At 37.1% G+C, this 138450-nt stretch overlaps 4 protein-coding genes, 1 long non-coding RNA gene and 1 pseudogene across 7 annotated transcripts; 5 read left to right on the top strand and 1 right to left on the bottom strand.

Moving 5' to 3' along the window:
• The first annotated feature begins 22092 nt into the window (after nt 1-22092).
• Nucleotides 22093-35648, top strand: bmi1a (bmi1 polycomb ring finger oncogene 1a). Of its 2 annotated transcripts, XM_052115323.1 has the most exons (14): nt 22093-22243; nt 22784-22895; nt 23008-23071; nt 23189-23217; nt 26729-26783; nt 32305-32434; nt 32549-32645; nt 32883-32938; nt 33030-33080; nt 33220-33325; nt 33538-33580; nt 33780-33878; nt 34067-34147; nt 34392-35648. In XM_052115323.1, the coding sequence occupies exons 1-14, from the start codon at nt 22108-22110 to the stop codon at nt 34704-34706; spliced, it is 1374 nt and encodes a 457-aa protein (XP_051971283.1). In that variant the 5' UTR covers nt 22093-22107; the 3' UTR covers nt 34707-35648. The 2 variants fall into 2 exon arrangements, with proteins under 2 accessions (XP_051971283.1, XP_051971282.1); XM_052115322.1 differs by lacking the exons at nt 22093-22243; nt 22784-22895; nt 23008-23071; nt 23189-23217; nt 26729-26783 and adding an exon at nt 28844-29204 and having other exon boundaries at nt 32302-32434.
• Nucleotides 35649-36021: 373 nt separating this feature from the next.
• LOC127635007 (sperm-associated antigen 6-like) lies at nt 36022-43759 on the top strand (annotated as a pseudogene).
• Nucleotides 43760-58037: 14278 nt separating this feature from the next.
• Nucleotides 58038-62713, top strand: LOC127635354 (uncharacterized). Of its 2 annotated transcripts, XR_007969469.1 has the most exons (7): nt 58038-58252; nt 58870-59661; nt 59796-59964; nt 60103-60255; nt 61132-61195; nt 61333-61409; nt 62514-62713. It is a non-coding gene; the product is annotated as an uncharacterized LOC127635354 (long non-coding RNA). The 2 variants fall into 2 exon arrangements; XR_007969470.1 differs by lacking the exon at nt 61132-61195.
• Nucleotides 62714-64805: 2092 nt separating this feature from the next.
• pdia4 (protein disulfide isomerase family A, member 4) lies at nt 64806-70210 on the top strand. The gene is made up of 10 exons (XM_052114859.1): nt 64806-65106; nt 65463-65622; nt 65700-65905; nt 66084-66222; nt 66995-67200; nt 67287-67445; nt 68487-68638; nt 68731-68887; nt 69018-69251; nt 69565-70210. Exons 1-10 carry the CDS (start codon nt 65019-65021, stop codon nt 69978-69980), a joined length of 1917 nt encoding a protein of 638 aa, XP_051970819.1. The 5' UTR covers nt 64806-65018; the 3' UTR covers nt 69981-70210.
• A 3311-nt stretch (nt 70211-73521) lies between these two features.
• On the top strand, nt 73522-88140 carry LOC127634984 (histone-lysine N-methyltransferase EZH2). Its single transcript, XM_052114768.1, has 20 exons — nt 73522-73856; nt 75226-75349; nt 75519-75647; nt 76008-76127; nt 76214-76334; nt 76491-76670; nt 77089-77191; nt 77284-77447; nt 77552-77649; nt 78222-78459; nt 78583-78752; nt 84390-84484; nt 84586-84626; nt 84762-84887; nt 85253-85431; nt 86103-86198; nt 86288-86369; nt 86456-86536; nt 86783-86867; nt 87039-88140. The coding sequence occupies exons 2-20, from the start codon at nt 75233-75235 to the stop codon at nt 87097-87099; spliced, it is 2286 nt and encodes a 761-aa protein (XP_051970728.1). The 5' UTR covers nt 73522-73856; nt 75226-75232; the 3' UTR covers nt 87100-88140.
• A 137-nt stretch (nt 88141-88277) lies between these two features.
• Nucleotides 88278-111449, bottom strand: LOC127634983 (cullin-1-like). Its single transcript, XM_052114767.1, has 22 exons — nt 111341-111449; nt 108418-108746; nt 105123-105300; nt 104527-104694; nt 104056-104106; nt 103828-103918; nt 103484-103647; nt 102279-102441; nt 102044-102174; nt 95102-95209; nt 94898-95004; nt 94406-94454; nt 92414-92545; nt 92202-92319; nt 91751-91827; nt 91487-91618; nt 91261-91353; nt 90496-90543; nt 89560-89642; nt 89356-89461; nt 88932-89045; nt 88278-88841 (listed from the first exon to the last, which is right to left on the bottom strand). Exons 2-22 carry the CDS (start codon nt 108555-108557, stop codon nt 88761-88763), a joined length of 2334 nt encoding a protein of 777 aa, XP_051970727.1. The 5' UTR covers nt 108558-108746; nt 111341-111449; the 3' UTR covers nt 88278-88760.
• Nucleotides 111450-138450: the final 27001 nt, after the last annotated feature.

Consider the following 138450-nt stretch of genomic DNA (forward strand, 5'->3'; position numbering starts at 1 on the left):
TCATTTTAAGGGTTAGGTCAGGTAGCCTATAATCGAATTATAAATATTTTAAATACTGAACAATTGCACGATAGCACTTTTGACTGTAGGCTACAAATGAACAGGACTAACTCTCACCAAGCGCTGATTTGTTTATCTATCTTAAATTGTATTGTGTGCGCGCGCGCACACACACACACACTTTTTCTCTGCTCCGTGCCTGCTCTACAATAACAGTGGGCCTCTCAGCGGTGTGTGCTGATTTTCCCTGCCGCCGCCTGAACAGAGCTGAACAGCAGCGAGGAGCAGGAGCGCAGCAACAGCTCTGCAAACCCTCCAACCGCATTCCGACAATGTGAAAATTATCTATAAATGTTGCATATAATTACAAGCTAAACGCTAAGGTGATAAGATATGCGATGTAAAATAAACGTGCTTTGTACTGTGCACGTTGTGTATGGTAAATCCGACATAAATCAATCGCATGTTTGTATTTGTTTATAGGTAAATGTTTTACATTACTAAATAAAATAGGTTCGACTATTATTTCTAATGTTTTGCTTTGAAATATATATATGCCTATTTGAGTTATGCATTAAGCCTTTTGTGTTCTATAAGATTTAGTGAAATTCCAATTTGAAATCCTCCTTAGCACTGATAAATGATAATCTCAGCAAACATGATAAATGTGACAGGATATAGCTTTGAAACATCATATTTAATAATCGGGTAAAAATAGATATCAGTTCATTATCTGAGCAGTCCTCATAATAATTAATAAAATAGTCAGGCGGGACTTTAAATGATTCTTATTCTCTATAATGTCCCAGAGAAGGAGTAAATTGCACATAATTTCTTGATACAAGAAGAGCTATTCATTTTGTTCTCGGTCAGGAGAGACATGCTGTGATAGGCTCACCTGCAGCAAGCTTGTTAATTATGGAAATGTGAGTTCGAATCAGCTGTCACCATTATGCATTGGAGCCACTCTCATGAGGTGTGTGTGTGTGTGTGTGTGTGTGTGTGTGTGTGTGTGTGTGTGTGTTCAGTAAGCAGACCCTTTCATTTTAAGCTGTGCAGTGAACATGCATGTCATGGACATGGGCTGCTTTGGACCACTGCACATCTCTGGAGACTTCATTAATTATTCATCCCTTTTACTCACAGAGAGAAATACCCGCTCGCTATGTGTGTGCGATAACCCCCGCTAAAGACCATTACAGGTTGCCCGAGTATGCAGTCTGGAGATGATGCGTTGCTACGAAACCACCGACACGAAGATTCGAAGCAGGACTGGCGCGAATTTAGGCTGGAATGCTGAGAGTGGTCTCTAAATGGGTTACCAGAGGGCCAGCGAGGGGTGCAGTTTAGCTGGTCGATAAAAGATAAGGCCAAAAATAGGCCTTATCAGAGATAGACCTAATGGAAAAAAGGGCCAAAATAAATTAAAACGGACCACACTTTACTATTTAGAAATAAGTATTGTCAGAAAAATAGACCCTGAAAACTATTTGTTGGTAGAGGCCACTCTCTCTCTTTGTGTGTACGTGTGTGTGTGTGTGTGTGTGTGTGTGTGTGTGTGTAAGAGTTGTTTTTTGTTGTTGTTTATGTGGACTTTTTTTTTTAGGATACAATACAAACTAGTAATTACGAGGGTATTATTCTGTAAATGTGGTTAATGACGACACCCCTAGTGTCCCTGTAATTCAAACATCTTAAACATACTAAACTGTGTTTTTTAAATGTAAAAATTGCAAAAGTTTTCTATGGTTTAGGGGATTGAATATTTGAAATCATACAAATCATTATGTCTATGGAGAGTCCTCATAATGATAGCTGCACCAACATGTGTGTGTGTGTGTGTGTGTGTGTGTGTGTGTGTGTGTGTGTGTGTGTGTGTGTGAGTGTGTGTGTGAGAGAGAGAGAGAAAATATTGGACGAACAAACACCTCCCGCTTGTGAATTTCTAATGATTTCAAACAATAGCCGTGTATTTTGAGAATGTAATTTTACTGTTACTTTTACGAGAAACACGTGTGATAAATAAACTTCAGCATATTATTTTAACACACAAGTTCAGTGTTATAAGGTTTGGAGAACTCTCTAATATTGCATTAGACTACTACTGTATATAGGCTAATTATTTGATCCTGAATTAAAAAAAAAAAAAAGAAAGAAACCTGTTTGAATTATTAAAGAAATTGAAAAAAAATGGAAGATTTATTTAACCAGCCATCATCTTATTTGAATCAGTGAGTGAGTGGTGCCACAAATTTGCCATGCCAAATATACAGTGATGGTATTGCATGCAATTTGAAATCTGTGAAATTACATGACTCAATTTATAATAAGTAACGTATTATTTTAGATTACTTGTTGCATGTTTCAGTGAAAAACTCATTTCACTCATAAGTGAAATTAATATTAACATTCTTTTCATTAAACATTAGTAAATATAAAATCACATGGCGATTTGCTATTTGTTTGTCAATGAGTAAAACAAAGATGCAGAAAGGGTCTTGAAAACACTATGTTACCATAACCAAGAAGATGAACATGCATGTTTTTTCCATTTTAAGAGAATGTACGACAAAAATCGTATTGCTCGCTTATTTTTTCCAGTGCCTCTTTAAAAGTCAAGTTATTTCTGGATGTGGTTATAATCATGTAATCATGTCATCCATAAAAATGTAACTATAATCTGATTAGATACATTTTTAATCTAAAAAAGTACTTGATTTTTGTGATATGATTACAAAATCCAGATTACATGTAATCCATTACTTCCAAATAATGCAAATATATACATTTGAGGAAGGCACTGTTTACAGTGTAGAGAAATATAAGAGTGTACTAAATCTCAGTACTCATATATATCTTTGGAAAAGGGAATGTGCTTGTATGACAACACTGTTGGCCCTGTAAATTCCACAGCATTTTCCATTTTAAACTTGGTCAACCTAAGGCTGACATAGAAAGGATGAGGTCATCCAATGTTAGATGTGCATTAATCAATGTAATCTATGAGTGCAGAGACCTCCCACAAACTCTGTAACAGTATAGCCACTTTGAAGAAGCATGAATCAAGTTCATATACAGACTAACCAGAGCACTACTACAGTACAACATAATAAAAATAAAAACATGTCAGAGAATCAGAGAAAAAACCCTTGGACCTCTGGAGTTAACTATGTCTTTTCTCAATCGCTGCCTCATCTTTGATAAAAAGGGAGTCTAGTAAATTGTGGTTACTTTTAGTTCTTTGGGAAAAGACATATGTTAAGTTACATGGCTAGTATTTTGCGAAGTGGAGGACATTTGTTTTGAAGGATTAGCTGACTAAGTTCTCTGCCTTCCCTGGCTCACCATGTTTCATTGATATTGGTTTTGGGTATTATAAGAAATTTGTAACTAAAGGTGTTAGACACATGAGAGACATAGAGCAAATCAAGTCCGTGTTGCCCAAGATAACAAAATGTGATTTCATGTGTGTGTTTACCTTCTTAAGAGTATCAATGCTTTTGATGCTGAGGTCTGCTTGCAGAGAAACTGTGCTCTTCCCGGGTTAAGAGAGAGGGGCTGTACGAACACTGGCAACTGCACAACACCCACAATTAGTGGTGTTTGCTGTGCTTTGTCTGCACCAAGCTGCAGCACAGGACACATAATGGCCACCGTCAGGACGGGGAGAGGGATTGAGAGAAAGAAATGCCGCTTTTCAGCTCAGAAACAATGAGGCCCAGGCTGAAATGGGCTTTCCCCACAATATTTGAAAGACCTATCTAGGATGTGATTGCATAACTTGTAATAGAAAATGACTTGAAGAAATACACGGGACAAATTTTTGTCTTTAAAGGAGAAGGTTCAGTGAGTCTGTTTTTTGAAGCTACTGCAATTAAATGGTTACAGTCGTGTGAGGACAATTCATTTACTTCTAACATTTTTACATGGATTAGTACGAGACTGTATTGAAGTTAATTTGAAATAACTGCCACTCATCATAAAATGACACTCATCTTGGAGATAGTAATGAGCTCTAATTAAATGGCTGTTTTGATTGGATCATTTCCAAAGCTCTACATCTCAAACTAAACAACTGGTGTATTACTTATACCATTATGCCATTTCTCAAGACTTAAACATTTTTTTTAATAATAATAATAATAATAATAATAATTCAAAAATGAAAATTGAGTGTGCATCCATTAAAAACACAATAAATGTTTGGGGAATATTGCTGGTGATGGTTTTTCTAACCCAACCCAAACTTTTATGAGTTCTCAGTTTAAATGTTGAGATGATATTCAACATTAAGCCAATCAGAAGACAGAAGAAGCTAAGATGTTACTAAATTACCAGACAGCAGAGTGAAAGCTCAAATATAGTCACTGGAATGACTAAATAAATGATTAAACTAATTTCATCAAGTTGCAAATAATTTATACTTTTGCGCATCCATTTAAAAATCATTATTATTTTCTCCAAATTAACAGTTTGAGGGCATTTGTAGTTAGTGAAGAATCAAGTTTCACCCTGTACTCTGGCAGTCTTTGTGGTCACTGAAGAGGGAGAGCCCTCTTTGTTCTGTTAAGGACTTATCACAATCAGAATGTACAGTGTGTCAGGCACACACAGGCATATATCAACTTCAATCTCTTTTTAATGAGAAATTCTGCCCTCTTTAATATGTGCAAATTAACCTTCCCCCCCCTCCTCTCCTGGAACCTCTGTATACACATACCCTCTTTCTTTCTATCCGTCTCTCTCTTTTTCCCCTCTCCACCTCCCTCCCTGCCTTTCCCCTAGGGGCAGAACCCTATGATGGACATAGTGCTAGATTAACCATTAGGCTGAACAGAGCAAGAGAAGCTTTGACTATGAAGCCAGCACTATTCAAACCCCTTCTAGCTGCCTGACCAGCCCTTATATTATAACTATCATTATTCCTACTATTATCCATTTTATATTCAAGCCATGTTGATTATAATTTTTGAATTATAGCTAATAAGGAATTTTTAAAAACAGAGAGTGGCTCCAAGCCTGGCACTGCGGTGTGCCATAATTTAATAGATTTCCTGGTAAGGAATCCATTTCCCTACAGAGTGCCCAGTGTGAGGTCCAGGAAGCTGCCAGTATCCTACTACTTTTTCTCATTGTAACTCTGCTTAGTAGAAGGGAAATGTTGTTTCACTGTCTCTGTATAATAGTATAGAGTATAGTTTAGAGTATAAAGTCTCTAAAAAGAAGAACAAAAGAAATCCTGCAAAGGCACTTGGTTTGGTGTTATGTCAAACAAACATGTGTGAAAGCTTCAGTGTGAAAAGAGGTTAAAAATGGACTGTAAGGTGATCAATATTTTGTTATTTTTTTTAGATATCAGCTTTCAAGAAGACTAATCAAGTAAGTGAATGTTTTGCTTCTAGTAATATTGGTTAGTACTTTAAAATAAGGTTGTATTTATTAACATTAGTTAATTACATTAACATGAACTAACAACAGACAATCATTTTTCAGCCCTTGTCAATCTTGGTTAAGGTTAATTTCAATATTTATATTAATACCTTTTTTAAATGAAAAGTGGTTTATGTTAACATTAGTTAATGCATGATCTTTATAAATTAACAGGAATAAAGAAATAAAAACATATTGTTCATTGTTAGTACATGAGACCTAATGCATTCACTAGTGTTAACAAACAGAATCTTGTTGTACAGTAGCCTATTATGAATGATTGAACAGTATTGATAAATATCAATAATAACATTTGGTCAATCCCTTTGAAATCTGTTCTGAGAATCTTCAAATAAAATCTTACCCTAGTTTCATAAAACATGGACAAGAGTAATTTTTACAGAATCTGCTTTTTATATATATATATACAGTGGGTACGGAAAGTATTCAGACCCCCTTCAATTTTTCACTCTTTGTTATATTGCAGCCATTTGCTAAAATCATTTAAAATCATTTTCCTCATTATTGTACACACAGCACCCCATATTGACAGAAAAACACAGAATTGTTGAAATTTTTGCACATTTATTAAAAAAGAAAAACTGAAATATCACATGGTCCTAAGTATTCAGACCCTTTGTTCAGTATTTAGTAGAAGCACCCTTTTGATCTAATACAGCCATGAGTCTTTTTGGGAAAGATGCAACAAGTTTTTCACATCTGGATTTGGGTATCCTCTGCCATTCCTCCTTGCAGATCCCTCCAGTTCTGTCAGGTTGGATGGTAAACGTTGGTGGACAGCCATTTTCAGGTCTCTCCAGAGATGCTCAATTGGGTTTAAGTCAGGGCTCTGGCTGGGCCATTCAAGAACAGTCATGGAGTTGTTGTGAAGCCACTCCTTCGTTATTTTAGCGGTGTGCTTAGGGTCATTGTCTTGTTGGAAGGTGAACCTTCGGCCCAGTCTGAGGTCCAGAGCACTCTGGAGAAGATTTTCGTCCAGGATATCCCTGTACTTGGCCGCATTCATCTTTCCCTCGATTGCAACCAGTCGTCCTGTCCCTGCAGCTGAAAAACACCCCCACAGCATGATGCTGCCACCACCATGCTTCACTGTTGAGACTGTATTGGATAGGTGATGAGCAGTGCCTGGTTTTCTCCACACATACCGCTTAGAATTAAGGCCAAAAAGTTATATCTCGGTCTCATCAGACCAGAGAATCTTATTTATCACCATCTTGGAGTCCTTCAGGTGTTTTTTAGCAAACTCCATGCGGGCTTTCATGTGTCTTGCACTGAGGAGAGGCTTCCGTCGGGCCACTCTGCCATAAAGCCCCGACTGGTGGATGGCTGCAGTGATGGTTGACTTACTACAACTTTCTCCCATCTCCCGACTGCATCTCTGGAGCTCAGCCACAGTGATCTTTGGGTTCTTCTTTACCTCTCTCACTCAATCAGTATAATCAAACACAGCTGGACTCAATTGAAGGTGTAGAACCATCTCAAGGATGATCAGAAGAAATGGACAGCACCTGAGTTAAATATATGAGTGTCACAGCAAAGGGTCTGAATACTTAGGACCATGTGATATTTCAGTTTTTCTTTTTTAATAAATGTGCAAAAATGTCAACAATTCTGTGTTTTTCTGTCAATATGGGGTGCTGTGTGTACAATAATGAGGAAAACAAATGAACTTAAATGATTTTAGCAAATGGCTGCAATATAACAAAGAGTGAAAAATTGAAGGGGGTCTGAATACTTTCCGTACCCACTGTATATATATCCCTGTCCTGTCCTTTCTGCAATGCTCAATTGTAATTCCTGTTAAATCTAAAACCCGAATTGAAGCCATCAACAGCCTGTGACAAAGTGAGAGTACATATTGTAAACAGTGTGTGCCGTTGCTATGGTAACCATTTTCACTTCAGAAGTGGGGAGGGAGAGAGTATGCAGCAGGGAGACTGTCCATGCATCAATGCATAGTGATCAAGATGCCATGCAATCCTGTTATTCTCCACAGCAACTTCTGTGTCCTCAATTGCACAAAGAAATTTTCATGGATGATTACATCTTTTTATGTACACTGTTGGCCAAAAGTTTGCAATAATGTACAGATTTTGCTTTTTCGGAAGGAAATTGGTACTTTAATTCATGAAAGTGGCATTCAACTGATCACAAAGTATAGTCAGGACATTGCTGATGTAAAAAACAGCACCATCACTATTTGAAAAAAGTAATTTTCTATCAAATCTAGACAAGACCCATTTCCAGCAGCCATCACTCCAACACCTTATCCTTAAGTAATCATGCTAAATTGCTAATTTGGTTCTAGAAAATAACTTACCATTATATCAAACACAGCTGAAAGCTATTTGGTTCATTAAATGAAGCTTAACATTGTCTTTGTGTTTGATTTTGTGTTGCCACAGTATGCAAAAGACTGACATGTCTTGAGATCAATATTAGTTCAAAAATGGCTTTCTCTAGAAACTCGTCAGTCAATCATTGTTTTGAGGAATGAAGGCTATACAATGCTTGAGATTGCCAAAAACAAAACTGAAGATTTCATACAAAGGTGTACATTACAGTCTTCGAAGACAAAGGACAAATGTCTCTAACAAGGACAGAATGAGATGTGAAAGGCCAGATGTACAAATAAACAAGACATCAGAGTCTCTAGTTTGAGAAATAGATGCCTCACATGTCCTCAGCTGACAGCTTCATTGAATTCTACCCGCTCAACACCAGTTTCATGTACAACAGTAAAGAGAAGAAATAAGTGTTATTGATCTTAACCCCACTTTTTTTACAGTTTTTTGGGATCAGCTAGACTGTAAGGTGCGTGAGAAGTGCCTGACAAGACAGCCACATCTATGGCAAGTGTTACAGGAAGTGTGGGGTGAAATGTCACCTGAGTATCTGAACAAACTGACAGCTAGAATCACAAGGATCTGTAAAGCTGTCATTGCTGCACGTGGAAGATTTTTTGATGAGAACTCTTTGAAGTAGTTTAAGAAATTCTGGAAACAAAATTCAAATTGTAGTAGTAATTTTACATGTTATTAATGTCCTGACTATATATTGTGATCAGTCGAATGCCACATCCAAGTTCTTTCCATAAGATCAAAATCTGTACATTGTTCCAAATTTTTGGCCACCAGCATATGTATATATATATATATATATATACACACACACACACACACACACACACACACACACACACACACACACACACACACACACACACACAGTATTCATAAATTAGCAATAAATACATATTTTTTGTGATGCATTCTTCTTCAAACCCCAATGCTGTAATAAAACAGAATGAACTATTATATTACACCAATTATGTAAATGGTATGTTGACCCATAGTGTAAGGACTGACCTGAACATTCAGGGAACAGGCAATTAAGAGAAAAATTTAAACTTCTCCAGATCATCATTAGGCGATTCAGCCTCAGAGGAAATTGATTTTTTTTTTTCCTTTTGACCCTTCCTCCTTTCAAATTCCATTGAAAGACTCCCCATTCTAATCTATAGGGCCTCTGAGCACACTGCTGCCAGGACTGAATTTTCTTGGACAGAGAGAGACCCATAGCAGTCTCCTTATCTCTTTTGTTTTCTTTTAGCCCCTCTCTCCTTCTTTTGCCAGTTTTCTTTTCACTTGCGCACTAGATTCACTTGTCGCTGTATTCCTGATAACTCTTATGCCCCAATTTTGTTATTCACTCTTTCTTTCAATTCCATTTCTCTCTCTCTCTCTCTCTCTCTCTCTCTCTCTCTCTCTCTCTCTCTCTCTGCACACTGAGCTGAGGATCAATGCTACAGTGATTTACCTATCAATGGACATTATCATAGATCAGGTATCTGCTAGCACTGGCCTCAATCTACGTGCCGCCTGTTGCTACGGGGACAGAGAGATTTCATCACTCCTTGTATTTTGACAGACAGACAGAGGGGAAGACAGATAATGAGAGATGGCTAAAAAGCAAGGGATGGCAGGGAAATGAATGCACACACGCAGGGTAGAGGATCAATACCTGAAGTGCAGAGGATATAGAGTCAGGGGGGCTCTGACTCTACAGTTGGATTTTACTGTAAGAGCAAAAATTTGTGTTTTTTGTCACTGAGAAAGAGAACAGAGAGCAGGCTTCTACTAAGCAAAAAATAATGCAACTAAATACAGTAACACCATCTAATAGACTAATACACACAGCCTCTACACACAAATACTGAATACCAGAAGTGTCCAGAAGATTGAAGCTGTGGATCGTTCCTCTAAGACGACTGCTGTCAGTAAACAGAGACTCAAGGGAAAGAATGCAAAATGCAAGTGGTTCAGCCCATATTGGCAAAACATGGAACGCTTTCCAGCAAGTCTGTTTGAAATCAACGTTTTGAAGCAAAAATGTTTAGAGAAGATAATTGCCTCATATGTGTGTATGTGAATGTTTGATTTCCTCTGTCCCCAGTGCAAGCTGTGAAACCTGAGGCCTAATGACTGTTTCAGACTTTCAGCCGCTTAAACATGACATCCACTTTCCTCTCTCTCACACCCCCATGGAGCTTGAATTTGAGCAATATGACTCATACAAGTACAAGTGACACCTTACAGATTGTGTGGACAGAGTTCAAGCAAACAGAAAGAAGCCCTGGTCACCTGAGGCAGGTAACCCATTGGAGGGGATCGCAGGGGATTTGTCCAAGCACATTCAGAAGGGTTAGGGTTATTTACACATATAAACACACAATTCATCTAGGCTAATGTATGCTTAAGATTTTGCTACACATACCAGCAAAAACACCATTTTGTGGTATATAATACAATTAATATTAGGCTAAATGTTTCAACAAAGCAGCCTGATATATGTTCCATATGCTCAGATCAGCTGATGTAGAGAACACTGAAAAATAATTATGTTGCATATTTTCCTAATTTTACATCATCTGATGTTGTATTCATCCTCTCTTTTTCTCTTTTCCTAGTCTCTATCTTGAAATTAATTAACCCTTAATCCCAGCTGTTTATTATTAAAGTTATCAAAGTACTAATACATTGTTATTGTGCTCAAGTAAAACATTGTAATTCATCTTTTGAGTTGAATATTTTGAGCGACATGTCTTCCTCCTTTCCTGCTGTTCATGTGTGTAATATTAAGCAGTTAGTAAGTGAATAAAAATGAAAAAGCTGTGCCATTATTTATGCCATTTAATTGTATACTTGTAAGTACATTTAATAAAATGTACTTAAATACTATTGTTCTCATTAACTACTTTAACGTTTGGTGATTTCTAAAAGTTATCTTAATTTTTACATACTCATATGACAACTTGATACTTTATAGCACTGTATTCCGTAAGTGAGTGTAATGTTAATATTTTAATAGAAAAACATTTTTAATCATATCAGGGCAAATTAGATCCATGAACATCATGCAAACAGCCTCAATAATTCAAACTAAAATTAACCTTAAAATAATAATTGTATAAATGTTTTATCCTTTTTGGCTTAGCCTTTAAAGTTTAGAATTTATATATATATGAAACAAGTACAACCATAACAAAAAAGAGACACAAATGCTGGGGTATTGTGTGTTATGAGAAGCTAGTTCATTCTTGTTTGGTTTAACAGGAGGTTGTCAGGTCAGTGGTATGCATGCAGTGGGTCATCCGTCTGCAGCAGAGTGCTTCTAAAGACAGGGAGAAACACAAAGCATGGCTTGTCAATCAGAACACACCAGTCCCCTGCTGTAGCATCAGTGAGGCCTACTGAGCGAACGGGAAAAAATGCAGCAACACCACTTTCTCTTTGGTAAAACTGTGAGGATCAATGTCTGAATTGTAAAAATCATAACCATCATGTAGCGGCTGTGATTGCTCTGCATATTAATGTATATGTGCATGTTAATTTTGTAACACCATGAGCACAGATTATGACACAGCAGTCAGCTGCATTCAACAGCAACAACAAATAAATAATAAAATATATAATAATAATGTTTACTGAAATGTTAGTATATATATATATAGTGTGTGTGTGTGTGTGTGTGTGTATATACACACACACACACACACACACACACACACACACACACACACACATATATATGTGTGTGTGTGTGTGTGTGTGTTTGTGTGTATACACATACACACACACACACACACACACACACACACACACACACACACACACACACATCATTTTAAATATACACACGCACACATATACAGTATGCTTTTCTGTGTACATGTTTGTAAATGTAAACAGAATCACACTCATACACACACACACACACACACACACACACACACACACGTGCGCGTTTAGAGTGTATGCATTTCCCGCACAGGTTCACACACAGATATTTGTTTCAAGCTGAACGGCAAAGCAATAAAAATAAAAAAGTCGAGAAGAGAGGAGAACAAAGAGAACGCTTTGCGTTAAATCGCATATGAAAACTGATCCCTCTCAGGCAGAGAAGTTCGGACCTCCTGCTCTAGGAATTTGTCCGCGTGAGCTTGATTGTAAAATACTTTCATTTGCGCCCCATTAGCAGTCAAGAGGGGAATAAAACAGCAAGAGCACCAACTGAAAACTTTAGTCTTTTCAGGCAGAAACACCGCATAACCAGTTATGTTGTTTTTAAGTTGTTGGGAAAATGTATTCAAGTAAACGGTAAACCCCCTGTATTTGGGGAAAGGCCGTTAAAGGCACAAAGAAAGGAATTAATAATTGGATAATCTTTACGTTGAATAACTATCATGATCCCCAGCTACATGTTACATTTATGCATTTGGCACACGCTTTTATCCAAAGCGACTTACAGTTCAATTATTACAGGGACAATCCCCCCGGAACAACCTGGAGTTAAGCGCCTTGCTCAAGGACACAATGGTGGTGGCTGTGGGGATCGAACCAGCGACCTTCTGAACAGCCCTGTGCTTTAGCCACTACGCCACCACCAATCATTTTCAATAAGAATATGCTGTAGGTTAGGCCTTCCTTGTTTTAGTGCATTTTAGTGTATACCCCAAAGATGCCCGGACTTTTACCATAAATGCTATAGCCACTATTGCTCCAACCTCTTCATTGAAGAGTTGGAAAACGGGACACGGGTTTTGAGGAGGCTGAGGTGTCTCCTCAAGCAATCCATGCTATAGGGCCTAACAGCCTGTCATTAAGCAAATCATGTTATAAGACTATAACTTTGTCTGTAAAAGAATGTTGTTTTGCAGATATTCAATACAATTATATGTGCATTATATGTAGGCTATAGCCTATATTTGCATATAATAAAATTATACAAGTTTGGATTAGTCCTTCTGATATCCGCTAAATTGATCACTAACAATGTGTGGTCATATTATTTTATTTTTGTGAAATTCTTTATGTTATGCTTATTGTTAACCCTTGCATGCACCTTTATACCGATGTAATTCAAATAAAATTTACCTCAAAGACTTGTGCCACTTGTACCTGCCTAAAACACGTTACGATTCATTCTGAATCAAAAACTAAACAGACTTTGATGCAATGTAGCCTGCATTGTGTTACAGCGATTACAACGGCTAGTTGCTCACGATTTACGTGAGGGGAACATTGCGCGAGTAAATAATACCGTAAAAGAAGCACACGCAAATGAATGTCGAGCATGTTAAAATGTCAGTTTCTGAATGAATGAAATGAGAAAAGGAACAAATCCAAATGAGTCAAATGGGAACAAATGGCTCGTGAATCTTCCGTTCCGCTGCATGAACGGAACAGCGGATCGTCTGCAGGATACTGGAGCGGCTGCTTTTCCCACTTGCACTCACAGGAAAATCACTGCAGCGACCTTGTGGAAACCAGCATGGAAGATAGGCAATAGGATCAGATTGGGAAGCTTTTGTTGCAGCCGTGAAATGTTCTACATATTTTAGGAATATAAAACAGAATTAGGCGGATGGATCCGGCTTATGTTTTTTTATAGCCTGTGGTTATGAAGTAGGCCAAGGATGCACAAAAAAAAAAAAAAAAAAAAAAAATAAAATAGCCAACATGACACACAAGTGCAGGTTTTATTGTAGGCTACGTTCTTATATTCATACCGACTTGATAAGTAGAAAAACGCAAAATGACTTATATTTATACAAATATTATTAACATTGGAAATATTTAAATGTTTCGTCACTTAATTTAATTTATTTAATTTAATTCAAAATTGTATTAGGCCTATGAGAATATTCAAAAAGATTAATATATTCAACAACTCTTCGTTTGTTTTGTGAAGCCTACCATGTAAGTGAATTAATGAATCAGCCGTCAAAGTACAAAGAAGTATGAAGCAGCTTAAGGTGTAATGTAGTGCAGATAGATTGTGCTATCCACTGGCTGGGAATTTCAGGCATATTTAAAGTCTCGTATAGCTACTAACACCAGTCTTTTGTTCCTCACAACTGACTGACTATAGGTATGACCATGCGGTCAAATAAAGGGTCTCAAATAGAGTTTTTTTCTGACTCACCGCTCACACTTGTACCCCACCACTGCCATCAAGCGGCCACCGGTGCGCCCCCGCCCATTCTATCATGTTGTCTACGTGTGTGCCTATTGTCTGTGTGGCCCACGTGTGCCAATTTCTAAACAAGTGGACATATTGTCATTTTCGGCCTGCTTTGTTCTTTTTATGCAACATTTTCATCCCCTTAAACGGGCCATATGGAAATTTGATGGTGAATAGCATACATATCCTGATAATAGGCATTTCTGTAACTTCTAGGCTACTTTAATAAGCTGTTTGTCACTTCTTTATGTGATGTTAAAAGCTTTTCAATGGGATGTATAAAAAATGCTTGAAGTTGTCTGCGATGTTGTTAAATATTTCATGTCAACCTTATAGGCGACTGTGTTTGAATTTAATTCGGTTTATTTATTCTTTCATTTTATATTATTTATCATAAATCCAAAGACATTTAAGACATTTAATTTTGTTACCGAACTTGAACAAAAGTCAAGCTCAATGTTTCCGCGAAAGTGTAAATTTTGTTAAATAGGTGCATGAGTTTAATTTAAATTTACAGTTCACTTAAAATTTCAGGATACAAAGTTGCGTCGACAAGATCTAAATACCTGGTCATAGCTCCTTTATACTCACTAGTGAGGAGATTTGTGTTTTTTTCCAGCATCAATACCTGGTCAAATGACTTCAGCTTTGCACATCTTTTAATGATATTAACCCTTCAATCAATCAATCAATCAATCCCTTCAATCAATCAATCAATCAATCAATCAATCAATCAATCAATCAATCAATCAATCAATCAATCGATTAATCGATCAATAATAAAATCAATGAGTAAATAAATACATTTTTATAAAAATAAATAGATGTTACATTTAGTTAAATGTCCAACCTAACAAACACAACTAACTGCAGAACTCTGTATAATGATCCACAGTGCAATCAACTTCTGGCATTTTAGATGCACATTTATCTACCTGTAGTGGAGCATTAGCATTTCTGAAATTCTCGATGGGATTCCCGAAGCACTATGTTAGTCGCACCTAAGTAATACTTAATCTCTAATAAAATGTATTAATGTTGATGATTGGAAAGCAATTGTACACTATTTCCGACGGTAAAATTATGATTTGAAAAATACATAGGCCTATATATTTTTTTAAATAGTCTCCGCAGTCTGCATATGACGTGATAGTCCTAAATTTTACAAGACAAATGATCCGATATAACGTTATGTTGGCCTTCTTTGATCAGTATAACTAAAATGGCAATAGAGAGATTAAATGTTCTTTTTAATCATAAAGATTTCACAAGAAGGTTTAGATAAAATGTTACAATGCAGTTTAAAACTGAAATATTATATTATGAATAATTAAACAAAATATGGTTAAAGGAGATTAGAGTGAGAGTTCAATTCCTTCTCTCACTTGCTCTTCCTTATCCTCCTCTTCTTCCTTCCTCAAATAGGACCCTATCGTCACAAATTGCATGTTACATAATCACAAAAAGGCCACAAATGTACTGTGCCTCTAACCAGATGATATATGAATGCACCAAGTGTCTCATTGACATAGGTGTTTGAGTATAGTCCAACTGGCCAGCGATACAATTTTATTGATGCTGATTTCATTTCAATCCTGTTCTGTGTGCATCTGTTAACATCTGTTAACCAGCCAAAGGAACAAAACTATAGGCTGTAGTATCTTTGTGCAATCGCATTATAAGCATTTTCAGGGGTCACTTTCAGTAAGTTCTGTGACGTTGTGCATCAGTACATCCAAAACTCGCCAAAGCCATGATTAATATTTTTCTTAAATTCAGTAGGCTAATATTTAAACAATATAGTAAACATACTATTTTGTTTGCAGTATTCCGAAACTCCAGAACATATTGGTGAAAACTGCGAGCTTATTTCAGCACTTTTGGACCGGACAGAACCCGTAACGACGCTTTTTAGTTCGACCTGATAACAAGATACCTAAGAAACAAGATTTGGTTTGGGAAATAACTTACGATGAAAGTTAAGATGATTTTTAGAACGCCAATTGCGCTGTTATGAGGAAACATACTTAATAATTTTAGTCACTGCAGTTTTTTCAATAATTTTAATGATTTAAAAAATGATAATGTAGGCTATTTATTAACAACAAGTTCATAAATCCCATAGTCTTTAACTCCCGCGACACTGGTGAAAGTTGTAGCAGCCTGATTTGAATTTGGCGCAAAACATAAAGAGGGAGTTCCTATAGGGGGCAGAGTCACTATGTAATGAAACCACATCCAGATACACAAAAACAACCACACAGAGCGAAGCTGTTCCATATTTCGAAATGGGGTTTTTTTCGGCATCCTGGTTATTGCTTCATTCATGGCCTCTCGAACAATCAAAAGGCAACTACTTGGGGTTAAAGTACAATTGAAGTATCACAAGAGCCACCCCTCATATAAAGTTATTTCATTTTAATATAAGGAGGTTTTGAAAAGCAACATTGACCTGTGGAATTGGGGTTCTGTATTCGGCAACTGACCACATCCGACTAAGTAATGAGAAATAAAGCAACAAGTCTCACACAGCTCGTGACATGTTCAACAGAGAGGGTGGAGACTCAATGCACTAACTTTTGGCACTGTTCCCTCCCTGAATGAGATCGAGCAAGACGAAAAACCATTAGGATTTCCCAAACGTAATAAACTCCCCACACAGTCTACAGGATGAAGCAATACAGCGGCTTGTAAAATGTAGGGGGCAAAGTCATTACTATCAAGTGAGCAAACGTGTATTTGATTAGGCAAAACATTCAGTCACTTTGCAACCGAATAGTGCTAACGAGACACGAGAAAAGTTGTAGGCTTTGCCAAAAGCAAACAGGATTATCGCGAGTTAAGCTAAATTTCAAAGTTGCGGTAAAATATGCATCTCTTCTCAGATCGTGAAACGTCCGAGCGGATCATGGAATGTTATTACAATTCTGTTTTGCGACCACAAGATCATTCCCCAATACACAAGTTAATAAAACGACAAAATTAAAAAGCCGTCTGTGTGCACAAATTCAATTATTATGTCGCCCGCAAATAAAACTTGAGCTGCCTTGCCCACTCGCGCTGACCAGAGAAACGGCTTGAAAATACCATGATTAATCTCTACAAAATTACAAAACAGACCGTTAAAACAGTTTTAACACATGTAGGAAAGCCTAGAAGATAACAGCCTTTTATTATTATGCACGTAAGATTGTATCGAAATTAGCGTTCATCGATAACAATAAAAGTTCCCTCGCATGCAATGTCCTGTAGCACAGCATTTAAGCCTATATCCAAATCAGTATGCCAACGTGACACTGAATAATTCGACAGGCTACCTTCAAGACCAAATTATAAAAAACGACAGGCTTACATTGATTTTTTTTTTTACCCTAAAATATGTGATTTAAATGTAGTAACATTTCAAGTCAAACTTATCATTTAACATCACTGTTTCAACATATTTTGTTTCACCAACAAAACTAAGCGTTAGATCAGGTACAAATAGCGCTTAAGGGTATAACAATAGTACACTCTCAGAATTTTTTTTTCCAATCTGTACCTTTTTGTAGCTGGGGTGGAACCCTATAGGGAACTATTTTGTTCTTTAGTTAGTTTTTATCTGATTGGGTACATGTTGTATAAGGAACAATTGTTTAGGCTACTTTAAAAGTATTGTGTATATTTAAGGTAGGCCTACATATTGTGTTCCTCTGCCTTAAAGATATACAATTGTTTCTTATGTACAATTATGTACTCAAAACGAGTTGAAAATTTTAATTAGAGGTACAAAAATATCCCCTTATTGAGTGTACCACCCCAGTGACAGAAAGGGTACAGTTTTGAACCTTTTTTTCTGAGTGTAGGTTACTGAACCAGCAGCCCCACATCACCAGCAGCCACCTTCTTTTCACTGATGATGAGAAAAACAATTAAACACAACAGCTATCTTTAAGATCAAATTAAACAACATCCCACAAAGCAAATGCTTTATGTCTTAAAAGTGCAGCTTATAGGTCGGTAAAAAATAAAATAAAAAAATTGTTAAAGATTAGTTAGAAACTGTAAATTGGTGTAATATGTATTAATAAATCTTTAATACATATTAATATAATTATTTTAAGTTATTTTATTCTTTTTAACGACTAGTAAAAATATGAATTGTTTTCTCTTCAAGTGTTGTCTTCCTAGTTTTTTCCCAGTTAATTTCACATTTTTCTTCCGACTCTCCTCATTCTATCACTTCATATTCTTATTTATTTATAAAATAAAAATACATCTGTGTTGAACTTATAAGGTTTAATTCACGCACAATAACAAATGGTTCATAAAACTACGTGTTAATATCGGATGAAGTTCAAACAGAAATAGAAAAAGTTTACAGAAATCCGTTGGGCGCTTTTGGCACCACACTTTTCACCATTTGACTTCTTTGTCGCGTGTCCCTAACTGATTAGATTTATAAATTGTAAAATATGATTTAGTAATCTGTGCCGGTAGCCTATACAATTTCATTTTCTGTGAAAACTTTTACCCTGTTAGTGTTCCTTAAGTTGATAACAGACTGTAGTCAACGCACTGAATAAACATATTTATGTAACAAACCTTCTTCTGAATGAACCTAATGGTAAAAAATAATATAGGCTAAATAAAATCGGGTTACTTATAAATAGATGGTTGGATAGATACACGCCTGACCTCGATGCTGCAGGTTTTATAGTACACAACTCCAAATAAGAAAATGCTAATTGCTAAACAAATAAATAAATTACGCAATTTGTTGTTTATTGCCACCATTAGGCCTATAACATCTCAAATGTTGTTCTATTTCAAATAGGCAACCAGTGCAAATTACCTTAAACAATTTAATAAACTGAATGAATCAAAACTCAGATTTGAATATTTGATGTAGCCCATACCATAGAAAGAAAGAAAGAAAGAAAGAAAGAAAGAAAGAAAGAAAGAAAGAAAGAAAGAAAGAAAGAAAGAAAGAAAGAAAGAAAGAAAGAAAGAAAGAAAGAAGGGTGAATGGACGGACGGACGGACAGACAGTCTAGCAGAGTACCAACTTTCGTATATTTTTAACATTGAGAATAACCATTCACAATTTTCTCTTAATTACTTTCAATCTTAGGCTATATCTGCGTCTGCAGAGCTGCTGCTTGTGAAGATAATTACGTAATTAGGTACGTAATTAGTAATTACATTGTTATCTAACTAAATAGCCCCATGACAACACGCTAGTGGCTATAAAACTTCCCCTAATAAAAAAGCTCAAGTGGCGCAAAAGGATCTTTTCAATCTGGTTTTCTCCTATTAGCACAAACTTTTTGTTTAACATTTGCAGCTGGACCACGCAGATCCTATTTGTTTTCCAAGCAAAGTTTCCAATGAAACACTTAATGTCACATCCATTTTGTTAAATCCTCTTGTCTGGGGCATTGCCCAAGATGGCCGCTGTTCTGTTTGAGGGTCCAACAAGAAATATGCACTTTCAGCCTATATTATATCATGACGTAGATTTGATGTCATTGCTTTATTCTCATAAAAAAATACTGTAAGCATGTAATTGCTGGCGCAGTGTGGTTTTGAGTAAACTTTTCTCTGAAATGTCAAGGTCGACAGATACAGGCGATGATCTAATGACAGCAGACGTCAGGTAAAGTAAAAGTTGAATGTTTTACACTAGGTTCTTAAAAGCTCCAATTTCTCAATTATATATCAAAGTAGGGACGTTAGAAAACGGGATTCTTTCTCTTCAGCACATTTGGTGTACTAACTTAAACAAACTAGTAAATATGGGTCACCATGCATATTCTATCCTATTTGACTTGTGATAACATAAATAACCAATTGACCAACTCATATTTGCGCATAAGGCTATCATAAAATTGAGGTGAATGATTTAATTGTTTTGAAAAGTGTTTAGGTAAATAAGCTTTGCAAAAGAAAGCTTTCCTATTGAAATGTTTACCTGTAAATAGGCCTACATGTGAATATCTACATGCATCAATGTATTAAAGCTACATAACTTATATAAGGTAAGTCAAACAGTATGAAGTCCACGCCCATATTAATTTAAAAAGGATTACCCTCCTTAGAGAGAGAGAGAGAGAGAGAGAGAGAGAGAGAGAGAGCGAGCGCGTTGCTGAGCAGATTTCTTTGTATTATTTGTGTTAATGTTACCTGTATCACTGCCGTTTATTGCCATAACCCATTACCATCGCATGCTAAGTCTGACTGACCCAAAATATAATGACAATTTAAACAGCATGCGATTTTTTTTTAAATGTGTGCAGAATAACATTTATAATTAGGTGATATTGTAAATAAATGTAGTAGCACTTCAATAGCAGTAGGATCAAATTAATGAATTCATCAACGCAACAAATAGCAATTTATGCGGTTTATTATGCGAATACACAAATTAAAATATTTTAGCAGCAGCAGTAGCCTACTGTCTTTTGAGGAGCTCACAAACTTTCTTGTTATTATGCAATAAATAAATAAATTAATGAATAAATAAATAAATAAACAAATTTACGAATTAATTCATTAATAATAATACTCGCAATGACCTCCTGAGACTGAAGGTGAGCGACTGCAAACTCTGACAGCTGTCTGATAATCAAAATTACACTGAAAACCAAGACACTAACAGTGGAACAAAAAGAAACACTAGTCTATACTGTAGCCTATATACTTTTCTTTGCATTTCACTGATTAGCATACTTTCTGCTGAACATTTCTGTACATTTTAGTCTAAACTGAAAAGCTGTAGGGAATAACTAGGATTGGTTTAGAAGCGGCTTTCTTTCCTCCTATTGCATTCAGAGCACAAGGGTGCTTTTATTCTTGATATTAAAGTAGGACCAGACAGCTTTATAACCATACAACCATAAACATATAGATCTTTGACCACCAGGATAATATATAAAATATTTTTTTGCATGTTTGTTTGTTTAGTAAATTATGTAATGCGTTGTGTAAAGGGAGACCAATATATATATAGTCTCACAGTAACATTATTTTGTACTCATCTATTTTACAATTTACACCCTACCCATAAGCAGGCTATAGCCTATAAAGTTCAAATTTATAACGCGATGGAAGGCTAACTGAAGTAGCTGAGTAAGCTGTTCATTTAAATTTCAGTGATAATAGGCTCTTTAGCATAAAGGAAAAACCACACCTATGGATAATAAACTGATCTGTAGTAACCCAGCTCATATTGGCCTACTAGGCCTATACGAGTTGTCAATCTAAAAGATTTTGGAAACCTTATGTCCACGCCTGACTTTTTTTTTTGTTTTGTTTTGTTTTTTAACCTCAAGACAAAATGTCGATCTAAGCAAGAGTGTTTTGCATGACAACAATTTTAAGAGCAACTGAAAGTGTGGTTTTTAAAAAAAAAAAATATTTTTTTTTTTTACATTTCGTCTTTAGGAAATTATAGATGAAATTGCATAGGTCTGTGTGTCTGTCCTCGTTTAGTGGCCTGTGTTGGGTTAGTTCACGGTGGGGTGGGGGCTGGATCGGGTACAGGTGTCATTTAGATCCCACTTTGTAATGTTTATTGTTAACTAGGCCATATACATTTGTCACCTGGTGTTAAAAGAAAATGAAAAATGTACTCAATAAAAAAAGTAAAAAAAAATAAATAAAATAAAAAAATTATAGATGAAAGTGGATTTTTTATATATATAATATTTACCTTGATAATTAAAAACAAATAGGTGTAACATATTAGTAAATCGCCGTTTTAAGCATCGACTTGACAGCAATGTGATTTCGACTACAAACTTAGGTAAACGAACTATAAAGTCGTTTAGCAGAAAATAAGATAAAGCCCACATATCAGTAATAATAATAATTATTATTATTTTTAAAAAGTAGGCCTATCCGTGGTAGGCGATGTGAAGTGACTTGGACGTCGGTATACAAGCCTATAGGGATGATTCTACCTCAGTAACATTGTTAAATCTTTTATTTGAAAACGTAATAACATGTTATGCATAAGTGGTAACACCGAGTTGTAAAGTTAACATATCGGTGTTTCAGCTCAGCTGTACACGGACTCCCTGTTTGCGACCATTCAAGCTCTGAGGTCAGCTGACACGTAGTCATGTGACTGACTACAAGCTGCTCAAAATGGAGTTGTCGGAGACTGTGATAAAAGGGCTTCAACCCCTGGCCAATCCAGAGCTATTCGACCTGAAATCATATACGATATTTACCGAGGTCTCATTCGACAGTCTCGTTTCCTCTGGAGGCGAGACTGTTCTAGGTAAGAAGGTTGATGTTTTTTTCCCTTTGTGCTGCATTACTTCCGGTTGTCCACAAGAAAGACGTCGCTCAGGCTGCCTGCTGTCCGTTGCTGCAATTTTCTTGTAAAATTAGGCAGAGTATGTCGTCTAGCCTTAAAATGACGCACTGACTGACTGATACTGGCATCTTTGGTTAGTGATGTGCCTAATGACGAACACATTAGTTCACGTTAGTGGACTTTTGCAAGCCATTTAGAAGCTGTGATGCGATAACAGACAAACGCTGCAGCCTTTTCTCTAAGAACTGAATGAATTACAATGAACAATGAGTATTAACTTGATTAAAGGATTCCAGTTATTGTTTGTTATTCATCTTTATTGATAAGCAAAGAAGTTCGCTCTTTAGTAAGCTCGCCTGCTAGTTAGTCCGCTAAGCATTCTCTCTCTCTCTCTCTCTCTCTCTCTCTCTCTCTCTCTCTCTCTCTCTCACTCACTCACTCACTCACTCACTCACTCACTCCCTCCCACTCCCACCACCCACAAATACATATTCATCGCAGGTCACCCACAATTGAAGCACATCGACCAGACTGTCCTGAAACACTGTCATACCGCAGCCACGACCTTCATTCTGGAAGGAGTTAAACAAAATGCAGATAAATCAATAATTAGGTAAATGGTCAAATATGATATTATTCAGAAGATAGTTCTTGACCTTAATTCCAAATATATTACTGTGCAGCACTTTGGTTATACGTGCTTAAAATCTCGTTTGTTTTTTTAGCTCGTGTCTTGAGGACATCAGGTTCCCTAGTGAAAGAGTGGACACATTTTATATCTCATACCAGGTAATGTGTTATGCTTAGTGCTCATTAACCTATGAGTGCCATTAAAGTTCAGTTTCAGTTTTTTTTAAATCTCTCTCTCTCTCTCTCTCTCTCCTCTCTCTCTCTCTCTCTCTCTAGAAAAACAAAATAAATCTGCAATCTTTGTTGTCAAGGTGAGGCATTTTATTATGTAGGCCTATATCAATTTAGAAGGAAAAAAATAATAATAATAATAAATAATTAATAGGCCTACTATATGTTTATCACATAAATGTGTTTCATTTTTATTCAAGAGCATGCGTTGTCTTGCTACTGTATATATATATATATATATATATATATATATATATATATACACACTCACCTAAAGGATTATTAGGAACACCATACTAGTACTGTGTTTGACCAACTTTTGCATTCAGAACTGCCTTAATTCTACGTGGCATTGATTCAACAAGGTGCTGAAAGCATTCTTTAGAAATGTTGGCCCATATTGATAGGATAGCATTTTGCAGTTGATGGAGATTTGTGGGATGCACATCCAGGGCACAAAGCTCCCGTTCCACCACATCCCAAAGATGCTCTATTGGGTTGAGATCTGGTGACTGTGGGGGCCATTTTAGTACAGTGAACTCATTGTCATGTTCAAGAAACCAATTTGAAATGATTCGAGCTTTGTGACATGGTGCATTATCCTGCTGGAAGTAGCCATCAGAGGATGGGTACATGGTGGCCATAAAGGGATGGACATGGTCAGAAACAATGCTCAGGTAGGCCGTGGCATTTAAACGATGCCCAATTGGCACTAAGGGGCCTAAAGTGTGCCAAGAAAACGTCCCTCACACCATTACACCACAACCACCAGCCTGCACAGTGGTAACAAGGCATGATGGATCCATGTTCTCATTCTGTTTACGCCAAATTCTGACTCTACCATCTGAATGTCTCAACAGAAATCGAGACTCATCAGAACAGGCAACATTTTTCCAGTCTTCAACTGACCAATTTTGGTGAGCTCTTGCAAATTGTAGCCTCTTTTTCCTATTTGTAGTGGAGATGAGTGGTACCCGGTGGGGTCTTCTGCTGTTGTAGCCCATCCGCCTCAAGGTTGTGCGTGTTGTGGCTTCACAAATGCTTTGCTGCATACCTCGGTTGTAACGAGTGGTTATTTCAGGCAAAGTTGCACTTCTATCAGCTTGAATCAGTCGGCCCATTCTCCTCTGACCTCTAGCATCAACAAGGCATTTTCAGCCCACAGGACTGCCGCATACTGGATGTTTTTCCCTTTTCACACCATTCTTTGTAAACCCTAGAAATGGTTGTGCGTGAAAATCCCAGTAACTGAGCAGATTGTGAAATACTCAGACCGGCCCGTCTGGCACCAACAACCATGCCACGCTCAAAATTGCTTAAATCACCTTTATTTCCCATTCTGACATTCAGTTTGGAGTTCAGGAGATTGTCTTGACCAGGACCACACCCCTAAATGCATTGAAGCAACTGCCATGTGATTGGTTGATTAGATAATTGCATTAATGAGAAATTGAACAGGTGTTCCTAATAATCCTTTAGGTGAGTGTGTATGTATGTATATATATATATATATATATATATATATATATATATATATATATATACACACACACACACACACACACACACACACACACACACACAGTATCTCACAAAAGTGAGTACACCCCTCACATTTTTGCAAATATTTGATTATATCTTTTCATGTGACAACACTGAAGAAACGACACTTTGCTACAATGTAAAGTAGTAAGTGTACAGCTTGTATAACAGTGTAAATTTGCTGTTCCCTCAAAATAACTCAACACACAGCCATTGTTGTATAAACCGCTGGCAACAAAAGTGAGTACACCCCTAAGTGAAATTGTACAAATTGGACCCAAAGTGTCAATATTTTGTGTGGCCACCATTATTTTCCAGCACTGCTTTAACCCTCTTGGGCATAGAGTTCACCAGAGCTTCACAGGTTGCCACTGGTGTCCTCTTCCACTGCTCCATGACGACATCACAGAGCTGGTGGATGTTAGAGACCTTGTGCTCCTCCACCGTCCGTTTGAGGATGCCTCACAGATGCTCAATAGGGTTTAGGTCTGGAGACATGCTTGGCCAGTCCATCACCTTCACCCTCAGCTTCTTTAGCAAGGCAGTGGTCGTCTTGGAGGTGTGTTTGGGGTCGTTATCATGCTGGAATACTGCCCTGCGGCCCAGTCTCCGAAGGGAGGGGATCATGCTCCGCTTCAGTATGTCACAGTACATATTGGCATTCATGGTTCCCTCAATGAACTGTAGCTCCCCAGTGCTGGCAGCACTCATGCAGCCCCAGACCATGACACTCCCATCACCATGCTTGACTGTAGGCAAGACACACTTGTCTTTGTACTCCTCACCTGGTATCTGCCACACACGCTTGACACCATCTGAACCAAATAAATGTATCTTGGTCTCATCAGACCACAGGACATGGTTCCAGTAATCCATGTCCTTAGACTGCTTGTCTTCAGCAAACTGTTTGCTTGCTTTCTTGTGCATCATCTTTAGAAGAGGCTTCCTTCTTGGACATTCAGCTATGCAGACCAATTTGATGCAGTGTGCAGCGTATGGTCTGAGCACTGTCAGGCTGACCCCCCCACCCCTTCAACCTCTGCAGTACTCATACGTCTATTTCCCAAAGACAACCTCTGGATATGACGCTGAGCACATGCACTCAACTTCTTTGGTCGACCATGGCGAGGCCTGTTCTGAGTGAAACCTGTCCTGTTAAACCGCTGTATGGCCTTGGCCACCATGCTGCAGCTCAGTGTCAGGGTCTTGGCAATCTTCTTATAGCCTAGGCCATCTTTATGTAGAGCAACAATTCTTTTTTTCAGATCTTCAGAGAGTTCTTTGCCATGAGGTGCCATGTTGAACTTCCAGTGACCAGTATGAGGGAGTGTGAGAGCGATGACACCAAATTGAACACACTGCTCCCCATTCACACCTGAGACCTTGTAACACTAACGAGTCATATGACACCGGGGAGGGAAAATGGCTAATTGGGCCCAGTTTGGACATTTTCACTTAGGGGTTTTGTTGCCAGCGGTTTAGAAATAAATGGTTGTGTGTTGAGTTATTTTGAGTGGACAGCAAATTTACACTGTTATACAAGCTGTACACTCACTACTTTACAGTGTAGCAAAGTGTCATTTCTTCAGTATTGTCACATGAAAAGATATAATCAAATATTTACAAAAATGTGAGGGATGTACTCACTTTTGTGAGATACTGTATATATTTGTATATTAATGATGAAACAGGTGATGTTAACCTAATTTAATATATATTTTTAATTATCTTTGTTGTTCCTCAGCATTGACACATGTTCTCCTCATATAACTGATGCTTCATGGCGCCTTGAGTATTGTATAAAGGTACTCAATTGTGTTTTGTTCCATAAATGTTTGTCAGCGTTACTAATGCTTTATTAATATGGTTTCAGTGACCTCATAACTATTGTTTCTCTCTCCAGAATAGTCATGTACATAAAGTCAATCAACCATCTTACCTGATTTCCTTGAACACTGAGGTATGCATGCTTCCAAAGGATTTGCTCAATAATTGTAGTTCTTGTAATTTGTCGCTTTGACTAAGCCCTGTTTACTTTTGCAGAGGGATGACGCTTCTTCGGAAATTAACTTTAGTTGCACCATGGAGCAACTTCAGGTATTTATTTTAAACGACGTGATAATTACACGATGCTTTATCCACAGTTAAGTGATGAATTACTTAAAAAATGGATGTTAAAAGATTAACAAAAAGTTGAAGGACATGATTTACCTCGGCATTATTCCGTTGAACTTTACGGAAATGTTTCGCATGTTTTTGATCATCTCGATGAGAGCATTTGAATCTTGCTTGCAACTTGATCGGGCTACAATGTACCATTTCTTAAGTCTTCCTAATTTTACAAAAGTATCCAAACAAATCCCGATCTACACAAAAATTGTGCAAGCAAAATGTGTATACGCTATAGGCCTAATAAAACGTTAAATTCGTAGGCTACGTAAAATAAATCCTTTTACAATTTACACTTAGGCTAATTAATAAAGCTAACCTACCTGAAACGTTCTACATGTTCTACATTGTTGGGTTCTGTTCTCTGTAAACGCATACTCGGCTATTTAATTATCTTATTCATTACACAGATGCCTGTGTTTGTCGTAGGGGTGACACAAAGGTGAATTTGTCCGAAAGCTGAAGTCATAAAATGCACGTGCTCGTCACATCCCTTTTCAAAAAAATCATAATACGTTTCTTAAGTTTAGCATACTATTTTATTATTATTAAAACAATAATTAAATAAATAAACCTGCATCAGAGCAGTCATTAATTTTAACGTGTCCCACGATACTTTCAGACACCGTTTCGCGACAAAACACTTTAGAAGTGTTATTGGATGGTTTGGAATCATGAAAGAAAAAGAGAGAAAAGAAATAAAGGTCAGTCATTCCACCAACCCATTAAATTTCATTTGTAACCGCTCATCAGTCATCTCGTTTTCCAATTAATTGTTAGTGTCGTGTGTTTAAGGGTCAGAACTAGTCTATTTATTTTTTTCATTTGAGAGTATAAATCCACCCCCTTTAAACGCATTAACTGTGTTTTTCAGGGGATTTTGTAGGTTTATCATTAGCTTTGTTAGGTTGACCAAGTTAAATATTTAAATGAAAGAGGACAGGACCTTTTAAATTACAGTGGCATCATTTGGACATTACTTTTTAAACCGTGTTGCAGAACACATTTATGTTTAGCCCTGACTTAAATTTGAAATCGTTAAATACATTGGGAAAATTTGGGAACATGTGTTTGATTATGGATATACTGGATTGTTTGAACTATTTAGGATTTGGTTGGGAAGATGAAGGATGCAGCAAAATGTCTCGAGAGGGCAACGCAATCTTGATTCCTGCATCTGAGGCTCTAACGAGGAAAACGTGCCATTACTTCAGTCCACCGGAAACAGTGCCCCGACAATTTTCTTTGTTTTGTTATTTTTGTTATGTTTGCATATTGACTTAAGATTCACAATAAAATAATCCACTTTGATAAGAATAAAAAAAAACCTGCCTTTTGTCTTTGTTGCAAATGCATTGTTTTGTGCATGCTTAAGAAATCAACTTACCAAGCTCTGACCACTGATCTTGTTATTCAAACAACACATTGTGTACAGATTATTTTTAAAGGTTAATAAAACGTTTGGCTTAGGACAGTTTTAATAATACAAGTTCATTCTTTTAATGGGGAACGATGCTGCATATAGCCTATTATTATTGAGTCGCATGTTGTCTATAGAAGGAAACGGCCTGCTTATTAGAGGGTGACATCCTTGAGAGGATCGTGCGTAGACTATTATGTTGTGCTGCATTACACTCGCCATCCACCACCCAGAATGAATAGCCTACATTCAGAAGCGTATCTGGCATACCATGTCGGAGCATGTAAATTGATAGACATATATATTTTTTCTTAAACAGCTACGTGATATTTAGTTTAATAGCTTATACCTCCCGTCTATAGAAGATTTACATTGTTCAAAGCTGACCGAATAGGAACCTGTCTGGTTGTGTAATCAGTAGGAACCGGACCACGGTCAAACGGACTTTGAAACGTAGCCTAATTCTTTTGTTATTTGTAGAACGTGAGCGGAGCTGAATACACCGACACATATTCCCAGGCCACCCTTAAGGAATTAGATCACGTGATGCACGGGGCGGTCGAACTACAAGCCATTTTGGGGACGGTGTCAGTTTCCACTGAACCATCAGCGCTGCATTTTTCAAAGACACGATTGAAGGAGCTTGCCGAGAGAAAACGCACATCAGCCCGTTCGTTTCACAAGCGGGAGGTCCAAATACAACATCTCCCACACATCTGCAACCGAACACAGCACGCACACCAAGAATCGGACGTTTTTCTTTTTTATTATTGAAATGCGCCCTTCTCCACCGTTCTCTTATTGCAATTGACAGCGTCTGCAGCTCTTTTCAAGATGGCCGCTTGGCACGTATTCATTTTCTAATGATCCACTTCCAACTTTCATTGTCTGACCACCTCCAGGCTCGCCTATTCACTCCAACGCTGTAAGGTATGTGTTCTTCGATATCGTCTAATTTCAAACCCAGTGCTGTGAACGTGTCCCTGTTTTTGTGAGTTTAAAACAGAGACGTGTTCGGGTGGATGCGGGAGCTGACAGGCTCGCGCACGTAACATTGTCTCCTTCTCCCCGCGTGCTTGCAGATTTTAGTTATTTTTTCGAAGAATATTTCGTAGAGCTGCACGAATGCTTCTTGTTTAGTTGTAGGATATTCGATTATTGACATCGGAATGTTTGCGTGTTGGTACTGGTTTAATATAATGGGTTAGTTATTAATGAATCCTGATGTGCACGCAAAATCACAGATGAGACGGTTCGACTGTTCATGTGATGCTGCTTTCAAAAGGATTTTCTGGTTGTTTATCCGTTGAGCTGTTGTCTAATTTTATAGATATGCGTTCCGTACGATGTTTACGATCCGTTGAAATCATTGTTGAACAAAATGGTACATATTTGTGTGTTTTCTTAACTTAAATTTACATGGTAACTGAGCATTGTCCTCCTGTCGGAGGAACGGCAGTGCATTCAACAGACATTCAATACGGACGATGTGCGCTTGATAAAACAACAGAAATGTAGTTTATAAACTCGGGTACATATTTAAAATGTATTTTTAGTTATTTCTGTTTTTTACCAAACTTACTTAAAGAAATGATCATAGGGTCTAGACATTTTTGAATGAACCTTATGGCAGTTTGTTGGACTTTGACAAACAGCCACATTGCTAAATGTTCTCTACCGTTGAGTTAAAAATATATTTTGAGCTCCAGGATTAGTTATCACGTATTTAGATGTCACATGCGGACACCTGGTTGTTCTTTGTGTTGTTACATGACAAGTAGAAATATCTTTTAATATTCGACTTATTATGCGGGTTGTTTTCTTAATTGCTTCATAAGTAAATATGATTGACTCGCGCCTCAGTGTCTTGATTTAGAAATGGAAGTATTTCCATTTGGGTTTGGTGAGTAGTAATTTTGCCTAATTGCATTGAAGGTGTATGTCAGAGTGAAATTTGTAATTTATGTGACCTGTTATGGAATGGTGATAATGTTGACTCTGTCTGTCATCATTGGTGAGATCTGTTTAGCCTGATGGAATTTCAATATGGTACCTGATTGAATTGAACAATTCAGCATGAAATAGAAGGCCAGGCAGACCATATTGCAAATGCTGTTTCTGCTCACGTGGCTTTGTTATGGCTTATTAATCGTTCAGTTCCTGTGCAGTGGCTCTTTCCCCTTTTTATAAATGTATTTTCATATGTGGAGCTTGCTTATTTAAATAGCCTAAAGTAGAGTTCATAACATGGTTTGGTTTTATAACTGAAAAGAAACACAGTTTGCAATGGTACACTCTCAGAATTGTTTTTTCCAATCTGTACATTTTTGTAGCTGGGGTGGAACCCTATAGGGAACTATTTTGTTCTTTAGTTAGTTTTTATCTGATTGGGTACATGTTGTATAAGGAACAATTGTTTAGGCTACTTTAAAAGTATTGTGTATATTTAAGGTACATATTGTGTTCCTCTGCCTTGAAGATTAACAATTGTTCCTTATAGGTAAAGTTATGTACTCAAAACGAGTTGAACATTTTAATTAGAGGTACAGAAATGTCCCCTTATTGAGTGTACCACCCCAGTGACAGAAAGGGTACAGTTTTGAACTTTTTTTTTTTTTTTTTTTTTGAGAGTGTAGGAACAAACAGTGGTGGATCACATTTTGTCAATGTTATGCTTTTCATTCATACAATGTTAGACAACATGTTCATCGTAGGCAAAGTGATACGTCATGACTCTGATTTCCTTTTGACTAGTTGATATCTTACTAAATAAATGTTAGACCATGAACACCATTAGGCTACTAATTGGGGTAAATACAGGTAAAAGCTTGATTATGTATGTTCTTCAATAACTAAAAACGTGTTTTAAATAAATCCAAAACTTGAATGGGATGACATTGATGTAGCAATTTGAATGATATTTCAGAAACATGGCCAATGAACACATTTTCAGAAAGTGTCCCACTTTACCTGTAATTTCCCAAGTTAGCCTACTGTATAGTGCTCAGAAATCGTAGTCATATAGCCCCATGCACGTCACATATTAATGCCTATATGGTAGCACCCTCAAAGCATGGTTATCTGAGACCGCAAAACAGCATTTTAAAAACCAATTTTCTAACTTAAGTACGAATAGTAACATCATTTTGATACGTTTCTGCAAGCACTATGTGTAGGTACTGTGGCCGAGCCCTTAAATGTTTTTATTTATTTATTTTTTAGCTTACACTCGGCCTAGTCGTTTTCACAATTGTGAGGTGTATTAGCACCTCATAGCACTCGCCTTCGACTCTCCGTTAATGTCCCGTCATAATAGGTTTTTTAAAAATGGAAATTTGTGAACAAAATAAACGTTAGCCTATTTATAGAAACGTATGACGATAGCATGATGTCAAATGGTTATCGGTAAATGCTAGGAGCGTTCACGGGCAATGGACTATTGCAACATTATCGGCCCAGGAGTGAGAGACTGTCAGAGCAAAGCAGACATCAGTATCACCGACTTGACTGTTCCTTCCGCTGTCTGTACTTCTGAAAGAATGTTTTAAATTTAGAATGTGTTCACTGCTTTAATAATAGGCGCTACGCGGTGTCTTCATTTTCAGTGCTTGGCTCGTTGCCATGTTATGCAGCTTGAGTTGCTATAGAAACAGTGAAACGTGTTCGTCACAAAGTCAATCTAGGTACGTAGTCTCTCCTTATGACTGAATGATGCATTCGATTGCATTATGCAATGTTGTGCCTTGCTGGCGAATCTAATGCCTTGCCCTTTTAAATGATCGCTTAATAAAGTAGTTGTGCGATTGCACAACACAGAAGCCCTGCGTTCAAGAGGTCTCCTAAAATTCTTATTGTCGTTGTCTTTTAATTAAATTGCATATTCGCAACACCCCCATAATAACAAAACATATAGAGCCCATCAGATTCTTCACTTGTCATGTTGAGCCATAATGTCATTATTGTTTCCTTCTGCCAGTTGCTTTTAGTTGCAAGTACACTTGTTCACATTTTGTTGATACTCCTGCAGGGTCTTTTCTATTCCATGACGATGCATCGTACAACAAGGATCAAGATTACAGAGCTCAATCCTCACTTGATGTGTGTCTTATGTGGTGGATATTTCATAGATGCAACCACAATCATAGAATGCTTGCACTCATGTGAGTATTCTAAGGTTGGCTACACACTTTGGTTATTTTATTATGGCTAAAATCTGAATGTCATGTAACATTAAGGTAATTTGTTTTATTTTGTGATATTTTTCTTATCCTCAGTTTGTAAAATGTGTATTGTCCGCTACCTGGAAACCAGTAAATACTGTCCTATATGTGATGTGCAGGTCCACAAAACAAAGCCACTTCTCAATATTCGGTAACCTTTTAAAATCCTTTTTTTAATCACTTGTTACAAAAAGCTATGCTATACTGTAATAATTGACAGTGATTCTCAAGCATACATCTGCCATTTTGCTTCTCCTTTCCAGTTTATCGTTTGTGAAAGTATTTTGTAATTTATTTCTCATTTTGCAAAAGGATAGTCAAAATTGCATAGTTTTTGTACAAATTGTTTACCTGACAGTCATCTAAAAATGTGCTTCTTCCACCCCAGGTCTGACAAAACTCTACAAGACATTGTATACAAGTTGGTTCCTGGCCTTTTCAAAAGTATGTCAATCACTGAAACAGAAATGCATAAATCTTGTTAGTAATTATGCAAAAATTATGCTCTGATGTGGAAATATCTTTTTCTGTGCAGATGAGATGAAGCGTAGGAGAGATTTTTATGCTGAACACCCATCAGTTGATGGTAAGTGTTTTTTGTTAACAATCATTTTTTTGATTTAAGATAATTGTTTGAACAAACTGTTGCACAATGGCTTGGTCTGATATGTTTAAATTGAGGCCAAATTCATCATTTTGTATGATTGTATGAACTTTTTTCAAAGTTGCAAATGGATCCAATGAAGACCGAGGGGAAGTCGCTGATGAAGATAAGAGAATCATCACAGATGATGAGATTATCAGTCTGTCAATTGAGTTTTTTGATCACAGGTATATGTTTGCATATCTATTTAAGTGATTGCTATTATCAGTGTATTCTTATGTGCAGTTGAACTTTTGCCTCTTATAGCAAAACTCTTCTGGACAAAAATGACATTTGAAGTGGCACATTCGTGTAGTGTAAAATAAATGATACATATATTTTATTTAAAAACAAAATGTTATGGATGTAGTTATGCTTATTTTACAAACTTATTGTTCAGGGCCCAACTGCAAGGCAGCACAGATGAGAGGCAAAAAGAAGAGGTAATTAAATCTTGATTCATTTACTGTTGCTCAGAGTATTTTATTCTTTTTGATAAAGGGAAATAATTTGAAAATCTAAATAATGTATTTTTGTACAAATCATTGTGCAGCCCAGTTCCATCATTTAATTTGAATTATTGCTAACTGTGTACGTCTTTGCTGTGCTCTTTAAAAAAATAATAATAATTTGTCCGCACAGGTTAATAATAAAAGATACTTGCAGTGCCCTGCTGCCATGACTGTGATGCATTTGAGGAAATTTTTAAGAAGCAAAATGGATATACCTCCTACATTCCAGGTAATTTGTATGTAGTTTAAATGCAGATGCCACATTTTCACATACCAGTAATTGTTTCAGCTATTACAGTAAGATTATCAAATATTACTTGATATTATATTACCCCATTCGTTCTGGTTAGGCTATTTATTTTGACATTGACATTGATTGGGTGATTATTTTAACATTTTTGTTAATTGTTCTAATAGATTGAAGTTATGTATGAGGATGAGCCTTTGAAGGATTATTACACATTAATGGATATTGCCTACATCTACACATGGAGAAGAGTAAGTCCTCAAATGGAGCCACTTGATGTTTTATGTTGTTAAATGCAGTATTAAATGTCACTTTAAATATCTAAAACATTAATGCTAAAGAAATGTGTTATCCAATTCCTTGCTTTTGTATTTCAAATAATTATTTTGATAAGGGCTGATGTTTGATTATTAGTTACTTTTTGGATTGAGAGTTTTGTTTGGTTTACAACAAGCAATGATAAGGTGCCCTCTGTCTTTCTCTTACAATACATAGAATGGACCACTGCCTCTAAAATATCGCGTGCGGCCCAGCTGTAAAAAGATGAAGATTACTCCCCCGCAAGAGGGCTTGAACACAAACCGCTTTGAAAGTGACTCAGCCAGCGATAAGGCCGGCAGTCCCGCTGGAGTTCCATCCACCTCCTCACCACTACCGAGTCCTAGCACACCAGTTCAGCCTTCACAACCTCATTTCAACCACATTTCCAATCCTATTAATGGCACCACAATGACAAGTCCAAATCGACAGTTCAGCTTTGGCAACAAAGTGCGAAAGACAACGCTGAATGGATCTTCCACGTCATCTTGATGAAAAGGGACTACATGTTAAAGCCAATGCCAGATATATTCCAGCTATTTCCATGCCAACGTAGTGTCATTTAGAGACCCTTCTTTTTGTTATTATTATCATCACTATATTAAACATGTAACTTTAACGTAGTGGAAGTGACTCATTTAATTTGATGTATTGCTGGAATTTCTACTTTGTGTGAGAACAACATGATTGATTGCAAAGTGGAGTACAGAGCATTTTTAGAAGGTTGAGGCATTTGCCAAACAGCCATGATACGGTTTGCAGAAATGACTGAATTATAACTTTTTATATATATTTTTACTTTTGAAAACTCATTCAGACATTATGTGTTGCTTGTATTTTACGTGTGTATTATAATGTTCTTTTAAAAGCATGATTACAAAATTTTACTCTGATTTTAGTTTGGCTGGGTAGTTACTAAACATTCCTGTTATATTCAGCTGGCTTTTAAGAATGTCTCAATGAAAAAAAATATATAAATATATATATATATATATATATAGTTCACCAATTAAAGGACAAAAATTATATTAGGCCTGTGTGAACAAGAAAAAACTAATGTTAAGATCTAGCCAGTGTAGGGTAATCATTTTTATTATTTGAAGTTTTTGGAAAATGAATTTTTATTTTGTCAAGTTAATTTACTCTTTGCTCCACTGTCGGCTCGGGTGGGTCCACCCGATTACTATACGAAACAGTTGGTTTCCAGGTCATGCTTCAGGCCTGCGCAGCATGCAAATAACCTTAAGACTGCTTTTTAGGCTATCACATACACGAATTTGTCCAAAGACGTCCAACAGCTATTGTTAATACAATTTCTCATTCGGGACAACAGTTTGATGTCTTCAGTGTTTATTTGTCATTTTGGTCGATTGTATACTATTGACAGCTATTATATTGTGACTGTTGCACAGTATAAAACATCTAAATAAAACATTTTACACTTTCAAATCACATTTGCGTTTTAAACTGCCTCAAACTAGAAAAAGTGTATTTGAAACATCTAGACAGAAAAATTTGCTGAATTGCTACATTTCTTTTTCTTGCTATTTTATTCTTTTTCACGGCCGTTTTTGAAGACAACGCCAGGAGAAATAAAGATAGCCCATCACTAATCTTTAAGACGTTAACTCTGGTTAACCTGTGGCAAAGTTCTTTTGACCTCTCACTGGATATTCGTCGGGTTGCTGGAAGAAATTTTGACGCGGCATACGAATTGTGACTTATCTCTATTTACCATCAATATCATTCTCTTCTGAAAGTGTCCACAACTGGAGTTGTGAATACTTTGGATGAGTCCGCTAAAACGATGATGGGCAAGTGGGCAACATTGGTAGGCCTGTATAGAGGGTGAATATCAGTAGGCTAATAGAAAAATATGCCAAGCTATATAGTTTGTGCAAAATACCTCGTTGGGATTTTGGAACGGGAACAGTTCTACATGAATATCTGTGAATGAGAACAGCACAAATGATCAGTCCCTTCGTTTGACTTCGTAAAAAGTTGGCTTTAGCGTCAATGATTGCGTAGGCTCCATAAACGGTTACACTGAGTTAATGACAGCAATCCATTGTAACTATGTAAACAATCCTTTTATGGACATAGGTTCATAGTTTACTTGTCAGTCTTATAAAGCCTTAGATCCTGTCGATTTGGTCTTAAAATACTAGAACCTTTAAATATCACACATTTGTCATAAATTTTAAACGAAGCCAAAACGGGCTTATTTAATAAATGTCAGTCGGCATAGGTTTTGTCATTGGGAACATAGTCTAAATAATTATTTGTTCAATATGGTTTGATATAGAGTCTGTCTTCATTTGGCTCCGTGCAAACGAAAGGCAATATTCACTTCGGCCTAACAAAACTATATCATTTGTTATTTGAAAGTTAGGGTATCATTCAAACAGATCTTAAGAAAAATGGCTAGCCTACCAATGATGGCAACTGCAATTAGTTAAGAGTGAATAGAGTAAACTCCTACAATACACGAAAATGTTTCAGTGCCAAAAGGTGCAGTGTTTCTAGAAGTTTCATTGAAGTATCGTCAAAGAGGACCGAGAATGCGTGAACAGAAAGAAATATGCAAAGCATCCTAGACATTACGCATTGATCTGGGATCCATCTAAACATTTCGAATAAGTATAAAGTTGGAAAACAATAATAACAAAATAGGCTAGTAGTTAAGGTTATAAAAAATATTCAGCTACACACTAGTCCTCGTTTCTTTCTCAGCCTTATTTAATGACGATCTGCACATGTTAAGAATATTAAATACTTAATCCAACTATTTCTCTGACTGCATTTGTCTCTGCAGTAACTATCTAGAAACCATTGAAGGGAAAGCTGGTCGCCCTCGTAGCTGCTTTTACACAAAATGCTACGTTCAATCGACAGTTGTTACTTCACTTTTATGGGATATGGGAATATTAAACCAGTGATGATCCGTCTGAATATAGCCTAAAAGCGGGGCGGCATTGACACTGCGTTGAACAGAAATGATCATATCGGGAGAAACAATGACAGCAAGCTCACTGAACACGGTGCCTATCACTTCCGGTTTGTTGCCAAGACAACCGTTGCACGCCTCCTCTAAACTCTGCCACAACAAACGCCGTTTCCTAATGTGAGTTTAAACGTGTAGGCTTTTTGTCTTTTTTGTTCCGATTGGGGACACTGATAACTAAGAGTCACCGGCAGGTTTTGCAGGGTGAGAAAGCCAGTTCCGGATAGGGATGTTATATGTCATTAATAAATACTTTAGTATCATGTAATTACAAATTCGCAATAGTGGTTACTGTTACTGTTGCAGTCAGTTGACTAGATTGTAAGATATGACTGGTAGATTCGTTGCAAAGTAAGTTGTGCAAAGTAACCATGTTTTAACTTGGGCTATTCATAGGCTTTAGTAGGATGCCCTATACCAGACAACCCTAAATCTGTATAAATGTGAATATTATTTATTTGCCGTGTTTGAGACATATCAAAAAGCAAGAACGCAATTTGTTCAAATGGTAGCAGAGCTTGCAACAAGACCACAAAATATTGAAACACTTAAAAATGCTGGTAAGTATATATAATTTGTGAAGAAAATCAAGTAGGAGTACTTCTTGATGAAGTATGGTGTTTCAGTGTATAATAGCAACACTTTTAGAATGTTTTTCTACAGAATAGGAAAGCTAATATCCATTTGTTGTAGATAATGCAATTACATAAGCATTGGATTCAAGTGCATGCATAATTATGTAACAGTCCATAGGAATTTACGTACAGGTTTAAGGTGATTGTATAATATGAACTGCCAAATAATAATAATATTATAATAATAGTAATAGTAAAAAATATATATTTTCTTCCCAAATGAATTTTTGTCCAAACCTACTTTATAGAGGATAAGTATATTATAACCCCCCTTTAGACTACACACTAATCATATTCATCTATGTTTAGCATGTTGAATATTTCAAAAATAATTATATGATATGATTTGAAAGATTTTAATCAAGTAAATCATTCTCATTTACTTTCATGTGTCTTTCCACTCCCGTTTTCTGCCCTGCACTAATGTGCTCACTCGCTTTGGCTTAGGTGTAATGTCCCTTTTGAGGCCTCTCCTTTTGGATGCAGTCCCAACTATTCAGCAGACAGCAGCCCTGGCTCTCGGAAGGCTTGCCAACTATAACGATGACCTGGCTGAGGCTGTAGTGAAGGGAGACATTCTTCCTCAGCTTGTGTACTCCCTGGCTGAGCAAAACGTAAGAGTCTCTTCAGCTTAACCTTCCAGCTTTCATTTAAATGAAGTGGGTTTGCCTTAAGGAGTTGAACTATAATCAACTGCATTTTCAAAGCTTTCTTTTAACACTGTTGTCTCAACAAATTTAGCATTTAAAAAAATAATAAAATTAAAGAGACTTTTTTAATGAGGTCTGTTTGTCTACATTCATTTAATATTATTTAGATAGCAAATGTGTGATATTGAAATCTGTTGGCAACTTTTGGATATATTTAATTTTAAAAAGTAAGTAATTTTTTTTCTTTTGGTTCTTGTTTTTCTCTTCTAAAATCTGGCAATTGCATAACATAAAGATTCTATAATAAAGCTGCTGCGTTTGTTCTTTGGGCTGTTGCTAAACACTCCCCTGAGCTGGCCCAGGCTGTAGTGTATTGTGGTGCACTGGACACTCTTGTTATCTCCTTGGAGGAGTTTGATCCTGGGGTCAAAGTGGCTGCTGCATGAGTACTGGGCAACATTGCCAGACATAATGGGCGTAAATTCACATCGAAAACGTTTCTCATACTTTTTTGCAATTTGTCCAATAAATAATAAATTTTTAACAAAAACATGTGTACTTGTGTTATTCTTCCTCTCCCCACCTGAGGTACAGAGCTGTCTCAAACAGTTGTAGATGCTGGAGTAGTGCCTCTTCTCGTGTTATGTATTCAGGAGCCTCTGCTATGAGTGACATAGCCAAGCACTCCCCAGAGCTTTCTCAAACAGTGGTGGACACCGGGGCAATTGCCCACCTAGCACAGATGATCCTAAACCTGGATGCCAAATTGAAGGTTGGTGACACATAGATATTTTAATCGAGTTTGACCCTACCAAATAAATTGTACACCCCCCAAACCTGTAATCTGCACTTAACAGAGGCAGGTTTTTTCAGCTCTCAGCCAAATCGGCAAGCACACCGTGGATGTAGCAGAGATGGTGGTGGAGGCTGAGATATTCCCTGCCGCGCTGGCTTGCCTAAAGGACCCAGATGAATATGTTCAGAAGAATGTCACCTCTCTTATTCGGGAAATCACAAAACATACCCCCGAGGTATACCTACCACATACACAACATACCCACAAAATGATTTCAAGATGCTGGCGTAACATTGGAATCTCCACTTTGTCAACTCTTTGACACCCTCTGTTTAAATAACATGGTGTGCGGCAGCTAGTCTTTAAACCGTGGAGAATGTGGGTCTGTTATTTATCACCAGTGCAGCACAGGAAACAGACAACTGGAAACCACATAGTCATTGCATTACTCAGTTTTTTTCATCTTATCAAGAGTATGTGTAGCATTCATGTAACTATTGTCTAGCAGTGGTTCCCAACCCTGTGCCTGGAGGCCACACAACACTACCCATTTTGGATGTCTCCCTTATCAATCACACAATTCAACTCATCATCTCGTTAGTGGAGACTCCAAGACCTGAATTGGGGTTGTCAGAAAAGGGAGATGGGAGGGGCCTTCAGGAACAGGGTTTTGGAACCACTGGGCTAAAGCATTTCTTCCAGTAACCCTTCAAAACAAAAGTGTTCTCGCACAAAAAAGCAAGACACCACAAAGGATAGAGCAGAACGCAGGTGTCTTGAAACATGTACATTAGAAGTTCTTTTTAACTTTTTAACATGGCATCTAAAAATGCTGCGCTTCTGTGAGAGATGCAAAAACACAGTGAAACATGACACAGTTGTCAAAAGACAAACATCCACAAATGTTGGTAATCGATTGAAAAAGTGTGATCAGACAAAATCAAATTTGGCTTGAACAGCCCCTTATTCACATGACACTGAACTAGCTGTATCTCAAAAAGGCAGTCTTTTGTTTCAATTGATTGCAGGTAGATGCACAAAAGACATATATGCAAGGCATGCCACGCATAGGGGCACCATGTGTGGGGGGGTTCAGTGTATCTGGATACATGGGGCACAAAATATAGTTTTGCATACATGCTCAGAAATGGTTTTCTGCACCCCTTAATGTAGGTAAACATTAACTTTATCCAGCACTGTTCTCTCTGTCCTTAAATATCATGATACTGTTTTGATGAGTGAGAAACTGCTCCAAATGATTCCATTAGAGAACAGTCCGAAAGAACTAACTGGATGAATCACGAATCGATTCAGACCGTTTTGCAACCTATTTAGACAATTCACTGACAACTCAAAAGAAGGATTAATTCGCAAATCGGGCATTGCTGGTTCTTTAAAACAGACAACATCATTATGGGACACATGTAATATTTGCTGAAATATTCTCCGAAATATTTTCTTCAGGTCAGTCGGAGCTCTCAATGTACGCACAGTGCGTACAGCCGTACAGCTGCAGGCGCCATCTCCTCCACCCTCCTCAACTGTTCATACTTGATTCTCCACTCCTGTAGGGAGTGCCTCAGTTGGCTATCTGCCTAGAGAAAGAGCAAGAAAATCACATCAAGGCAGCTATAGCTAGGGCATTCGGGCAGATCGGTCGACACACTCCTGAGCATGCACGAGCTGTTGCTGTGGTCAACGTGCTCCCCAAACTTCTCAATCTCTATTTGGACACGGAAAACTCTGAAGACCTGCAGGTCAAGGTGAGCAGCTTCACTATGTGTAAAGTAACAACCAAAAATTTTACTCTTTTTCAGTACGAAATTTTGGAGCATTTTTATAACTGTAACTGTAGTCTCATCTTTGCGTTGTATACAAACTCAAAACAGGCAAAAACAAAAGGCCCTGAAGAGCATCCTTCAGAAGTGCACATATCTACCAGCATTAGAGCCTCTTCTCTATGAAGCTTCCAGCAACATTCTAAAACATGTCATCTGCCAGTTCAGTAAGGAATTGGGGCCCTGAATTTATCAACATATTTAATGAGTGCTGCACTTATTAATTACAATGAAAACTTATTAAGGGGCTCAGCTTTTTATGTTTTCTCCCCCTCTTTCCAGACTAAACGTTCTTCCTCATGATAGTAAGGCATCACCTTGTTTGTTACCAGTGGGGGTCTGAAGAAAGTACAGGAAATCAAAGCAGAACCTTGTTCTGCAATTCAGGAATATATCAATGCAATCAACAGCTGCTACCCAGGTTCAAGCACTTATACTTAACTTCAACATAACTTAACTTTTAACTTTATTTACATAAACAGCACCATACCAAGATATTAAAGGAATATTCAGGGTTCAATACATGTTAAGCTCAATCAACAGCATTTAGCATAATGTTGATTACCACAAAAAATGTACTTATATTTATATATTTATATTTATGCATTTGGCAGATGCTTTTATCCAAAGCGACTTACAGAGCCCTTATTACAGGGACAATCCCCCCGGAGCAACCTGGAGTTAAGTGCCTTGCTCAAGGACACAATGGTGGTGGCTGTGGGGCTCGAACCAGCAACCTTCTGATTACCAGTTTACCAGTTATGTGCTTAGACCACTACATCCACTACTTGCCACTTGTTTATGAAAAAAACAAACAAACAAACCAAAAAAACAATAATTGTAATGTTGCAAATAACTTTACACAGATAAGATTAGTCAGGGATTTTATCACACTAAAATCATCTTAACATAATATTTACTTTTTGTGGCTTTCCTTTTGAAACTGCATATATTTGAATGTTTATGAACTGACCTTATTCACTTCCAATGTATATAGTGTTCCCATACTGTAACCGTGAAGGGGGTCATTCTTTTTTTTTTGTGGAAATCAACATTATGACACAAATGCTGTTAATTGAGCTCAACTTGTATTAAACCCGGAATATTCCTTTAAAGACAAACAAGATACATGCTGTAAACACTTAGAATTACGTTTCCAATCAATGGTTTATTCTTTTTGTTGTTCAACAGTTCCAATGATATGTTATTTTTTTAACAGGTACTATTCCCCTGGTTACTCTGAGGCATTGCAGGAAAGGATTGAAAACTATCAGCCAATTTGATCCAGTGCAACACTGCTTTTATGGAAATATATCCAACGAATCCCATTGCTTAGTGAGAACTTTGGTGAAAGCAATTATCCAATCTGCAAGAGTTGATTTAGCTAAATCTGTTCCATTAAAAACACTTGTATAGTGGTCTTGTACAGTTCAGTGAAACTGGGGTTCTGAAACTGGTGGTGCTGCGGGCCTGCAGCTGGATACTATTGGGTGGTATAGCATCATTGTCAATTCTGATATCTTGTGTTTTAGCTCAGACCTAAGTCAGCCAAGCCTTCAAATTTTTTGAAAGACCTGCTCTTAAATGCACTTTCTTGCTGTATAAAATAACCTTTGTGTATCCGGTTTCCTATTTTTTAGCTATGATAAAAACATACATTGACTTAAAAAATATTTTTTAAATGAATTTGCTATGTATTTCATTGTGCATTTCTATTGCTTTAATATAAAATGTAGCCTACCCTTTTGAATTTCGCAGACTATTAAGGCAATTAATGTAAAACTTAGTTCCAGGCATTCTGTAAAAGGTCGAAGGTCTAATCCATTTGAGATACGTTTGATTTCATGTTTAATTACCCATCCACTCTTTATCGCCCCCTGCTGTATGATGTTTGAATGAATGTTCAGACCATAGAACAGCTGTCAAACATATGGCAGCCCGTTCTTTGTTTATTGTTTCCTCTTCTGGTGTCAATCAGATTGCTTTTTCAATCGACACTGTTTTGTTAAGCATTGTCTCCATCCCACAGCTTTATCCAAATGACAACATTGATTATCAACCCAGAAGGCCGGATCACTTCGAGAATTTTTAATTGTGAATGATTTGAAAATGTTTTCTTTCAATTCTATTTTACCGGAAGCCGGTTTTCAAAAACATTTAAAACACAATTGATGATATGTATTAGTATATTCGTATGTTACAAGGTGATGGTTGAATTAGCACAGTAATTTCCTCTTATATCGTCAGTCTCGCCTTCATGACAGCAAATTCAAAAGTATAGCCTATATAAGTTGTGGCATCGCTCTTTCAACATGGCCATAAATGGGAGAAGACTTGAAATAATTGAGCCATACGCGTGAGGCTTTTAAATGAGAATTCTACTCTAACTTTTTGGGTGAACCACATTGTAAGTTTTATTCACAGTTTCAATGACTCAACTGACAGTTTCAACTTCCATTTGTCTTTATGTTCTTCTTCGAGACTTTTATTTATTTATTTATTTTACTTTCTTTTCTAAAACGGTGTTCATCACTAAATCATTCGAATTGCAGCCAATAAACTTGAAATCTCTTATTCTTATTCTCTGATTAGGGCTTATTGGGCCTCATGAGCAGTGAACATTTACATCTGATTAAAGACTTTCTGAATTTAGTTTTTACGAATATTATTTCAGAGATGTGATCTGTACAATCGTCCTGATTACGTAACCGTTAAATCTTTTCAACTAACTGTTGTTTCTATATCATTTAAATAAATATTTAAATGTTTACATCCTTCAATAGCTCTTTCATCATATTATTTATTTATTTATTGGTGATTGTAATTGTTATTGTTGTCCTTTCCCAATATTGTTTTATTTACGCATTTATTTACCTTCTTTTATATATATTCATTTGCATATCATACAGAGCAACATGCAAAAATGTGTTGCCAAATTGGTGAAAATATCCTGAATATTTGGGCTGTTTCTGGAAAATGAGAGAAGAGTGAGGATGTTTCATCCATTTGGATATTTCTTGTCCACTTTTCAATAATTTACTAACAGAAAGGCAAAAATAGGTTTCCCACTTTAACCCTTAAATGCTTGGATATTTCACCAAACATTAGCTATGTCACACTCGGGTCTACCAGCACATATCTACCACAAATGGACTTACAATGACCAGATAGTGTTACGTTTTCAAAGCATTTTGTATACATTTAGAATGTAATATATTAATGTATTCTGATATATTTTGAAGTTTTATTTATCATATAACAAAGAGATGATGCAACAAATCTATACAGGATTTATTCCTTTTCACACTGAAATTTCATTAGATGCAGCAGGGTGTCAAACACATATTGAGCTACACATAACATACACATGAGTTACACATGAGTATTTTCTCTGACACTTATTATAATAATAATAATAATCTATAGATAGATGCACAACTTACATAATTTTAGAAGCACCCAAATGACAAAAGTCATATTAAACTGTTCATGTGTTGTACTTGCTATAGTTTACTTCCATGTTGTTTCTTCATCAAACAGCAGGGTCAATTGTAAATCTAGTCAATCACTGAAGCAAAAGCGCCACCTTGAGTAACAAATAGCATATATTTTATATAGTGATACTGATAATTCATAATTATTGCACAAAAGATCAACATGATATAGCAGTTCTTTGTATGCATATAGTAGGGCCTACTCATTTGTCTGGCAATAAACAAAGAAAGAGATATCCTGTGATAGTAAACTTATTTAGATTTGATATAATCATAAAAATATGATTTATGGAAGTGCAAAACAGTGACACTATTACATAGCCTAAACCGTGTACTTTTGAAATAAGCAATTACTAATATATAAAATAATAATTATCATAATTATCATCTGATCAAATAATATTATAAATAGATTATTATTATTATTTGTATTTATTTACGTAATTTATTTTAGCTTTTTTTTATAGACTATTTAAAACAGAAATGTATAATAATGAGGTGTGGGCACAACTCCAAAAAATAAATGGATGAGGTACAGGGGGTGGAATGAGGTCCCCAGGTATGAGTTTAAGGGTTAAGCAAATATTCAATTTGGACTGTGGAATTGTGGCTGTTAATTAGGCTACCTCAAAAATAAACACACAAACTACGAAACAAATAAACAAAACAGTAAAGTAATTGCCGTCCAAAAGTCCTGTAATTAAGCAGACAACGGAGGTCGCGGTCACGTGTACAACATCGTGGACGCGCATCTGGCACCACACCAGTTTCAAAACAAACCCAAAAAATGACGCTTCATTTTCCATCATAGCGGGATTCTGCTCACCATCTTGTGAATTCTCTCATTGAGAGCTATTTACAGTTCTGTCTTCCCATCTTGTTTTCCATTTCGGCCTTGGGCGTCTATGACCCTGGCCGTCAATAGTCCACTTCAGCTCTCATTCATCACTGTTAAAAATGGACACCGCCCCCCATACACCCACTACCAGCTCTACACAATACGCTGATGTTTGAAGTGTCTGGTTCAGCTTTCTCAGGGGAACGTTGTCATTGGATGGGTCAGCACTTGTCATCTTGGTGTGGGTCACCAACAATGTGTTCATGCCCACGGCTGGACTGGTAATCTGGCATACCGGGCATTTTCCTAATGGGCCGCGATAAGGTAACATGAGCCGCCGCGTTATGCATAACGGACTACAAAACTGCGCCGCGATATGCAGAACAACATGTTTTGGGCCAGTTGCCGTGTAAAATCCCGGGCCGATTTATCTTCCCAGTCCAGCCCTGTTTATGCCTCACCTTATAAATGTCTATATCTCACTAATCTTGACACAGTCCATCTCTGACGAGCCTTTGAAGCAGGCAGAGGCTCCTGAGACAACAGCACTGACATGTGATCAGTCTTGCTTTACACATGGACTTCCATGCTTTCACCTGGAACATTCTCACCTCCTCTAAAGAAAACAAATACTCTGCGTAAACAATCGTTTTCATCCGAATCAGACCACAAAGCATGAAGACACAGTTGCACACAGCCAATTTTGTTGGTTTCTCATCATGCAGAATTGCGCATAAATCTCACCAAATATTTTATACTGTAAGGCCGATTAAAGATTGCACTGCCATGTGGAGTTTATTCAAGAGCATTTGTGTGTGATTTTGACAGATTATTCCTTGTGTTAAAACATTACATTTTAATTATTTTAATTGCATCAGTGTATATAGATTATATCTTTGAATTTTAATTTAAGTGGGTTACAGCTAGTTAAAAGAGTATTTTGATGAAATTGCTATAAAATAAACCCAGATGTAATAATACAGATTATGGGATAGTGTAGGCATATGTTTCAGAGTGTTTTGAAATATTGAGAGAAGAGAAGGGCTTTTGTTTTTCCTTTTGTTTCCTGTATTGAACATGTACTCTTTAATCCTGTTTGAAATCTAGAGCCATTGTTCTTCTGCAGAACCTCTTAAAGAACCCGATTAGCAATCTGAAGGTGTAAAGAGACATTAATAAACCTTTCACATGTCTTCTAGGGCTTTTGAAAGCATTTGCTTAAAATTTGGACCTAAATGGTCAGCTGTCACATGCTCTTGATTTATTTTTTCACTCTGGTAAAATTATTCAGTTTAATAGAGCTGTAGTTCCAGATATCAATTCATAATTATTGCACTTTTAACTTTTGCATATAAACGTCGAATTCTCCATTATTTTGTGCTGATCAGAACGTGTTTAGAACCACCTGTACATCTGATGCATTGGAATAAACCCTGTGCAAGAGCAACCACAAAGTGCAATACTGTAATAATAATAATAATAATAAGAAGAAGAAGAAGAAGAAGAAGAAGAAGAAGAAGAAGAAGAAGAAGAAGAAGAAGAAGAAGAAGAAGAAGAAGAAGAAGAAGAATAAAAGGAATGCAGTCGCCTCCTTAATGTGCAAAGTCAACTGTCTGTCAATAACTGTCACGCCTCCTTTTCACCTGTTTGCAGCGACATCAGTAGCACGCAAATAAACTGTTCACACGAACGACGAGAGAAGATGACATTGTTACTATGTTGCTGTTGACCCGACGGATTGAATTGTTTAATGTTGATTCTCATATTTGGTCTCAGGCATGTCTAGAGAAATCTGGGATATTAACTTGTTTTGGTGTTTTTGGCGATTTGTTAACAATATCAAATTAACTAATGTAATTTACAGCTTTTCAGTAGTAGTTCATTGGATTCATCCTGGTGTCAAGAAACTAACCCTCCACTTTGTTTCAAGCTGTGTTCGAAGGGTAGGATCACTGTATGTATATATATATATATATATATATATATATATATATATATATATATATATATATAAATTACATTTATCTATAGCATCTGGAGATCAAATAACTCTGTTTATTTGATATGTATTTAATTTTATATCAAATATAATCTTTTTTTTAGTGATGACTTATGAAAAATTGAATTAGAAGTTTGCTTAATTTTAGATTTAGTTCATTCTGGCATGGAAATGTGTACATTTTTATTGATTTTCAGAATGTAACAAAGCTGAAAAGTACCTGTGTCCAGTGTAGCCATACGTGTTTACTGTCATCATCTCTTTAGGGAAACACCAGGTCACTCAATAATGACAAAAATTGTGTGTGTAGTCAATTTATTTACACAGCAATGCCCTTGATAAAATTCAATCAATGTCATAAAATTATTACAGCTTAAAAATGCAAACATTAACAGATGACAAAACTGATACTTGATACACACACACACACACACACACACACACACACACACATACACACACACACACACACACACACACACACACACACACACACACACACGGTAATGTATAATAATCCTACTAAACAATTACCAATGACTGTGCCTTAAAATATAAAATCATTATGAATTCATTTTACATTGACTTTTGTTTGCAATGGAAATTCACTTTAGCCAATGTCAATGTTTCAGTCCTATTGCACTGAGTGATTGCACTTTACATATCAAGTAAATTGATATATCCAGCTGATTTTATTTTATTTTATTTATTGTGAAGATACCTGCTTGTCTCATTATTTAATGCAACCTGGTCTCATACAGCTGCTAAAGAACACTAAAACAACAATGAAACAATGAATGGGAAATCAAAAACAACTGTACTTACAATTGAGCAATCTGTGTAATGCTTTATTCTTTCAATGTGAACTCTAACATATCTCATGTTGTTTATTGTATTATGTATTATTGCAAAAATAAAAAATTCTGAAAATTTAAATTTCACAGTTTCTTATTGGTTCAGACTATCCAAGGAAGAATTGTGTACTATGCAGTGCACATCAGCATCAGTGTATATCAAAAGAGTTGAAAGAAAATATTTTTTTTAGATGTTCTTTAATAAATTTTATAGCTACATATGAGTATACTGCATTTTTTTTTTATTTGTATATATTTTTTGTATTGAGAAGAATGAGAAGATGCTCTTGCTCTGTGTTTGTCCCTTATGGGAATGAGACAGGCTGGCTGGCAGTGTACAGCAGTAGAGGGCCTTCTGTTCATGAAAACACAGTAGCTGCTATGACTGACAGGGTGCAAATTGGAAAGCCCCTCCTCCTGGAAGTCTCAGGTTATTCGGCTGCCTTGCCATGACAACCCACTGGTAGATGACACAGTGTATGACTTAACTGGCTTGTAATTAAATTGCGTTTTCAGTTTAATTTAATTTATTTGATTGCAAACAGCTGTAATAAAGATGCTATATTATTTCTATCAACACTGCAGTGTAATCCACACATATTTTCTTCTTCCAGGCATGCCAAATCTGAGCAAAGATAACCTTTCTATGCTTCTCATCAAATTTAGTGGGATCTCTGGTCCTCAGTATCTGAATAAAATATCTCTTATGGACACATACATTGGATAAATTACCTGTATTGTATTATTTAGGTATGTTCTCTGCTGTATACCAGTTTCAAACATATATAATCAATATATGGGCAGAACAAAAGAATTGCCTGTTGTGATCACCTTATATATTTATCATTTTAGATGTGAACGTGACCAACAATATCTCCACTCAATCTACCAGCTGGCAGATCAGAGCATGTCCCTCTGGGGCTGAGTACTTGAATCTCATGTTGTCCAAGATAGATCAGGATATTTTTCCTGTGCCCCTCTGTCCACAGAGGACAGGCAGCAGACAAAAACTTTTATATAATTTTTTTATTTTGCAGATACAATATCACTGTCCGTGTGTCTGCTTGTCTAACTTATATTTATCCTGTCTTGATTCAAAGAGCAGTTCAGCCCAACAGACTTCTGTACAGTCCCTCAGTGTTATCAAACAGCTCTGTGAGCTTCATCTGCAGAATCAGGTTAGGAACTGATGTCTCGTCTGAAAGTTTGGAGATGACACAGAGTGAGATGGATCAAGCACTGAGCATCATGTCTTTAACAGGTAAAAACAGTTGTCATGTGTTTTTCATCTCAGTCAGGGGAACTGATATATGGATATTCATCACTTATCCTATGATTGGACATGCTGTAAAGCGAACTGTGGTGATTTGTTATTATTAGAATTTTTATCCTAGTTGTGACGATTACTATTTAGAATAAAACATATCCACAGTTGTTGGCCAGTTATCCCACTTATTTTTATTTTATTTTATAGAACTGGAGTGTACATAGAGGTAGAGGTAATTATATTTAACATGGTGAGCTCGCCTCCATAACAGGGCATATTTTGTTGTTGAATAATCATGTCAGCCAGTGCAAAGTATGGGCCCCAAAAGAATACAGGCAAGAGCTCTTTATGCCAAAGTACTTATAAGTCAAGCAGAGCATAAAAAACTGCACATGTGCTTAAAAACATTTTTCACTGCATATGTGTCCTGTCAGATCAAAGTACATCATCCTGTATAGGTAAAGGAGTACCATGGCATGGTTTTTGTATGGTGTAAATATGCTAATCTTTCAATACCATGGTTTACAGTATATCACCATAGTATCACCATCTGATACTATCACTGTACCACAGTACATATTTTAGATTTTTTTTTTTACTTGCATACTTAAAAGGTGTGCTGTGAACTTTGAGGCACAAATTTAATGCAGTGTCTCCAGGGTTCTCCTGTAGAAATGGACTGTATATGACACGAGTGGACGGCAATTGCTCCATCCACACACAGAAACAATAAGGTAATATATTGAACTGCCAAAGGTTTTCCTTCATTGTGGAACATATGAAGCTATAGCAAAGGTAATGTGTCCTTTTGTTCAGTTTTCTTTTTGTTTGGGTCACATATACTGTAGTTCAAATTATAACAGCACAGCATTTAATGGATATATACACTTTGTATTTTGTATATATTTATATATATATATATATATATATATATATATATATACACACACACACACACACACACTATACACAGTACACATATGGGTAAATACTAACAAGAATTGTTGTCACTACAAGGGTTCTGGTGGCCGGTAATGTTGTGTACAGTCACTACAGGATTATAATTGAGGTAATCCTCAGCCATCCTGTGTCATCAGCGAAGCCACAAATATTTTCATCAATCGTCAGAGTGACACCACTGTTACTCTGGATGGATGGAAATCATTTGACCCTGGTTACTCCAATAATGCTATAAGGTACTTGAAAATCTAAATGTAATTCCATAAATAGATTAATATGATTAGTGATTTCCCAGGCCGTGTTTGTTAATTAATAGCATTTACATTTATGCATTTGGCAGATGCTTTTATCCAAAGCGACTTACAGTGCACTTTTTACAGGGACAATCCCCCTGGAACAACCTGGAGTTAAGTGCCTTGCTCAAGGACACAATGGTGGTGGCTTTGGAGATTGAACTGACAACCTTCTGCTTAACAGTTATGTGCTTTAGCCCACTACACCACCACCACCACCACTCAAGCATACACAATTTTACCTCAAGCACAATTAGGATTATGTTTCTATTTTAGTTACAGTTGGTCTTTCAAGCCAGTAAACACAGAAGAGAGCAACTGCTTCATCAGGACCATTCTGACTACTTCAGCAGTTTTTACATTTCCTGCTCATGTCTTAAAGCCTGACTTTGACCTGTGAAGTCACTCTGACTGTGTACAGTGGGCATCGATCCTCCTCATCTGAGATGTTTATTACTGTAACATCAAAAACATCCCAGTATACTGTAAATCATTTCAACCCAAGCCAATCAAAATCAAAGTGTAGGTTAGAACTTATGGTGAACACGTTCACTGAACTTTTTTAACCATATTTAATTTATTTATTGCTGTAGAACATCAAGGGAACTCATAAAGAAATTCATAACATTTTATAGAAATGACAGAAATTATTGCAACAATTTAAATGGATGAAAGCCAATATGTTGTATTAACAAATAAATTGGAGAGAAAAAATACAGTGCAGAAAGTATTTCTCTTGTTGAATACATAATTGTATAAACAAACGTTTAGCAAAAGGTGCAAATTTAGATTTTTATGATTTTTTAATTAGTACATTTGTATATAAGTAATTATATAGTTTATTATGAAGTCCTTTCATTATATTAATCACACTTATTTAAATAATCTTGGTTGTTCTTGTCACTATATCTTCTCCAGGAACATTCATATGTCTTGTAAATGGTGTCAAGAAACTTCATATCACTGGAATGAGCAGTTTTCTGTCTCTGCTCTCAGATAGAGCTTTTGATCCTGATAATCTCACCTATTACTGGAAACTTCACCTGGTCAGTGCCTCAAGCAAAGTTGTTACAGAAGGCGAGAAATGTAATCATATAATATCTGTCAATACAATTGTTTTTTGTTTTTTTGGTGCTTTGTAATAAATATCCAGTTGGTCGCTCTTTATGTCTCTTTCTATCTTTCCCAGTCCCATTCTGCAGCACTATGGATCTAGGTTTACCCTCCAAAATGGAGGATAGCTTTTATCCATCCCAAAAGCCAGTTGTGACACCTTACACTCCAGCCAATCTTACTGAGCTCTCTGTTCCAGTGTCTCTGGCACTATCTAATGCTATTGATCCTACTGCTTCAATTACACAAGATGCATTGACTCCAGCAATACATACAAGACCTTATAGTATAAATGTACACATTCTGAAAGTCCCAACACAAGAACATTCACACATGCAACATTCACACCCTCTGTTCTTCTCTGGAGAGTCTTCTGGGGGTCAATGTGAGTACCAGGGGTCTCTACAACCCACAGATAGTGTCCCATCTACTGATGTGATCTCAGGTATGGTACTGCCACAGAAATTGTGGTGTTAGTGACAGTAAAATTAAACCATCTAATTGTGAAATAGGAGAATACGTAACTGCTAAATATGTTTCAAGAGAAGATTAAGGCTTTTGTCTTCACGGCTAAAAAAAACTGCTGTTAAATTATATTTGATATGCACATATTTAACACACCTGATTCAACTCATTAGCGCGTTAGCAGAGGCTCCATGAGCAGATTGGGTGTGTCAAATAAATGTGATATTTAAAATGTGCAGTGTTGGGGGTACTCCAGGACCTGGTTGGGAAACACCATTGCCCTCTGGTGGTACATTCTCCTGAAAAGGCTCTAAAAGTTTTTACAATCATTCAAATCAAAATTATGTCTTGCTCTGCTAGAGTAAAAAAACAAACCTGGTTCCTCTTTGCTTGAATTAATTAAAACCATAATCAAGTACTGTTCACAGCAATACAACTACTGTGTAAACTGTATGGCAGATTTATGGCAGATTTTCATACAGTGGAGAATTCCAGTTGTATTGTTTACAATACATTATCTAAATTAAAAGTACCTAATATGGTTAGAATAATAATGCTCATTTCAGATATGTTGTTTTTTAGACTATGCTTACTATAATTTTGGAATTGAAGAGGCTGATCCTGGTGTCCCAATTGGCAGACCAACAGGTACACAGTGTTTCTCTTATGCATAATAATTAGTAATACAAATCTGATTGGTGGTATTTATATGCCATAGACACTCCATAAAGTGTTTGAATTTGTATGTCAGGGGTTGATTCAATGGGTTTCAGTTGAATGAAGATTCATTCCCTCACACTCCTTACCATGAGGATGATAGCCTGCTTAATCATGCAGTATATGAGAAGACCCTGTTGAATCTGCATAGACAGCCAATCCATCTGGCTGTGTTTGATTCTTACACACTCACGGGTACGTAGACTTCCAAAAATAGACTTTTGCTGTTCTCTTGCTTTAAAAATGTGATTGAGATCTGTGGACAGAATAAAATTATGTTTTAGTCTTCATTAAATTGATGGGCATTGTGTGCAAACTTTTTCTCATGTTGTACGTTTCAGATATTTATTTTTACATTGTAAACTTAGAGACTTACTGGGGTTCCCTTTATCTGATGTCCTGTTACTTATAGGGTAATCCTCTTGGGTTGTCACATTTAAACCTTTTTTGCTGAAACCAAAGAATCTCTGTATGCTTGAGGTGTTTGCAAGTGAGTTTTAGATCAGTTTGAAGGCTGATTGCATATGTTTGAATTCATTTTTGGCTTAATTTTGGAGAAATGCTATTTGCATTTATTTTTTTGTCAGGTTCTGGGGAGCGGCTGTGGGGAAAAAGCCAGCTGTTCTTCCACACACAAGCTGTTCCTGAGGGAATGAGCTGCCAAGTGCAGCCCAGCACAGGCTTTGAAATGCACACTCATTTCAGCATCTTCTGCTCCTCGGGAAAAGAGGTCTACATTTTCTCTTACATTCCTCAGTATTTCATCACTTTCTTGTATTTCATTTGACTGATACTTTTCCATTAATTTATCGGATAATTAATGTTTGTCCCCTAATTTGTTCTGTTCTTAATGTATTTGTGTTTGTGTGATTAGGATCTCTTCTATGAGAACAGTTTCAGAGTGGGAAACAGTCAGAGGAGAATTCTTTATGAAGGTCGAGATTACCAACACTACTTTAGTCTGTGGAGATCCTGAGGATGATCACAAAGGTAAACGTATTCATTTGAGGTGGAATAATTTTAGTAGTTAGAAGAAGTACTCATATTGCCTATAACTTTTACTTATTCTCAGTGCATTTATTCAATAAAATATGCATACTCATAACTCAGTTACAATCTATATTGAAATAAAGAATAGGAGCACCCACCATACCATGCCCTTTGGCTCTTACTGTCCTGCCAAGCTTTCAGAGAAACTCATACTCTCAGCTCAACCCTGATCAAGAACTGTAGAGAAACACACACGCACACGCACACACACACACACACACACACACGCACGCACACAAACACTCACATTTGAATTGAAATTAATTCCCTCATTTTTGTTTAATGCATTGGGATTTGAATGACTTTTAAACATTTAATATTTCTCTCAGGTATATTTATGGAATAGGTAACTTAACCTGTCTGAGTATTATCAGGAACAACAGAGACATCCTCAATTACATTTCTCTTCTGAGCACTGTGCTGAACGGCCTGAGTTTGGACCAAGAGTCCTCTGTTGAGCTTCTGACGCTCACACGCACCACCCTCATTTCTGCCTTCTGTCAGCTGACCATCACTGACCAGGTTATCTCTCATTCAACCTTGTGAAAGAGTCACATTCTGTTTGTTAATGAGTGTTGATGTGTAATGACAAAGGCATTTTTTTCCAAATACCCTAAAAAAGATTTTTAAACAAAACAATATATCATGTGACTTGCAGTAATTCTATATTCTTGTTTTCTTAGGAAGTTTTATTTGAATTCATTTCCAGGCTAACTGATTTGATACAAATATCTAGTCAAGTAAGTATCCCCTGATTTTTTTTTTTTTTTGCAGAGAACTTCAATATGCAATAACAATTTTTTCCCCATCTGTCTTGTATCTGATTAAGGTGACTTTGGACAGTGCAAAACAAGAAACCCAGCGTGTTTAATGCATCGCATCCCCGTTTCATGAGTCCAAATTCCGCCAGGCCATATACTGGACAATGTGTTGGTAAATGCCCTGGTAACTCTCCTGACTGGTGTCGTGGGTGCTGCAGTGCTCTCTTCCAGACCAGGACCCCATTGATCCACAATGCATTGAACACCATTACTGACTTAGTGCTGGTAAGAAAGCCCAAGTGATTCATAGTGGCAGAATGCAGAAAAAAATAGATTCCTTTGGAGCCTGTGTAATATTAACTCTTAATTAGTATGCTGTCCAGCAGTCTCACGCAGTACAATATGAAAACCAGTTTTATGGAACTGTTCGCCTGGAAGGATGACCGCTCTATTGTTAAAACCTGTTGCTTCACCATGTTCCACCACACACATTTTCTGGAGATGCAATTTCAACAATGGAGTAGCAATGGCCAACACAAGCCTTGCATTATTACTCTGCTCACAGTGTACAAGCAGAGTCCATACCGCTGGACTAGAGCCTCCATGCAGGAACGCTCTTAATGCAGGGTTGAACTTGAGAATACTTGTACGTTGCCCTCTGAAACAAATTACCTTCTAAAAATAATGTGATGTCACAGCTCAGCCGAGACACTGCTGATGGCTCTACAACTGCACCACTGACAAGGAAATCAAAGGCTGACACCTGTCCACACCAGTCAATCTTGAATTTCAGAGGAAAGAGAAGACAGATGTAGATATTTTCCACTGCTTGATCATAATTTTGGCAAATCATTTTCTTCTCTTTGGTCATTCTGAGTTGTGTTTATCTTTCCCAAGCAGAGTAGACATACAGAGTTCACTCTTCTACATAGGTGAACACTCATCAGTTCAATGTTACACCAAAGATCGTTCAGAATGCCCTTCAGATCACTGTGTGATTTATCAGGTAAGCTGAACACCCTTTTCCCATCCTACTACTGCTCAGGTGGGAGGACAGCTGCATTTCAGTCATATATTGCTTCACAGGGTTCCCTAGGTCATGGAAAACATGGTATAATTGAATTTTACAACTGTGTTTTCCAGGCCTGGAAAAGTCAAGGAAATTAATCAAATCTTTCAGTTGATTTAGATAGATTGTTTTGGGTAACAATTTGTGAGTGAACCGTTCTTTTGAATTTCGGGTCACAAACTTGTCTAAATCAAAATGTTTTACAAAAAATCATTATCCATCAATCACAAATTACTTTTAGGTTTATGGAAAAGTTGTGGAAATGAACTGGCCAAAAGTGTGGAACCCACTATATTCATTCATGGTTTGCTGTAAACATGACTTTTGTTCACAGGATGTACGATCAGCCAACATCTAATCTGTACAACGAACAGAACGTATAAGACTCTTCTTCCATTCATCTTCTTTGCATGGTTTGCATGGCACTTGCACTTTACATTTTACTGGTCACAATTTCAGTAAATATTTTAAGTTTGACACAAAATAATCAACATATATTATTCAAATGTATATGAAATATAAATACTGAACATGTTTTTTAATTGGCAGCTGCTGGCACTGTCTACCTTATACTGCTCAATGCAGACTATAAGAAAAGCCCAAGTAACAAGTACATTGCCAATGCAGTACTCTGTAGAGTGTTTGTCCTGGGACAGTTTGAAAGAGTGGAAACCAACTGGGTGTTTTCCTCATGGTGGGGTTTCTACAAAAAGGATCCCCTGCAGGTAAAAACATTATTAAAGTATGTTACTGCTCCACCTAGTGGTAAGACATTTTTTTTTTGTGGTATTTTAGTCATGTAAAGTTATAAAAACAATTTCACAATTATGTCTCTAAAGGTCTTAAAAATAAGTCTAAAAAATTATTCTTAATATAGTGCTGAACCTTAATTGTTGTAGCAATGTAAACCAATGCTGCCTGGAGGCCTGCGCTCATAACTCAAATTAAGGGCAAAAGTTTTGTGACAGACTGTAACGTTCTTTCTTTTTTTTCTTCTTTTTTTCCTTTTCTTTTTTTTTCAGCTTCAACCACCTGGGTTTATTTGCTGTATCACATCAAAGATTCATGAATAACAACAGGTCTGCTGATGTTTCACAGTTTATCCAGTACACCTGCATCTTCCCTTTCTCGATTGAACCTACAGTATTCTTAATAGTACTGTTGTTTTTGTAACTTCCCCTAACTTACAGTTATTCCCATACTGCTTTACAGCTCCAAAACCAACTACACACTGATCATTGTGTCAGTATTATTGCTGGCTCTCTTTGTGGTGGTGCTGGTTATCTGTAGAAATGCTGACGCTTCAATACCAAACACTACAGGCTCATCCGTGCTACTAGAAAACAATCCATCGGACCAGTGTTCCTCTATGCTGTCACCACAGATTCTGGGTTTAGATCCAGGACCAGGATGACAGCAAAGGTTTTACTCAGTCTTCCAAGTGGCAAGAATGAATTAGAAATCTTGATCAGATCAGATCAGCATATTTTGCATAAATGTATAAACATTTATTTATATTTACTGGACAGTGTTTTCAGGTTCACATTGTTCTAAATGGAGAAGACAGTGTCTCTCAAACGAGGGAGCTCAGCAGCCTTGACTCCAAACACTTTCCCTTCAACTCCAGGAACACTTTTATTCTCAGGTACTCACCTCTTGCATTTTCATTGAAAATAAATTGCAATAACCATTGACTAAACTCAGCTTTGCCAGTTGGGAGATAATTTGACAGAGGATATCTAATTTTGTAATTATACTCTTCTAGTTCAGCAGACACCTTGATCATAGTGGTGGTGGCGTAGTGGGCTAAAACACTAAACTGTTAATCAGAAGGTTGTCGGTTTGATCCCCACTGCCACCACCATTGTGTCCTTGAGCAAGGCACTTAACTCCAGGTTGCTCCGGGGGGATTGTCCCTGTAATAAGTGCTCTGTAAGTTGCTTTGGATAAAAGCATCTGCCAAATGCATAAATGTAAATGTAGATCATAACTATATTCTCTGAAATCCCTTTACCTTTATTCACTGTTTCTCACAGATCAGTACTCCGGAGAGTCTGGGTGGAGTTTGGAAGGTGCACCTTTGGCATGATAATGGAGGTTCTTCTCACAGCTGGTAGCTGAGTCATGTGGTCTTGCTGGTTGTTCATGGGCCAGTGTTGGCTGGCAGTGGATGTGGGAGATGGAAAGTTCGAGAGAAGTCTCACTGGATCTGAATGCAGCCTGACATTTAAACAGGTGAGCCCTTGTGTGGTTAGTATTATATATGGATGTTAATTACATTTTCTTGCATCTATATACACTCTATTTTCATGAATTATTCCAGGCAAAAGTAAGATTTAAATTTACCAAACTGTATTGTTCAAAATGTTTTGTTTATGACATTTTTACAGTTCAGAATCCTCATTTATTTTCATTAAATACTTACATGTTTATTATGAGTTCATAATATGTTCACCATTTATAAATGACAAATTTTAGCTAAACAGAAATTCGTCATTCAATTGAAATGCATTGATCTTACAACTAACTTTTTGAGTGATAAGCCATATTTGTGTGATTATAGTGCGTTGTTTTTCATTTTTTTTGTATACTCTGGTAAAATTACTTTGATAGCAGCATCCAAGTTTAATTGGACATGGTACATTTAAAAGGTATTGCATTCCAAACTGGCCAAAACAAATCAAACCCACAAAGATTAATGAATGATGTAATGTCTCTTATTTAATTAAAATATCTTTGTTGGTCTTTTTAAAAATGTGTTGCGTTATTTATTCTAATATGTGAATCTTGTGTGTTTTCACTAACATATTTCAATGTTTCTAGTTTCAAGTTTCTATATTTGAAATTCACAGAATATCTGGAGGACTTTCATCCGTTGCTGTCTGTCTACAGACGCCCGTCTTACAGCACATATACACACTCTCAGCATTCAAGTGTGTGCATGCTGCTTCTGCAGGGCTACATGTGTGTCAGCGCATTGCTCATAAATCTTTGGGAGGAACAGGTGTTTAACACAGAAATTCAATACAATTCTTCTATGTCAAGATGTGCGTGATTGTGCTAATTTTATTTGAATTTCCCCATATTGAGCCATGTCTTTTATGTTTTCTATTGTGCACAAATTGGTAGCATTAATAGAGATGGGCCTTATTGACGTCTCACCAGTCTCCATGGTAACAGGCATGTGCAGTGTTCTCGCTGTGATGCTGGTAGGGTGTCTGGTGTCCCTGGTGTTCCGTGTCAGCAAGGTCAGAATTCCCAGGCTGCCTGAAATTATTCCTAAGTTTCTTCTTGACACACAGTTACATAGTGGATATAGGATCCATTAGTGGATATAGGATCCAAATTCAGAGTATTCAGATTCTATACGCTATTGATCTATTTTGTAGACAAGCAGATCCAACGGTGTGCCAGGAGAGCAATATAAAGTCAAAGTGTCTGATATCTACCCTGTAGAAGGTATATTTTTAAGTATGTATCATTTTGTATTCTACCATTATTTAAATTAGTTTTATGCAAATCACTCTGTATTTGTTTGTTTGCTTCATATACCACTACTGATGAATGATTGTGCATTTGAGTCTTCTCTGTTCAGAAATACAGTCTCCCATGGGACTCGGGGCTCATGGAGAAAGGAAAATAAGGTATAATGTAGCTCTCAAGAGCTATCAGTTTAATATGCTGATGTTAAGCTTTATTAGCTCAGTTTATATGTTTGAAACCAATCATTTTAGTGTAGCTACATTATTAAGCATATTAGAAATGGTGTTTCCTGCAGTGTCATCCTCAGGATCACAAGACATCTGATTCAGTGTCTGCATCAAAACTGCAAGGGGACTCTGACTCAATCTTTGAGACTGTAAAACATTCAATGCCTGATGTCAACAACAGATCACATGACATAAGCAAATGGAATCAATTTGATCTCATTCCATGCAGTTCTGCAGGTTTTTACACTCATGAATTATCAGAAATTACTTTCAATAACATTATGTTCAATTATGATAATCTTATTAATGATAATCTCTTCTGTTTTATTCTTCTATTATATTCTACTCTCTTTTTTATCATTTTTTTTTTTTTAGATTTTTTTTTGTGAGCACCCACCTTCCAGAAAACCAGCAAGATTGTGGTGGTAGAATCAGTAATCTTCAATCCTGGTGTTATTGTGTGGGCTGGACCCTTTGCCTGTCCATCTCTCTAGCATGCATCATCCTCACTGGGACTCTTGGAATTAAGTGGGTGAACCTATAGTGCAATAATCTGTTAAATACTACTTTGAAAAGTGTGTTTGTGCACAAAATTTGTTTTACAAACATATGAAAATTAGGATGTAAATGTGTTACCCTCCCTACAGGTTCAGCAAGACAAATAGCCTTATGTTGGTTCATTCAGACTTCTTCACTTTTGTCTGCTTTGGCTTTGTAGTGCATCCAGCATTGGTTTATTCACCAAAGTGGCATTTAACTGATCACAATGTATAGTCAGGTGAATGGTGACCAAAATTTGAAGGTCCAAAAATCACATAAAGGCAGTATAGATTTAATCCACATGACTTCAGTGGTTAAATTCATATCTTCTGAACCAATGTGATAGGTGCGGGTGAGAAACAGATCAAAATTTAAGTCCTTTTTTACTATAAATCTCCACCTTTGACCAACCCTAACCAGTAGGTGGTGATATGCGTGAAGAATGTGAATTGACAAAAAACTGAGATTTATAGAAAAAAAGGACTTAAATATTTATTTGTTTTTCACCCACACCTATAATATAGCTTCTGAAGATATAGATTTAACCACTGGAGTCTTATGGATTACTTTAAAAGCCAAAAAGACTTTAGGTGCTTTTTGGAGCTTCAAAGTTGGTCACCATTCAACTGCTTTCTATGGACCAAAAGAGCTGAGATATCTAAAAATCTTCTAAAAATCATAATTTGTGTTCAGCAGAAGAAAGAAAGTTAAACACATCTGGGATGGCATGAGGGTGAATAAATTAAAGAATTTTCATTATTGGGTGAACTATCTCCCAAATGAAACCTTGTTGTAAAGCGTTAACTTCATATGAACAGGAGTAAGCAAAAATTCATTTCATTCCATCCAAAAACATGAAAATAGGTGGAACTGGACAGCAACCACATTAATGGAGAGACTGTACCACAAAGGCAACTGCACTAAAGGGGTATATAATAATGTAATTTTTACGATGATTAGTCTGATATTTGTATTTTATTTGTATCAGGAATTTCAATTGTGATTTATACTGTATGTTTTTACAAAATAATATTCAATACTTCCTATTGTTTTTAACGCTTACAGACAGAAGAGGTGCTTACTATCTTATTGGGAGTCCAATCATTAGAAAGACTGAGAGCTCACATAACTCATCATGCCAGGTAAACCATCAATGATTACTATTCAGGACTAAAGTTGTTGGGGGGGGTCACCAAACTAGATCGTGCTGCCTTAAACCCAGGGCACCCCGGGCAGCCAAGGGCCTTCTGGTAGTCAAGGGCCCCTGGGCATTGGCCCCATTGACCTGTTCGGTAATTCGTCCCTGAGCATGTGCTCAAGATATGACAGGGCTGGGACACAGGTTTGAATCTGGCTTGCATCCCATTACCTGCACTCTATGTTACTCATTCTATTCTGTCTTGTCTACAGTAGTTAAAGCAAAACAAATAATATTGCCATTTTTGAAATTATAAACATCAGTTTCAACTGGTTACTCTTTCTTTACTCTAGACACAGATTTAAAATGTAATGGACAAGAACAACAGTAAATGCTCTATAGTACAATCGGTGTGTGCAGATTTGAACTCCAGTTCTCAAAACCAATCTGTCTCAGAGGGAGACTTCCTTTGTGGGAAAGTTCAGTGTTATGAGGGAAAAAGAGTGATACATTCACCTGTATTGTGATGGTCCAGTTAATCCTGTACAACTCTAAATGACTTTTTTTTGTCACACAGGTGACAGTCTTTTTCGTTATATCTGCTCTGTGTACCACTTTATGCTAAAATGTTCTGATTTTCTGCAGAGAGAGGATTTTAAATCATATGTTGATTTAAGCCCTGTTTTCTTATGTGAGCAGGTGGGACAATGTAATTTTGTTTAATTATGCATTGAGAAGAGACCATCGAGATTTATTTTATATTTTCACATCCTATCATGCTGCTCTGTTTATTTGCAACCAGTGTTTTGTGATTAAAAACATCTTATTACATACCATGTTAACACATACCATACGTTCTTATCATTCACATCTTTATCAATCACTCCTTGTCATTGTTGTAAGTGTTCTTCTCCTGAAATGTGTATTCTTAATATGGCTAAACAAAGCAGTGGCCACAGCTGTGTCTACTTTGAAGTGGATCTTCTCCAACCTGCTTTGGTTACTGGTATTTAATGATTTACATAAGACAAGTTAAAATCAGTGCACCACTTTAACATATAGCCAAATGCTGCTTCAATAAAATTACTTTGCTTTTATTTCTATTTAGGCACCTGGTGTTATAGTTGCAGTGGCCGTCTCCTGTTTGTGGACCATGAGCGTTCATTAATTCCCATTTACTCTCAGCAGCTTCATGAGATCTGTTTATTTGGTCTTCACTTGCTTCTTTAGCATGAGCGGCTTCAGTGAAATTTATCACCAAACCCAATTCCATTGACACTTTACGTTTGTGCTTTATTTTGCACTATGATTCCATTGAAAGCCATGGTATGTACAGAAATTCCATTACACAACTGATGATGCGCTGTGTGTTTGAGTCATATTGTTTCAATTATATCTCATTTTTATGTTGCTCTACAATGTTTAGGTAATTGGCACAGTTACAATTTTTGTGAAACAAACAAAGATTACTAAAAAGAAAAAGCATCAAACCACTACCTTTGAGTTGATCTCTTGTGTCAGAGATATGTCTTTACTCCTGATTGGCAAAGAAAATCACAAGTAGGCAAACCATCCTGTCCACACAAATGTAAGCACTCCATCTACACATTATAACAATGCTATTTTTGATGATTCATTTTCTTAAACGCCACATAATCCACATATTTTTTAACAAAAGTTACAGAGTGAATAGTCTGAATCTGCTTTTCTTTGCACAGAGCTAACAGTATATTTGGCAGAGTTCAAGGATCTCATAGATGAGCTGCTGTTTCATCTCAGTGCCATGCCAGACAACACCCATCTAGTCAAAAAAAGTACATTTGAAACCCAGAGCAATTTATCTTTCCCAATTTCTCAGCATGATCATAACTCTGACTTTGAGGTGATTGTGTTAGTTCAAGACAGCACTCAACTTGTTCATACTGTAACCTACTTGAGTGGATATACAGTAAGTAATATTATATTAAATGGAATTATTGGTATGTTTTTGTATAGATTGCAGATTTTGATGTGAACTGTATGAGAAGCCAGATGAAGACACAACCAATACATGGACATTAATTTTGTCTCATTATTATCATATGAGGGAAACACCTTTTTTTCTTGTTGTTCTTGTCTTTCTTGTTGTTCATTAAATAAAATACATAGGAGAAACAACATGCATGGATGTCAAAGTGAACCCAAACATTTTTCTTTCAATTAAAGGATATCACTTGAATGCAGAAAGACTCAGTACCTACAAAAAGGCCAAAGAATAATGGAGGAGGGAAGCCTTTCAAGAGAGACAAGGAATTTCAGAAACCATATCAAAGAACACCTCAGAAAGAATGAAAAATCAGAGACTGAAAAATCAGTTATTATTTCAAGCAAGCAGACCCATAGTACCCAAGTTGATTGGGAGAGCACTGAGTCTTATATTTTTTCCCCTTTTCCCCTTTTCAACCCAATTTGGAATGCCCAATTCCTCATGGTGGTGTAGTGACTTCCTCAATTCAGGTGGTGGAGGACAAATTTCAGTTGCCTCCACATCTAAGAATGTCAGTCCGTGTATTTTATCACGTGGCTTGTTAAGCCATTACTGTGGAGACATAGCATGTGTGGAGGCTTCATGCTATTCTCCACGGCATCCACACACATCTCACCAAGAGCAAGAATCACATTATAGCGACCATGAGGTTGTTATCCCATGTGACTCTACCCTCCCTAGGGACTGCGCTGGAGTCACTCAGCATGCCCTGGATTCGAACTCGCGACTCCAGGGGTGATAGCCAGTGTCAATACTCGCTGAGCTACCCAGGCCCCAGCATTGTGTCTTCTAAAGAGCTACCTAACCCAGTCAGGATGGGAGATGTCCAAGGTTAAGCGATGGGACAGTCATATGTGTTTGATGCATTGCTCATTAAGATAATGGACAATTATTCTATGGAAGAGCAAACAATGATTCCAGGGTACTGTAATACAATAAGAGAAAAAAATATAAATATTTGGGATTTATTAATTCACAATTTTGTAAGACAATGAATGAAATTGTCCTTTACCAACTTTCAAAATAACAATTTTAGTAAATAAAACTTTTACATATCTTAATCTATTTTTGTCTCCAACATTTTCCAAGGCTGGTATAGTTTATGTGCACATGTGAATTTTAGAAAATGCATGATTTTTAGCAACGTCTGTTTAACCACTGACTGTTTAACATTTTGCTCCAGCTTCCAGTTAGTGCAGTAAAAGTGTATAATCTCCGTACGTATGGTAACTTCCTGTCCCTTTCAATAACCATCCAATCAGCTTGCAGTTCATTGCAAACCACCCAATCGTAGTTCTGTACGTGCATGCGCGACGGACTTCAGTGGCGATCAATGATTGGCGAAGTCCTCTCTGCGCCAGCCAATCAGAGCGTGGCAAGTCAGACAAGTTCAAGTACAGGAGCGAGGAAGCGAAGTCAGAAACATATACATTTAGAGGAAAAGCATGACCTATAATTACCTGTGCCAAATCAATTAATGAAAACGATATCATAAATATCACTGTATTTATATAGCTTTGACTGCCAGTAGCAGTGCTTGCATCTGATTTAATTTACTAACGAAAGGAGGCGTGAAAATCAGATATAATGAGGAAGATAATACTTCTTTTGATTCTGCTGCTCGGAGTGACACACTTCATATTGCCCAGCCGATGTGAAGATGATGCAAAGGATGGTAAGATTTTAGATTTTCCCTTTGCGTGTTGCTGACTTTTTATTATGATTTGGGACATTCGTTCAGCGAAGTCGTGACGGTAGTATGCAGCTGCTAGCTAGCTTGATGCAGTGTTTGCACTGATGCATACTAGCATGTATTGTTTAATATGAAAAGTATTTCGGAAACGGAGTACGTGTGCGTGCGTGCGTGCGTGTGTGTGCGTGTCTGCGTCTGCGTGTGCGTGTTATAATTTGCCAACTTATTATAAATGGAATAATAATGTATAATATGTTATTATGTATAGTAATTGTAAAACATACATACCAAGCTAGGTCCTATTTGTGATATTGCATTGTGCAAAAACAAAATTTCAGATTCAACAGAAGATCTCAGCAAAGAAGATGACAGTGACGAAGATGATGCAGATGAAACTGATGTAAAAGAGGAGAATGGGGTGCTCATACTGACAGATGAAAACTTTGACACCTTCATGGAAGGCAAAGACACTGTGCTTGTAGAGTTCTATGCACCATGGTAAGTTTCCTTCCACATCAATGGAAGACGTCACAGCCAACTGGTATAATCTTAATAATGTAAACGTAACTTTTCAGGTGTGGCCACTGCAAGCAGTTTGCTCCTGAGTATGAGAAAATTGCTCAGACACTCAAAGAGAATGACCCACCGATTCCTGTGGCAAAGGTTGATGCCACGAAGGCCAGTGCTCTGGGCAGTAAGTTTGAAGTGTCTGGATATCCCACCATCAAAATTCTTAAAAAGGGAGAGCCAGTGGACTATGATGGAGACCGAAGTGAGAGTGGTGAGTGGATTTAAGCCTATATGCAAAATAAATGTAAGATTTATCTTTTTTTTTTTTAAAGAACTTTGAAAGTCTTTCCTTTCCAAGTTCAAGTCTTTCAGTTTGCTTTGAATTGGAAGGTATGTGCTTATTAGTGTCAAATGATATAATCAGTGTAGTTATGATTTCCATTTTGCAGCCATTGTGGAACGAGTTAAAGAAATTGCCCACCCAGACTGGAAACCTCCCCCAGAGGCTACCCTAGTACTGACTAAGGATAACTTTGATGATGTGGTGAACAATGCAGATGTAATTTTGGTGGAGTTCTACGCACCCTGGTTTGTATTCTCCTCCTTTTTTTTTTTTTCTAAATGAATAGTTCCCCTTAAAATAAAAATTCTCTCCTCAATCACTCACTCTCATGCCATCCCAGAGGTGTAAGACTTTCTTTTTCCTGGAGAACCAAAAATTATAATTTTTTAGAAGGATATCTCTGTTTTCTAGTTCCAGACAATGCAAGTGAATGGTGGCCAGAACTTTGAAGCTCAAAAAGCACAAAGGCGGCATAAAAGTAATCTAAACAACTCCAGTGGTTTAACCCATATCTTCAGAAGTGGTGTGGTTGAGAAACGGATCAATATTTAAGTCCTTTTTTTCTATAAATCTCCCCATTTCACTTTCACATTCTTCTTCTTGGCATTACGCATTCTTCATGCTTATTGCCACCTACTGTGCAGGGAGGAGAATTTATTGTAAAAAGCACTTACATATTTATATTTTTCTCACCCAAACCAATCATATCACTTCTAAAGACATTGATTAAACTACTGGAGTGGGATTACTTTTATGCTCCCTTTATATGCTTTTTGGAGCACTTTTTATATGCACTTGCATTGTATGGACCTAAAGAGCTGATATGTTCTTAAAATCTGTATATGTGTTCAGCATAAGAAAAAGTTACACACATCTGGGATCACATGAGGGTGATATTTGGGTGAACTATTCTTTTATGGTGATGTGATTGTGTATTTGTGCTAATAGTTTATGTAATATATTTGCACAAAACTCTTTCATTGGAGCTAGAACGCAGTGTGTTTTAAATTCTAACAGGTGTGGCCACTGTAAAAGTCTTGCACCGGAGTATGAGAAGGCTGCTAAGGAGCTCCGCAATCGCACACCACCTATTCCACTAGCAAAAATTGATGCCACTACGGAGACTGAATTAGCTTCCAGGTTTGAAGTTTCTGGCTACCCAACACTTAAAATCTTCAGAAAGGGAAAGGCTTTTGACTACAATGGACCCCGGGAGAAGTTTGGTATGTCAGTCGGCAGCGATTCTAGGTCATGTATTTGGTGCTGTTGGGAACCAGAAAATTACAGTCTGTTCATCCTTTTGGTTTAGGTATTGTTGATTACATGACAGACCAAGCGGGTTCTCCATCAAAGCAAGTACAGACACTGAAACAAGTTCAGGAACTCCTTAGAGATGGGGATGATGCTGTGATTGTTGGAGTTTTCTCCAATGAAGAAGATTCTGCATACGAGCTCTATCAAGAAGCATGTGAGTAGTTTAATCATGTCATTATAAAGTCCTGTTCCTCTATGGCTTTAACAATGCACACAATTGTTTTTCAAATAGAGTCATTAGGATGGACCACGATGTCATTTAGCAAGTAAAGATCAATATACGTGTATATACAGTACTGTGCAAACGTTTTAGGTTCTTGTGAAAAATTTAGCAAATTGTCTTCAAAAATAATGAATAAATCATTTTCATTTGTCAATTAACGTCATACAAAGACTAGTAAACATGTATAAAAAAAAAGCTAAATCAATATTTGGTGTGTCAACCATTGCCTTAAAAATGGCACCAATTCTCCTGGTACGGTACTCTTGGACACATTTTTATCTTCGTCGTTGGCAGATAAGATGTTCCAAGCTTCTTTGAGAACTTGCCACAGTTCTTCCATCTATTTAGGCAGGCTCAATTGCTTCTGTCTCTTCATATAATCCCAGACTGACTCAATGATGTTGGGATCCGGGTTCTGTGAGTGTTGTACCATCTGTTATAGGACTTCTTGTTTTTCTATTCAATTCTGTTTGCAAAGGGAATGTTAAATTCTATGATAATTCCTACTGACTAATATATATAAAATAACCGGGCAAATGTTTTTCTGAAATATAATGCACCTAAGACTTGCACAGTAATGTGTGTTGGTTGCTATAGTAATGACTTAATTGTCAGTACCTTTTGGTTTCATTCTTCAACAACAGAGTAATTGTTGGTGTGGAAAGAAGACGTAAAACTGGAAACTGCGCCTCTGTTCGTGTTCTTGATATCTTTGTTCTAAACTCTTGAGGCTCATGATATAATATAAGTGACTGAGGCAATAGCTGTATTTTACACATTCATACACCGTATACCATGTCTGAAACTACTCATTTGTTTACACCATATGGTGAATTATACATGGTAAATAGTGAATAAGAGTGGGCAAAATAAGTACATTTAAAAAAAGATATATTTAAACTTCAGCTTTTACCAAGTTGGCAAAAAGATTGTCAGTTGGCAACTATCTGTTGTCTCTTGTTCTCTCTGTAGGTAACTCTCTGCGAGAAGACTACAAATTTATCCATTCATTCAATAAAGAAGTTGCAAAATTCCTCAAAGCTTCTCCTGGTCAAGTTGTTATGCTTCAGCCTGAGAAGTTTAGGTCTAAATATGAACCAGCATCTCATTCACTAACAATTAAGGTAGGTTTTTAAATCTTTAACTGCGATCCTTGAAGACCAAGAAGCACAAAATTGTTTGTAAGTTTCTTTAAACATTTTCATTTTTCCTAAAGGATTCCACACTTGCTTCAGAAGTGCAAGATTTCTTGAAGAAACACATTCTGCCTTTGGTTGGACACAGAAAACAGAGCAACGATGCAAAGAGATACACCAAGCGACCTCTTGTGGTTGTGTATTATGGAGTAGACTTCAGTTTTGACTACAGAGTTGGTACATATCAAATCAGTGGCTGTACTTTGAACTTTGTGTAAAGAATAAGTATAATACTTGTAGCTGAATATGTAAATTGATTTATTTTTTCAATTTGTGCATTACTGATGCCAAAATTTGTATCATGCAGCCACACAGTTTTGGAGGAGCAAAGTTCTTGAAGTTGCAAAGGACTTCCCTGAGTACACCTTTGCAATTGCGGATGAGGAAGACTATGCTGATGAACTCAAGAGCCTTGGACTGAGTGATAGTGGAGAGGAAGTAAATGTTGGCATCATTGGTGAGGGTGGAAAGAAATATGCCATGGAGCCAGAGGAGTTTGACATGGATGTGCTCCGGAGCTTTATCGTGGCCTTCAAAAAAGGTATACCTCTTCTTGTGAACATGTATCATATTTCCATAAATGTATTCATCAGATTCAGAACATGCAGAAGCACTTGTTATAGCTGCACATCTTAAAGCCTCAGATCTTGCATTAGAAATTGTATTCTTAAATATAAAAAAAAAATCTATTGCTTATTTTAAGCCTGTATGTTGTATTACTTGTAGATTTTAGAAATGCTGTGCTAAAAGTAAGTGTAGTGTTAGTACCAGCCTTGCATTGGCATGAAGAGTGCATTACTTTTTGTCAATACAAAGTAAAAATCAATGACTAGACATCTTTTCTTCACTGACAGGAAAACTGAAACCAGTTATAAAGTCTCAGCCTATTCCTAAAAGCAACAAAGGACCAGTGAAGGTTGTGGTGGGCAAAACCTTTGATGACATTGTCATGGACACAAATAAAGATGTCCTTATTGAGTTGTATGCACCATGGTGTGGCCACTGTAAAAAACTGGAGCCCGATTATAACGCCCTTGGAAAGAAATACAAGAATGAGAAGAATCTTGTCATTGCCAAAATGGATGCCACTGCTAATGATGTGCCTCATGACAGTTATAAAGTAGAGGGTTTCCCTACAATCTACTTTGCTCCCAGCAACAAGAAGCAGAGCCCAGTCAAATTTGCAGGAGGTAAAAGGGATGTCGAGGAACTGAGCAAATTTGTGGAACAACATGCCACAAAATTATCACACAAAAAAGATGAGCTCTAAGATGTTAAGAGAAACAATGAACTTTATATTAATGCAGTTCCTCAAGAATGGAAGTGTTCTGGAGGGGTCGATGACATTCAGAAAAACAAATTACGTTTTGATTTATTTTTGGCTTTTTTACTCTTTCGTTTCTGGGATCAAAACATTCAATATTTTCATTCCAAACCAAGCACTGTTTATGAGGTTTCTTTCCAAGTCTTTTAAATAAAATAATGAAAAAATGTAAATTGAGTGGTTGTCATGAATAAGCAATACTAGTGCTTGTTTAATCATTGACTTAATCACACTGCACTGTTACTTAGATAAATTACAAATAACTACATTATTCTCCACCATTAAAATCATAATACAATGTCTCGTTGTATCCGCTCACAATTTCTACTGTAAGGAATTAGCTTTAATAAGTGAATTATGATTAATTAACTTATTGGAGTGATATTATTCTCATGGCTTATTGAAAATAATATCACACGTATTTAGGTACAGCTTTGAGTGAAATCTTTTAAAAAACGGGGATGAGATTATTTATCAAAATATACCACAGTTCAAATCATCTATGAATACAGACAAACTTTATTACTATTCCAAACATAAAACTAATCTAACACATATAAATATATATATATATATCTGAGACAGGTTGGTGAGAAGAGTGACCGAATGTGAAATAAATTATCAATACAGTGAAAATGAACTTTATGGAGTCTGTTGACAATGCCTGAAGAACTATTTAGCCTTCTTTGAGTCTACATTGATTTGCTATCGGATTACCCAAAGTATTTAACTAATCCACCAGCACTTTGAGCACAATATTGGAGATGTACTTGCATGTCTTTGGTGTTTCCTTGTGTTCCTTGGCTCTTGGTTGAAAGTTTGTTCCGTCGATGTTTTGGACCTCCGTAAGATCGGATAGTTATTGTCTGTAAGGATGATGAGGTTGGCTTTGAAGCGAGGCCTTCTCATGGACTATAGAGAGTGCTTCCTTGGACCTCACATAGCATGGATCTGGTTCCGAAGAGATCCAGAGAAGACCACGAGGGAAGAGTCAGAGCGAAGTCTGAGCAGTCAGAAGAGCAGGAGAGACAAGCAGAGAGGGATGATGACAAGAGAGGAGGAGAGAAGAGAGCATGTTCTTCCTGTTTGGAAACATTTTAACTGAAATTGGCTGCATCCCCAAAGGTGTCCTGCACTAATCAGAAGTGACTTTTCAGAGTCACATGTTCAACTGGGCTGTCTTTTCCGACAGTTGATTTTATGGTCCTTTGTTTCAGATTCTTTTACCAAATTCCTGCTGAAAATAGTGCATTAATTTGTCAGTTATACAAGTTACCATAGTTCAAAGCAATTGTCAGAATTACCTTGCAAGTATTGTATAAATCGTGCATTTAAACACATTCTGTACATTTTAGAAGGTTAAATCGGTAAAGTACTGTGACTTTGTGTAGAATGTTCCTGGACTAGAATGAAATGTGTTAGTATTAGAGTCGTGCAAATCTGATGGTCTTTTGGAAACCTTTCAAAGAGAAGTCTGCTTTAACAGAAGGTCATGCTGAGGGGCCTTTCTGACCAATGACCCTTTTTGCTTTAAGTTGTTTAGAGTGTCTTGACCATTTTGTTGTCCAAAGACAGGCCTTCAATAGGAAGTCGATGCTTGGTCCATTCATTTATGATGCTGAGGAATTCCAGGATTAAAAATGTTGGGTTTTTCCTAGATTCAAATCATGTTGTTTCAATTTTTCTGCATGTATAATCCCACAGTCTCTACGATCAACTTTAAGCTTGCAATCCTTTTGGGAAATGAAGCCTGGTGCTGAGAGCATAAAAAACAACTAGATTGTATATTGCAGATGCAACTATTTTCTTTTTATTACATGAACTTGAATTGTGAAAAACCTTTATAAATGTACATTTTTAAGAGCATGCTACAGAAACTACAATTGACATACTACATAGTATTAAGCTTTTGGTCTGATTTCAGACATAAAACAGACATCTGTTAAATAATTAACTTTTCTTGGGCCATTGAGTGGGTTAAAGGGATAGGTCACCCAAAAATGAAAATTCTCTCATTTCAACTTTCAAGACTTTCTTCTACAGAACACAAAGATTTTTAGAAGAATATCTCCGCTCTGTAGGTCCATACAATGCAAGTGAATGGTAACCAAAACATTGAGGCACATAAAGGCTGCATTAAAATACATCCATTCAACTCCAATGGTTTAATCCCTGACTTTTAAAGTAATTAAATCTATTTTGGATAAGAACGGATCAAAATGTAACAACTGTTTAACTTTAAATCTTGACATAAGCAGTTTCCTTGGTTATCAGCTGGATAAGGCATTGAGGTCTGAATCCTTGAGAGAAAAGAGAGCCTATGTTGTGTTCTGTCTAATGATGTCATTGATGGGATTGTTTGTAGTTTTGAGAATCATGTCAGAGGAACTGGATGCCAGTTTATCTCGAGAAGACTCACCTCTGACACATTTCTGTTTACCAACTTGACTTGGTGTTTTAAAAATATAATCTTTAGAATGATTGCATTCACGTAGTTAAACAGAACATCATGTTTCTAGAATAATCTGTACTGTTCATCTATCCGATCTCAATACTCATTATATGACGTCAATACATTCAGTATTTACTGTTGTTTCTGTAATCTAAGTTAGTTTGAGGTTAGATCTTCAACTCATTTACTTTTTCTATCTTTTGCCTTTGGAAATGTAGAGTACTTTGTCTTCAGTAAACTCTCAATTGATTGAAACTTTGACTAGTGCCTCATTGTTCATAGTTGTCTCTTTACTGGGTATAACTGTATTACCCTGCAGTATGGACAAAGCCAATATATTCTGAGATAAGAAAATCTTTGTGTGCATTTTGTGATCAGGTGAGTAAATGATCAGAAAGATTGATGCAGTATCCGTCTATTTTTTTTTTTGACAGGACTAAGGAATTGTGTGGTGATGTCATCGCCCTCGTTGAGAGATTCTATTGGAGTGGGCGGTACTTAACGAACCGGTTGACCCAAGTCCAAATAGTCCACAGGAAGTGGCACAGTTCAGTGCTAAAATAGATTGACATGTTTACTGTATCGACTTACTGGTCATATTGAACTGTTTACTTACAGTATTTGCAACAACGCTGAGCATGCTTATCCTTCTAATTTACCAAAAGAAAGAAATCGACACATACATATTTACACTATACTGTATATAAACCCCGCAAACACTTTAATAATGGGCTGGCATGATCCGTGGCAGCTATACAAATCCGAGAATTGACTGTAATATAGCGCTCCGTTTTATCAGTTTAAAAAATTTTTTCGCTAAAAATCAAGAACAAAGACAACTTCTTCACATGGCCCCCACTCCAGGTCCCTCACTGCAGTCACGCATCCGATTGGCCGAGTCCCTGAAAATCCCTAACCAATCGGACCAGTTTACATTGAACGTTTCGAATACAGCTGGTTATGATTGGTTCATCTGTTTGGCGCTCGTTGGTTCTGCAGTGCGCGAGGTGGGCGGTGAATTCTGAGTGTAAACGACAGACTGAGCGGGTTTGAATGTTTGAAGAAACGGAAATATTTAATATTTATATGCATTTCGAATTTATTTCCAATTCGGTTACAGTCTGCCACCCACAAGAGGGGAGGACGGCTGACAAAACTAATATTTGAAGATACAAAGGCGAAAGAAGCTATTGTCTTTTGTTTATCGAGGCTCGCCGGTATTGGTAACGCGGACGTGCGGGGTTGAAAGGACCTTTTCCCGCGAGCTAGCTGAGTTAGCTAGCTTAGTTAACCGATCATCTTTAACTGGTGACGGCGCTGACAAACTGACAAAAAAGTCGCTTGATTTAATGTGGACTAGTCTCTTGCAGGTAGGCACCAGAGGAAGACTGTTGATTCTGTGATATTTTCGAAAAACCACATTGAGACAACCTAGTTAACTAGTCAACTTCAAATTAAAACATTGGCAAGTCATCAATCGTGTTAAAATAGATTATAGACCGTTTAGAAATAATGTGATGCATGTAGTTTTCTGCTGACAGGCCATGATGAAGTTAATATACTGTTATGAATTCACAATAACTGTTGTATGTAGTTATTTCACTCAAACACCATGCACTTAACGGTCTCTTCGTTAGTCTTATCGTCCTTCAGTGGTTCAATTAAGATTTTCGCGAAAGCTGCAGTAACTGACGGAGAGCGGGACAGACTGACGCGGAACTTTACGCATTCTATGATCCGTAAACATTCCAATTTAGAACGTCAGTCTGTTACATTTCAGTGTTGCAGCAAATCGGATTGACACGTGGGAAGATATTGTGCATGCGCAGTTTCTTTTCAATGTTTGTTGTAACATCACGTTCTTTAAGTTCGAATGTTAACGATACAGAAATACCCACATAAATGTAAAGTGGTATACAATTCCAAGCATGTGCCCATCTTATCCCATATGCGTTTATAATCTTTCATTAGTTTTCCCAACGTTGTCAATGTTCAACAGTTTGTCATTACTGCTTGATTTACTGTTCTTATTATGTTAGTTTGAATAAATAGTCAAATAATCAAATTTGAAGGTTCTGATACAGTTTGAAGTCGCTGCAGTGCTACATTACACCAGTAGGGGCGCCAATGAGTTTATACACCTGTCACTTTGATGATAAAGATTTAGCAAATGTAATGGCCAAGCTTTTCATTTGGATCACAGAAAGTGCATTCATGGATAAAGAAGGACATTTATGTGCCTTGATATTAAATCAGAATTTTGTTACTAGGAGAGTAACTACATGATTTGGAAATGATGCTGAGCGTATATTGGGGAAAAATTGCAGTTGGAGGGGGAAACCTGTGAACTTAAAAGTCACACTTTGTCACTGTCTAGCATGCCACCTCCTGACTCAGCTGCTCTGTTACATATTCAGCTCACATATCCACAGAATGTTAGATAAATCATGACAACAGCAGAGATGCCTTTTACACTCTATTGTAGATTCATTCATTTGAATTATTGTTCACTTTCACTACTTGAAACCATATGGTGAGAGAGTAGATCTGCCATATGCATCTAAACTGTGGCAGCTGCACTTTCCTGTGTGAGTTACATGAATGCATTTGCTGTATTTTACTATTATTCCAGGACAAGAGGGTAAACAATGTCTGGACATTTCTGTACACTATAACCAAGTTGTATGTTTCTATATTTGTCTAGCATTAAACGTAAAACCATACTGTAAATGTCTATAGGGAAACCATGGGATTGACTGGGAGGAAATCGGAGAAGGGTCCGGTTTGCTGGAGGAGACGTGTGAAGTCTGAGTACATGCGACTTCGGCAGCTCAAACGTTTTAGGAGGGCAGATGAGGTCAAGGTGATCCAAGGACTAATACAGCAGAGATACATTTCTGCTGTATAAATGGATTTCGTTATATTGTTTATCCCCCAGTGGAGGACACTAATGGCCTTTGGGGGGAAAAAACCCTGTTGCCTACCTGACTCTAGGACGATTTAATATTAAAATATATTTTCTTGTTTTACAGAGCATGTTCAGCTCCAACAGACAGAAGATCTTGGAACGCACAGACATATTGAACCAAGAATGGAAACTGAGACGGATACAACCTGTTCACATTATGACACCTGTAAGCTCCTTGCGTGGGACTAGAGAGGTTTGAACACATCTAATTGAGATTCTCCCAGAATGCATTAGTATGCATTTTGAATGCCATCTGAGCTTTTGTCAGTTTATTTAATGTAATATTTTAGCCCCCTTTTCCGTACTTAATGATAATACCTATTTGTGTTTATTATTTTACATGTGAGTTCTCAAATCCTATGTGTTTCATTGTGCCCAGCCTCATAGGCTATATAAGTATATGGGTCATTATTCTCCATGGTATATGTTACTATTGAATTAGAAATGTTACCTCTCAATAAAAGATTGTGGTACATCATATGACTCATTTTTTTATATGTGTTATGGGATTTCATCTCTCATTGAAATTTAACACAGCTCGATAATTTTTTAGTGCACTGTTGACAGTGGCTTCTCAGAGTTTTCCAGACAAGTCATTCCTCTAAAAACACTGAACGCTGTGGCTTCTGTGCCCGTTATGTATTCATGGTCACCACTCCAGCAAAACTTTATGGTAAAACCAAATTCTATTTATGCATGTGTTTGAGAAATACAAGTATTAAAAGCAAAGCATTCTTTAAATGTTGTATTCTGTTTTAGGTTGAAGATGAAACGGTATTGCACAACATCCCTTACATGGGTGATGAAATCCTTGATCAAGATGGCACCTTCATTGAAGAGCTTATTAAAAACTATGATGGAAAAGTCCATGGAGATAGAGGTCAGGGTTTAAAATTTAAATGGATTCTTCCTTCATAAGCTCCAAAAGCTAAAGTATAAACTTTGAAAGCAATTATCCCTTTAAGCAGAACTAACATTTGATTGCATGTTGTCTTGAAACGAGACATTGATTTCCTATTTTGTGTTCTGTGTGCAGAGTGTGGCTTTATAAATGATGAGATCTTTGTGGAGCTAGTGAATGCGCTCAATCAGTACAGTGACAATGAGGAAGATGATGAAGATGAGGATCAGCATGATTGTAAATTGGAGAAGATGGAACTCTGTGATGGAAAAGATGACACTGAAGACTCTCACAATGACCAAATTAATTCTGAGAGTAAATTAAGCCTGAGCAGAGTCTTGGTGTTAATGTACTAATTACTTTAAACAGTTTGGAGATGTATTTTATTTTTAATAAATAAGTGTGTATTCGTTGTTTTGGTTCAGAGATATACTGAATGAAATTCTAAATATATTAAGCTCACAAAATACACACTTTGTTTATAAAGCTTCAAAAGATTTCCAGTTGCTTGCTCAACATTATAGAATATGTTTGCAAGCAGCAGTTAAAATGTTTTATGTAAAGTTCAATCTATGTAGATTTACAAACAAATCTGTCTCATGTCCTTTAGTTCTGACGATAAACAGGCATTTTATTACACACAACTGCATGTATTATATGCAATGTCTTGATTTATTATGTAATCTATCCCTTGATCACAAACTCTGTTTTGCCTTGTTTTTCTGTCCAACAGGTTTCAACATTGAAAGATCTAAAAAGTTCCCCTCTGAAAAAATCTTTGAAGCCATTTCTTCCATGTTTCCTGATAAAGGTTCACCTGAAGAACTCAAAGAAAAGTATGTCAGATGTGTCTGTAAAAACATTACCCTAAGCAGCAGATATTGTTTGTTGTAATTGTGACAAAGTCTTGATGCCCCTCTCTGCTCAGGTACAAAGAGCTCACTGAGCAGCAGCTCCCAGGAGCTCTTCCACCTGAATGCACCCCCAACATCGATGGGCCAAATGCTAAATCAGTTCAGAGAGAGCAGAGTCTGCACTCCTTCCACACACTCTTCTGCAGGCGTTGCTTCAAATACGACTGTTTCCTCCACCGTAAGCAATGATTGCACAAAGTCCTTGACACTTAAATTCACACTTAAATTTCTTCTCAAGATTTAACTTTTTTAAGTAAATAGCTTTTTTATTTTAATTTGCAGCTTTCCATGCAACTCCAAACACATACAAGCGCAAGAACATGGAGAATTTGGTGGACAGCAAACCATGTGGCAATTATTGCTATATGTATATGGTTCAGGCAAGTGCATTTCTTCACCCAATCAGAATTGGAAGATATTATCAATCCTGAAGATAAAAATCAAACTTGTTTAAGCAGTAACAATTTACAATAAGGTTGTATACATTAACATTATTTAACACAATAGTTAACATGAACTAACATGAACTAACAGTGAACAATACTTTAACAGAGTTTATTGTTGTTGGTTAATGTTAAATTCAATAGTGTAATAGTCACAAGTATACTTAAATACTTATTTCCCTCATTAAAATGCAATTCAATTTATAAAATGTTTGACATGCGTTTTTCTGGATTTTTGTGGTGTTATTCTGTCTCTCACTGTTCAAATTAACCTACAATTAAAATTATAGACTGATCATTTGTTTGTCAGTGGGCAAACGTACAATATCAGCAGGGGATCAAATACTTTTTTCCCTCTCTGTATGTTTGTAAATTATCCATGATTTTCCTAAAACACAGATTATTCAAGGACATAGTCTGTTAATCAGCAAATCTGTCTGAAGTGTTTAATTTATCCGGTTCTGGTCTTGTTTATTTTATACTGAGCGTACACATCTGTTTCTCTTCAGGATGGCATGGTTAGGGAATTCCCTGCAGGTGTGGTTGCAGAGCGTGCCAAGACCCCTTCCAAGCGCACAGTCGGCAGACGCAGAGGGAGACTCCCAAACAGCAATAGTAGACCCAGCACCCCAACGTTTAACACTGAGACTAAAGACACTGACAGCGACCAAGAGGGAGGGGCAGATGGGAATGACTGTAATGATAAAGACGAAGATGACAAAAAGGATGAAACCACCAGCTCCTCAGGTATTGATTGAGGGGCTGTGACATATTACACTAGTGTGCTCATTTATATTTATTTCTAATGAAAGTCTTAGCTAAAATAGTTGGTTGGTAGTTGTGCAATATGTGATTATGTGTGTTGTACAGAGGCAAACTCTCGCTGTCAGACTCCAGTGAAGTTGAAATTGAGCTCAGAGCCTCCTGAAAACGTGGACTGGAGTGGAGCCGAGGCATCTCTGTTCCGAGTGCTCATCGGCACTTACTATGACAACTTCTGCGCAATTGCCAGACTCATTGGCACAAAGACCTGCAGACAGGTACACACATTTGAAAGGTTTATGATTAAAGATTCTATTCTATAAGAATTTTATATTGGTGTTTCATGTTACTTTTACGTAAAAAAAACCTACATACTTGCTCTATTTTAAAGAGCTGATAGAAATTACTTTCAAGTACAATTATTAAATATAGTTTCATGTCACAGGCCTCAGACACTAAAAATAAAATGTTTTTCGTTTCAGTTCGTTCTGAGCAAAAACCAGAAGTTCCATAGCCTACTTTCCAAATGTTAGTTCAGTGAAGACTTGGAAATAACTGAGAAATATACTTTTATACCTCTAACAATGTTTTCCTTGTGTCTGGATTAGCCATGCATGTATATGTAGTAATTATATATAGTTGTTAAAAAGGTCTTCATTCACAGAATGTGACATCCACAACGGGCAGTTGAAAGAAATGTGTGATTCTGCAGTTTCCTTCATGTTGTCCTTTAGGCAACATGAATTGGTGTAGTTTAAAAAATGTACTTTGTTAAACTGTTATTAGTCCCAGTCTAGGTTGGGAAAACTAACAAGAAGGTTGTGGTTCCCCTCTTCCTTCCCAGCACTCAAAAAGTGCAAAAAGGCTTCAGGAGGGTGCAATGGCCAAAATAGCAAACAAAAGTTTATTCATTCTTAAAGGGGGAGTCAACTAACTTTCCTAGAATAGAAAATGGAAATAAACAACATAAACATACTCTAACTCCCTTTCTACCTGAAAACAGATATTAAGCAAAATGGTACCCATCTCCCTACAAATGCTCACAAAGTAATCATTTCAAGGCACACTTGACAATAACTTTTAACACCTTTTAACAACAGTTCTTTCAATAGGCACAAATGCAATCTCAAGTGATATACAACAAATTCTCAAGAGATTATAACAACATGTCTGAGAGGGGAGATCGGAATGAAACTTTCCAGCAGCTTTTATCCTTCAGCAGCTCACAGTCATACAAATCAGAACAAATCCTTGTTAGTGCTCTCACCTGGTAGTGATTAGAGTGAAAGGGAGAAGGAGAGAGAGAGGAGAAAAGCCAGGGGAAAAACATACATGTCACACTAGACATTCTCATCCCAAAATACATAACCAAAACAGATAAAATGTTACACCGCATTGAATACGACTTACAACATGACACCTCCCCAACGAAAAAATACACACTTTTTTTTTTTAGGTACTACAAAAGATCACTCATTACAACAAGCACTTGTCAATCTTCAGCACTGTGGGCTTTGGACAGCACATCTGTAACAATGTTTTTAGCACCCCTTCTATGGCTAATGTCCAGGTTGAATTCTTGAATTATGAGACGCCAACACATTAAGCATTGATTCGAGTTGCTCTTACAGGAGAGAGAGACCAGCGGGTTATGGTCAGTGTACACAACAATTGAATATTATCTACCACCCAAGTAGATTTCAAAGTGTTTGAGTGCCATCAACAGGACAACAGCTTCTTTTTTAATGGTGCTATAATTGCACTTGCAATTTCTTTGAAAAGTAACAAATTGGGTGATCAACTCTGGCGTTGCTCCATTGTAAAAGGACTGCTCCGGCACCAGTAGTGCTTGTATCAACCTCTAACTTAAACGGATGAGCTAAGTCAGGTGCTTTAACACAGGAGTTAGTGTCGAGCCTACAGTAAGAAGCAGTTCACTTAATAGTTTCAGCAGGCCCCTAATAGTATGACCAAAGCCTAGTTTGGCAGGGCTGAAACCCAAGGACTCCTGAACAGTTTCTCTGATTGCAAAGAGGAGCAAAGGAAGGCTGTTGGCCCAATTTTTACTGCTTTCAACACAATAAGTATGCAGCTGGGGCTGGTTGAATGATTTGGTTTGCCTGCAATTTGACATGCATGGCAAGAACGACAGTACTTTGAGACAGCTGTTCTTAGCCAGGCCAATAGAAATACTTAGTTACACACTGGAAAGTTTTGTTAATGCCTAAATCTCCAGGAAGAATGTGGTCATGGGTGAGTTTGAGAACTAGTAGATGGTAACCAATAGGTAGTACAATTTGATAAGTTGGGCTCAACCCAGCCTCTTTAAGGACTTGAGACATCTACTTAAACATCAGAACAACTTTATCCCAAAAATAGCTAACATTTACATTATCGACACCATCCAACCAAGTTGCTCTCTGCCTGCCAACTTTCAGAGATGGGTCTCCGTTAACAGTAGAACCAAGGTCATCTTCCACAACACTTCTGTCTACAGATAGACAGAGCTCAACAGGGGGAACTGAGGGAGTGAGAAAAGAATCAAACGGGTCTATCACATCTTCATACTTGCACGCCTCGAAACGCTTAACTGCGCACACCAGGAACACAGAGGGGAAACACCTGGCATGTCTTACTTGCATACAATAGATTCAGTAACAATTGGGTAAGGCAGCGGATTTAGGGTAAATGGAAACACTACCCTTCATTTGAAAGGGACCAAACACAGGAATCAGACAAATCATAATCCTCCACATAGGCAAAGGACTGAAAACCACATTTGCAATGCTTTTAGTTTTAGAAATGGCACTTATTTTTGTTTCCATGCCTTGCAGTCAAGAGATAAAGTGACTGGGATCAAAGCAGTAAAAACAAACACATTTAGACTCATCCTTGCGTTGTGTTGGATGCTGCTCACTTTTAGGCAAACGATTTAACAACGTTTTTCGCCTCGTGGGAAAACATCAACATCGGACTCTTGACGAGCAGCAGGAGAGAACACAGTCTTATCCCTAAGGACATATTCATTTGCTAACACAGCAGCAGCAAAAAGTGAGGCTACTTTTTGTTCATTCAAATGCAACATTATTAACACCCACATTTCTTTTGGCCAATTCAGTTTCACAGCAATTCACGAAAACGCAACAAAATAAGCATCGACTTCAGAATGGAGGGACAAGTTTAATATACCTGCTAGGGTCAAAGGGAACAGAAGCACCATCAGGTGCACGACCTGTGCCGGGCTGGGCAGAAGTATAGACACCAACATGGGTAGGAGCAGAGGGAGGCTGAACTGCGATACACGCTGCACATTCTCTTTTCTACACAAATGCAGCAAACGTGTATCATGCTCTTGCCGTTTGATTTGCAACTCTATCTCTTTCAATTTCAGTGCCAAATTGGGGTCAATTTGTCAGCCTCACTAACTGAATGCGGCTCTTCTGAAATATTCTTAACTCCAACAATTTGGTAAACAATTTAGATTGAATTAATCAAGATTTCAGCAATTTGTGGATTTTATCAAATAGTTCTGTGGTCAGATTATTGAGGAAAGATTCAATATCAGATTCCAGGGTCTACACTAAACACTTACTACTCCTCACATAAAATAAACAGCCAAACAAGAAATGTAAATACCAGGGTTCCCATGGATCCTTAAAGTCTTTAAATGTCTTGTATTCAGTTTTCCAAAATTTAAGGTCATAAAGTCTTAAATATCTTAAATGATACAACAAAAGTATTTTTATTTAAAGAGGTCTTACATTTTGTGAAGGAAAGACAGGAATTGTGATATGACCTAATGTCAATGATTTGACATCAAATCGGCACAATCAGTGCTTGAAAAAAGTGCAGGTACTCTCCTTATTAGTATTAAACTTGATTTTTTAATTATACTGCACGACTGTTTTTGTTTACAAATGTTTATTCAAAAATAAATATATAAACTTATGGCAGGGCCCTTCAACTTCTTTCTATCGTGGGCCAGATTTTACAGATGAAAACTCAACTGGGCAAATCTTATTTTCTGTATTTATCTTGCCTAACATGTTAACATGAAAAATAAGCCTGATAATAATATGCATTTATTTACATAAATATGTCTTTTATTGTAAATAAAAACTATTTTAAAGTTATATTTTTAAAGTCTGGTCATAAATAAAGACTTGATAGAAGAACAAACATGACCTCACACCCTCAACTAACAAACAGGTTTTGATTATCCTTACTTTGAAAATTAAAACGGCCTACAATTTAAGGTTATTGTTTGTGGAAACTGAGGAAGAGCATTTAGATCTGCTAAAGTCTGTATCTTTGATAATATCAACCCACGTAAGAAAGCGATAGCAATTTAATTTAGAACTGCCTTTTTACACAAAATAAATGTAAAACTGAAAAAAGGGCATTACGTCAGTTCTAGGGTTGCGTGGTTTACCATAATTAAAATGGTATGAAATCATCTTGTTGCTAATTTCGGTACTATATTACAGTATGCTGTCATTATCAAAATTATATGGTATGTGACAGTTTTGAGATGAAATCAATGACAAATTGAAAATAAAATAAACAACTTCTAGGTATGGCAAAATGTGATCATTAAACAGCAGCAGGATGTCATTTAGTTAAATAATATACAGTCACATGCATTGCACACTACAGAATGAACAAGAGGTGTCTCTCTTCTTTTTTTACCAAAAATAAAATTGCAATATTTTTTGCAAGAAAACTCCCAAAATGTTATATTTTTAATTTTATTACAGCTGTATATATCAATTTGATTAAACACCATTTGATCATAACATTTAATTAAAACTTTTAACATGGAATCCAGAAAAATTAAAATGGAAAACGCATAATCTGTATCTGTGAGACTTTTAGTTCTTTTAATTGTCATTTTCTGTGTAATTTCATCAAATCTGAGGCTTTTTATTTGTTGATTTTATTGTTTATACTGAGGTACCAGGGCTGGTATCGTACCGAAGCCAAAATTTTGTTATCAACAACACTAGACTATTCTTCCTTTTTAAATTTGAATCTCCTTCAATGAGGTGAAATTAGCCTTTTCTTGTCCTGCACATATTGTGTTATTGCACACAAGAGCCAGATACTTGTGCAGATAGTCATTAGGAACAGTGAACAAATGATATGATGTTCAGGAATGTGAACGCTGACACACATCAGTATGTAGAACCAAACACCGTCAGGATATATGCATAGGCAAGTTCAGTGACAATTCACATAATCTTTTTATGAGCACTAAAGAAAAAAATGGAGAATAAAAGGCAAACTGGAACTGGACCACGGAATACTTGATGACCGCCACTGCTGCACATGCTGAGTGTTGTTAAACTCACCGAGTTTTGCACAGAATCGCTCGGATATTTATCGCAATTTTATCAAAATCATTTAGAAGTCCAAATAACTTGCCGATTGGCGGGCCACATCGAATCATTGACTCATTAAATAAAAACATTACATTGTACCGGGAGACTCTGAGAAGTGGTGGTATGCAAGAAAAACTGCCGGTATTGTTGACTAAATTAGAGAAGTTGAAATTGGATTTTGGACTGAGCACAATCCAATATCAGTCAACCTCTAATTTGTATCTATTTATTTAATGGTACATAAATCTGTTTTAATGTGATATATATGTGGAAAACATGCCTCAAGCACTTTAAACTTGCATTCAGCCTTTCCCGCTTTACTGATAAGCTATATTAAGACCATGTTGAATGTGTGTTCGCCAATTTCTAAAGGGGGAGTCAACTATCTTTCCTAGAAAAGAAAATGGAAATAAACAACAAACGTTCTCCAACTCCCTTTCTTGGCTATTACGAAAGGCAGAAATAAGAACTCGTATCTAGTTGATATTTGAATTCATGTTTTAAGAGGGTTTTTCCTGTTTTGGGATCTGTTAGGTTTATGAATTCAGGGTAAAAGAATCCAGCATCATCGCACGTGCACCTGCAGTGGATGAAAACACCCCTCAAAGGAAGAAAAAGAGGAAACACCGGTATGTCAAAAAGGAGGCCACTTTTGTTTCACTTTCAACAAATGCAGTATAAATGCAGTTAGTCAAGTCTAACCTGTTTGCCGCCTTGTTTCTTGTTCTAGGTTGTGGGCCACTCATTGTCGAAAAATTCAACTAAAGAAAGGTTTGTATCGTATTGAAGTTTGCAGAATGATAAAGAATTAAACTCCAACTGTAAACTTGGCTTAAAATAAGCTCTCGATTGTGAAGGTTAGTTAAGAATGCAAAAGTGTGCATTACTCTAATTTTCTGCACACAGATGGCTCCTCCAATCATGTGTACAACTACCAGCCATGTGACCACCCACGCCAACCATGTGACAGTTCTTGCCCCTGTGTCACTGCCCAAAACTTCTGTGAGAAGTTCTGCCAGTGCAGCTCAGAATGTGAGTATATACATCAGTCAAGCATGCAACCTTAATGCGACACCCAGCTTAAAGAAAAACACAGAATCATAATATGTGGCTTGGGCTTGGAAAGAGAAAACAAAAAAAATTAATGCTTCTTACCCCCTAAACATGGAGAGTGTTGAGATGGCGAGCTGAAAGCAACTAATTTTGCCTTGCATTTAAATCTATTATTTTATATAGAATATATTTTGCACACAATGCTCCTGGATTTAAATGATTGGTACTTGTTTAGTGTGTGATTTATAGACTTCTGTGAGCTACAATGAAAACTTTAACTTGAAAATGTTGTAAAGTTAATATATAACTTTAGTGAAGTATTAAAAGTGGTCATGCATGTGCAGGTCAGAACCGGTTTCCAGGTTGCCGTTGTAAGGCTCAGTGTAACACCAAGCAGTGCCCCTGTTACCTGGCCGTACGGGAGTGTGACCCTGACCTGTGCCTTACCTGTGGGGCGGCTGAACACTGGGACAGTAAAAATGTCTCCTGCAAGAACTGTAGCATCCAGAGAGGAGCCAAGAAGGTACATTTATTATGTCATGTCTCACCATTAAGATGCATGTGTAGGTTTTGTGAAAATTATCAAGAGGAATTTAAAAATGAAAAAAATCCACATTCTTACCAATTAGCACCAATTATGCACAGACACGTTATTATTACTGTTAAGTAATTAACAAATGCAGTAAGTTAATAGACTAACTTATTGCATTTGTATTTCTAAAATATAATTTGTTGCAAATGATTCAAGGCTCCCACTGTCATGGAAATATCAGTGATTATTGTTTTTCTTTTTTTTTTTTTTTTCTAGGCCTGAAAAAGTCAGAAATGAATAATTTCCTTGACATCAGCTTTTTCAGTTGAGAATAGAGTTTTTCTTCATCGGTTAAGTAATGCTCTTGTGTAGAGTAAAACCATAGTGATTTAGTATGATTTGTGAGTGAATTTTCTTTTGAGTCAATTCTTTTCAATAAATCAAACGAGGCATATTCAGGTCTTTATGATCCATTAGAAAATCAATGTGATTTTGAATGTTTTTTAAAAATCTCTCTAGTATTAACTAAAGAAAGCTTAAGGATATTCATTGAAATTCAAGGGACCAGTGTGAGAACTCTGATTATTAACATCTTAATTATAATGCTCCCTCTTTTTTTTTTTTATGTATGCCATTTTTACCCTTTTTATTCTTTTTTTTAGCACTTGCTACTGGCACCATCTGATGTGGCTGGGTGGGGCATCTTCATCAAAGAGCCTGTTCAGAAAAATGAGTTCATTTCTGAGTACTGTGGGGAGGTGAGATGACTTACTGTTTATTACGCATGTCAGAGTTCAGATTTGCTTTCCTCCTTATATGACGCATTTCTATTTTTTTTACCTGATAGATAATCTCCCAGGATGAGGCAGACCGCAGAGGCAAGGTCTATGACAAATACATGTGCAGCTTCCTGTTCAACCTAAATAACGGTAACTCAATTATTTCTCAAACTCTTGTTTTACTGCACTGAACACATGCTCTCTCATTGGCTGACAACCTCAACTTTCACCCACAGATTTTGTTGTTGATGCAACTAGGAAAGGAAACAAGATTAGGTTTGCCAACCACTCCGTGAACCCCAACTGCTATGCAAAAGGTAAATCATTTAGAATGCAGAAAATGGTCTAAAATGGGTAGTTCACCCAAAAATGAAAAATGTTTTTTTTTACTTCCTCACACTCAACCTGTAGGACTTTCTTCTGTGGAACAAAGATGTTTGGCAGAATGTTAACTTAAGTCATCATTCACTTTCAGAGGATCTTCTTTTTTCCACACAATGAATGATGGCTGAAGAGTGTTTGTAAAATTTAAACTCACGCTCTGTTCTTCTCTGCCCCCACAGTCATGATGGTTAATGGGGATCACAGAATTGGCATATTTGCCAAGAGAGCCATACAGACTGGAGAGGAACTGTTCTTTGACTACAGGTAGAAAATGCTATAATCACTTTGGCCTTCTACAAATGACTTAAAACAGAATTGTGGCAAAAATGGTTAAATGCTTTAATTTGTTTATTTGGGTGTATAAGGCTGATTTGCCTCAGTTTATTAAAGGTGATGTTGCTTAAAAACCTAAATATAATTTCATATCCCTTTCAGATACAGTCAAGCCGATGCTCTAAAATATGTGGGCATTGAACGTGAAATGGAAATTCCATGAAGCCATCTACCTCCTTGAATAATTGCCTTACATTCTTCAGGAATTCTCTCTCCACATACATCTCCAAAACAGCTTAGAAACCGGGTTTTGTTGGACAAGGGCATTTTTTTTTTTTTTTATTCGACCAACACGCTTACTCTGGGATTACTTTTTGATAGTAACTTGAACATTCTGTCATGTTTACAGCTGAAGCAATCCATTTAATAATGGACCATTGTTTTGTACTCTGGATCATAGTACTCCCCATTTGCTGCAAGTTATTTTGAAAATGCATTCTTTACACTTTTGGACCAATTTTTTTTTTTACAGGCTATATGTTTCTAACACGTTATAACACAAACCCCAGCTTCTTTTAAAGGTTTTGTTCATTGTGGAAACCAAAGCCACTTTCACTGTTTTTGCATGTCATCTCAAGAAACAAAGTGCAGAGGTATTTAATGCATTTTCTTGAGTGTCAATGCACAATTGCTGTAAACACAATGGTGAATTATGAGAGGAGAGTGTAGACTCAGTATCATACTATTGTGGTGCCTTGAAATTAAAAAAAAAACTGACTAGTTTCTTGGATTAGATTTCCTATAAAGTTGTTGAACAGTGTACTCATTGTATGCATGAACAAAAGTTTTAAATGGAATCGGGTAGAGCTTCAATTTTATCATGTATTGTTTCACAAAGTCTAGCGAGACCATTGCAGCTCTGAACTAGACATCACTAAAGGTAGCGAGATTGGTTTAAGGTGCTCTTTGTCCCATGTTAAGTGAAAAAACATTATTTTTCAAACTGTGGGATGTTATAAGAATCAAAGCAATAATACCATGCTTGACTTAAGGTCCCTATTTATTTTATCAGTGTAAACCAATTTTATTAATATAATTTATTGATATTATCTTTGCTGTGATTAGGGAATATTTAGGCGTAAGTTAATGCTTTGTTTTTCTCCACTATTGATAATTCTTATGCTTTATTTTCTGTGGGTTTTTGACCACTCCATCTCGATGTTTCTGATTACAAGGTGCTGTTTAATTGTTTACAGGAACTTAAAAAAAAAAAAAAGTAAAACAATTGTCTGCTGTATTATTTCCAGAAGAGTGCCAGAAAATTTAGCTGAGTGACGTGAACAAAGAGAATTATACTGAGAAGGCTTAAAGAAAAATTAAGTTTATTCATAACATTTATAAAATTAACTGCACTATACAAATGGCTTTTTCGTGGCAGGTAACATCGCAAGTAACCACACTAGTCAGATACGATTATACGCTGTTGAAAAGTATCCTCTTATTTTCATCTGCAAACAACAATCTTTTTAAAAACCTGTCAGTTTTCCAAAAGTCACTTTAATTTATAGTTAATTTAATCAGCGTTTTGTCTTTTTTCATGATAGGCAATAGCATGCAGCCCTGACTCTGGGTCCCACTGAGTATAGTTCGATTTCCAATATTTACACATTGAAAAGTAAATGGCAATCCTGAGCAGCAGAAAGGCTTAGAGACAAAGACTGGCTGCTTTTTCAGTCTGGGTTTAAAGGGAAAAGTCGAGTGTTACATTATTCAACTTGCCAGAAAATGTCCTGTTTTCTGCATCCACACTGTGTAGATATTCCTTGAAACATTAGCCAAATGTCTAAGGAATGATCAATGGAAGCCAAACTTTAGAGAAGGTTTCTAAGCCAAGTAGCTGTAGGTGTCTTTTTCCCCATCCACACGTTCCAGATATTCCTTCTCTATCAAAATGTCAATGCATTTCTGAAAAAATAAACATTCAAAAACATAAATGCCTGTTATGAATAGATTAAAAGCTAAATTCAGAATTGCCTGGAGCTACGGTCCCGTTACCTTGATGACAGGGACACGAGGTTTAAAACGTGCTGAAAGTTGGTTTAGCACTTCTGCCAAAAGCTGTTGGTGCTTTAAAAGTTTCCTCATCTTCATGATTCTCACAATAGCAGCCTGCACACAAGAATGAACACATACATTCAAATGAATTTCTGTATTTAAACACAAGAACAAACTTAGTTTTAACTTGGAGATAGTTCACCAGATCATTTACTGATCCCTTGTTCTGACCTGTATGACTTTCATTGTCCCGTTGAACAAAAATATGCAAGAAATTAGCCTCAGTCAAGTTTCACTTTCAATGCTTTTTTTTTTTTTTTTTTAAACATCTCCCTATGTGTTACACAGATGAAAGTCATATGGGCCGTTTTTGGGGTTAACTATCCATTTAAGGAATTTATTCTGTTTATTTGTTTTTAAATACCTGGATGAGGAGTTTCCTGTCTTCCTCAATGTTCTTATGTGTTGTCTCTTGCTCTTGTTTTTGCTCTGTCTTCATTGGCACATTGATATTGACCCGCAACTTCTTGCTGCAGGACACAGCACAGATGGACAGTTTTAAAAGTCAAAGTGAATTAACATCAGAGTATACTGTGCAGATTAAAATATGAATCTAAAGAGAACTAACTTCTTATAGCCCAAGAAAATTTTTATTAATGTATCAGGCTTGAAATCCATTTCATCTATGTTTGCATTCTCATCCTCTAAGACCTGAAAAAAGAAAAAAGTAGGTTTACCTCATCATGGCTAATTTAAACATGAGTATGAACCCTTTCAATACTGTCTTTTTATAAACACTAAGGAAAACCATACCACAGATAAGGGTTAAAAATGCTATACCCAAAAGGGACAGCACTAATGCCCTGTTCCAACCTGGTATTAAAATGCATTTTTGGTGATCTGATTACGCGGTCAGCTGACACATCACTGTTTCCACATGTGTCTTCTGTGACCACTTGCCTTTGGATTTTGAGCAGAGGGACTCTGATTTACATATATTATCATGTCAGTGTGCTGCTGCATTATAATAAACAGCAAAACATTCAAGCACAAACCCAACATTGAGCAGAATGGTCCATTATATTAGTAGAGTACCAGTATTAACCTGAATTTCACATGTATGTGATTCTCATCTGTGTACCTGCATGTTGATGTCAAACAAACTGAAGATCATCCGTGAAGTTCTCATGCTTCTCCATGTTTACGCTTTTTCAAATTTTCCAATCTGATGAAAACCAGCAACGTTTACACTCTTGTTTTAGCACAGTGGCTGATTGACAGGTGAGGGGCGTCGCTGCTGTCCGTGACAGCACATTCAGAAGAGATTGCGTTTAACACCTCAAATGCGATTTGGTCACATACGTTCTAGACTAGCTTCGTATGTGGTCACAGTGATCTTCTCACAAAATGTTTTGCACCCTTTTTAGACCTGTATTTAACACTAACCACGTTATTCGATCACCTGAAATGCATCTTAATACCAGGTGGAAATGGGGTCTATGATAAAAAGTGACATCATATTATGATTACAGAATCCTATAAACAACCAGTCTTCAACACTTACCAGCAACTTTGATTTCAACAGTATTTGCAAAACCTGAACCAAAATATCCTGTGAAATAGAGAGAGAGACAGAAAAAAGAATGATGTAGAACAAAACATAAAAAAAATTAAATAAAAAAAAAGCTAGTAAAAGTCAGACTGACATATTTTAGATAATAAATCCCTTAAAATAATATTCTGGGTTCAATACAAGTGAAGCTCAATCGACAGAATTTGTGGCATAATATTGATTACCACAAAAAATTATTTTGACTAAAACAAAACGCAAAACCTGGGTTACAGTCAGGTAATTATATGAGAAGTAAATTTGGCCAATTTTTGGAGGGTTTAAAAAGGCAGAAATGTGAAGCTTACAATTTTATAAAAGCACTTACAATGTTACACTTCTGTTAAAACTGGTGTATTACAAATTGTTTAAATTGTATTTTTTTTGCCACACTGTAACACCATGCCACAAATGCTGTAGATTAAGCTTCATTTGTATTAAACACAAAATATTCCTTTACATTTTCAAAAGTGATTTTAATCTGATGCAATTTACATCAAAATCAGTTTTTTATAAATATTATACAAATTCACATAAATCTAATATCACTGATATTATATTATTTTTAAATTACTGCATTTTCATAGGCAGTTTAAATGTGAATTTAATTTGAGATTACAAAATGTGAAATATTAAATAAATGGTAGAGTCAGAAAGCATATAAGAGAGAGCTAGCTTTGTTATTCAATGGGGATTTTAACCAATGGCACTTGCACTCACTGTTTTGATCTGTGTGCTATCAGCCAGTTGCTGGACGTTGTAGCTGTTCTCTGTGTTGAACTGGAGCAGTATGGCCATCTGGAAGGTGGAGGCCTGTGGGAGATAACCACAAACACATTCTGACACTTGCGCCAGCTGAGTCCTACAACATTCTTAATGAGTCCTGAAGGTCCCATTATATGCTTTACATTTGGCATAATATGATTCTACACACGTTAACACAAACCTGCAGAGTATATCTGTTTTTGAAGCAGTTGGTGACTAATTCCCCTTTGGATAGGTGGTAAAGCCATGTCAACTTGCGTCCACTGTGTCTACTTCCATAGAAAGCTGTAAATCTTTGGTAACTCCGCTCCAACTGTGAAAACAACGGCATTTAAAAACTATCATCAACTGCAACTATGAGGGTGTGTAATCACACATTATTCTCAGCTTTTTATAGGGTGTGAAAGGCTTTGAAATTACAGGGTTAAGCGTCTGAGTGTCTCACCTCAGATGGTAAAGCAAATGTGCAAGACTGCTGGAATGGCCATGAACCAGAGCTCAGAACCTGGATACTGAAATCCACTGTGTGACAGATGGAGCCAGTGAGAGACCAAAGATTTTTTTTTCTAAAGAGTTAGTTCACCCATATATGAAAAGTCTGTCACCGTTTACTTACCCTCATGTCAAAAGGGAGGTAAGGCAGAATGACAGCCTCAGTCTATTCACTTTCAATGTATTGAAAAAGATGCAGTGAAAATAAATGGTGTCTGAGGGAAACATTCTGCCTCACATCTCCTTTTGCATTTCACAGAAGTAAGAAAATCATACAGGTCAACACGAGGGAGAGTAAAAGATGACAGAATGGGTGATCTATCCCTTTAATCAGTAACAACCACATGCATATTATAATATAAACAAAAACAAACAGGAATCAGTGTAAAGTGTTGAGAACGTACAGTCCAATGGCTCAGAGTTGGAAAGGTGCTTTTTGAATTGCTCATTCAAGTCTTTGCTGACACCAATGTCCTGAAACATGCGCTGTAGTTTGGAGGTATATTCAAACCCACATGCTTGCTGATGATGGACAGAACACAACAATACTGCATTAAACATCCATTAGAAACAAATGAGGAACAGCATTGATTCAATAAGCAAAAAGTGCACAGACCTTCAGTTTGGAAATCATACTGGCCTCTGCGTCATCGCTGGCACTATTCTGATGCACCAGTCTTTTGGCCAGCATCTTGGCATAGAACTTCTGGAACACATCTTTGTCCTCAATATACTTGAAAACCACCATCTGAAAAAAGAACGTTTGAGTGTTGGTCACACACATTAACAAGACAAAGATTTGCTTTTAATTATGTGTACCACTGGCAATGTTTGGAATGCCTTACTGCCATATTGTATGCTAATCTCTCATATCATATGCAGTACACGCTGCATGCATAGTATGTATTTTTTCTTCCTAGGCATGCCACAATTCAAAATGCTTACTATGACCTTCCATTTCTAGTGTGACAAATAAAACAATATGAACTGTGATACTGAAGACCTTATGAAGTTTTATGATGTTTGTGGCTTTTAGTACATTTAGCTTTGAAGCCATCTTAACACTAGTGAATTCCTAAAAGTTGACAAATTAAGCATGAGCAGAAATACACATTTTAAATGTTCAGTCTTACTCTTCCAGAAAAATTAACCAAAATATTCATGACACATCTTGCACAATAAAGATTTGTCCAATCAAATGCTCTCCAAAGTGAGAATAACTGAGCATTAAGAGATCGCTAATGTACACTGGAGGCCAAAAGTTTGGAATAATGAACAGATTTTGCTACAGATTCACCAAAGTGGCATTCAGCTGATCACAATATATAGTCAGGACATTAATAACATGTAAAATTACTACTACAATTTGAATTTTGTTTCCAGAATTTCTTAAACTACTTCAAAGAGTTCTCATCAAAAAATCTTCCACATGCAGCAATGACAGCTTTACAGATCCTTGGCATTCTAGCTGTCAGTTTGTTCAGATACTCAGGTGACATTTCATCCCACACTTCCTGTAGCACTTGCCATAGATGTGGCTGTCTTGTCAGGCACTTCTCACGCACCTTACAGTCTAGCTGATCCCACAAAAACGCAATGGGGTTCAGGTCCATAACAATCTTTTCCAATTATCTGTTGTCCAATGTCTCGGTTTCTTTGCCCACTATAACATTTCTTTTTATTATCGGTTTCAAAAGTGACTTTTTCTTTGCAATTCTTCCCATAAGGTCTGCTCCCCTGAGTCTTCTCTATACTGTTGTACATGAAACTGGTGTTGAGCGGGTAGAATTCAATGAAGCTGTCAGCTGAGGACATGTGATGCATCTATTTCTCAAACTAGAGACTCTGACGTACTTATCCTCTTGTTTAGTTGCACATCTGGCCTTTCACATCTCATTCTGTCCTTGTTAGAGCCAGTTGTCCTTTGTCTTTGAAGACTGTAGTGTACACCTTTGTATGAAATCTTCATTTTTTTAGCAAATTTCAAGCATTGTATAGCCTTCATTCCTCAAAACAATGACTGACTGACGAGTTTCTAGAGAAAGCCATTTTTGAACTAATATTGACCTTAAGACATGCCAGTCTATTGCATACTGTGGCAACTCAAAAACAAACACAAAGACAATGTTAAGCTTCATTTAACGAACAAAATAGCTTTCAGTTGCGTTTGATATAATGGAAAGTGATTTTCTAGTTCGAAATTAGCAATTTAGCATGATTACTCAAGGATAAGGTGTTGGAGTGATGGCTGCTGGAAATGGGGCATGTCTAGATTTGATAGCATTTTTTTTTTTCAAATAGTGATGGTGACATCAGTAATGTTTACATCAGTACTGTCCTGACTATACTTTGGGGTCAGTTGAATGCCACTTTGGTGAATTATTTTACCAATTTCCTTCCGAAAAGGCAAAATCTATACATTATTCCAAACATTTGGCCACCAGTATATTACAGTAATGTTAAAAATATTACAGTTTAAATTGATTAAAATAATTAGATTTTATGATTTAATCTTATGATTTAATTGGTTTCTTTTTAAGAAAATAAAATGTGTATGCAAATAGCAAAGTTTTATACATTATATACAATCCATTCATGTGAGACTTACTACTTGGTTGAGAGTATCTTCCAACTCAGCCTCCTCAGGATTCTTTGAACTAAATAAAAGACACCCAATTAGAAGATCAGTGGGATGTACACACCAGCAAATACTGAATCCTTGCAACAACAAACCTGTGGACAGTTTTAATCTCAAAATTCCATTATGGCAATGTAGCTCTTAACTGAGTTTTAGATTCAAGTATCAAATTAAAAAATATATACTAAATGTCAAAAAAAAAAAAAAAAAATGGCAGCAAAACAGAGATACACTGAATTTAACTGTGAATATATGAATTGCTTGCCATAAATAAAATAACTTCCAGAAAGCAAAATACATTAACAGAAAGGATCAGAAATTTCCGTCACATTTTACCAGATCTACACACACAAGGACATGACTACACAAGTATCAGCTTTATGTGTTCACATTTAATCTGATATGCTCTGGTCTGTGTTCAATGATTGCAGTGTGGATGGGACTTCAGATGAGATAATTCACCTCTTCTTCAGTAAAGAGTCACAGTATCTGGCCAGAAGCTCAGGGGATTTGCTGGAGGACTGTGCCATCCTTGTAACCGCATTATTGTTAATGAATCTTCCACAGGCCTGAAGAGACGCACAGATCATATTGTGCAAGTTACACCACAGCTATAAATAAGCAAGCACTATAGCTCAAAACTGAACTTTAAAATAGACCACAAACCTTATCGAGTGCCGCCACGAACCCAGCATCGTTACTGAATGCAGACATGACGAGAGCGTTGTATTTTTTGTGCACATCCAAGATAGTTTGCACATACACTTTGGGGTCCTGGAAAATAAGTAGTGCTTGTTGAAAGTGTCATTAAGATTAAAATTAAACAAAAAAAATTTAAAAAAGTTACATGGAGGGAAGGAAAAACAAACACACACACTTTCCTAAAGAAGATCACTCTTTGGAAGAATGCAACCATTTTAAAATAAGTAAAAAATGTAGCATATCTATATGGTTACGGGTTCATGGTTTGACACAGCATACAGTAAGAACTTTTGAAAGAGGCTGGCTTTCATGATCAAAAGCAGGCTCAGCTCCATTCCATTCTATCATTTCCGAAATAGTTAATCTCATGTGGTCCAAGAACTGTAAAGTTGGTTGGTTGGCCATTTTTAAATTGTCCTAATTTATTTTACCTCAAAAAAGGTAATTGTATTTGTATTTCAAAATCACCAGTTTTTAATTTACTTGGTTTAACAATGACTGGCCATATTTACGTCTTGGAACACAACAAATTTTGGTTATACAGCTGTTTACGGACACCACAATTTCTCAGCTCAGGATGGTTCCACTGCACCAATTCTGAAAACGTTGTGACAGTATGAAAAATGCCAACCAAAAGGGAGTGATTTGTCAATTATATTCACCCTTTGCTATATTGAAAGCACTACAACTAAACATTATATGATGTTTTACATTGTGAATTTCATTGATTTTATTATTTTTATAAATGTACAGTAATTTCAAATCAGATGATTGCAAACATTTGTGATTGTCCAGCTGAAAATGCCAGGATGTCCATGGAAAAAGGATCTGGATGGCAGTATATGCTGCTCCAAATTTTGTATATATTTGTCTGCATTAATGGTGCCCTCACAGATGCGTGTGTTACCCATGCCATGGGCACTGACACACCCCTGGCCCATACAGAGACTGGCTTTTGGACCTGACGCTGATAACAGCTTGGATGCTCCTTTTCCTCTTTGGCTTGGAGAACACAACGGCTGTGTTTTTCAACAACTATTTAAAATGTGGACTCATCGGACCAAAATACATGGTTCTACTGTTCTACTTTACATCTAAAATGAGACCGAGCCAGAAGTTGGCAAGGCCTCTGGACAGTGTTGATGTAGGGCTTTGCAAAGTAAAGTCTTAACTTGCATCTGTGGATGCATAGGCAAATGGTGTTGACTAACAAAGGTTTACTGAAGTAATCCCAAGCCAATGTTCATGATATCATAACAGATTAATTATATTTTTTAAGACAGTGATGTCTGAGGGAGAGATCACTCGCATTCAGATGTAGTTTTCGTCTTACCCTCTACACACCTAGATTTGAACAGATCCCTTGAATCTTTTAACTATATTGTGCATAGTAGAGGGTGAAATGCCCAAAATCCTTCCTATTTGTCTTTGGGGAACATTGTTCCCAAAGTGCTGGATTATTTGCTGAAGCATCTGTTGACAAATTGACAAGTCTCAACTGATCCTTGCTCTTGAAGGTCTAGGCTGTTTTTGGAGGCTCTTTATATATTATGACACGATTGCCTCACATGTTTACCATCTCCTGTTTCACACTGCCTTGTTATTTTAACTCATCAAATTGTTATTACCGGTACATCTGTTCGTTTCTCAAAAAGCATCAATAAAGGCAGCTTTTCCCTAGATTTCTACTAGCCCTAGCTCTGTAACCAGAGGAAACTCAAACACAATTTTTAAAGCAGACTGCTACTATAGAGGACTAATTTCTGTAAAAATACCAGGTTGCTATCTGGTCCCCGACCAGTGATAAAAGAACCTGAAAGTGATGGGAATTTAAAATAAATAATAACATTCTCACCCCCATAAAAGAAAAAAAAAAAAAAAAAAAGAGGAAAAAGAGAAGTCTCAAACCTGAAATGTTCTGCATGCACACAATATTTACCTAGGTGCCCATATAAAATTAAGACAGACTCAAACACTTCCCATTATGAATTGACCCTAAAAGTGGAACTTTGCGCAAACTTGAGAATTAGATTAGGACTTAAGTTCTAAGTCTAAGAAACAAGAATGTGAAAATGTTTTTTATATGTACATGTATCCTTGTAATGTGTTCCAGATTTTGTTCAAAGGAGCTAGGTCTAATCTGAGCTGAGATATTGAGTTTTCTGTAAAGAAATGGATAGCCAAAATCTGTCGTCGTGCCATGACACAAAGATGACCATTGTGGTTAAACAAAGTAAAACAAAATAAAAATGGTCAAGCAACCTGTACTGGACCACTTGAGATGGACTGACACAAAAGTAAAAAGTAAAACTCTCTTCAGCAGGGCTTGACAACATTTGTGAAATAGAACAATATCAGCTCCCTCTTCTCAACATGTTGAATTCACTGAAAGCTAAAATATTATCCAAATCTTGAATTTAAACTTGTATAATTCAGACTGTAAAACAACTATTGATTAAAATTTACAACACTGTAAATACCTATTAATTAAATACTAGGCTATTGCAAAAAAATGTATAAAAAATATTAATATAATTATCTATCAATACAGTTAGGACTCCCAACACAAACACTTGACTATGATTTTGCCTCAAATATCAGTCTTATTTTCTAATTATGCTGCTGTAGGAAATTGTCTTGAGTAAATAATACAGATTTTATTTTTCGCTCATAATTTGATGAGAGCACAAACATCTGTTTTTGAGGAAGGTGAACACAAAGCACCACCTGCCTCAGCATGATTAACAAAATGCAACCACAACAATCCCAGGACAGAATTAATGTCTCTCTAGAAACCATGTGTCTACAGCTTGCTCTTCTCAAGTAAAGGTTACACACAAGCATACATTTTTGTGTATTTTTCATACTAAATTGTTTTAGATATACAAACAAAATATAACATACAAAGGCAACATGAGTAAACAAAAACACAGTTTTCATATATTATATATACATATGTATATATAGAAGCAAAAAAAAAAAGTTATCCAACACCTATATCACCCATGTGAAAAACGAACTGTCCCCTTACACTTAATAGCTGGTTGTGCCAAATTTAGCAGCAACAACCGCAACCAAAAACTCCCGATAACTGGAGATCAGTCTTTCACAATGCTGTGGTGGAATTTTGGCCCACTCTTCTTTGCAGAACTGCTTTAGTTAAGCCACCCAGGATGGTTTGAGCATGGACTGCCCGTTTAAGGTCCTGACACGGCATCTCAATCGGGTTCAAGCCAGGACTTTGACTAGGCCACTCCAAAACTTTAATTTGGATTCTTTCTACCCATTCAGAGGGGAACTTCATGGATTATATGGTAGAGAGCAGAATTCATGTTTCTCTTAATTATTGCAAGCCACCCTGGCCCTGAAGCAGCAAAGCATCCCCACACATCACACTAATGCAACCATGCTTGACCGTAGGTATGATGTTCTTTTTGTGGAATTCGTTTTATGATTTGCTCCAGATGTAATGGTAACTCTGCCTTCCAAACAGTTCCACTTTTGACCCATTAGCACTGCACAGCACTGCACAGCACTGCACAGCACTGCACAGTATATAATAATTTTATTTGCTTGCTTTAGATCACATGTTGTTGAATTTACACACTCAAAAGCAACAAAGCTGAACAAATGAATGCATAATGTCTTTACTTGTGATTAACACAATGACACATTACCAAGTGTAACTATAAGAGCTTTGGCAAAGACTGAGTCATGTCACTGAAATTCAAATTTGAATTTGGTCAAAGGCCCAGTTAAGCAAATAAATATATTGTTGAGGTCATATACAGTTGAAGTCAGAAGTTTCCATGCACTTAGGTTGAAATTATTAAAACAAATTTATTTTAACCACTCCACAGATTTCATATTAGCAATCTATAGCTTTGGCAAGTCATTTAGGAAATCTACTTTGTGCATGACACAAGTAATTTTTCCAAAAATATTTTACAGACTGATAGTTTCACTTTAGTGTGTCAAAAGTTTACATACACATACAAGTTAACTGTGCCTTTAAGCAGCTTGGAAAATTACAGAAAAAGATGTCAAGCCTAATTAAGTTTCTTATTGGAAAGTCTAACTGGAGTCAATAGGATGTGTACCTCTGGATGTATCAGCCAAGACTTCAGAAAACAATTGTGGGATCCAGGGTGTGCTGAGTGAGTCCAGCCAGGTCTCCTATGCAAACAAATTGGCCCGGTTGCTAAGGAGGGTAGAGTCACATGGGGTAACCTCATCGTGGCCACGATTAGTGGTTCTCGCTCTCAATGGGGTGCGTGGTAAGTTGTGCGTGGATCACGGAGGGTAGCATGAGCCTCCACATGCTGCGAGTCTCTGCGGTGTCATGCACAGCGAGCCACATGACAAGATGTGCAGATTGACGGTCTCAGAAGCGGAGGCAACTGAGACTTGTCCTCCGCCACACAGATTGAGGTGAGTAACTGCGGCACCACGAGGACCTAGTAAGTAGTGGGAATTAGGCATGCCAAATTGGGTATAAAAAATTTCCAATTCCAAATGCCTGAAGGTACCATACTCATCTGTACAAACAATAGTACACAAGTATAAACACCATGGGACCCTGCATCCATCATACCGCTCAGGAAGGAAATGCATTCGGTCTCCTAGAGATGAACATAGTTTGGTTCGAAAAGTGCAAATCAACAGGTAGACAAGTATCTAATCTCCACAGTAAAACGAGTCCTATATCGACAACCTGAAAGGCTGTTCCGCAAGGAAGAAGCCACTGCTCCAAAACCGATATAAAAAAAACAGACTACAGTTTGCAAGTGCATATGGGGACAAAGATCTTACTTTCTGGATAGGGCTGGGATAAACGATTATTTTTTAAACGATTAATCTAGCGATTTATTTTTTCGATGCATCGATTAATCTAACGATTCATTTTTTCAGTCCGATTCGATTTCGATTCGATTAATCGGCTTGTTACAACACCGGTAATACCGGTTTCATCGGGGGTGGGGGTGTATAAAATGTAAAAAAAATAAAAAATTTGCCGGGAGTTTGATTGACTGGTGATCTGATCAATCAATCATAATACACCATTTTTGTCCGACAAAGTAGTCAGGAGAGAGAAGATTAACGTCGGTGGATTTCAATTTGAATAATGGATTGTAGGCTACTGTACTGACATCTTTCCGCGGTTAAAACAACAGTCCTTCTGATGTAGGCTACATTCATGTTTAGCCTATTTGATGCTATAAATTAACCAAGGAAAAGATGATCGGTTCACGAGCAGCTTTAACTGAGGCAATCTGTCGCGACACATTAAAGAGCCACAAAATAGTAGGCCTATTTATGGTTTAATTTTCTTTGAATGACCAAATTTGAAAGTTGAGACTTTATTAAATGTTACCTGCTTGGTCCTGTCTGTCAGCGCGTTGTCAGTGTCCTCTATGTATTTTTCACGACATTCATAGCTATAAGCGCATTATTAATAGCTATAAACGAAAATTTTAGGTGTCGACAACGTATTATAGCCTACTCCAACATCGAGTGCAAAGTGGGGAGTTGAAAAAAAAACTTACGGTGCTCTGTCATCTGCAGCTGCAACCGGGTTGTGCCTCTTCAGGTGCTGGTGCATTGCCGTGGTGCTAGAATGGAAGGCCATCTCCATTTTGCAAAGACGAAATATCACGGAATTGTTTCCTTTTAAGTTAAAGAATTCCCATACATTAGAGGAACGAGTGCATGCCGTTTTGCACTTCTGATAGTCTGAGGAGCCACTCGTGTTGCTACTATTCGCCGGCGCCGCCATCTTTGTTTTGGGTCCGACGAATCGACGCGCATATTTTGCATCAACGTATTTTTTGCGTCGACGTCATCGATGACGTTGACGCGTTGTCCCAGCCCTATTTCTGGAGAAACGTCCTCTGGTCTGATGAAACAAAAAGTAAACTGTTTGGCCATAATGGCCATCTGAAGGAAAAAGGGTGTGGCTTGGAAGCTGAAGAACACCATCTCAACGTGAAGCATAGAGGGGGCAGCATCATGTTGTGGGGGTGCTTTGCTGCAGGAGGAACTAGTGCACTTCAGAAAATAGATGACATCATGAGGAAGTAAAATTATGTGGATATATTGGAGCAACATCTCAAGACATCAGCCAGGAAGTTAAAGCTCATAGCAAATGTGTCTTCCAAATGGACAATGACATCAAGCATACCTCAAAAATAGCAGTAAAATGGCATAAGGTCAAGGTATTGGAGTGGCTATCACAAAGCCCTGACCTCAATCAGACAGAAAATTTGTGGACAGAACTGAAAAAGCGTGTGCGAGCAAGGAGACCTACAAACCTGACTCAGTTACACCAGTTCTGTCTGGAGAATTGGGCCAAAATTCCAGCAATTTATTGTGAAAAGCTTGTGGAAGGCTTCCCAAAACGTTTGACCCAGGTTAAACAATTTAAAGGTAATGCTACCAACAACTTACAAATTGTATGTAAACTTCTGACCCATTGGGAATGTGATGAAAGAAATGAAAGCTGAAATAAATCATTCTACTATTTATTTTGACATTTCACATTCTTAAAATAAAGTAGTGATCCTAACTGACCTAAGACAGGGAATGTTTTCTATGATTAAATGTCAGGTATTGTGAAAAAATGTGTTGAAATGTATTTGGGTAAGGTGTATGTAAACTTTTGACTTCAACTGCATTTAAGAATAGAATAGACCAGTTATGCATTAATATAATGGAGTGAGGTCACAAGTTTATGAAATTCAGGTTCAGCCATGGTAAAATTCCTTCTGTCTAACCAGATTCCTCCAATGGGTTCGGCACAATTTCAATCAATCAAATTCTAAATTCTTATTCATAGATTCAGCTAAATACGTGAGGTATTGTGTACACACTGTCACAATGGCTTTATGTTTTAAGATCAGGACTTACGTTGAGAGCTGAATCTCCACATTTCTCAATGGCAGCCAGCCCTTGATTATGAATGTGCGATTCCAAGAGTTTCTTCAGCTCTCCTAATCCGTCTGTGATACGGGAAACCAGGTTGTACATCCGGCCCAGATCTGCAACGATGAAAGAAAATAAAATTCACTAACATAGTGAGAAAAAGAAAAATAAGTTATCTTGGTTTATTTGCTGCCTCTGAATTAACAAGACATTGCTGCACCTTCATTCTTATCAGAATCTAGAAGGTTCTGGAACTCCGTGTGGAAGATCTCCAGGTGTTTCTCAATGAGGACCTGCTCACACTTGCGAGCCAGCTCATCTTGTGTGCTCTCATGAAGATAAACTTGCACTCGCCGCTGTTCCTCCAGTAACCGTGCCTCTGCCTGCACACACAAACCCCATTAACTCTTTCCCCGCCAGCGTTTTTAAAAAAAAGTTGCCAGCCACCGCCAGGGTTTTTGACGATTTTCGCTAAACTTTAATGGCCCGCAGAATATTTTGTTCCATGAATATATGAAGATGCTATATATCACAATAAAGATCTGAGCCTCTGCTTTTAGGCAAAAAAAACGATTTTATTTTATCTTCATTTGTTCTTTTTTTATTGCGACTTGAACAGAGGTCAGTTTTGTCAAAAAACAACATTTCAGACAAAAAGCTGATAAAAAGGCATGTTCATGTCTGATATTTTTAGCTTCTCAATACTCCACTTCTTCATGTTTGAGACGATCGCAGTCTGTTTCTTTGATCAAAGAGTTGCGTACTCTTTCAAATCATGCAGAGGGGTCTTCCTTACCGTATAACACCTAAAACACGGAAACCCGGAAAATTCCGTGTTTGGCGGGGAAGCGTTTTTTCATAAAACACGGAAAATTCCGTGTTTGGCGGGGAAAGAGTTAAGCACGCTCAAATACCTCCTCATCAACACCAAACCAAAATTGTGTTCCATTTAACTTGTACTATGCTAGATATAATTTAGGATAATCATTAATATTATAAAAAAACATTATGGGTGAAAAACAAACGTATATTCTGCTTTGCATGTCATTCACAAAAATGTATAAAAATTTGCACACACACGTTACATTTCCTTAAAAGCAACTGATGAAATTATCGATTTATCCCAACTATTTATTTTAGTCTACAGTATTTAAAGGCCATATATTTATAAGTTGTTATATCTGCACTATAGGTAGGAAAAAACAATAATAACAACATATAAATATATATAGATATACCCCCTTTAACCTGCTTAAATTGCCCCTGGGGTATACTCCTGGTTGTTGATCACTTACATACAGTAGTTTAGAACCATATCTATCAGTTTTATAATTATTTATTATCCAAACTTAAACGGAAGAAAATATATAATTAGACGCTCTGTTTTTAAATCTAAATTCAGTCACACGTGATAATCCAGCTTACCTTTTTCATGTATTCAGTAACAGGGTTTTGCTGGAGGAACTCTGTGCTTTCCCTTGTAAAAAAGCGCTCAGTGTCTGCCAGAAACTGTGTCTCAAAGTACTCCTTGTACACTGATAATGTCGGCCCCTTCACAAATGCATCATCCTCATTCAAGCCCAACTCAACTGGAAAAAACAAACCAAAGCACAACATGATGCTTCCAAGTTTCAGAGAGTACTGCGTTTATTCCACCAAGCTGACGTGCTTAAGATTCAAGAAAATCTGCAAGGAATCACATCTGGCACTGAGAAAACATTCAGTGAAAGGACAGCAACAGGAAAGAAGGCTGTCATGCAGCCACTCACCATAGGACTGAACCACTCCACTGATGAGTCTGGTGTTAATAGTCTCTCCGTTCCTCTCCTTCTCAATGAGTTTTAACACAGCATTTGTCACCTATACAAAGAAAACAATCAGAATATAAAAGAAAGTCTAAACTCTGGGTTAAAACGTCTGGGAATATGAACTGCATAAATATTCAATCACATTATTATAAATTGCCAATAAATTATGGGAAAAACAAGATGACCGACCTGCTTGTTTAGTGGTCTAAATAAACACTCTCTCCATGTGACCAAAGCAAGCTGTGAAGGAAGCACTTTATTAGATTACTGTTCCCAAAATATTCACAAAATAAGCCACAAGCTTTGCTTTTAAAAATGTAATTTTATATCTAACAGCAATTAAAAAACAAACAATGTTAAAGAAATTAATTATCAACCAATAATACACAAAATATTCTTCCAAAAAGTCATATAATTTATTACAGTTTAACGTTTTTTAGCAAAATGTATTAACATGTAATTCAACAGATGTCACATGTGTGCATGTATAACCTATTGCTATGAATGTGGCTCTCATTGAATCAGATTATTTTAAAAATTAGCATCAAGTATAGCTTAACTAAACAATTTATAATAGTCATCCATCCTCATGAACATAAAATGGCAAAATGCAGAAGAGGAACCCATGACTCAGGCAGGAATGAGTGCGGTTTCTCTTACCGAGTAGATTTCATAAATTCCTTTTCGTCCCTCATCACACTCTCGGCGCACCCAATGTCTGTTGAGGTAAGCACAGATACCATTTAACACTTTACTTGAGAAGCGATAGTCCTCCCACTGCTGCGTGTAGAACTTCAAGACGCTCTCATCCATCAGGTCCTCTCCATCCTGCCAGACACAAACAGATGGAGGAGAGAAAGAGAAGTAGTGAGGAAGATGTCTGGAGATGACAAAAACTCAAGACTGCTGATGATTCTAGTATGGAAAAAACTATTCAAAATCAAGCCACCTCAGATACAACAACTCTGTACAACTCAGTCAATTAATTAACACAAGACATTCAATACAAGCCAGACGACAATTACTTTTATGTTATAAATATAAACCGCCTGCATAATTTATGCACAAATCTATTGTACATGCTTAAAGTGAAGTCAGGCATCAAAACTTTATAAGTCTGAAAAGATTTTTAATTGCACAAGCACTTTTCCAGAATCTTTAAGGTACCTAAAATACAACCAGCAGGAACCATGCATATAGTACGGTGTGGGCATCATATTGTGGATTCTTAGAGCACACTCATTGAAGGCCATTACCTTGAGAAGGTTCGTAAGGTAGTTCCTCAGAAATTCTTTCAGTCTTTTGTAGAGTTCTAGTCCAACAAACTGAGCACCCCCAGCCGTGGCAGTTTTCTTGGAGGGTTTGGAAGGGGGGATGCCAGCACCCCTGGCCTGGTTAGACTGGTGCACACTGGTACAGTAGTTATAAACATGTCTGAACAGTAGGTTAAAGTTGTAACATATGGAAAGACATGAGGAAAAGCATGAAAGACAATTCACAGAGCTTGGTTACCCACAATTTCTACAGGGATGAGACACCATGCATCTTTTGAAGTGTTTAATAATGATGATGATTACAATTTCAGATGCTAATCTGCTTTATCTTTGATTCTGTATCTAAATACAGATCTGGAAAAACACTGTGGATTAACAGAGTCAGATGTGGGAGGCATGTAGGAGGATTCACTTCTATTAGTGTTTCTTGAACACATCAGAATTAGAGGTAGACCGATATATCGGTTTTACTGATTATATGGTGCTGATAGTTGCTTTTTGGATCTAAGGGCTACCTTCAAAAATCTGTGCTGATAGTTTGTGTTGGTTGGTTGTCATTGACAATATTCATCCAAATCCTTATCCTCACTTCAATGCATACATTTTTATTTTGATAAGATAAATGTTCAAAATTTAAGCGAGGGCATGAAAAGAAAAATGTGGCAACAGAAACGTGTCCTGTTAGCATATACATTGTGTCTCCAACTACATATCTTGTGAATAATCATACTAAACCTCATCTGGTGAATCTACACCGATCAGCCACAACATTAAAACAACCTGCAGGTTCTAATGTCTAGGTTTGTGTCGCCAATTAGCGCAAGCCGCATCTCAGAATAGCATTCAGAGTTCTTCTCACCACAATTATACAGAGCGGTTATCTGAGTTACCATAGACTTTGTCAGTTTGAAACAGTCTGGCCATTCTCTGTTGACCTCTCTCATCAACAAGGCATTTTCGTCCACAAAACTGCCGCACACTGGATGTTTTTTGCTTTTGGCACCATTCCAAGTAAATTCTAGTGTGTGAAAATCAGTTACCGAAATTCTCAAACCAGCCTGTCTGACACCAGCAATCATCCATGCAATTATTCAATAAGCCAGTCGTGTGGCAGCAGTGCGGTGCATAAAATCATGCATATATGGGTCAGGAGCTTCAGTTAATGTTCACATCAACCATCAGAATGGGGGAAAAAAAATGTGATCTCAGCGATTTCGACCGTGGCATGATTGTTGGTGCCAGATGGGATCATTTCAGTATTTCTGTAACTACTGATCTCCAGGGACTTACATGCACAATAGTCTCTAGGATTTACACCGAATGTTGCCAAAAAAATTACAGAATAATCCAGTGAGAGGCAGTTCTGTGGACAGAAATGCCTTGTTGATGAGAGAGGTCAACAGAGAATGGCCAGACTGGTTCAAACTAACAAAGTCTAAGGTATCGCAGATAACTGCTCTGTACAATTGTGGTGAGAAGAATATCATCTCAGAATTGTATACCGAGATGTGGGTTGGCCCTGTTTTGGCGGCAAGAGGGGGACCTACACAATATTAGGGAAGTGGTTTTAATGTTGTAACTGATCGGGGTATAGGCTTTAGTAAGCTTAAGTTGGTAAATACTCAAATGTAAAGGATTTATCAAAGCCAAGTCTCTGTCATTTCAAAATAAAAGTTCTGAAATTAGCATGTTTATAGTTTTCTTGTTTATAGTTAAAAGTCCCAGTTTATGCACCAAAACATAATTTTGTTATTATTGGGATTTTTGTTGACAATTAACTAAATCTGGAATTTTATTCATTTTGACCTTAGTGTTTCTGTCTGTTATAGTAAGGGAAGTCTAAGATTGAGTTTTTTTTAACATTCTATAAATCAATCTCATTATCAACCTTTTCCTCCACATCAGTTCTCGGTAAAATCCACAATTGGTTGACCAAAAGTCAGAATCTAATCCGGAAAGCATTAGTGTTAATGTGGAACTTTGAAAAGAATTACAGTTTGCTTTTGGTGAATGCAAATCAGACACTAAGAGCTCCCTTGGAAAAATCTATTTTTTCACCAGTGAAAAACATGTCAGTCAAAACATGTTTCTCAGTGCACAGGCCCATCAGAAAACTACTTATTTGACAGATTAAACAACACGGACATGTAAGAAGACAAGATACATAAACCAGAGAGCACAATATTGTGAATTTGCTGTGTGATCGGCTAGAAGTGATCATCAAGTTTAAAAGATGGGTGTGAATTTTGCATTGTTTCAGTGAAGTAGCCAATCATTCCAGCAGTGATTACCATATTCTATCTTTTTGTGGATTTCTTTCAGAGTGCCAGATATCACACCTAGTACAAAGCATAACACTACCGTGAGCTCCAATGTGTTAAAATGACAGAACTCTAGGACATAAACCACATGCTGAGACTTTCAGTTTTCTCAACAGCACTAAAAGAACCTGCAGTAACAGCAAGTTTTATGGTTGTATACAGGGCCATGCACAGACAAATAAAACCCATTACTGGGGATGTAGAGCAGAATGACAGCTGTGGGTGGCAGAAGCACTGCTGTTTGTTGTAGCACTAGTGGGTGAAATGCAAAACTGCAATTTTATGGACAAAGGCCCTTGTAAGTTTTCATTTCCTTGACAAAATGCTTTGATGAGCTTTAGAGAGGAATTCTCGTCTGCTAGGATACGCCAGGGGCAACTGAAATTACACAACAATACATTTTGTTTTTGTGATTCCCTTTAGAGCACACTTTTCTTGACAACCACGATTTCATAATATCTAAACTGAATTTAACAAAAGCTAATATATTCTACAATCAAAAGGCTATTTAAAATAGCTACAAAGAGTGTGCAGCACTTAATGATCTCATGTTCACTAATATCAAGTTTAATCAGAACAGAGCATAAAGATGAACAATCAAATCCCTTAGCCCATTGACCTGTCATCTGGTAGGGTAAACTCAGATAAATATCAGCTTAGAACTTACCCAGTGATTGAGCAAAGTTCATGTAATTTGGCATTGCAGATCACTACAGTGATTCAGAGCAATTTGTGCAAAAAAATATCAATACTGTACAACAGACAGTCTAGGAAGCACTACAAGATATACGTCTCCAGTGGCGACCAAATATTTCAAAGGGTTTGTCTTAGGCTTAGGTATTTTTCTTGATACCAAAAATTCAGACAAAGTATAACACGATAAAGACTTTCACTGTGCTGCCCACAGCTGCCATCACCATTAATCCCCATTCATGCTGCCGTGCCCGGTAAGATACGTGTAGAGTTCCATGTAGCGTGACTTGGCCATGCTCTGCCGCGTATAGACCTGCTGTATTCCTGCTCTCAGGTCATCCCAGATCTGGTCCAGCCCAATCTGTTTGAGCCCATGGGTGTTTTGGCCCCTGTTGGATGACATTGTCTCTGTGCTGGTCTGCTTGTGTCAGATAAATCCTCTCTTCTCCCTGTTTGGCTCCAGAACACTGCTGCTTCACATGTAGTCCACCATGCTGGCCGGTTTTCAGACAGGATCAGTTAAGGGATGAGTACCGCTCCACTGCACAGATGGTGCTGCAGGCTGATCTAGGGTTACTGCAGTGTCCAACCACTTGTGAGAGAGCAAACAGACCAAGTTTTAAATTAAATAACCATACTTATCCTCATTTTATAAAAAGAAGAGAATTAAATGGCCAGGAACGGCAAATAATAAAATGGGGAAAATTGTTTTAATTGCAATTGGTAAAATAACAACAGGCTATTAGGACCGAGTGATGTGCCATGACATACAGTGTTAAAAACAGCATTTATAGGTGGGAAATAGCAGGTGAAAACTAGCGATTAGCCTGTAAGAACAACTATGGCAAGAACTAAGAACAGATTAATCCAGGTCTAATTAATAGGACCTTTCAGGTATTTTTGATTGAGTCACAATTAAGAAAAAAGGAGGAATTAAAGGAAACTAGTGACAAGTATTTGGTCAGGGTTCTATTTAGTTGAGCATGTTGTGGTGCAGCGGATATGATTTTGATGGTCATTGTTTACATGTTGTGACATTGGAGAGTCCACCTGTCAGATGCAAGAGTGACCGAGGTCTGGGGCATGTGACCAGCGGGATTGGGTTCAGATAGACTATTAATAGCATTTCCCACATTGGTCTTTCTAGAGCTTCTTGTTTACAGGCAGCTGGCTCTAACCGCAATAAAGGGGAATAATCAGCTCTGTAAGTTTACTAAAACACCTCTAAGTGGTGGAAATTCTAATTTAATGTTTAACAGAGTAGACAGGCACACCAGCACATTACATAGTCAAAATCAGAATCTACTAGCCCTATATCAAAGGTTGAGATATATCAGTTGATTTCTCTGAGTAATTCCTGCAAATCAAGACATGCAAGAAAGATCAAAGTCCTATAGCTTGCAGCAGCCCAACTTTGCTAAATCACTAAGAGCTCAAAGCACGAGACATTTTACAGCAGTGGAAATAATCAAGATGGTGTGGCATCACATCATCAGGATCAGTCCAGCTTACAGTGACACATATAAAAGATGCTGTCTGTTGAAGAGAACACAGACTTGCAATGCTCACGGATTTAACCCTCTATACACATACACAAACAAACACAGCAGTGATCTATGCCACTATAAACTTCTGTAGTAAAAGAGTAAGCAACAGCTTAATAGCAATAATGGTCATCCATTACCCGCAATCTCTCAGTAGTTTTAAGATATTCAATAGTACATTAAACGAAAGTGCCTTGTTTGATCATCGTGGGAAAACAGATTGTGAACGTCAAACTGCTTAAGCCTGGTCACATTTAATCTTATTAGCTCAGCTAAAGCATGACTAGACTCTCTGGCCCACTAGCCCACTTTCTTTAGTTTGATATTATTAAATGAAACATGTGGATGTGTCTTCACAATCCCATAACAATTAGAGTCAGAATGCAGCTGATTTTTAAAAGGCACTTATATCATGTTTGGTTTGGTAAAGTTTAGGATTCCAGCTCCAATGTCTTGCTGAGTATGTCACCTCATTTTGCTGACTGTTTGCAAAGACCTCCCTATCAAATCATTAAGCAAAGCTCTTTATGTTTCCAGCATGACCTAGACAAAGAAAGAGGCCACTTAAGGTAAAAGTGAATCACATTTCTCTACTTTTGCATTAAATGGGACATAACTATCAAAAAAGTACAAAGACTAATTCATAACAAATACTTCTGAATCATGTTGCCTCAAAGGGATGCCAATCAATCACTGAAAGGCACAATTAACATTAGTTTTAGCTGTCTGATGAATAAAACTGATTTTACAAAACATGCTTAAGTGTAAACAATCACTTTTTATGGAGCAATATAGGCAAATGCTGTAGTGAAAATGCATCAGTTTTAACAGGACACCGACAAGATCAATTGACAAATAAAAATAAAATAATAATACAAATTGAATAATAAAACATGCCATTTATAGCGTGACTCATATACCATCCTCTAGCACAAACTTTTATGAAGAAATGATTTCAGAAGGAAACTTACCACATGTGTATTACGAAGGAAATAGCATGTGAGGAAAATTCTCAATAAAACCAAATGAGTCATTTTTGTCTTGTGGCTCCAAAACTAACAGACTACCTACTTAGACAGTATTTGTAGGCATAACAGATGTCTAGGTAAGCTGTGAACTAGGTTTTGAGACACAGCTGAATGTTGATGATGTCAAGACTTGTCTGAGCCCACTTCATCTTCAGCATTTATCTACAGCTTTGCTCCTCCTTTAGGTCACTAAGAGACTATACCAAGAATAGCATGTTAACATCTTTAAAACCCAGATCATATATAGTGCGTGTTACTTTCAAGGCTAATTATGTGAGAATATAACTAAACTGGATCAATCCATGAGCAATGATAGCTAGCCACTGGCTAGCTTCAGGTGCCTTGATAAACTGACGCTGAGGATCAGTTTTAAGACATATTATTGTAAAATTAACGACTGACATCAAACTAAAGAATTGGGTAAATGACATATTATTCACTCACTGGTCTGTGTGGCGGAAGCTTATGAGGTATTCGTGTAAAATGGCCACCTTTTCATCAAGTCGTTTATACTAGCACAAAAACATTTGCCTTCCTTTCACTAAAGGGATAAATATTCCCGTCTAGTTACATGTCCTGAGAAACCAGATGTTTATAAATGTGTTTATTCTTACCTGTGTCGGTTTTAACCGTCGAACTGTAAGTGGTTGTAGACCTGTGCTGTCCGTATCTGACTGGAGAGGAAATTGGGAATTCCGTATTAGAGCGACTGAAGAGTCATACGTCACAACTCAAGAGATACAGCGACCTCTAGTGTTCACAGAAGCACACTGTATCCACCAAGACCAGTCTTGGCTCAAAGAACGGGGTGTGCGCTGCGCACTATGGAGGACTAAACATGCAAAAATAATAAATAAATACATAAATAAATAAATGTAATAATAATAAAATAAATAAAGGATAAATGTCTTGATATAACAAATATAATTCGTTTTTAATGAAAGTTATTCCTGAATTTATTTTTGTATGACTTTTTTTTCCCTTTATTTATTATTTTCTCTTTATTTTTATTCTTTTATTTTTTTTATTATTTATTTATGCATTCATTTATTTTTATATTAATTTATTCCGACATGTATTTATTTCTGTATTTATTCTTACATTTCTGTCTCTTGTATGATAATGTTGTGGGTGTGTCCTGCTTACCATTGGCTTATTGTAGATTGAAGCGTGTGCTCGATTACTCATGACTTGTTTTGATGTGACGTTAGTTCATAGCCATATCGCGTGTAAACTAAATCTATTTGTGGGGCTATAAACTTAAGAGCTTCAGTCAAGCCAAGATGTATTGATTATACTACAATCACAAAATAAATGGGGAGCTGTTTCTTCAACAAAAACACAAAATGAGCAAGTTTCATAAATGATATGATTTAACCTTGTCCTTTTGTTTTTTTTTTTTTCTGTGTATATAACTTCATATTTTGATGTCTGCAAATCCATAATATTGTTTACTGTTGTTATGATCATTGTAAAAGATACAACCATGCTTCATTTCCCTGATCGTTTATGCATGTATATAAATCTATAGCTGACGCTTCACATATATCGAGAGAGTTGCGCGACATGGTAATGAAGTGGATAATCACGCATCAAATAACTGTTTCATATAGAGTAGAGGTGCTTATTGATGTTTTAGGAGAGCTGTAGGCCGGTATGAATGTACAAGCACATCCTGGATTGTTAAACTCTCTGCAAAACGAGTCAAAGGGTGCTAAGGTGGGACGTCCATCTGCTTCAGATAATACTATTGAGCTCTCGACCAATGATGCACTGGAGCTACGTAAGGACCGCCTCCCTCATTTCCATGTTGCACACAGAAAAGTAAAAATAAATACATGTATAAATAAATAAATAAATATATATGGGAATATATAAATATGGAAATAAATATATGTGGGAATTAATAAATATGCAAAATAAATTAACACATAAATAAAAAAAATATGCAAAATAAATGAATAAATAATTAAAATTTAAAAAGAATAAAAATAAAGTTAAAAATAAATATAGAAAATAATAAAGAAATAAAGTCATACAATAATAAATTCAGGAATAAATTTAATTAAAAACTAATTATTTGTTTTATCAAGACATTTATTCCTTTATTTATTTTTGTATTATTACATTTATTCATTATTTATGCATGTTTAGTCCTCCATAGCGCACACTATAATCATTATTTATGTAATTACTATCTATTTTCTCTTATCGAGTTTATTACCTCTTATCCATTTTTAAATAATTGTTTATTCTCTAAATATTTCCAATGCTTTATTTACATACCAACACAATCTCTCTTCAGTAATATCTACAAACTATACGAGTTTCCTTAATTACTTGGACAGAAAAGGGCTAAGTGCTTTTTTACAACCGCATGACACATTGTGTAATTCTTAGATAATTGTTATATTTTTCAGAAACACTGGGCTTCCTGTATGTTGTTGCAACTATTTACCACAAAGTGGCAATATTGAGTTCTAAAGGTAATATTTCAACAATCTCAGCACTGTCTGTATTTTACATGATACCCCATCAAATCAATCTCAGAGAGCGATCTCCAGCAATCAGAGAGCAGGAACCTGGAGGATTTTGTCTTGTGCATGAAGAAAAACCTGCAGTTGAACACCAGCCAGTCAGAAAAGATGGTGATGAAACCTTTCCATTAATGGAATAAGCAGCAGAATTAGCTAATGTATGCCTTTACATGCAATATGTAATGTCTTAGACACTTCAAAATCGCAAATGGCTCAAATTCTAAAACAATAAAAAGCACATTTATGCAATTTCTTCATTTATTCTTTTCTCCAGAAAAGCTAATATTTCAGGTTCTAAATAAACTACCAACAAACATGTGATACACAGGTTTTGTTTACAGCCAGGTATTGTTTTGTTCATGCATTATACAACAAAATGCATTTAAGAAAAATGAAAGAAAAAAAAGGCCACCAGAGGTAAATAAAAGCATGAAATACAGAAGCCAAATATAAAAAATGCCATTCAAGTGTTAGAGGCATCACATGTTTGAGTCTTGGCAAGACATTTTCAGTTTCAAATGTATGTTTTTTATCTTTTATTTTACACCTGCTTAATAGGACCAATGGCATTCAAAAAAAACTCCACTTTTGACTCTTCTGTCTTTATAGCATCATCCTGATGGGCATCATCCTGTGTCTTATTCTCAAACAAGAGACGAGCATTTCTTTTCTTTTTCTGTAGTGGTTTTCGCCTAGGTTCTTTTCCACAATGCCTAATTTTGTCCAGTCTCTTCCTGATTGTGGATTCATGAACATTGACCTCAACTGAGGCAAGAAAAGCCTTAAGTTCTTTAGATGTTATTTCAGGTTTCTTTTTGACTTTCTGGATGATTTTACGTTCCAAGCGTGGGGAAATTTTAGATGGTCGACCACTCCTGGGAAGTGTCATCACTGTTCCAAGCGTTTTCCATTTGGAGATTATAGATCCAACCGTGGACTTGTGAAGTCCCATTATCTTTGAAATGGCTTTGTAACCTCTACCAGACTGATGGTAAAAAATAACTCTTTCTTTGATATCTTCTGGAATTTCATATGACCGTGGCATTATGCGTTTGCTGAATCGTTGTGCTGCTGATTGTAATTGTTAGGATCAAAGTCAGGATTATTCTAAGCAGTGCTTGCTGTCTCCACAGATGGCATTGCAGGTTAATCTAGGGTTTCTGAATTCCCCAGCCACTTTAGCAGGGTATCTGCGAGAGAGCAAACAACAGAAGGTTTAAACCTGCAATAACCTACATGTCCCCATTTTAAATGGTATACCATAAAATGGCCAAGAACTCGCATAAGGAAACAGGGACTACGGTTTTCATTATGTGTACAAAAGCAAGGCTAAGCATGGACTGATTTAAGAGGTGGGTGATATACTGGTTAAAACAATATAGAAATATGTCTATCTATAAAAGGTACAAACCGGTCTGTTGCTTGTACATGGGCACTATGTTCACAGTTGGCTCACACATTCATGCAAGAACTTACGTTGTTTAGCGTGTCATACTGTAGAATACAGATACATTAACATTATAAAGATTATTATATAGATTGATTTTTATTTTGCCACAACTTCATCTTAATGCAAGTCATTTCTTCAACTAATTCACTGAGGTTACATTTTTATTATTATTATTATTATTATTCGAGAGTGAAAATGATAAAATATGGTGGACTTTTCAAACTGAACATGTTCAGTGTTATTGCTAACTTTAGAACTGTTATATGGCCAGATGAGTGCGCTATGTGCCCATGCTCGTCTCTTTGCACTATGAAGCGAGTTTCAAGATGCAAAAACATAATACATCAAATTCAATACCCTTGTTCAAATCGTTTTGTTCTTGTTGGCAGTTTTTTAAATGGTTATTTAAGTTAGTATGAACATATATATAAAAGAAGGCAAACAGAATAAAGATTTGTTTTATCAGCACGTGTATCTTGCTGATATAGTGCACTCACATCCATTCTTTATATAGGAAATATATAGATTGCGATTTTGGACGTAGCACAGGTTTAGAACGACATCAGGGCAAGTACATTAAGACCGAATTTTCATTTTGGGGTGAACCATTTCTTTATGCAGTCAAGCGGTGACCATCTTTGTGTAGGCTACATTGCTGCAGGCATACACTGTGACTGTGTAACATTTTATTTTTGTTTACAGTGTGATCAGTTGACACCTGCCACATACTATGTGTTATAAAATACAAAGAGAGCCCATTATTTTCCCCAAAATTGAGTGTTCCTTACTTTCCTCTACTGAAGTAACTTGGCAAACTTAGCAGCTGGCTAGCTTCAGGTATACTGAAATAAGCCTACTGATACTGGGGAGAAATATTAAGACATGTTAAAGCAAACTAAACAACTCACATTGAAAGATACACATATTATTCACCTACACCTACAGAGTGCCAAAGCTTTTGAGTTATTCATGTAAAATGGGCACCTTTTCATTTAGTCATTTGCAAAAACACAAAAATGTATTCTTTCCTAAATGGACAGATCTCTAATTATATGTCCTCCCTAACCAAAGTGAATGATGGGTACAGCTGTGTCCTGTGCTTTCAAGGTTAGAGCGAGAGATATTGCGAACTAGTGTTCACGAATGGACAAAGCATTTTTTAACTGTTGAAATTATCAACTTCAACAAAGTCTCCTAATCTAAACCAAAGACTTGGTGTATGAATTATATTTCAATCTACAATATATTAAACTTTTTAATGACATATTAAAGTAATTTAGACCAAATCTGCCTACTGATAAAATATGGATGTGGCAGGGCAGAGGGCGGGGCCGGATTGTGATTATACACACCCGGCCCCTTATCGGGCTAATTAAGCCTCCGAGAGGGATAAAGGCTGATGGCAGACGGTGGTGCCAGGAGAGAGAGATAGTTTACGGACATGTCCGTCATGTGTGTGTTTTGTGTTTTGTTTCAGTTTACCAATTAAACTATTAGTTACATTGCCAAGCCGGTTCTCGCCTCTTCCTTTCCATTGAACTACGTTACAATGGATATGCTGTCTTTTTCCTTTTTGAAGCTTGAAAGTTTTGGACCCCACTGACTTGCATTTTACTGATGAACGAACATCATAAAAAATTATATATATATATATATATATATATATATATATATATATATATATATATATATATAATTTTGTTTATGATGTTCGAAACTTTCAAGCTTCAAAAAGGAAAAAGACAGCATATCCATTGTAACGTAGTTCTATCTATCTATCTATCTATCTATCTATCTATCTATTACTATTTGAAAATGGTATTTCTGAAAAGAACAATATATGTGCTGCAGGATCTACACAAAGAAAAGCAGCATTGTACAGTATGAGAGTGAATTCAAAAACATTCTGTAATCACTTTGCTTCAACTCCACTCTAGGTTTTTCATATCAAGCACTCTATAATATAAAATAAACCATTACCTCTAGAAAGTTCAACCCAATCCAGATTATTTCTACTTTCATAAAACAGCTATGATTATTACCTCACTTAGTCTGTGCTTAAACAAATAGAAAACACCAGCTTTCATCTTAAGTGTAAGCCTAATAGATTCCATTGTGTTATCAAAATAATATTGCCAAATGTATGCTCTTGTCAAATTCGTATTACGTTTTGTTAATACAGTTTATGCTGCCTGAAGAAAATAAAATGGAACTCAATTTTAAATTCAAGGTGAATGCGGTCTTGTATTATTTTATGAATGTATCACTTTTTTCTTAATTTCATTAATACAGTACCTAAGTGAACCCACATATTTGCATTCACAAAGCATAAGCATGAACTGCTCCATGGAAATAAAGCAAACTAATCTTACAGCACCTCATGACATGATCAGAGATCATCTGCAGAATTCTCATAGATGACATTATTCTTGTAAATGGTTCAGTGAATGAAAGAGAGAGAGAACTCTTTACACGGTGTTTAACGAGTCATGCTCCTGCTGCATGCCTCAAAAGAACGAATCAGACACGGGCATTGACGGCTTTTCTTTCATTTGTTTATACACGTAATTGGGTCAGTCCATCTTAAGAGGTCCAATACAGGTTGCTTGACCACTTTTATTTTTTTAATTAGTGCAAATTGATGAATTCAAATTTATTAAATAAAAATTCACATTTATAGTGAATCTATGTATTGGTATTGCAAAACCACCAGTTTTTTTTATTTTACTTTGTTTAACCACAGCGTCCATCTTTGTGTCATGGCACAAAACAAATTTTGGTTATATAGATGTTTATGGAAACCTCAATATCTCGGCTCAGGATGGTCCTAGCTCCACATTTAGCAAATTCTTGTTCCTTAGACTTAGAACTTAATGCTTAAGATTGCTGAAAGTTCCACTTTTAGGGTCAATTTATAATGGGAAGGGTTTGAGTCTCAGTCTTAATTTTTTAAACATTTCAGGTTCGAGACTTCTATTTTTTTATGGGGAGAAAAAGTGCAATTGTTTTAAATTCCCCTCACTTTAGGGTTGATTATCTCTGGTGGGGGACCAGATAGGAACCTGACATTTTCACAGAAATAAGACCTCTATAGTAAAATTCTGCTGTAAAAATATTGAGTTTGAGATGGTTACAGAGCTAGGGCTAGTAGAAATCTGGGGGAAAGCCTACTTTATTCATGCATTTTGAGAAATGAACAGATGTAATAAGCATAAAAAATAATAAAAATGAACAGTATTTTACAGTAATTGTTTATGATTGACATACAATAGTTTATGCTCGTCAATGAGGTCTAAAATGTTACTATTGATATTGGCAACAGTGAAGCACGATCTATCACGTGAAATCGGCGATCACGGCAAAATGTGGGCATTACTTTGGTTGTCAAGTAAACACATTGTCGTCCATTAATTCTTTCATTGCTCTGATGGGATTTTGAGGAGAGCATGCATGATTTTATGAGGACATACATCAATCACTATATCAGTGTGTTACTGAATGAAAATAAACTGCAAAAAAATTTATAAAGACAAGGAAAGCGTGAACATATCAAGCAAAATTATCGATTGTTTTTAGTGGAGTACCTGTGTTAGTACAGCTTCAGATGTGTGTGCTTGTCACCCTGCATGTTCAAATCAGACAGACACACTGAGGAATAGCCATGATGTTCTCATCCTTGGGTATGTCATCGCTTTTTCAAGTTGTTCGATAGGACGGTTATTTCCTTTTAAATCCACACTTAAGTTTAAACTTTTATTCGGCAGTTGATTGACTTGTGAGATGTGGTGCTTCGCTGCCGTCCGGGACACATCAAATGCAATGTGGTTTTTGACTACCTCTGTATGTTTTTGAGATCTAAATCACAAAACATTTCTCAGTTTACAACTATATTTAGTGCAGACCATTTTCAATCAGGTCATTTGAAACAAGTCTTATAACCAGCAGTAAAAAACAGGGTCTAAAATTACTGCAGCCAGAGCTAGGGAATGCTATAGAATGGCTTCCAGTGGAAGTCCCACCCACATGTTTCCCCAGTAAGACCCCCATGAAAAAGGTGGATAGCACACGTGAATCGCTTTTACATTGAAGTTGCACAAGAGACTATTTAGCAGAGATGGGCCACTTCTATTAGAATGAATGGAAAAATTAGAATATGGAATGATTTTCCGGACATTATTCAAAAGGAATTGCAAATTGTATTTGGAATTGCGTTTTCAATTTGTGGACGCATAAAATGTGACATAATCCAAACGCAATTGTAAATCGCGCATTACCGTTTGCATTTTCGTTTAAGCGAACGCACAGTGACTGCCAGATTTCAAATGGAAAAGCAAAGTCCGTTTGCAACTGTGTTTCCCATATCTTACGAGTTTTGGCCCGGTCATATTTAAATAGCAATTTCAATTACCACGTCTGCTTTTTCACTTTCTCAGCGTCGTGTATGTAGCCAGCCAAAACTCAAATGGAATACTAATTCCCTTAGTATTTCCATTGATGCCTTACACGGAAACCTGTCAATCAGGGTCAAGGGTGGGATTATGCTATGGGGCGTGTTTGTCTTGGGAAGTGACGTCACTCACAGTCGACGGTCAAGACCAAATACATTAAAAAGTGGGTTCTAACTGGTGTTATGATCGGCAGACAAGTTGTTTTATAGGTGATGGAAGTCAGCTGGAACACCCCCATTTCAGGAGTGTACCCATTTACACAGAGATGGGGAGGGTGGCGGCTTTCGAGGAGACATCATCTAGAAGACTGAGGAACTTAGATGCATTTGTTGGGAAATGGGGCAATTATTTAGCATTCTTGGTGGGGGCAGTGGAGAGAGAGGTATAGCTATAAATGTGTGTGAGATTATTATACACTCACCTAAAGGATTATTAGGAACATCTGTTCAATTTCTCAATAATGCAATTATCTAATCAACCAATCACATGGCAGTTGCTTCAATGCATTTAGGGGTGTGGTCCTGGTCAATACAATCTCCTGAACTCCAAACTGAATGTCAGAATGGGAAGGAAAGTTGATTTAAGCAATTTTGAGCATGGCATGGTTGTTGGTGCCAGACGGGCCGGTCTGAGTATTTCACAATCTGCTCAGTTACTGGGATTTTCACGCACAACCATTTCTAGGGTTTACAAAGAATGGTGTGAAAAACATCCAGTATGCGGCAGTCCTGTGGGCGAAAATGCCTTGTTGATGCTAGAGGTCAGAGGAGAATGGGCCGACTGATTCAAGCTGATAGAAGAGCAACTTTGCCTGACATAACCACTTGTTACAACCGAGGTATGCAGCAAAGCATTTGTGAAGCCACAACACGCACAACCTTGAGGCGGATGGGCTACAACAGCAGAAGACCCCACCGGGTACCACTCATCTCCACTACAAATAGGAAAAAGAGGCTACAATTTGCAAGAGCTCACCAAAATTGGAAAGTTGAAGACTGGAAAAATGTTGCCTGGTCTGATGAGTCTCGATTTCTGTTGAGATATTCAGATGGTAGAGTCAGAATTTGGCGTAAACAGAATGAGAACATGGATCCATCATGCCTTGTTACCACTGTGCAGGCTGGTGGTGGTGGTGGTGTAATGGTGTGGGGGATGTTTTCTTGGCACACTTTAGGCCCCTTAGTGCCAATTGGGCATCGTTTAAATGCCACGGCCTACCTGAGCATTGTTTCTGACCATGTCCATCCCTTTATGGCCACCATGTACCCATCCTCTGATGGCTACTTCCAGCAGGATAATGCACCATGTCACAAAGCTTGAATCATTTTAAATTGGTTTCTCGAACATGACAATGAGTTCACTGTACTAAAATGGCCCCCACAGTCACCAGATCTCAACCCAATAGAGCATCTTTGGGATGTGGTGGAACGGGAGCTTCGTGCCCTGGATGTGCATCCCACAAATCTCCATCAACTGCAAGATGCTATCCTATCAATATGGGCCAACATTTCTAAAGAATGCTTTCAGCACCTTGTTGAATCAATGCCACGTAGAATTAAGGCAGCTCTGAAGGCGAAAGGGGGTCAAACACAGTATTAGTATGGTGTTCCTAATAATCCTTTAGGTGAGTGTATATATATATTTTTGTGTGTGTGTGTGTGTGTGTGTGTGTGTGTATATACTCATGTGTGACCACGGGAATGATTGTTGGGGGTCAGGGTGGGAGGTTAAATGTTGATTCTGTGTATATATGTTTTTCTTTTCTTGTTAATGATGATGATTTTTGTTAATCACAAAAACAATGCTTTATTTAACAAAGCAATTTAACACATCCAGATATTATTTTTCTTAAAGGTGGGGTATGTGATTTGCAAAACGGCCGGCAGATTTTGAAAATACACAACTCTAACGTCCTACCTTCTCTCCTCCAACGCTGGCCCTGACTCGACCCATTCGAAAAACATGGACGCGCAATCATGCACGAGCGAAAACTCAGATGCGCAGTGTTCTAGCAGTGTTCTAGACTCACTAGTCAAACAGTGCATTCACCTGTCAGACAATTTTTCAGAGCAAATTGTTGACACAGCAGGAGGAGGGGGTCGCATACCACTCTTGAAAGGTGTAGAGCTGATTTTCTCATAACTGTAAAAAAAAAAAGAACATCGCCAGCCCTGGCGTCTGTACAGCGGTCTTCTATTCATAACAGGATTCAAGAAATGTGGAACAACCCCACTAGCACTATAAAAGCTCTATTCTCCATACATAAATACAATCGCTTCCTGTTACTGGGTCACGAGCTTTGAGTATGCGCACGAACGGGACACGCCGCCAGGGTGGTGGGGAGGGGGCATGGTACGACCGTTTGATTGACACATTTTCTGTCCAATGATTCTAGATGGTCTTGAAAATGATTGGCTGGAGTTTTTCGAGTCCTGCCCGTTCCACAGATGATTAAATTGCTTAATTTTCATTTCAGTGCTTCTAATTTACAGCCAGTAAGTGGGTTAGGAATAGGATTTCAAGTTATTTTGAAAAAATGGTCAAAAAAGAAAATCACATACCCCACCTTTAATAGTATTAATAACTACATTGTAGCATTTGGTAATTCTAGCACAGGAAAATTATACTGAACCGATGCGGAGCGTGAGAAGCGGAGTTCTTGACTGTATTGGAGTGCCTGTCTGTGCACGTTTATGGCGTGAGCATCTACCACTGACTCCGCAACATCTGCATAATGGATGGTACGAAACAAATAATATTCAGTGAAAATTCTAATGAAGATCGCGATGTATGGATTGGAAACTATATCAGATTGCAGGGGAATGTTTTTATTTTGTCCAGAGCCCCGTCAATTTCTGACACCGGATGGAAATCTATACTCTGTAAACCCTAAAGTTGTCATTACTGGAAATATCAAGTTGTCTTAACTATTACTTATTGGGCTCATACCTCATATTTAAGTTAATTTAACTAATTTATCTTTAAAATCCATAGACTTAAGATTTTAAGTGTTATTAACTCAAACCACTGAGTAAAAACCTGAGGCTATAGAGTACCCACAATGCCTTTACTATCAAATATGCTGCATTATGACTAATGAAGGAGCACCAAGATATGAAAAGTGGCAAAACAGATTGCTCCAAAATCTCACGCTTACAATGTTAACAGCTTTGTTGATAATACACAATAATAAATTATGCTGATATTTAAAAGGTACTTATATCATGTTTGGTTTGGTAAAGTTTAGGATTCCAGCTCCAATGTCTTTAGAGCCCGAAGCCATTTGTTTTGAGAATAATGGCTGGCTGATGAAGTTATTGGATGGCTAGCCGGCTCAGCCAAAACCTAAATGGCTGCTGCAGCCGCCAAACTTTTCATAGCTGCAAATGGCTGAAGCTGCCACTTCATGTCTACAGATGTCTATGTTCAGTGGTGGACAGTAATGAAGTAAATGTAATTCGTTACTGTACTTAAGTAGCTTTTTTGTGTATCTGTACTTTACTGAAGTATTTAAATTTGGGGAGACTTTTACTTTAACTCCACTACATTTCAAAGTCAAATATCTTTTTACTCTACTACATTTTCAAAATCAGTCGTTCCTTTTTATTTATGAGTGGATAAAAATGTAACTGGTCAAACGAGCCACCAATCACAGTACAGCTGCGCTTTGTCTTGAACTTGCCTTGGCGGCATCTGCTAAGCTTGAACCAGGGGTGCGTTTCCCAAAAGCATCGTTAGCCAACTATGGTAGCAAGTTCCGTCATTATCATCATAGTTCAACGAGTCGGTGTTTCCCGAAACCATCGTTCCAACGAACATTCGCAAACAGCATCGCAGAGTTGTGTGGTTGGAACGACAGCTCTCGACCTGTGGTTAGAAGCAGAGTTTCTTGTTATTATAACATGTGGGCTTAATAAATTATTATCTTGAGCCAAATAAGCAAGATGACATTCAGTACAATCAGTATCTTTTATTTAGAAGACATACAAATGTCCTTTATGTCTTTTAGTTTGTCAATAGATTTAAAGCACCGTTTTTGAAGAGTGCGCATGTGTGAACGTGCTCTAGTGCATAAGAACGAGCCTATGATTGAATCTGGAAATAAAGCAAATAACTGAGAAAAATATGAGAGAGTCCTCAGATGACATGTCCGTAATTTATAGCAAAACATCTAGCATTAATTCGATCATTAATTCGAACAGATTCATTAAAAGTAGTTTTTAATCCACCACATGTGTGACATCATTAACCAACGTGGTTGAACAACCAATTTGTGACAATACGGTTTTGGGAAACAGTCGTGACTAGCAAGTTGATTTCTTCAACAGTGCATCGTACTACGGTAGTGGAGCAGCAAGTTACGTTGTTGTACGGGAAACGCACCCCAGAGCCATTAAATATGAGAGTTGCTAACATAGGCGGTTGCGACAGTGATCTCGCCGCCAGCGTCACGTGATTCGTGTAGCTCTCAATAGTTCCAAACAAATTGCGTTGCCAATGATTTTAAAGCGGGGCAGAGAGCAGCAGCTATTATTGCAGCAATTATCGGTAAATATTGACACATAATGTACATTGCTTATTATGTTGACACTAAAATGACTTGCATATAATAGCATTGTTTTTCTGGAGAGTAGCAGAAACACTGCATTAATACGTTTTTGTGTTTAATTTTGGAGGGAAATTGGCTGCTCCCATAACATAGAATATATATATATATATATTCTATGTATGTGTGTGTGTGTGTGTGTGTATGTATGTGTATATATATATATTTAATGGCATTGTGCAGGTTTATGTGAATGTATCATAACATTAGGATGTTAATAATTATGACCATAGACGCTCGAGAAAAATATATACAGTAAATACTGTAAATGTATTATACCTTATGGGAACAGTCCCTTCCCTCCAAAATTAAACACACAAAAAATGTATTCAATTCAAATATATATATATATATATATATATATATATATATATATATATACATATATATATATATATATATACACACATCTGACTAATTAATGTCATATTATTAATAGATTGGTGTGCCAAGAGTGACATTAGTCTTCATGTAGACTGAGTTAAGCAAGAGTCTTGTGACAAATTATAATAGGACATTATGGCCATAAAAAATCATAGTACTTGGATACTTAAGTACATTTGAAGGCAAATACTTTTGTACTTTTACTCAAGTGAATTTTTAAAGGCAGCACTTCTACTTTTACTTAAGTAATATTTTACCTTGAGTATCTTTACTTTAACTCAAGTACATGGTATGTGTACTTTGTCCACCACTGTCTATGTTATACTGATTTACTAGATCTCAATATTTCCAAGCAATGCATGGCTTACACTATATTTCTACAAAATGCAATACAATGTAATAAAGAAAACACCAGATTTTACTTTCACAACGTTTGTACATATTTATTTTGTAGTCTGTATGCTACTAAACATTTTCACATAGCCTACAATGTGTTGTGTTTAGGCTAAATGCATGTAGGCTAAGTTGTATACAATAACTTGGCATTATCATGGATGAAGCTTATCATATTACACCTTGATTAAGAATGCAAACTTTTGTTGAATTTTATGAGAAATCTACAGGCGCAAACAGGCGAAGTGTAGTAAAATAAAGACCTAAATGTGTATTTCGGACTTTTTTTTCACCACAAGTCTGAAAGAAGACATGTTATTGAAGACAAATATCCAAAAATCTCAAAATTGACCAGTAAAAAAAAAACTACGTTTTTGCCTGCCGTGTCTCGCCTTAATATAAACACACACTGTTATCAGTAGCCTATTATTTTGGACAAAGTTTTGCACATTTCACTTCAATGTACACTGAAGCATGCGTCGTGAATTAGCAATGTGGAAACGGTGGTTTGTTACTGCAGTAATATCACGTTCAGTGCTATAAATCTCTCCGTTCCAGAATATTTGGTTCATAACATCAATCTTTGATTCAGGTGTTTGTGCAACCGTGCCCTGAAGATTTAACAAAAGTCTGAGTAGGCCTAAGTTAAGAAAAAAGTAAGTAGGAATTAGGAAAGTATGTGAGAAGTTAGATCAAAATTACCTTGCTTGCTTCTTTCCGCCATTTCACCTCAGTGCGAGAAAAACATGCATCGCTTCTTCTGTACGGAAAGCGAGCAATTTTAATTGGTCGATCAATTCACTGTGAGTCTGTGTATACGTGGCAGCGGGCACAAGACTGCGCTGTTATGAATCCAGTGGGAAAATAGATCTCGTGTATTGTTTATATATTTCGTGTGTGTATGTCTCTATTACTTGATGCAAATAATTCTAGCCGGCTCAGCCAAACTTTATCAGATGGCGGCTCAATTTGGCTTACGAAATTATTGGCTGGCGGCGGCTGAAATTCTAAATGGTGCAAATGGCGGCGCCTGGCGGCGGCTTCGGGGTCTAAATGTCTTGCTGAGTATGTCACCTCATTTTGCTGACTGTTTGCAAAGACCTCCATATCAATTCATTAAGCAAAGCTCTTTATGTTTCCAGCATGACCTAGACAGAGAAAGAGGCCACTTAAGGTAAAAGTGAATCACATTTCTCTACTTTTGCATTAAACGGAACATAACTATCAAAAAAGTACAAAGACTAATTCATAACAAATACTTCTGAATCATGTTGCCTCAAAGGGATGCCAATAAATCACTGAAAGGCACAATTAACATTAGTTTTAGCTGTCTGATGAATAAAACTGATTTTACAAAACATGCTTAAGTGTAAACAATCACTTTTTATGGAGCAATATAGGCAAATGCTGTAGTGAAAATGCATCAGTTTTAACAGGACACCGACAAGATCAATTGACAAAAAATAAAAAAATAATAATACAAATTGAATAATAAAACATGCCATTTATAGCGTGACTCATATACCATCCTCTAGCACAAACTTTTATGAAGTTATGATTTCAGAAGGAAACGTACCACATGTGTATTACGAAGGAAATAGCATGTGAGGAAAATTCTCAATAAAACCAAATGAGTCATTTTTGTCTGTGGCTCCAAAACTAACAAACTACCTACATAGACAGTATTTGTAGGCATAACAGATGTCTAGGTAAGCTGTGAACTAGGTTTTGAGACACAGCTGAATGTTGATGATGTCAAGACTTGTCTGAGCCCACTTCATCTTCAGCATTTATCTACAGCTTTGCTCCTCCTTTAGGTCACTAAGAGACTATACCAAGAATAGCATGTTAACATCTTTAAAACCCAGATCATATATAGTGCGTGTTACTTTCAAGGCTAATTATGTGAGAATATAACTAAACTGGATCAATCCATGAGCAATGATAGCTAGCCACTGGCTAGCTTCAGGTGCCTTGATAAACTGACGCTGAGGATCAGTTTTAAGACATATTATTGTAAAATTAACTACTGACATTAAACTAAAGAATTGGGCAAATGACATATTATTCACTCACTGGTCTGTGTGGCCGAAGCTTATGAGGTATTCGTGTAAAATGGCCACCTTTTCATCAAGTCGTTTATACTAGCACAAAAACATTAGCCTTCCTTTCGCTAAAGGGATAAATATTCCCGTCTAGTTACATGTCCTGAGAAACCAGATGTTTATCAATGTGTTTATTCTTACCTGTGTCGGTTTTAAACGTCGAGCTGTGAGAGGTTGTAGACCTGTGCTGTCCGTATCTGACTGTAGGGATGGGCGGATCGATCCTAAAGTATTGATATTGATATTATTGATATATACTGATGTTGTATCAAAAATATCGATTCTTAACATTCTATTATTTAGGGGTCACTGAAAAATTACACCAAAAATTACAATCAGAAACCTTTTGATCTCGTTGAAAACACTGTGTCCAATTTGGTTTTATACATTTTTGAAAAACATTTACAGCATTTTCTAAATAATAATAATACAAATAATCACTTTCAACTTTCAAATGGTCATGTGGTAAAAAGTATGATGCTTTCTTTGCACCGTTAGTATAAACAACTTATTCATTCATTTCGAAAGAGTAAAAAAATAAATAAAACATTGGTAAAAAAGAAATGTTCTGTTACACCACGTGAACAAATGTGCCTTTTCATAAACATGTCAAAATAAATATAAGATGTTTTTTTTAAACATCTTCCTTTCTACATCCGTTGACCGCTGGGCATTTCAATTTCTCGCATTCATTTTAATAGAAGTGGCCCGTCTATACTAATCTCAATGTTTAGCCTATCTCAGCCAACTAAATACTGACAAAACACTTTTACTGTGTTTTATAGTTTTTATGGTCAACAAATAAAATGGCTATCTTGGTTACACCCAAATATTGATTTGATGGACAAATGTGTTTTAAAATATGAATAATTTTAAAGAAATAACACTAAACCATTATTCTGCACTAATCATGCATTCAGCTGTGTCTTCAGATTTTTATGAGACCTTGACCTTTTTTTTTTACAGTCTCTGGACACACATTTTTTATATTGTAAGCCCCAGAAAAATATCAATATGACTTTAATCTCAGCAATTGAAAAAAAATGTCATAATAGAAGAGGTGTATTCAAGTAAACGGTTTGTGTGAAATGCATTTATGTATTTATTATTTAATAGGACAAAAATGAGTGTCACTTCATTGACCCTTAGAACACATGGCCATACCTACCCTCTGTTATTGAATATTATAATTAATTTAGTGACCAGATTGCATGACTAAAGTTTCACGCTGGCAGCATCCAAACTGTGCAAGTGTCCTGATCTGATTGGGGGATTTCACCTAGCCTAGAAATCTGGCAACCTCACATGCCGAAATCTAATTCTGACCTTTACTGTTGACTCGAGAGCTGCTGTCCTAGGATCAGTGTACTGTTGACTCGAGAACTGCTGTCCTCGGATCAGTGTAGTGTTGACTCGAGAACTGCTCTCCTCGGATCAGTGTACTGTTGACTCGAGAACTGCTGTCCTCGGATCAGTGTACTGTTGACTCGAGAACTGCTCTCCTCGGATCAGTGTACTGTTGACTCGAGAGCTGCTGTCCTCGGGTCAGTGTTCTGTTGACTCGAGAACTGCTCTCCTCGGATCAGTGTACTGTTGACTCGAGAGCTGCTGTCCTCGGGTCAGTGTTCTTGTCACGATTCCCTTGTTGTCTGCCCTGGGTTTCACTTGTCATTGTTAAATGTACTACACTTCCCAGAATCCACCTGCCATCACCACTGCCATTTTGTTCATTGTTCTCACCTGTGTCTAATTCAGTCATCACTCCCTGGTTATTTAAGCCCTGCTTTTTGTTCACTCCTTGTCGTTCATTGAATGTTGTCAAGCCTGATCTGTGTTTCCCTGCCTGAGTTCTTAGTTTATGTTTGTTTCCCCATCGAGGGTTTTTCCTTTGTGTTTGATTCGTATTTTGTTTAATAAATAAAGAAGCCTGCATTTAGATCCTCTCTCCTCGCTGCCTCATTCCTAACAGTTCTGTTGACTCGAGAGCTGCTGTCCTTAGGATCTACCATTATTTTGATAATAACTTTTCCTTAATAATAATCATAACTTTTCCCTGCCTTTTTGGGGAAGTAAAATTGAGCAAAAGTATACAGTGAACTAAATCAAAAGCATTGTTTTTAATGATCAAAAACATTTTCTTGACATTTGCCTTTCATCACCATTGCATGTCTTTCTCATACCATAACATACATTAATATTGGGCAGAAATTCTAAGGTATAACCTACTATACATGCTTTCTAAATGAAGGTCGACGGAATTTTGTTGTCAATAGACCTTTAATTAAACTTTGAATATGTTATTGCTAAATGTGAACATTTCAAGTTCAGTTCCACATTGTGTAGTGCATTTTAATTTCAAATGATCTTATTCAGAATACAAGACTTGTAATAAAAACAACAATGCTAACAATGTTTAGTCAAATCTTTATACATACGATTAAAGAAATATGTTCTAATTATTTTATAAAAGGCTAACTCAACTGCTAACACTGACCGAAAGTCTAGTCGTTACTCTGGAAGTTTAGCGATTGGCTGCTGTCACTGTTTGGACACTAATGATTGGTGGCATCTAGCAGCAGGTTCCTCCTATAAAACGGGTGCACAGACACCATTTCCTCAGAATTTCTGACTGAGAACAAGGAGTGCATTGCTTGTGCCTCAAGAACTCTGAGTCTTGTAGTGCAGCTAGTGTTTATATGTCTCATTCACGTCATCTTAGGGAACCAAGGTTACATACGTAACGGAGACGTTCCTTACGACTCTTGACATTACGTTTATTAACATATATGGGAAACAGAATCCCATCACACTGCACTACATGACATAACCTCCCTGAAAGAAAGCATGATGCTGCAGTCTCTTGGGATGGCAAGCAAAATGAGTATGCTGCAGTGAGTGACCCTCTTGTTGGGCAAGGAGGGGAGCACTCAGAATTAATATGTGAACTATAGTATGAATTAACTCCTTCACAAACCCAGTTGGGAAGGGAGTTTATTTATAATGTACTAAAAAAAAATTCTTGTTGCACTTTAATCTGTTTTGAATACTATTCTGATGCTAGTGAAACTTATTATGGCACTTTTCATACCACTGTCTCCTTAAGATTATTTGCTTATGTTTTCCTCTTTTGTAAGTCGCTTTGGATAAAAGCGTCTGCCAAATGAATAAATTTAAATGTAAATGTAAATTTAAATATAATGTAAGTGCTTGTGACTTATGGTAAATTATAATGGCCTGAATGCAGGCGGTTGTGTAAAAAGACGGGAGGCTCGTCCTTAAAGGCAGGGGCATAAGTATATATATTTGGCCAATGAATAGAAATGCTCTAAACAGAGAGGACTTGTGAAGAGAGAGATGTTACATCTAGGTTGCAAAAGCTTGCGACTGTGTTTGAGAAGACCATCCTGCTGCAAAACGTATGTCTTGTAAGAACACACCATTTGTCCATGCCCATGAGGAGGCCAGGCCTCTAGTTGAGTGTGCTTTAACACCAGCTGGGCAAGTCTTACCCTGTGACTCATAAGCCAGGGCAATGAAAAAGTCTTTGCTTGGAGATGGGCATTCATTTTTGTGCATCCTCCATTGCATATAAAGAGCGGATCAAACAGTCTGAACTTGCGTGTACGTTCAACGTATGCGTGTAGCGCCTACACAGGGCATAACAAGTGCAATGATTGTTCCTCATCCAAATTAAATAGAGGGAAGGCACGAAGGTGAACCACCTGTGCTACTTTTCTGGGTCTGACAGTGGCTTTTGAAAGACCAGGGCCAAACACAAGACATAAATTGTCGACTGATAGTATCCGCTCTCAGTGGGGCTTGGGACTTTGAGTACCCGAGGGGACAGTGAGTATTCCCCACTGAGGCAAATAGATCGATTTCTGCTTTGCTAAATATTTCCCAAATCCTCAATACAGTTTGAGGATGAAGTGTCCATTCGCCCGGTATCACCCCTTTGCGTGACAATAGGTCCGCACTGTAATTCAGGCAGCCTGGAACATGTCACTGTCAGGGAGAGGAGATGACGCTCGCTCCATATGAGGAGGAGACGCATCATTCTCAGTGGCAGTGAATGAATTCCGACTTGGCGGTTTATATATGCCACAACTGTCACGTTGTCTGAGCGAACCAGGACATGAATGTTTGCTATTTCTGACTGAAAAGCCTTTAAGGCTAGGAATACAGCCGATAGCTTTAGGCGGTTGATGTGCCACGCTTTGCACCGGTCCAGGTGCCGAAAGTCGGGTGTCCATTGCACACCACCTCCAACCCGTGTTGGAAGCATCTGTTGTCACCACTTTCCACCTGACAATCTGCCCCAGCATGACACCTGGCTGTTAAAAGGCAGGAGCTGTCCAGGGTGCTAAAGTAGCTATACACCGACACGATATAATGATGCGCATGCACCCTTGGTGCCAAGCATGCTGTGGCACACGGTGCTTGAGCCAGCACTGAAGAGGTCTCAATTGTAAGAGACCGAATGGAATGACGGAAGCCGCAGGCATAAATACCAATGCTTTTTGAAACAGCTTCAGTGGAAGTGTTCTCCCAAGTTTGAACAGAGACAGACAATGTAGAATGGCCTGAACGCGCTCGCCTGCTCGGACTCCCAAAAAGGAGATTTGTTGGCTGGGGGAAGAGTGTGTACTTTGCCCAGTTCACATTGTGGCCCAAGCTGTTCCGATGTTGAAGCTGTATGTCTCTGTGCTGGTAAAACAGAGCGTCTGATTGTGCCAGTAACAGCCAATCGTCGCGGTAGTTCAAGATGCGCACACCGCTCAGTTTCAGAGGGGCGGGAACCACACCGATGCACTTTGTGAATGTGCGAGGAGCCAGAGACAGTCCCAAGGGCAGGACTTGGAATTGATATGCTGTTTCCTTGAACGCAAATCTCAAACACATCCTGTGATGTTGTACAACTTGGATATGAAAGTATGCAGATCTATCACATGAAAGTGTGGGCTTTCATGTGATAAGATCAGTTTCTGAGTAATCACTTTGAATGGGCGCTTTTTGAGTGCACGATTCAAATGTCTCAGATCCAGGATCGGCCGAAGTCCACTGTCTTTCTTTGGGACAAGAAAATAATGGCTGTAGAAACCTTTTTGGTCTTGACAATTTGGCACAACCTCTATCGGACTTTTCACAAGTATATTGTGTATTTCGGCTCGTAATACTGCCGCATCTTCGGACGAAACCGTGGAAGACAGAATGCTTTTGAAACGGGGTGGCCACTGTGCAAATTGTTCTGCTAGTGCGCTCAGGACATAGTTCGTTATGAACTTCGGGGAAGAATGGGGCAGATTTGCAGACGTCCACACACTCTTTCAGAGGGCCATAGCTCGTCTCGAACATATTGTATCGGAAAACATGAGCTTCGTGGAGATTGAGGGGCTTGTGGGGCGTGTCGGCACAAGGACCACCTCAAATTCATCCTGCTCAACCTCCCGGCCCCGCTGTGTCTCCTCCTGTGAATCCTTGGGTATCACAGAAGAGGCGGGTGGGAGGGTGAATCGTCCCTCAGAACGAGGGTGATTCGCGAGTGAACAGTCTTGAAACTCATGCCCTCACAGTGAGGACAGTCTGTCTCCATGAGAGCTGACTTTGTGTGGGCGCGGCCCAAACAGTAAACGCAGTTCTCATGCTGATCTGACGGCGAGATGTGCCTCTTGCAACACTTACGGAACGACATCTTTAAAAAGACGCGAACACGTAAGTGACTCTTTTAGATTATATGAATAAATATCTATTTATATTTATATATACACAATATACAATACACAATATACAATTTCCGAAGCGCTGCGGGCAATCAGGATGCTGAGGCCCGTTCAACAGCGAAGCTGTGAGGCGGAGTGACGTTCGCCAGAGCACTGCAGGGGAGCAGAGAGCCTTATCATTGCCGTGAAGATTCCAGCCGCTGACTCATGTATATCGATGGCGAAAGGTTTTTAGACAAGCGATGATTGTTTTTTTGAAGAAATTCTGAGGAAATTGTGCTTATGCACCTGCTTTATAGCGGACAGTTTCGCGCCAAATCAGGCAGGGCTGAAACACCATAGCCAATATTATAATATATGTGTTATTGTAGAGAGGTTTCAACTAGGTCGTGTAAGAAGGCACTCCCCATATCCTCTAGCGCATAAGGTGAATAAGTTGGAGAAAAACAAACAACCACTAAGTTTGAAGTTCAGTGTGAATTTTAAATAGTTATCATTAGACAAGACAAAACTATCACATGCATTTAAATCAGCTGTTTACTACTTTGTCGATTAATATTATAATGGGGTGATGTAATACCGCAGCTTTCAGTGTATGAACACGTGTGTTTTTAATCTCTTCTGTCCTGTACAACTGTATACAATATATTCCATACAGCTAAATATGCAATATGTAATATAGTGTCACATCCTTTCTATAAGTTATTATCATTAATTCTAATTATTCTTTATTAAAAAGGATATTATTTCAAATTAACAATTAGAACAATGGGATAGTTTACCCCAAAATGAAAATGATCTCATTTACTCACTCTCATGCCATCCCAGTTGTGTATGACTTTCTTCTGCAGAACACAAATTAAGAATATTTCAGCTCTGTAGGTACATACAATGCTGATTTGATTTACAATTACATTATTATTATTTTTTTCAGAAAAAAATATAAAACATTCCATACACTTAGTCTTCTTGTACTCCCATCAAAAACTGAATTTCTTCACATTCCATCTCTACGTAATAATGCATTTCTTTTGCACAGCATTCTCCGAAAATTCTGAAATAGTTTATTACAAAAAAAAATACATATTCTCATATGCCTAAATCCACCACTTTATTAACTATAAAAATAATAATGAGGATAAATAATAATTTTAATAATAAATACAGTGTGAATATTAATCCCGAATTTGATTGAATTCATTCATCAGCTCAAACACACAGTAAAGCCATTCTGGGATAAACCTCTGTTAGCGTCACCTTCAATGAACAAAATCCATTTCGAGCAACATGACAATTCATCACTACTGCCACTAGGGGGAGAAATTCGACTGTCGTATGCGAATGTCGGAGAGAGTGAAAAGGTGGCTAAAGGGAATTCTTGCTAAATTATTGAAAAAAGTTAATAAAAAAATGTAAATGGGAATAAAAAAAGGAAAAGAAAAGAAAAAATTTCAAAATAAAATTAGGCCATTATTTTGATACATTAACATTTGAAATAACAAATCCAGAAAGAGCATGAATTTCTGTAAAGCATTGAATCTTACTTTTTTAATCTTATTATATACCTTTTATATGTTATAATTTATCGCCATCTATACCTACTTTGTTCACTTAAAACAGTCAATGTACCATTTTGAATCTTCATCTTCATCATCATCTTCGTGTTCTTCGTCTTATAATAAATAATACTAACAATATTACTACTAATACTACTACTACTACTACTACTAATGAGTTGTTATTGTTCTAGATCTGACTGTTTTGATGTTATGTTATGCCGTTTCATAGCGCGATGGGAGAAAGGTGACATTAATAAATAGGCGTTTTAGAGCGACTGAAGCTTCATACGCCACAATTCAGACACTGCGCCCTCTAGTGTTCACAGAAGCACACTGTATGATAATGATGTAAATAATTACAATGCAGGTAAGTTACCATACCAACACAACCTCTCTACAGTAATATCTACAAACTACGAGTTTCCTTAATTACTTGAGACAGAACGAGCCAAGTTCTTTTTTTTTTTTTATAACTGCACGATACATTGTGTCATTCTTAATAATACATTTGTCACACTGTATTATACACACGCGCACACGCACCCGTGCGCACACACACACACACACACACACTGGGTTTTATGGGGACTTTCAATAGACATAATGGTTTTTATACTGTACAAACTTTATATTCTATCCCCTAACCCACACCCTGCTGCTAAACCTAACAATCACAGAAAACTTTCTGCATTTTTACATTTTCAAAAAACATAATTTAGTATGATTTATTTCTTCATGTTTTCCTCATGGGGACTGACAAATTGTCCCCACAATGTCACAAATTTTGGGTTTTACTACCCTTATGGGGATTTGGTCCCCACAAAGTGACACACACACACACACACACACACACACACACACACACACACACACACACACACACACACACACACACACACACACACACACATATATACATGTTTTAATATCTTGAAACTCTCCTATTCAAGCTGGACAGCATTTCTTAGCACAAAGAGATGGGCATAGCGCACTCATCTGGCCATATAACAGTTCTAAATTGATCAATAACACTGAACATGTTCAGTTTGAAACATCCACCATATTTGATCATTTTCACTCTGTACAATCTTCTGAGTTAATAATAATAATGTCACCTCAATGAATTAGTTAGTCAAACACTGTCTTTGTTGGGGATTGCCCCACTGGACTGGATTTTTAATTAATCAATTGCTTCAGTGCCCTGATAAGAGAGAACAGAGTCATCAATGTCAAACAATCTTAACCTGCAAGTAACACCCAGTTATCATCTAGAAAAAAATGTTAATTTTGTCTACAATTGGGTTTTTGTTTGTGTTTCATTTATTGCCATATCATCTACAATGGCTTTTTCATGGCAAATACAGGTGGCAAGCAAACAATTCATAAATACAACACACCTTGCAAAAACAATACATGAAGGGAGACTATTCAGTCCAGTACAGTAAATCAATTCTATATAAGATCCTGTTTCACTTGTTATAATTCCAAGAGCTTTCCTGGGCACATCTTACTAAACATGTCTTTCAAGGTTTTTCCAGATAAAAAGCATTGTCCCATGACGTTAAAAATAGGGCAGATGAATGCTTCACAGTCAAAGGAGTGTTACAATATTCAAATTTGTTTTATAATTAATCAATGTAAAATTACTACACATACATACATGATTAATCCAGAAAGGAAAACATTATTAGAGGAAAGTGCTGCCATTTTTAAAAGAACGTTATGAACCGTTCTTTTAATTTGATCTAACCGGTTACCATTTGGAAATGAGGCTGCGGAACTTCAGAACCGGGACGATTTATTTATTTATTTTTGCTCAGAATGAACTGCAATGAAAAACATAACAATAATCCCTGATCGTCATTGACTGCAAACTTCCCCTGGAATGAGTTATTTTTGCACGTGACACTGCTCAGTAGTCCAGTTTGCCTATGCACTGTTTGACATTTCAGACATTATGTGTGTGAGTGTATGTGTGTGTGTGTGTGTCAAGCGCTAATGTAAACAGACTTTGTTGCATGCATGGATAATCACGCTCGATCAGCATGTTTTCACTTTGTCACGTTCACTGTTGTCTTTTGTTTTTGTTCTGTTATTTTGAAGTTTAGTTTAGTTCCTGTTTCCTGTTTTTGTAGTCCTTTGTAGTTTCTTTTATGCTGTCATGTTCCCTGTTGTCTTTTGTTTTTGTACTGTCATTTTGAAGTTTAGTTTAGTTCCTGTTCCTCTGTAGTTTCATTGGTGTTCCCCTGATTGGTTAGCTTTCCCTGATTGTTTCCTCCAGGTGTCCCTCATTCCCTTGTTTGTTCCCTCCTGTATTTAAACCTGGTTCTTTGTTCAGCCTTTGTCGATCGTTGTATGTGATGTTCCATGTTTCCAATGTTTTATGCCTGCTTTTGTTCCCATGTTTGATCGTTCGTGGATGTTTCGTGTTCGTGTTCGTGTTCGTGTGTTAAATTCATTTTCCCATCGTGGACCTTTAATTTGTTCCAGTGTTTTGTGTTCCACCTATTATTATTTAATAAAACCGCGTTTGGATCCGCACCTCTCGTCTGTCTTGTCCTGCTTCCACACCAGTCGTGACACACTTTGAGTATATGAGTTTTAAAATGTTATTGTGGTGCTTTTGTGATAGTTTGGCTGTCTCTTTCAGAAAACAATTGTATTATATGCCTGAAAAGTCTGTTTCAGTTGCTGTTTGTGTTAATGAAAATGGCAGCTGCATCTAATCAGCAGACAGGGCTGCATGCATGGGAAGATTGCATTTACACGCTGCATGTGCATATACAAGCTGTGGACTGTTATCATGGTACTTTGGTGACAATTTGTCTGTTTGATACATTAAATAAACATTATGTGCTTGAAAAGACTCTTTGAGTAGTGGTTTGTTTGACGACTGACAGTTGCTACTTATGTAAACAAATGGCAGCACGCATTGGAGGAAGATCGCGTTTGATGTATTGACTGCGTATAAGAGCTGTAAACGTTTTTTGTGGTACTTTGGTGATGAGTTGGATGTATGTATATAAAATAGAGCAAACTGAGCAAATATAAATAACAGACGCTTGACCAGCGCAGCCTGTGTTGGCACGAAAGCCGATTTTAATCTGGCAGCTTGTAATGTAACTGGCTGTTGCAAAAACACGTTGCAAATATGTGTGATGCTACTCTGAGGGACCCAATTATTAACGGTACACATGAAAGGGTTAAGGCCTGTGGAGACCTCTACTGCATACTACCGTCTGTTTGCATTTTGATTTGCTTTAAAAAAACATCAATGTCCAACTCTACATCTAATTTAGAGATACATCAAGGTAGTGCCAAGTTATTAAAAATTGCTGACAAATAGGCGTTTAGATTCACTTAGATGTTAAAGTGATAGTTCACCCAAAAATGAAAATTATCTCATCATTTACTCATCCTCATGCCATTCCATACAGTATGTGTATGACATTGTATAGGTCCTTACAATGAAAGTGAATGGTGATTAGCATTTTAAAGCTGTAAAAAGCATAAACAATCGTAGTAAAAATAATCCATTCGACTCCAGTTGTTAAATAAATTTCTTCTATTGAGTGAATATCACTTTGGGTGAGAAACAGTTAAATATTTATGTCATTTTCACTATAATTGTTTACTTCGCTCTTCAATGCACGTACATGAGGGAAATCAGTTCATGCTGTCTCTCGCATGAAGCACAGTGGAATTTTCAAATGAAAGCAAAACAAATGAAGCTTTTGTACAGCATTCTGTTATAAACAAATTGAGCTGCACTTCCAGTTGTATCGTTTCACGATAGGTAGCATGAACTAGAACCCTTCAACATAAGGGAACCTACAAGCTTAGCATAAAATAACAACGCGGCACTCGCATATACATTCAATGGGTGGTAAAATGGTGAGGAGACAAGAGGCCGTTTTTTTATGGATGTCTATGGAGGAGATGCTTCAGTATGCTCAATAAACAGCTTTTGTGAGGAAACAGCTCATCACTTAATGAACTGTGAACTTAATGAATTTAATGACTGCCTGTCCACTAATCATCAACATGTTTTACATTAAATAATTTTGGAATGAACTGGGTTTGCGACAAGGTGTCAGCTTACAGCTCTCCCCATTCAAATGTATGGCATCAGCAAGCGGTGACTTACTGTCGTAACACGCTAGTTGACCATTACACTCTGTCCTATGATAGAACCGAGGAGCTGGTTATCTCAGTAAATAAAATAAGCTCCGGCGTGAACGGATTCCCCTCATGGATGCACATTGGAGAGCGACTGGAAGTCTTGTTCATTTTAAAATTGAGTGCCATAACATCAACAGAGTCAGTTAATGTTTGCACGACATAGAAAGTCAGCTGGTTTCTGCTCAAGTTTCAAAATATCCACAAATTTCTCTAACATCTGTTTTACTGAAGTATATAACATAAATACTAGTGTGGAATTTACTGCATTAGTTCAGTCATGCCAACCTTTGGAAAGATTTATCTTGTGAAAGTGGGTATGACATATTGATAGGATATTGGT

This window comes from Xyrauchen texanus, chromosome 42, assembly GCF_025860055.1.
Source record: "Xyrauchen texanus isolate HMW12.3.18 chromosome 42, RBS_HiC_50CHRs, whole genome shotgun sequence".
NCBI classification, from domain to species: Eukaryota; Metazoa; Chordata; class Actinopteri; order Cypriniformes; family Catostomidae; genus Xyrauchen; species Xyrauchen texanus.

Coding starts and splice junctions, on each gene's coding strand:
- bmi1a (XM_052115323.1), top strand. CDS start 22,108: ATGGAGTTGTCGGAGACTGTGATAAAAGGGCTTCAACCCCTGGCCAAT. Junction 22,896..23,007: donor GCAGATAAATCAATAATTAG/GTAAATGGTCAA, acceptor TTGTTTTTTTAG/CTCGTGTCTTGAGGACATCA. Junction 32,435..32,548: donor CATAGAATGCTTGCACTCAT/GTGAGTATTCTA, acceptor TCTTATCCTCAG/TTTGTAAAATGTGTATTGTC.
- pdia4 (XM_052114859.1), top strand. CDS start 65,019: ATGAGGAAGATAATACTTCTTTTGATTCTGCTGCTCGGAGTGACACAC. Junction 65,107..65,462: donor TGAAGATGATGCAAAGGATG/GTAAGATTTTAG, acceptor ACAAAATTTCAG/ATTCAACAGAAGATCTCAGC. Junction 65,623..65,699: donor GTAGAGTTCTATGCACCATG/GTAAGTTTCCTT, acceptor GTAACTTTTCAG/GTGTGGCCACTGCAAGCAGT.
- LOC127634984 (XM_052114768.1), top strand. CDS start 75,233: ATGGGATTGACTGGGAGGAAATCGGAGAAGGGTCCGGTTTGCTGGAGG. Junction 78,753..84,389: donor GCACAAAGACCTGCAGACAG/GTACACACATTT, acceptor GGGATCTGTTAG/GTTTATGAATTCAGGGTAAA. Junction 86,868..87,038: donor GAACTGTTCTTTGACTACAG/GTAGAAAATGCT, acceptor TATCCCTTTCAG/ATACAGTCAAGCCGATGCTC.
- LOC127634983 (XM_052114767.1), bottom strand. CDS start 108,557: ATGTCATCCAACAGGGGCCAAAACACCCATGGGCTCAAACAGATTGGG. Junction 95,005..95,101: donor TCGTGGCGGCACTCGATAAG/GTTTGTGGTCTA, acceptor GCGTCTCTTCAG/GCCTGTGGAAGATTCATTAA. Junction 88,842..88,931: donor CTCGTGTCCCTGTCATCAAG/GTAACGGGACCG, acceptor TTATTTTTTCAG/AAATGCATTGACATTTTGAT.